We start from the raw sequence: 121,399 nt of genomic DNA on the forward strand, positions 1-121,399 counted from the left end.
CAAATACACAAGTATAAAAGAAACCCAATAGTTTAAAACAGGAGAGGACGACTTTAGGACTCCCAGGGGTCATCCCCCCACCACCATGGGCCGCAGTCTGCCAGGTGAAAAAAACTAGCATCCAGAGCACTATGGAGTGCCGAAAAGGTCAACTATAGCTTGTTCGCAAGCTAGATGTCACCCTTTTAGGGCTCTTTAGCTACAGAGCCCTAAGAGGGTTGAATCTAGTTTGCGAACAAGTTCAGTTTGACCATTTTGGTGCTCTGTAGTGGCAGTACGCTACAAGATGCCTTTGGGGGTGGGAAAAGCCCCATTTTTAAAAACTGGGGAGGGACAGTGGTGGGGCAGAGGCCACACGGGTGGGGGGCAACAGAGGCCACATGTTGCCTACCCCCGATTTAACAGTACACGAAAGCACCTCATAGATGACAGTTGTGCTTCCATACCCTGGAATTTGTGTGTCGGTACGGATATTTTCTTGAGAGAATCAAAAATCCACACTGTCCCCCAAGTTGTGGAGGCAAAATGCCTCCAGGAGAAATTTCAGGGACATAGAAATACGTTTTGAGGGTCTCTGTTTCACGTTCCCTCCCTCTTAACTCCTCCTTCCTTATTGTGCAGGTCAGTGGATTTCCTGATGGACTCCAGTCTTCGTAAACTCTACAAGACAGAAGAGAATCCCCCCTCTTCCTTCTGAGGTGGCCACCGCAGCCTCCACAGTCCTTGACTCCTCCACACACAGTGGCCTCTACCGCTCTCTCCAGGTGGTGTGTTGTCTGGATTTTGAAATCCAACTTAATGGGACCTGAGAAAAGGCCCCTGCCTCACCCATCCTGCTTAGTGCTGGGAGGGTGTGGGAATCATGCAGGGATTCGTCTTCTGGGCACCTCAGGGCCTGCACTAAAATCCTAACCAGAAGGTGGGGAACTTGGGGATGCTTCTTCTCATGGGTCAGTGGGACTGCATGCGATGTCAAGAAATCCTTTCAGGTTTCATTCAGGTACTGGCCACCAGACAGTGGGTCTGGGATTTACTTAGGCATAGTAGTTGTTCCTTATTTCAAAGAATCTTTCCTTACCCAGTAATAGGAAATACAGAATTGTTCCCGTGTCCAGCCTAGATCTACTTACAGCTGTTCCCAGCAGCAATGTGGACTAGCGTACTGAAAGATCTGTCATTTCTTCAGCACTGTGAAACCCCAACGTGTGGGTCATCAATTGCACTAACCATTGCAACTTAAGTGGAGTTGGTTCCATGTAGCTTCTGTTCAGCTGGAAACCTCACCAGCCCTTCCCTGGCGGCAACTCCGTATAGTTGCTTCTCTTCTACCTGGCTTAATAATAATGACAGTAATTAAAAAAACGACTTTAGATCTAAATTTCTGTCTGAGAAGTTCATGTGATCGTTTGCACAACTAATAATACTCAGCATTTACATAGCAGTTCTGAGTATTCAAAGTACTTCGCAGAACAATCTTTTTGTACTTCTTACAGCAGGGGGAGGAAACCTTTTTGGAACATGGGCACCTTTGGCAATTTGAGAGGCTGTCCTGGGCACCACCACAAAATGGCTGCCATGGGAGGCATGGCAAAGGACAGGAAACCTGCCCAAATCATAGAATCATAGGGTTGGAAGGGGCCTACAAGACCATAGAGTCCAACCCCCTGCTCAGTGAAGGAAGCTTGATTCCCAGGCAGTCTCCTATCCAAGTACTAACCAGGGCTGACCCTGTTGAGCTTCTGAGATCAGAAGAGATTGGGCACATCCAGCCCTTTGCTCATTCTATGACTGAGTACAAGACAGAGGTGGGGTCTGAGTCCCAACACACTAAACTCCTTTGAACCTGCAGGTTTCAACACCAACAAAAACCTATTTCACAGCAAGCCCAGCTGCCAGTAAGGAAATGTGTTAATTAAAAAAAACGGGGGGGGGGCACCTTGTTGGGTGCCAAGAAAGGTGTCCAGGGGTGCATTGGTAGGTACCATGTTGCCTACCCTTGCTGTACAGCAAGGGTGCCTTCCATTTTGTCCAGCCCCATTAATCAATCAAAATATTTTGGACTAGAATTCCCATTATCCCTTACCATTGCCTATGCTGGCTGTGACCGGGGGAGTTGTCGGCCAAAACATTTGGAGGACCACAAATTGCCCACCTCTGTTTTATACCCTGACTCTCAAGGCAAAAATTCCCCAGAGCAGCTAACATAATAAAATCCACAGTAAAACGAAAATAAAGCTAAACAGATATACAACATCTGCTCATCCGTATTAAATTTTAATGCCACTCAAACCCAGCAAGGACCCCCAAAAGTATTTTATTTAGAATCATAGAATAGTAGGGTTGGAAGGGGCCTACAAGGCCATCGAGTCCAACCCCCTGCTCAATGCAGGAATCAAAGTCAGAGCATCCCTGACAGATGGCTGTCCAGCCTGTCAGGGATGTTGCCTCAAAACATCAGCAAGGCCGCTTGGTGAACAAATAAGGAAAGGGAGTCCCAGAGATGAGTCTCCACAACTGGAAAAGCCCTTAGACACTGGAGGAACTTTCAGCAGGACCACCTGCCATACAGCCATGCCTCCATATAGTCATATGAGAAATTGTTTATTTTCCCAGCATGCTTTGGTGCCCCCCGCCCCCATGTCAGGCTACCCCACTGTTTTGTTCAGCACTGTTTTGTTCAGCAGTGTCTACAGAGGAGGAGGGTGAGTAAGGAGGACTTGGAGCTTAGAGGCCTCCCTTCTCTAATGCCCCAGTGGAAAAGAAGGATGTACCCCACACTTCTGGTGGAATGATGTGAAGAAACCACTGTCCCCATTCCACAGGATGTCAGAAACCATAGTTTGGCCCTAAGCCCACATGCTTCCTCCTCCCTTTGTGGGCTCTACTTTATCGTTTTTCTAGAAAAGCAGAGGTAACTCATTAGTTTGTCATTACATCAGAAATGGGAGTGTTAGAGGATACACTAGACAGAAAGCTAGACAAGAACTTTATTCTCTCTCTCCAACAAGACCAGAATGGCTGCAGGAAACTCCTGGCTCTACTCAGATACAACTAAGTCCAGTGCCACCTGGTGAGTAAACTATGGAATGACACTATCCATTCAACATCCAAACCATGGTTTGCCGTCCTGATTTGGCGGACTCGCGCAAATCAGAGTTTGGATGCAAGGGCAAAATTAGGCTTGCGCAAAAACAGAAATAATCTGTCAAAATGGAGCATGCAGAGCAGGGGTGAGGAGCCTCTTTCAGCCCAAGGGCCAAATACAATTTTGGAGAAGCTCTCAGGGGTGGCATTTAAGTGGTGGGCGGGGCTAAAGGCAGAAGGGGCAGGGCCAGAAATACAAAAAACAAAACCCAGCATATTGTGGCTTAAAGCTCTTACTGATGACACTTCAGCCTTAAGAGAGGCATTTCAACCTTTTGCGGGGGGATCCAGGAAGCCACCAAGATATTGGTAGTTGGGGGAAAGAGGTGGGACCTCAGAATTGGGACCCCCAAATTTGGCCCCTGGGCCTGGGGTTCCCCACTTCTGGTGTAGAGGGAGGGTGGAAGAGGGAGGGAGCCATTGTTTGGTGTTACTTGTAAACCAACCTTAAAGCAGGGTTGACCTACTCCATGGAAGAAACTGGCTGAAATTAGATAGGGTAGTGTATAGCTTTTCCTGTGATCATCTGAGCCTCTTCCTTAAGCCTATTTTTAAATACTGGTATATTTCTTATCTGACATACCAGCATATCAAACCAACCCAGTGATAGCAATTAATTAAGCTAGAAATATTGTCAACCAAAGTTTGTACATCACTGATGAGTAAAAGAAAGAATTGGCAACCCTTTACCAGGACCAAGAACACTACAGGGTCATTGTCTGTGTGCTAAGTAGTGTAATCCTTAATCTGAGCAAATACAGTTAACCAGTATTTTAAGTTCCGTTGCAGATGGGCATGAGGGTTAAACACTACTGATGCCAGTTTTCTGTCAGAATCAGAATATGGTTTCATGTGCTATGCATGCTAGGATTTGATGGGTCTATTTATTTAAGGAGGTCATAACATAGTTTAATTTAAAAGTTAGCACATTTGTTTACTGAATGTTAAACATGCAAGTTACAATATAAGATTAAACTAGAACAGTTGTTTACGAGGATAATGGTTATAAAGTAAAGCAATGGATATAAAATACTGTTCTTTTAAACAAAAGTTAGAGACTCAAATAAAAAAACAATGATGTAATTGGATTAGAATGCTAAATTAGCAGTCAAGGGATTGGATTCAGCAATTACAGGACTCTTTTTATGGTTCAGAGAAGAAAGATTTTGTCTAGCTTGACCGCTATGAGGATCTTATGTTAAAATCACAGCTGTGATTTTACTCGTAAGAGGGCAACTGTTTAAATGTGGCACCAATAAATGGGGTGAAATTCTTACTTAGAATACTAAAACCATTGTTAACAGCCAACAATAAACCAAATTCACCTCATTTCTTGGAAATGTCAGAGAAGTCTCTGGGAAAGCAGCATAATGGGTTACTTCAAGAGGCCCAAAATTACTTTGTTGATTTCAGGTTTTTAGTCATCTGTAATTGCATGCTTTAGTTGACTCACACCTAGATCCTCTGAGCCATCTTAGTTGCATCTTAACCATATCCCAACCAGTAGGTTGGGAAAGTTCAAAAGTTTAGGTACCTTGATAGTTATTAATTAGGGGCAAAAAAAATCTACACCTTACATCCATTGTTTTTGGGACACTTTACTACCAAATTTCCAGTAAAAAGAAGTTGCGTTTTCCTGTGAGCCTTTGAAAACAGAAAATTCACATCTGCACTAATTCGTTTCATCTTCACCCTGTAGAACCAGCATGACAAAAAGAGAGTAATTTTGGCCCGCTCATTGACCTTAAGAACTTCACCCGTCAACATTTTAATTCCAAGAACAATGGGAAGGAAGGATGGGTGGAATTCAATTCAAAGATGTTGTCCAAAATATATTCTAGAGAACAATGTTGCTTCTAACGCTGCAATCTTACACACACACGGAGTAAACCTATTGAAGTCAATGGGACTTATCTTCCAAGTAAATATGCATAGTTTTAGGCTCCACGTTATTTTGTGAAAGGTACCTAAGGCTCATGCTGTTGGGCTTCTCTATGTGAAACCTGGTCAATGGGCTGGAAGTGGGCCAGCAGGTTCCAGTGCCAGCAGCCAAACAGAATGAAGGGACTGGAAGGATTTTCCCCTTTGAAGAAATGAGGTCACTTTGGCATTTTCTCACAGATCCATGGCAAAGTAACTTCACAGCTAGAGGCTTGGATGCCATCAATGAACAGAACGCCACAATGCTGCACGAGGCTGTTCGAGAGGACCCTAAAAAAGGGATACACCAGAGGAGCAGAAGATTAAGTTGCTTATCTTCTGTTCTAAATTATCTTCTTATTTCTTATGTAAATTTTGGGATGGGGGGGCTTGAGCTATTCTCAGCAAATCTTCAGGGGCCCATTTGGATATATTCAGGACTAAACTGCAAAAAAACCTCCAGTGGATTTTAAGAATATTTGTGTTAGCAACACACACTACGCAATCAACCTTTAAAAAGTTACTCTGGGGACAGGGGGGTCCTTCCAACTACTCGGTACCACCACCCAATTTGGTGTCTATTTGCTTTTTTTTTTTTACTTAGCTCACCAGCTGAAATTAATCTCTAGCTTTGTTGCTATAAAAGCACCTATGCTCCTCTTCACTTCTGCTCTCTGCCTACCAAGGAACCAGCTGTGTTTCAACTGAGGTTGGAGACAAATCCCAGTAATGACTGGATTAGATCTTTTCAAATATGGGAGAAATCAATTGTTATGTGCCTCTTTGTTACAGCATTCCTACATATAACCTGAAACCTACATAATACCTAATAGAGCCTCATCCATTTAAGTCAGCACTGCTTCCTCCACTCCCACCATAAAACTCTGGCCATGCAGACTTCACGACTTCACCATAGTCCCCCCTCCCTGCTCTGCCTTTCCACTTTGTGTAAAATCCCACCTGATGAAGATACCTGAAGATCTCAAAAGCTTGCCCACAATTTTGTACATATTTGGATGGTTTTAATAAAGGCATTGCTTCATTGTGGGTTGGATTGAGATTTGGTTATACTTAGAGTAGACCCATTGAAATCAGTGGAACTTAGGTTACTCATAACTAACTTGAGTCCCATCCATGTATGACTAAATCTGGACTGAAACCTGTGGATTTTGGAATTTTAAGTCTTGTAGCTACCACTACAGCATTTAAATAGGCAGTTGGACAGCTCCTTATCAGAACTTCTAATTAAAAGCCCAAAGAGGACTTCCAAAATTCTAGTAGTATATTAGAGCAGATATGGGTGGGCTAAGTGAGAATGAACCCAAAGCACACGGTTATAGTTGAAATAAAAACTGAATTTAAGGAGTTGGAATCTGCATGTCCTTGAAAGTTTAAAAAAAGGAAAATGTCTGAAAGTGATTAAAAGGCACACAAGAAAGTCTACAACATGCAAACTGCCTGTACTACCTGACACATTATGGCATTTGATCAGGAGGTTCTTGAATTTAGTGGGTTGCACAAATGGTTACCGCATTTCCAAAACAGAATCAAGCAAATGTCCATACAGAATAAAGCCTGAAGAAGCTAACCCTTCCTGGAACACAGAACTCCCTGCATGCATGCATTTTCAGCGAGCCAGAGACAATCTGGAAGAGGGGTTGCTGCTCGTAGTGTGTACACATCTCACTTTCACCTCTGGTAAAAGAGGTCTTGCAGGATTTTCTATTTTTATTTTTTAAAAAACCTGTCCAACCTGTTTGGCAAGAGGTAAACAGTAGCAAATGAAACGGTGGCAGTCTTCCCCAAACTGATGCCCTCCAGATATTTTGGACTATAACTCCCATCAGTCCCAGCCAGAATAGCCAATGGTCATAGGTGATGGGAGTTGTAGTCTAAAACATCTGGTGGGCTCCAGGTTGATGAAGGGTGGTATGTGAGAAGCGATGACACACTCAGACTGCTTCCAATTCTTAGATACTTTGGTTTTAGATATTTTGTGGGTGTGGGATAGAATATAACCCTAGATATTCCCCAGAAACATGCATTAAGTCTTACTTCGTAACACGGATGCCCGAATCACCTTTCCAGAGCCGGTCACCAGAGCTAACTTTCTTCTTGAGTCCAATCCAATGGGCTTCTGCAAAGGTCTTTTGAAAGAGCTCCTGGAAAACAGAGGCAGAGTTCCAAGGATGGAAATGACACAACTTAGGAGCATCCACAGTTGGGCAATACCTTTATTAGGACAAACCAAAATGTCACAAGACATGTGCAAGCTTTCCGGTTCTCCAGAGCTCTTCATCAAGCTAGGACAGCCTTCACCAACCTGGTGCCCTCCAGATGTGTTGGACTGCAACCGGGAATTATGGGAGTTACAGTCCGACACATCTGGAGGGCACCAGGTTGGGGAAGGCTGGACTAGGGGATACAAAAACAGAAGGTGTTAAGCAACAAAAAGTTCAAAAATTTGTCCAGATGTTGTGGTTATGAGGTCTGTCCAGAACTCTCAGCCTGACACTTCAGCTAAAATCACAGAAACCAAATGAAATGAGTCTGTGACACACACACACAAATATATAACATATTCTAGAGTCATAAATTGTCAGGGCTCTATTTGCATATGCAAACCACCTTAGATGTTTTAATAATCCAGTGTAGCAAAAGAACCCCACAGAGAGTTGTAGGTTATGGTAAAGGAGAGAAGGGAACAGCCTTTCTTTCAGCCTAACTTACCTCACAGGGTTGTTGAGAAGATAAAAATGCAGATACACCATGTATGCCACATTGAGGCATACTTGGAGGAAATAATGTGAAATAATAGGCAGAGAAATAACGACCAACCAAAAGCCATATAATGAACTTCACAGCTTAGCAGGCTTTTGAAATCCAATAGTTTAATAGAGCTGAAGGCGGTATGCTAGAGCCATTTTCATCTCTAGTTCAACAGGTTATGCAGGTTTCTGAAGCACTAAAACCCCCCTTCAAAACTTGTTTTTACCAGAGATGAAAAACCTTCAAAACTTGTTTTACCAGAGGGGCAGTGGGGAAAAGGGTTTACACAGTCACCGCTGGGCATGCCGTCTCTATCACGCCACTTCCAACTTTGAGAAAACCACCGCCTGTCTCCCGTCCAGGTCAAGACTCTATCAACAACTGACTCCCCATGTGGGAATTTCTAATATTAGAAGTCACTCAATAGTGCTGCTGCAATGACACTATTGCCACACTAGTTAAGCTGCAGCAGATGTGTTCATTACCATTTCCTGAGGATTGCTAATGACTAGAAGCTGTGATGTCTCTGCGGAACAGAATTCCAAACTGGAAGTCATAGAATCATAGAATAGTAGGGTTGGAAGGAGCCTACAAGTCCAATTCTTTTCTTTGGAGAAGTAGTAGCAAGGGTCATTGTATCCCCCCCTTTGGCTGGGACAGCTTGGACACGAGTGAGCTGTAAGAAAGTGAGAACATTCTTGTAAGGGAATTAGGCAAGCCTCTATTTCTCATCTTCCTCTGTGGAATATCCCCAAATTGCAGATGGAGAGGGAGGGAGATGAAGCGTGTGGGCTCCTTCACACGGAGCTTTTATTCTGCTATTGAGATTGTTCACTCACGGACGTTTGCAGGTCCTTTCCATGACACTGGCAACCTCCAGGGTACATCCAGAGGTATTTCCTCGTTATTCCATCTCAAAAAGATCTGGAACTAATGAACTATCTTTTAAACTCGGAACGTTATGTGATTAAAACAGCCACTAGATGGCGCAGTTTCATTGAGTTCTATGGAACCTTGAAAATTAAAAGCTTCCCCTCTCGTGGATCACGTGGTTGCTGTCTGAGAGCCCGCGGTAAACACGGAAAGGGTCCAGAACAGGAGGACTGCAGGGGTTTCTTTAGAGCAAAGGCAGCCTGTGTGTTCCCCAGAAGGCCACACACCCTTCCCTTGCCCCCACCCCATGCCCCCAAATATGGATCATTTGGTGGGTTCTCAGTTTTTATGCAGCTTTTCCTCCATTCTAAGAGGTTGAAATGCCTCTCCAAGGGCTTAGTTCCTGGCAGTAAAGCTACAATATGCAGGTGTTTTTGCCCCCTCCCCCACCCCCACCCCCCCATGGGAATGCAGCCCCTGGGAGCGTCTCTGGAATGGAATTCCACCTGTGGGCATTACACCGACAGCGGTGTTTTTGATACCAACAGGACCGATACTGCAGCATTTCTTTCACTGGTGGAATTATATACATCGTTCCGCCCATGGAATCAGACACCAGCTACACTGCAACACTTTGGATGATCAAGGAGAAAATAACTTACTCCACTGCTATTTGTGAATAGAATTAAATTACCCCCACCGCTATTGAATTACCGCTATTAACCCCACCGCTATACCGCTATTATCCCCACCGCTATTAAATTACCCCCACCGCTATTTGTGAATAGAATTAAATTACCCCCACTGCTATTTGTTTTTTTTGTTTGTTTCTTTTTTTAGCCTGGTCTATATCTTTTTTTTTTTAGCCTGCTCTGTATCCAAGAGTATGTATGAAACACATGAAGGATATAATCATAAACCAGCAGGAAGTTCTCCTGCACAAACAACCCTGAATTGAAGGGGAAATGTGCAAGGGGATCCCCATGTGGGCAATTTCTATCTATTGCCGTGAGGCAGCAGAAAAGTGCACAGCAAACATTGCTCCCAAAAAGCCACATGGGAAATTAGTACCTGGGAACAGGGTCGTTGCTAGTTTCTTAAAAGATCTGGGGCACAGGCCCGTAACACAAATTTGCGTACACACACACACGTCTAACGCACATCTAATATATGTGTGTGTGTGGTGTATGTGTGTGTGTGTATAGATTACATACATACATAAGGAGCATGCACTGACCCCACCCCACCCCACTTCAACTCAGACCCCGATTCAGCATTTTGGAAAACATCCCGCTTCTGCTCTGGCCAATTTGTAGTCAGGTCACTTCAGCTCAGCACCAAGCCTGAGTCAATGTTTGGAAAAATGAGTCTTTATGCTTCCTGTTGACTACCATGGGAAATTAGAAAACAAAAAAACAAAAACCTCTGAACTTCTTTCTCTTGGTCAGAACTAGATGATAATTTCAGGCATAATAGCCCTCTAGAGGTCTGGGAACGTGGCTTAGTGGTTAAGACGCTGAACTGCAGACTGGAAGGTCGGCAGGACAGCAGTTCGAGACCCGAGTGCCGCGTGACGGAGTGAGCTCCCGTCTTCAGTCCCAGCTCCTGCCAACCTAGCAGTTCGAAAGCAAGAAATTGCAAGTAGATAAATAGGTACCGCCTCAGCGGGAAAGGTAACAGCGTTCCGTGCACCTCGGTGTTCAGTCATGCCGGCCACATGACCACGGAAGCGTCTTCGGACAGTGCTGGCTCTTCGGCTTAGAAATGGAGATGAGCACCACACCCTAGAGTCGGACACAACTGGTTGGGGACACCTTTACCTTTTTTTACCTTTTTCGCCCCCTAGAAGGAGATACACCTGCCCAATGTTAGAAAAATAGGTGCAGGGTTTATATTTTGATTTTCGTTTAAAGGGAACTGCCAATAGCATTTGTATTCCTTGGAAGAATTGGATAAGAATTTCAGGATTCATTGTCCCATCAGAGGAGATCATGTCTGCCAAATTTCAGAATGATAGCCACAAGGGTTTTTGTGCAAGGTGGCCTTGACATTTTGAGGCCTCCAAAAGAGGACATACTTATCTCCCTATGTTCCTTGTGGACCATTGTTCTGAAAAATACAGACAGCCTACAGTTGTCCCTAAGTAAGAAACCAGCAAAGTTTCAGAAGGATAGGTGCAGCAGTTCATGTGGAAGGGGAGTTCTCCAATTTGTGGGAGGGGGTGATTTGCTTTCCCTTCCATTCACCCCTTCCCCAATAGTTTTTGGACAAAGTTGTATGAAAACGCACAGGTCATTAGAGGTGTCCCCCAGGCAAGAAACCTGCAAAGTTTCTGAAGGATATACATGCCTGCACATTTAGAATTACTAGAATTTATTTACATTTCACCAATGTTAGCAGGAGGTGGGAAGGTGCTATTGCACTTATGTCCTGCTTGTGGCTTTCCTATGGGCATGTGGTTGGCCACTGTGTGAAGAGAATGCTGGACTAGATGGACCTTGGTCTGATGCAGCACAGCTTTTCCTATGTTCTTAAATATAGAGTGCCTCTGAGCATGTGCAGAATGTTTTCTTTCACCACTAAGCACTTACATTCTCCCCCTACCAATTCTATTCCCCTCCATGCAGCCATCCCTCCTCATCCTACCATCCTCCAGCAACTCTTCATAAAAACAGATGTCTTGTTTTGTTCAACTCTCCTCTACCCCCTCCTTGTTATGCACAAGCTCTCATTGCATCTTCCTCCCCATAACTTCATTTGCGCCAAGACTTCACCAGGATTCAGCCAATGAGTCTGTTTCCAAAACTAGGGCTAAGTTATGGAGAAACTCTGAGCACATACTAAGTGCCTTTCCCTCACCACTGAAGCTAGAGTTCATGCTCCACCCCCCTTCCCCAAATGACAAAACATGCATAGGACTGAGCTGAAAGGGTCGTCAGTTCATTAGATGGAATTGGGTAGGCCCTCTATTAAGCCTGCAGTACCATGTTCACAACTCAGGACTTATTTCTGAGTAAACATGCAGAACATCAAGGTGCAAACCTCCCTGCAAAAGTAACTTGTGCTGGAATCCTATGCACGCTTTCCTGAGGGTGAGCCTCATTAAACATAATAGGGCTTCTGAGTAGGCATACATAGGATTGCATAAATTAGCAATATTCATCTCCCCTCCACTTAAAAAACAACCCCCCAACTCCTATTTTTTTTTTAATTAAAGCTTTCTGTTCATAGGAACATAGGAAGCTGCCTTATACTGAGTCAGGCCCTGAGTCCATCTAGCCCAGAATTGTTGCTACTGACTGGCAGCAGCAGCTCTCCAAAGTTTCAGGCAGGATTCCTTTGTAGCCCTATCTGGAGATGCTGGGGATTGAACCTGGGACCCTCTGCATGCCCAGCATGTGCTCTGCCACTGAGCTACAGCCCTTCTACTGCTGGATAATGGCAACTGACAAAGAAAACAGCCCCAGATTTGTCTCTCTGCAACCATGTGAACCCACTCTTCTCAAAGACTTGAGTGAGGAGAAGGAGAAAAACAAACCCTCTTGACTGTTTGTATAAAGTCAAATACAGTTCAGAACTTCTCTTCCCCACCGAAGAGAATTCTCTTTAAGAATTCCCCAAGGTATGCTCTAGGTGGAATAAAGAAGAGAAAGGAAGAAAGAACAGGATAGGGGAGGGAAGAAGAAAAGAAGAATGGTGATTGGAAACGTGCATGGGGGTGCGGGGCAGAGAGAATTCCCTAAGCCAAGTGGTTCCTTTCAGAGAAGTAGTACTTCAGAGGAATTTAGGAGGCTGTGGAGGGTTTGCAAGGATTGCATGTACTTGAATGAAGTTTATGAAGTGAGGTGGCCGAGGGATTTTTCTAGCTTTTTTAAAACGGAAGAACCTATTTAAAAGCCCCAGCAGTTTCTTGATCTTGACGCCACATAGTCCTAACCCTCCCTTTGGGATTATTTGAGTCCTACAGCTATTTAGGAGAAATTAAAGCAGAGGGGGAGAAAGAGGTTTGTGGAGGCTGACTGGATCCTCTGCTGGACTGAAGCTACTAAACTTCTGCAGAAGCCAAAGTTTCCAGTTCGGGGCAGTAAAATCAGATGCTGTGTGACATACCAGTATTTCACATGGAGCTCTTTCCTTCTCCTTCTTCAAAATTTCATTGCAGGCAAGCTCCCAACAGTGGGCATGCCAGAGCAGAAAAGAAAAGTAGGGGGAGAGAGGTTTTTTGCACCTCAAAAAAACCCTACACCAGAGATTAGGGATAGTGACCTCCTAATGGTCATGTTACACACCTTCTGATTAGGATCTCTAATCCCCTGGGTGACTTGACAGTTTTTACTTTTTGTTTTAGACTTTGAGAAAAGGAAACTTTACGCATGGCTAGCGCAAAAGCCACTGGACCTAACTGTCTGAAATTTGGTAGGTTCAGTCAGCCCTATAGGGCCTGCTAGGTCCTCAAATTCCATGAATTTATGTGGAAGCACAAAAAAATTACAGCTCTTTACTTTGACAGATTTTCTTGGAAAAAGCAAATTTTACCTGTGGCTAGTACAAAACCCACTTGTCTGAACTTTGGCAGGCTCAGTCATCTCTATAGGGGCTGCTAGGTCCCTAAATTCCATGCACGTATGTGAAAGCACTACATATATATATACATACACACACACACACACACACACACACACAGAGTACTGTGCAAAAGTCTTAGGCCACCATTAGATTTGTTGTTTTAGCAATGGTATAATGACCATATATAATTATTTCTCAGTCTCTTCATTAGAATACAACCAGAAAATACAGGAAATTTGTATGCAGCATTCAACCATAGAAAAAAATCAGAAAAACAGCTTCCATAGGCTAAAGTGGCAAGTATTTAGTGTGACCTCCCCTTACACTAGAGTAACAGCAGGTGCCTGGCCAGGAATGGTCTTCGTGGAAGGGTGGCAGCCAAGAAACCACTTTTGTGGAAGGGGAACAGGGTGAAAAGGCTAAGATATGCTAAAGCTCACAAAGATTGGAATGAGGATAAGTGGAAAAGAGTATTATGGAGTGATGAATCCAACTTTGAAATTTTGGGATCCAGTCGTCGACAATATGTGAGAAGAAGAGTTGGAGAGAGATGGACGAATGAGTGCTTGTGGCCTTCAGTGAAACATGGTGGAGGGTCTGTCCTGGTTTGGGGCTGCATTTCTGCCAGTGGTGTTGGCGATCTTGTCCGTATTGATGGGATCATGGATGCTGAAAAGTACAGACAGGTTTTAATTCATCATGCCATTCCTTCTGGAAAGTGCCTGATTGGGAATGGTTTCATTTTTCAGCATGATAACGATCCCAAGCACACTGCTAATGCAGTGAAATCACATTTAGCCAGGAAAACAGCTGATAAAACACTGACAGTCATGGACTGGCCTCCACAGAGTCCAGACCTGAATATTATAGAGGCAGTATGGGATTACCTGGACAGAGAAAAAAATAAAAGACAACCTACATCTAAAAAAGAACTCTGGGAAGTGCTGAAAGAATCCTGGTATAATATACCAGAAGATTACTTCAGAAAACTTCAGGACAGTCTCCCCAAAAGAGTTCAAGATGTGCTTAGAGCCAAGGGAGGTCACACTAAATACTGACTTTTGCCTGTACACATTTCCTGTATTTTCTGTTTGGATCTTAATAGAGAGACTGAAAAATAATTATGGATGATCATTAAAACTTTGCTAAAACAACAAAGCTGGTGGCGGCCTAAGACTTTTGCACAGTACTGTATGTATGTGTGTGTGTGTGTGTGTGTGTATGTGTATCTCTCTCTCTCTCTCTCTCTCTTTGACGCATCTTCTTGGAAAAAGCAAATTTTACCTGTGGCTAGCACAAAAGTCACTAGGCCTACCTGCCTGAAATTTGGCAGGCTCAGTGAGCTCTATGGGGGCTGCCAGGTCACCAAATTCCATGCACGTATGTGGAAGCACAAAAAAATTATAGCTTTTTGCTTTGACAGATTTTCTTGAAAACAGCAAATTTTACCTGTGACTAGCACAAAAGCCACTGGACCTAACTGCCTGAGATTTGGCATATTTAATCAGCTCCATGGGCACTACCAAGCTTCTAGATTTCATGTATTTATTATACAAACTAAAAAAGTTATGATCATTTTTGTTTTCCAATGCAAGTCAATGGGAAATGTAAAAAAAAAATGGCAATTAGGACAGCTCAAAAGATCCGTGCCCCGTGCCCAGGTGGGCCTCTTTCTAACAGTGCCCCTGCCTGGGAACATATAAAACTACCGTATACTGAGTCAGACGACTGGTCTCTCTCTGGGCCAGCGCTGGTTATTCTTCCTGGCAGTAGCAACCCTAGTTTAAGGCAGAGAGAATCTCTCTCACCCCACTCCCTGAAATCCTTCAGGCAACCATTTTTCCTGTCAAGAACCACATTCCCTCATGGATAATCTGTTGGGGACCACCAGTTGGCAGTGGGATGGGCTAAACCTAGCAGTGGGCAGGGCCAGATCCAAAAGTGAGTGGGTCACCCCTTTTAAAAAATATTATATATTTAGGGTTCTTTTTAAAGGTAAAGGTGTCCCCAACCAGTCGTGTCCGACTCTAGGGTGCGGTGCTCATCCCCGTTTCTAAGCCGAAGAGCCAGCGCTGTCCGAAGACGCTTCCGTGGTCATGTGGCCGGCATGACTGAACACCAAGGTGCACGGAACGCTGTTACCTTTCCTGCCGAGGCGGCACCTATTTATCTACTTGCAATTTCTTGCTTTCCAACTGCTAGGTTGGCAGAAGCTGGGACTGAAGACAGGAGCTCACTCCGTCACGCAGCACTCGGGTCTCGAACTGCTGACCTGCCGACCTTCCAGTCTGCAGTTCAGCATCTTAACCACTAAGCCACCGCAGTTCTTTTTAGGCAACCTTTAAGGGTGGAACCCTTTTTCTTTCTACCATACCCATTTTTTTTTTCTCTGTCTCTCTACTTTTTCCTTCCCATGCAGGGCAGTGTCAGGAGAAACCAACTGTGGTGAGTACCAATTGGCTAGCAACTACATCACCAACCAACATCTCTGCACCTGTCTCTGTTTTACAACTACTAAGACTTTTGTGCATTTTTGGAGGGATGGAGATGATGAATAAGCATATATCAATATACAAACAGGACGGGATGGATCGTTTTTGCCAGAGGTCTGAAGTGATAGCATGCAGAGGGCTTTTGAAATGCGGGCTGCAGGTTGCCCAGCCCAGTTAGAAGCTAACTGGAGATGCCATTAATTGAACCTTCTGCCCACAACGCTTTACTCCTGAGCTATGACATCTTTCCTGGATTCCTTTCCCCCTCAGTGATAGAAAATATCATCCCCACAAGATCTACTTGAGCTTTGCACTCCTAGGTGAGTTTAGCCTCATATTTCCTATGGATACTTACGCTTGGCAACAACAGCCACTATGGCTCCAAACGCAACACATGAAACAACCGCTGCTGTGATGCACCAGGAATGAACCCGAACACAAGCCGCTAGCGAAAAAGACATATAAAGAGTTAGACACCACACCATGATAATTTGGACCAGATTTCCAGTTTTGTGCTGGGGAAAGCAGTAAAACTGGTTAAACAACCTTTTAAAAAGAAGAGCAAGTTTAAATAACGGATACAGATGTATCGGTAACTGATGACTGGGGTCCCATCACTGTGCTAAACATGAACCCAGGTCCTGGACATGCAGAGACAAAGAGCATCTCTACACCAGCCTAAAATCCCACATTTAAAACAGGGCTTTCTGCTTCTGTTTAAAATGCAGGATCACGGCAGACTCCCTTTACACGTGCTTCCTTCCCCCTCCTTTTCCCCCTTATCTAAGTCTTCCATATGTTTCGTTATACAGTCACTAGATGGCACTGTGGTCTAGCTCCTCTTATTGAGGGTTTTCCTCTTTTCATGCGGGAACTCAAGCACGGTAATTTGATAGCTCATTATCTCCGATCTTTTTGAAAATGAAATAAAGGCCATTTCATGTGGGAGACGCCCTAGAGGTTGACAACATCATCCAAAGGACCCGCAAACTTCCCTGAGTAATCAATCTCAGTAGCAGGATAAAAGCTCCTTGTAAAGAAGCCCTAAGGGTGTTCCTAGACAAAGCAACAGTGCTACCATTCAGAAGGTGTCATGCAGCTATTCTGTCCTTTTCTCCATAATGCAGGGGCGGGCAAGATGGCATAGCAGTGTTACAAAAATTGTGTTCTATCCCTGGTAGACTCATCCAGTTTGTTTACCAAGAATGAGAGGAGGCAGAGATCTGGTCCAACACGATTTTATTCTGCAGAATAAGGCAACCTTCGGGGCTAACGCACCAGCAAAGATGGCAATCAGTAACGTGACCCATCTCCTGCTCCCTGGCAATAAAAACACAATAATAAATGAAATAATAATTTGTTGTCTTCCTTGACACCCCAAATCTGTTGCCAGAGGCAGCCATCTCACTCTCCCTAATGGAAGGGCCGGCACTGCAGCTCTACACATAATTTATCCTTATGTCTCATGTTGATGGACATTCAAACAACAAGACACACGTTTGATTTGGTGATTCCACTGGTAGCAGAAATATATGTTGTAACACCTGCCTACCCTTCTAGGCTAGGGATGTATGAGAAATTTGTTTCAGTTGTTTTTGATCAGGATTTACCCAGTCTGCACCTTCTGGACAAAACATAGATACAGACACAGTCTGTGGTCGAAGCCCATACACTTCTGTGCCTGCAGTGTGATTTGTGGACCCCCCAAAATGCATTCGACAGCACATGAACATTTGAAAAATGTGCATTAAAAAAAGACTTATTTTGAAAAATGTGCACAAATACACTTTAATCAATGGAAGAAGAATACATTTCAAACATGCACAATTGATATGTACATTTATAAGCACAAAAAATAAGCACAAAAATATGCATGAATTTTCATGCAAGAAGAAAAAAAGCAAAGCTTGCAATCTGATATGGACTCAAGTCGGAACAAGCTTCGAGATGGAATTCAAAGAACTTCAGCGACTTCACACATCCCTACTCTAGGCACAGGGGTAGGCCACCTGGTACTCTCCAGTTGTTTTGGACTACAGCTTCCATAATTGCTGGCCATTGGGGTTGCTGACTGTGCTAATGGGAGTTGTAGTCCAGAACACCTGAAATGTTCGTGATTACTCGAAGTAATCTCCGTGATTACTCGAAGCCAACATGGATTTGTCAAAAACAAGTCCTGCCAGACAAATCTGATCTCATTTTTTGATCAAGTCACCTCCCTTGTAGACCGTGGGAATGCTGTAGACATCATATACCTCGACTTCAGCAAAGCTTTCGACAAAGTGCCCCATGATATCCTGATGAGCAAACTAGCTCGAAGTGGGCTAGATGAAACAACGATCCGGTGGATCCACAGTTGGCTACAGAATCGGACTCAAAGAGTGCTTATCAATGGGACCTTCTCAAGCTGGGGAGAGGTAACGAGTGGGGTACCGCAGGGCTCAGTCCTGGGCCCAGTGCTCTTCAATATTTTTATTAATGACTTGGAGGAGGAGGTGCAGGGAATGCTGATCAAATTTGCAGATGACACAAAATTGGGAGGGATAGCTAATACTTTGGAAGACAGAAACAAAATTCAAAGTGATCTGGATAGACTGGAGTGCTGGGCAGAAAACAACAGAATGGCATTTAATAGGGACAAATGCCAAGTTCTGCACCTAGGAAAAAGAAACCAAATGCACAGTTACAAGATGGGGGATACGTGGCTCAACCACACTACGAGCGAGAAGGATCTTGGAATTGTCGTCGATCACAAGCTGAATATGAGCCAACAATGTGATGTGGCTGCAAAAAAGGCAAATGCTATTTTGGGCTGCATTCATAGAAGCATCACTTCCAAATCCCGGGAAGTACTAGTTCCCCTCTAGTCAGCACTGGTTAGGCCTCATCTGGAGTACTGTGTCCAGTTCTGGGCACCACACTTTAAGAAGGATGCAGACAAGCTGGAGAGGGTTCAAAGGAGGGCAACAAAGATGATCAGGGGACTGGAAACAAAGCCCTATGAAGAGAGACTGAAAGAACTGGGCATGTTTAGCCTTGAGAAGAGAAGACTGAGGGGAGATATGATAGCACTCTTCAAGTACTTGAAAGGTTGTCACAGAGAAGAAGGCCAGGATCTCTTCTTGATCATCCCAGAGTGCAGGACACGGAATAATGGGCTCAAGTTACAGGAAGCCAGATCCCGACTGAACATCAGGAAAAACTTCCTGAGTGTCAGAGCAATACGGCAATGGAACCAATTACCTGGGGAGGTGGTGGGCTCTCCCACACTGGAGGCCTTCAAGACGAGGCTGGACAGCCATTTGTCAGGGATGCTCTGACTTGGATTCCTGCATTGAGCAGGGGGTTGGACTCGATGGCCTTGTAGGCCCCTTCCAACCCTACTATTCTATGATTCTATGATTCTATGAAATGTCCCAGGTTACCTGCCGCTGTTCTAATACAACGGATATCGAGTAAACTCTTGCTGGAGTGAGCTTTCCTCAATAGAAACCTCTCAATCTCGGATAGGTATGCCTGTAAAACTTTTATTCTGTGAGCAAATTATGGAAGGAATCAATCTGAATACACTTTATGGATGCTGCGAAATTTAATCCACAAGATAGATTTTCACAGGCCAAGAAAGACACCCTATTGACAGTTGCAGAAACAGTGCCCGTGTATATCTTGGAGTGATATCCATCTACCTGGTAACATCATATGCCCAAGGTCCCCTCATTAATGCAAAATTAAGAGATAAGATGGGGGTGCACTTTAATATTCTTAATAAAACAAATGAGAATTAATTTGCAATCAGTAAAACACGGATCAAAAGGTGACCATTTCTATTAAAGATAGAAGTACCTTCATTCTTTGTGTTTGTACGTTCTTGCTCCCTGCAGGCAAGCAGCCGATAAAGCATCAGATTTTCATAGACTGCCTCTGTATTCACTTCTGTCAGGTTAAAGGACACAGTCAGGATTAGGGTGCCTAAAAGCCTGCAATATATTCTGGAGCTGAGGTGGTGAGAAGAAAATCTGGTGAATTTGATCAACTAAAGGCACAATCCTAAGCATGTTGTAGGCCTTTTATCTGTCTAAACATGCATGGCGTTGTGCCTTAAGTTGATTAGTTCCATATCTGACACCTAAAACTTCATTAGAAGCAGCCACTATACCAGGGGTGAGCAACTGCAGGAGATCTGGAGGCTATCCCCACCCCCGCAAACACAGGCTGTGCTCCTCCCGAATAACGTTTTTAAATTTAAAACATTGGCAGTTTTCATGGCCATGGTGGCTGGGGAAGATGGGGTTTGTAGTCCAAAACATCTGGAGGGCACCACACTGGGGAGGGCTGTTCCAATCCTTTAAAAGGCTGACTATGCCCATGGCCATCATTACGTTTTGTGGAAGGGAGTTCCGCAAGCTGACTGTGCATTCTGTGAAACGGTACTTTTCCCTCTCCTACATCTACCACCAGTCAATTTCAGGGTGGCAGGAAAAGAACGGAGCATCTTGTCTCGGGCCACATCTATATGGCACCGCTTTGACCCCCACCACGTCACAACTGCGCAGCAACGCAGCTTCGAGTCAGCATGCCCTGCGATACACTCCGAATGTACTGTGCGCTTCCCTTACAGACTCGCCGTGCCCATTTTTTTGCCATTATACTGAAATGTGCAGCTGTGCAGTCCTGTGAGTGTGGGGGTGTGACACTTCAGTGGCTGTTTTATCTTTGAGGGGCTCTGCTGTGTCTTTCTGTCCCTTTTTAGGTAAAAAGTGAGTGTTTTGTGCTCCTTCATTTCCGCACCATCAGTTTGTCAGTTCCCCAGCCTGAGACTCTCGCGATGGTTCGCACTCACAAGCATGAGTGCTACGTGCCTAGCCATCGCTTCAAAATGGTGGCTGGAGCGATGTTGTTCCTTCCCCAAGACCCCCCCCCCCCGGCCCTTGGGTGCTGAGTCCACAACCGTTGCGAAGATGCGAAGATGCGAAGATGCAAAACTGTGCGAAAGTGTGATTACATTGATGAAAACACCCCTCTGTGCTTCTGTAACTGCACAGCTGCGAAGGGATCGGGGGAGTAAAGGGGTGTCACAGAGTGACGCAGGCACTACGCACACCTACAACACGCCCACTGTAAGATGTGAAGTCAGTTTGGGGAAGGAACAGATGGCCCACAACAGCGGGGGAACCCACAGCAACCCCCCAAAATCGCAATAAAATGACTCCTTGGAACTCCGCTTTTTCCAGGAGAAAACCACGGATGGCTGCAAAGTCGCGACTATCTCATCTATCATGAGGGACCTCAACTTGCACCCGCCCCAGAGTAAAAGCCCGGTGTAGATGGGGCCTCAGTACCATCCAGTTTTTTCAGCCCCTCTTCTTTCTCTTCCCCACCTTGCACCTTAACCATCTTGATTCTAAACTAAAAAACACACGAACCCTGACTTGTTACTCTTTCCTTATAGAGGAGACAATCCAAACCATAATTCAGCAGGTGTATTCAGTAACAGCGCAATCCTATGCATGCTTACTTACACATAAATCCCATTGTAGTCAATGGTGCTTACTGCCAGGTAAGTGGTATAAGATTGCAGCCTATGAAGGGTTCCTCTGTGCAAACCCCATTAACAGGAGCTGGATATAGCACTCTGTTGCCCAGTTCCAATTTACTTCAGTGGGGCTTATACAAGAGACCCCTTCCCAGTGGATCGAGCCTCAAATTCCCTCCCATGTAGACGCTCACCTGCAGTCTTTATCCTCTAGTGAACATCTCACTTAGTAGCAGGTCAGTGCCAGCGGCAGAAGCAGCTTTTCCTGTTGCTGCCTGCCCACCTGCCCCCCCCCCCAAACCACGAAAGCATGACAGGAAGTGACAACTACTATCATAGCAGATAATCCTCTGCTAATAGGCAAGACATTCACTTTATGGAGGATTCAAAGCCAGAAAGAAAGTCCTCAGCTTTTTTGCTGTGATTAGAAAATGGACCTGAAATAACTTTCAGTCACAGAATTGGAAAGCACCTTTCAGATCTAGTCAAGGGGTGGGCAAGGTCTGGGGGTCCTGGGCTAGACCCTCTCCCCTTCGGGCCCCTCTCTGCAGGGCACCGTAGGGAAAAATGGGTGGGTTGCCACTGACATTCAGGGTTTTTTTTTGCCACTGCTGCCGAATTTGCCAGTGTGGCAACAACAGTGTGGGGGTGGGGACCACACCGGAGGGTGGGGGCTGCATGCTGCTTGTTGCCCGTGAGCATTTCTACACCAGCTTAGGATCCAAAATCACCACACCCTCTTCCTTCCCCCACCTGCCTTCTTCATAGTTAGCCATGCTACTAGGAAGGCAGCCATGCTCACAGGCTTAGAATTTGCTCCATGGTCCTAGGGGGTGGCATTTGCCTCCCCCCTTTTAGGGTTAGTTCTCAGCTAAATGCTCAATTGCTTGGATTAAAGCCATGTTTAAACTCTTGTCTTTTAAGTGCAGCACCTCCTCCACTTTATTTTAGTCCCTCACACTCCCACCATTTTCCATGTATCTCACTGTATTTAGCCTGTGCCACTGATTTATAAATGCCTTTAACCTTTGCAGTGCTAACGTCTCTTGGACATACAATTCTAATTCCCCTGTTGCATGGTTTTCATTTTAATTCTTTCATAAACAAATAATTGCTTTCAATGACCTTGACTGTTGTCACTGACATCCTTAGCTTTTGGGGTGTCAGTTTTTCCTCCATGCCCAGTGGAGGAACACCAAAGTATCATGTGTGTGCTCAGTTTACATGCACATGCATCCATGTGATTCAACGCATATATCATAACAGCATGTCAGTGCATTTTGAGGGATTTAAAATGCCAGCTATCCAGAGGTGTAGAGGTCAATCTTGAAGTTCAGGCACTCATCATGTCTCTCCACAGAGCCACAGCCCCAAGGAGAGTCCAACATCGCAGGCAGCTGTGTTGATCCACATCAACAAACCAATTATAGCAGATTTCATCTCCACCAAGAACAGGGGGGAATCCACACTTACGCTTTTCTCCATTTCTGAAGAGGTCTCCTGTAAATCAAATGTGCTGTAATTGCCCATTCAAGGCCAAGCCACCCCAAAATACTTCACATCACAACAGGGAACAATAGACTGTAGCTGGAAAAATCCATTTCTCTCCCAGCTACTATGAGGATTACAGCTAAGCTCAGAGGGAACAGGGAAGTTTGAAGGGTGACGCAGATGTCAGCATCCTTGCTAATAAAAAAAAAAGTCCCAGTGCTGCATCCCTGAGAGCCCTGCCTCCACGACCATCTCTACACCAGCCTAAAATCCTGCATTTAAAACAGGGCTTTCTGCTTCCATTTTAAATGCAAGATCACGAGGGACGTGCTTCCTTCCCCTCCTTCCCCCCCTTACCTGAATCTTCCATATATTTCATTACACAGCCACTAGCTGGTGCTGTGGTTTAGCTCCACTTACTGTGGCTTTTCCTTTTTCACAAGGGAACTCAAACGGAACTCAAGCCCGGTAATTTGAGAGCTCATTATCTCCTATCTTTTAAAAAATGGAATAAAGGCCATTTTGTTTGGGAGACGTGCCCTGGAGGTTGACAACATCATCCAAAGGGCAACTAAAGAATGAGCAATCTCAATAGTGGAATAAAAGCTCTGTGTGAAGAAGCCCCATGCTATACTTTAAGACACTGCTGCTGCCATGACGTTGGAAGCACTACTGGTCTACTCATCACTGCACAAACTATAAAACTGTTTCTTGGGGTTTTCTGCAAAATGTGGGATTTTTCAAGCTGATACAAACAAAGAAGGAGTAGGAGTAGCCTAAAACAACCTATCATTTTTCAGTGCAGATGGGTTTTTGCAACCTAACCAATGTGTTATTCATTCCTTCAGACAGGAAGCCAGCTGTAACCAAACATGTTTGTCGACGGCTCAGTATCTGCCACATTTAAAATTTTGCTTTTGCAATTCATGCTCCATCCTACTCAAAGGAGTTAGTTGTGGTTTCTGGTCATCCCATGGGAAACTTCCCGCCATTAGTGTCTCTTCCAAAAAAGTCTGTGCCATCTTCCAGTTATTAACTGAGTGGTTGTACAATGTTGCACAAAAAACCTCTATAAAATGTAGCAGAAACAGCTTTAAAGTAACCATAACGTTCAGCAAAATAGGGGAAAAAATGATCGGACATAATACTAAATGCTGGAATTGCAAAGGACAGAGAGGAAGATTATTTGCCTGATGCGGAAAGAATTGCATGTTTCCCAGTCCCACTGTCCTCTTTACTTGCTATGCAAAGCTACCAGCCTACCTCTGCCATTGTTCAGCAGCCTTACCCAACCTGGCACCCTCCAGAAATGTTGGACTACCATGCTAGCAAGAAATGTTAGCTTGGAATGATGAGCATTGCAAGTCAACCCACCTGGAGGGCAATAGCTGGGGTAAGGCCGCTGCACATGGTGTCCTCTTCTGCCCACTGTGGGCCAAAGACAAAATTCTGAAATAGCCGCTGCTCATTAGGAGCTCCTTACACTGGGCTATACAAAAACCTACAGAAGGCATATTTGTGTAGGAAAAGAGCAAGTTAACAATATGAGAGGCTGCTCTATTTCACATTGACTGACAGCATGTTACATTATTATTATTATTATTATTATTATTATTATTATTATTATTATTATTATTTCTATATCACCCAATAGCTGAAGCTCTCTGGGTGGTTCACAAAAATTAAAAAACACAAATACAAGATAATGAAACACAGTATTAAAATGTTAACATACAAAATTCAAAAAACTTTAAACAGCTAAAAACAATTTCACTAAGATACTTGGCCGTGATAAAGACAGCTGAGATAAATGCCCCATCATATACCATTAAATGCCTAGGAGTAGAGGGCAGTCTTAACCTGCACTGAAAAAGATGGCTGTGCTGGCGCCAGGCGGGCCTCAGTGGAGCGATTGTTCCACAACTGGAAAGCCACCACTGAGAAGACCCTCTTCCTCACTGCCACCTTCAGAGCTTCCCTCAGAGAAGGTCTCCAATTTTGATTATAGTGTCTGGGTAGGTTCAGGTCAGGAGAGGTGCTTTGTCAGGTATTGTGGTCCCATGCCATGTGGCATCTTATGGTCACATTGCGATGGGCTCCTGGCACCATCAACATGGAGTTGAGCTTGATATGACTAGAGAACGGGTGAATCTGTTGTCAAGCTCACGTTCTAATTTTTCCACTGTTAATTGTGCTCTGTCCCATTTCCACATCTGATTGCAAATTATTTTTTGGTGTGCATGAAAATTCATATGTATTTTCATGTGCATTTTGCAAAATATGTACTCTTTCAATTGTAGACTTTTTTTTTGCAAACTGCATCATAAAGTTCAGAAAAGTACAGATTTTAAGGTCTAAGGGTGTTGTGGTTCATGTTTAGGTTCAGGAAGTGCGAACTTGGTACGTTCACACTGAAATGCAAACTTAACTAAAGTTTCACCCGTCCCTAGGCACAACTGTTTTCAGTGCAAGCCTATAGTAACTGTGGCAGTTGGTGGTAACTACGCTGACTGGCCTGCATTAGGTATATTTTAAATCTCACACCCACATCCAGTGTAGACTTAGGCACCACAGGAACAAGAGGCATTTCACACACTGACTGTATTGTAAAGAATAAAACCAAGCAATGACTTGCATGTATGAATGGCCTACCCCATATGTGGCCCCACAGAGAGCAATCATCCCAAAGCTGTTTTCAGTGGCACACTGCACATTCAACATGGAAGCCATACCTAGTCTTCCTCTGTAATCACTTGCATGTGTGAACCAGCCACTAGCTGATGTAGCAAGTTATGTGATGACTCTGCCTTGGTGAACCAGCCTGGCTGGTCTGCGTTGAACATGGTGTTTCACTACTGATTGCTATTTGACCATTCCTTTTCACACTGGCCTGCTGTGAATTTTTTAAATGGACCATGTATCTAGGGCAGAAGTTCAGAACCCCAGATCTGGCCCTTCCAGGTGTCCCATGGACCATGTCCCCCTTTCCCCAGTAGCCAACCATTGGAGGTTTCATGGCTTTTGTGCAATCCCACATTCTTAAAGGTTGAAATGCCTCTAACGCTTAGTTAATGACAAGAGCTTTACATTAAAATAGGCTTGCCTCTTTTGCCTTTGGCCCCGCCCACCAATGGAGCTTCTCCAAAAATGCCCCCCCAAGGGCTTCTCTGAAAATGATTTCCGCCCTCAGGCTGAAAGACATTCAACACCCCTGATCGAGGGGTTGGCATTTAATTAGTTTAATAACTGTTGTCCTTTCACACATTCTATAATGTGGCTTTTGCCAAGCTGGGGCCCTCCAGTTGTGTTGGACTGCCGCCCCACCAGCAGGGCTGGGGAATGCTGGGAATTGTAGTCCAACACAACTAGAAGGGACCAAGTTGGGGAAGGCTGCTATAGGACGCTACTTTTGAAAGCAGCTCATCGCTGTGTGTTCAGAGTAGCATCATTGAATGGAGTAAGCCAAGTAGAAGATAAAAGATTTGCTAGAGCAGTAAACTAGCAGCAAGTTAGGAAGTAACTTAGGATTTGAGGCAAAAATGATCTACAGCCCAATTTAGGAAAGGTGCAATACTTTTTATTTTTTCTTAAGGCTTCTCTGGGGTGTCACTCTTGAGCTTGCAGTAGTCTAGGCTTGTTTCCTTCTCTGTGTCTTCAGCAGCTGCAAGGGCCCCCACCATCGTCTGCAGCTCTGTATGGTAAGGCTGCTCCTTCTGGTTCGTCAGGAGCTTGTGTCCTTTACCAGGTCGCGAATAACGCAAGAAAGCCAAGATCAGAGCCACGAGGGTTCCCACGAAGAGGGCAGCCAACACACAGCTGCCCACAAAGGAAATACTCACTAACAGCAGCTTCTTCATGGTGTAGCATCGTCCTGTAGAGGGCAATAATTTAGGGGTCTCAGACAAAATGGCTCCTAGGATGCTTCCAGCTGGGGGTGTTGTGGCACCATCCCTCTGCCTCATCCATGGAATTTTATCAGGGGTCCAGATGATGACGACATCTTCCACTTGTAACCCTCCCATGTTTTCCCACCATGAGCTTTTCTACACGACGCTGTTAAATTGCTGTATCTACTTTCGGTTTCATCGCCGAATTGAGCTCTGAGCTCTGAAAAGGAGCTTTTCCTTTCCTGCTTTGCCACTACATAACCTCTAGGTGGTTCAAAAGGAGCTTTTCCTTTCCTGCATTGAGCAGGGGGTTGGACTCGATGGCCTTGTAGGCGCCTTCCAACCCTACTATTCTATGATTCTATGGTGCTAGAGGAATAGCACAGAATAGCACAAATACACACATAGGAAAATACCTTTTCTTTCGCATTCAGAAATAATACTCCATTTTCCCCAACTCTAAAACCCCCAGGAAAGTGCTCTTAAAAACAGAAACAGAACTGGAAGATTATGACATCATCTAAAGAACCCATAAACAACCATGAGTACAGAATCACGAGTGCACAATAAATATCTCATGTAGAAAAGCTCCACTTCTTCTGTCTCTCTCATACTGCAGAAAATCCATTAAGAAAGAAGAGATGGAATAGCTTATACATTACTACCAGTAGTGCTCAGAGGCCTCCATCTGGAAACACCCCTACTTAGAAGTATTTGCAAGGGGTTTTGGTATTACTTAGTACTTAATACAAGGTAAAAAGGTCTCCCCAACCAGTTGTGTCCGACTCTAGGATGCGGTGCTCATCCCCGTTTCTAAGCCGAAAAGCCAGCGCTGTCTGAAGACGCTTCCGTGGTCATGTGGCCGGCATGACTAAACACCGAGGTGCACGGAACGCTGTTACTTAATACAAGAGCCACAAACAAATTCAAAGATACATAGATCAAGAATGTCAAAGGATAAAGTCCTTTAAAATGAGGAAGATCTGATGGAATCTTCAATCTTATTATTCCAAAAAGCAACAGATTAAGTCCATTTTCCTGCTGACCTACATGGATTCCATTACGGTTCCTTAAGTTACAAGTGAATTTAATCACAGCAATATTTAGTAGCACTGTACCTCTGAATTGCTGCAATGGGGAGAAAGGCAGCAACAGATTACTGCAGCCTTCATGCAGTTTGACTGTGTATGTGTGTGTGGGTGTACGCGCACGCTTCCCAGAAGCATCTCCAGCCTGTCCCAAATTTGGGTCCCTGATGTTGTTGGACTTCTTAGTTCTGGTGCCCCATTTATGGAATGTGGTCCCTAAGGAGGCTCGCCTGGTGCCTACATTGTTATCTTTTCAGTGCCAAGCAAAGACTTTTCACCCAGGGGTTTTAGAAACTTGGTTCTTTAGATTTTCTGGCTGTGTGGTATCTAACCTATTCTATATATCTTTTTAACCATTTACATTGCATTTTGTTCTTTTAACCACATCCTTTTAACATTTATTGTGTTTTTAATTGATCCAGTAATAAAACTAATTAAATAAGATTATATATCCCATCATCCCGTACCATTGGCCATGCTGGCTGGAATTATGGGAGCTATAATCCAATAACATGGGGACTGAAAATTGGGAAAGGCAGACGGCTACTGAGAAAATGGACTGCTAATCCAGTCCAGCAGGGCTCTTCCGTAAGACGCCGTTTTAAGCTCCCGTGTATCACATGTAATATTTACCCTAAAAGTCACCTTATCCTATATTCCCATCATTCCCTGGCTGGGGGCAGTATGCGCTGTGCAAAATTACTCAACTGTCCACATCCCCACCATTATGAGCCAACAATGTGATGTGGCTGCAAAAAAGGCAAATGCTATTTTGGGCTGCATTAATAGAAGTATAGCTTCCAAATCCCGGGAAGTACTAGTTCCTCTCTACTCAGCACTGGTTAGGCGTCATCTGGAGTACTGTGTCCAGTTCTGGGCACCACACCTTAAGAAGGATGCAGACAAACCTTGTAGGCCCCTTCCAACCCTACTATTCTATGATTCTATAATCTCCAATTTGAGATTGGAGATAACAGTAGGGATTCCTGGGGGGGGGGGGCTGTCTTGGAGGCCAAGCCCCACCCCTGGGAGGAACTCAAGGAGGTTCTGCAAGCTGAATGCAAGACCTCCACAGGCCGGATGTTCCACATCCCTGCCTTATATAAAAGCAGTAGCATTTATTAGTAATGCAAGGACACCCTTTGATAACTGGTAATATATAAGTACTTGAGATCTTGCTTTGGTCTGACCAGGAGTGACTTCAGGAGCAAACATTTGGTGGGGTTGCGGGGGAGAGAAGAAATGCTGTACCCCCATTAATATTCACTACATTGCATCAAATTGCTTTAAGACCCAGCCTTTGGCCCTTCTTCTGTTTTAACCATGAATCTTGGGGGCATCTTAAAGGCTAGATTTATTGTAGCATAAGCTTCCACAGACTAGAGTCCACTCAGCTGTGTGCGCAACGATGCATGAATTCGTATTTAAGGAGCAAGACTGGAATGCCAAAAGATGCAAGAGCAGAAGGCTCATACACCTGAGCTTTGCAGACAGATGTGAAACCAGGCCAGAACAGCAGCCATTCACACCAGTTGCAAGTGTCTTGCCTTTCACTAATCTGTAGTGGTAGGGATCCATTGTCTTTCAGTGAAGACCTAGCAGCCTTCCCCAACTCTTAACATTATAGGGTGGGGTATAAATGTTTTAAATAAATAAATAAAACCCCAGAGTCCTCCAGATGTGTTGGACTAAATCTCCCAGCACCCGCCATGGCTGGGAGATACTGGAAGTTGTAGTCCAAACCACCTGGAGGGCACCAGGTTGGGGAAAGATGAGCTAGCCCATTTCTGGTAAACTAGTATGTCTGCTAATAGCCATCCCCAACTGCAGACTTAGGCCTGAAGTTCACCTCTGATGACAGCAAGATGGGTCCCATTCTCCATATCCTTCCAGGGTTGCCTAGTTCAGATGGCTCTCCTGCAATTGGTTAAGCCCCATAAGAAACTAAGAAAATAGGAAAAAGACCAACCTTCAAACCAGGGGACATCTTCTTTGCGTACCATCAGAGGACCAACCACTTTGCTGTGCAATCTCCCTTCACCGAAAAATGCTGTTTGGGACAAACAAGTTGTGGTTAGGGGTGAGGGGATGCCTTGGAAGGCAGCCAAGAACATCAAGTATTTTAAGGTACTTCTGTCTCCTTTACTTCTCCCTGCACTGAAAAAGTTAGATTTTAATAAGCATTCAGGCAGCGCTCTGTCCAGTGCTTATGACATAGGTGGACAGACTTCAAGTTTGAAGGATCTACTTTCTTTTTTACTTGAACCTCAAAATCCACCAAACCAGGGTTAGATGAAAAAAAGGAGGGGCCAGGGGGACAAAACCATACACTCAGAATTAAGGAAATGGGTGCTTTTGTGTTTCCGTTTTGGTTTTCATCTGTTTTACTTCATTTTTGCACCCTAATTTAGGATGGGAGGGGAACCCTTATTGCTGAGGCTATTGTTAAACAACTGGGAGTCATCAACCCTTGCCAAACTACTGCAAATCTCCCAGAGATCTAACAGTGGATCCCGATGTACTTTCTGTCCACATACAGTGACAGTGTGATAGAGATTTGGTCCAGTGCCTACATGTGATATCTTATCCAGCAAGTTCAAAAGGGCTATAGTGACCGTCCCTTCTCCACCTTTTAAATGAAAGCCAACAGGATGGATACCCGTGATATTGTGGTCACAGTAAGCCCCTCGGCATCCTACCCATTTCGTCTCACCGATGCAGCCTATGCAGCTGAGTGTCTGTGATTTGTCATGTTAAGGGTGGTAACCCTACATCACCCTTCCTTAGGACAGTCCTCTCCAACATGGCAGGGCAAGCAAAGAAACCCCAGCTTCAGCGATGTGCTAGTTGTCAGACCACTGAACAAAACCATTACCACCACGCAGGGCTGGTGTCAAGAGCAGACATGGTCAGGCATCTGCTGAGGGCCCACACCCCAGCAGGGGCCTGCTGACAAGAGCCCCCTGGAATTGCTCCCCCTCTTCACCACTGCACCCTGCTTGTTCCGCTGCCTCTTGCTTTGACCCAGACAGTGGCTGTGGTGAGGAGGAGGAGCAGGAGATGCCGCAGCCTCCTTGCTCCCTGGCTCTCTGCCTGCCAAGCAAGCCAGTGGCAGCAAGGAGGAGGAAGAGGGGGAGGAGCGAGAGCAGGTGATGACAATGGTGGTGAGAAGGTAGATTCAGTGACGGAAGGCCCCTTGGAGGGTGCCTTGCCCCAGGGCCCTCAAAAAGCTGGAGCTGGCCCTGCCATCACCTCCCCAAGCTCTCCACAGACGCTTCAGAGATTGTTCGGCTTAAAAGTAGACAAAGACCAGCTTGCGAGTACCTCTGTGGCTTCCGGGAGGAGGGGATTCCAAGGGGCAGTAGCTGTCACAACAGTGGCAGACAGTGGTCTTGGATGGTTCATCTACATTCTTCCACCTAGAGGAGACGGGTTTTAAAAATGTTAAGTGTTTCTAATATTGTATTATTCTGATATTTTTATAGTTTTGTTATTTTATTGTTTTTGGAGCAGGGGTGTGTGTGTGTTACGATTATAAACCACTCCAAGGGTATTTGTCAGTTGGGTGATATATACATTTAACAAATAAATGTTTAGAAATCCATTACAGGAAATATGCAGCAATGATAGGGCAAGCTGCTCATTGCCCACACCTGTGCCATGAAGCCCCAACTGCCTATTTTTGGGACAGCCGCTTTGGGAAGAGGGAACATTCTTCAGAGAAGAGGTCCTCAACTCTTTCCCCACCTACCATTTTCCATTGCTTCGCCTGCCTGCCCCCACAAATTCCAGTTGGATGTTTGTGTCATGGCAAGTACACAAGGAAGAAAACAGCTTGGGGGGGGGGTAGAGTTAAGAGCCTCCTCAAAGAAAGGTGGAGGCTACTGTAGGTATGTTTTGCATTACAAACAACAACTAGGAGTCGGGCACTTTCGTTATGGGCATTCAGGGCCGACACTGGCATGCAGCAGAGTGAAGAAGCAACCAGCTTCAAGGATGGGAGATCTATAATGGCAGGAATTGTTGCCTGAATGGTACAGCTAGATTTTGTAGACCAGCCTTCCCCAACCTGGTGCCCTCCAGATGTGCTGGACTGCAATTCTCATCTTTCCCAGCCAGAATTCTGCTCTGGCAGGGAGCACTTGAGTTCTGCTCCAGGCAGCTGAGCATCTAGGGCAGGGATGCAGAGCCTCTTCCAAATACTGCCGCATTCCGTTTCAGAGAGGCTCTCGGGGGGTGCAATCCAATGGTGGGCACGGCCAAAGGCAAAAGGGGTGGCACAAAATACCCCAAATACCAGCATATTGTATCTTAAAGCTCTGACAGCCAGTAACTAAGCTTTAGGAGAGGTTTTTCAACCTTTCAGAATGGGGTAGGGGTGGGGGAACTGCACAAAAGCTGGGGAACTACCAAATGATTGGTGGTTGGGGGAAAGGGGGTGGGACCAGGGGAAAGGGGTGTGGCCTTCTTGGGAACCCCAGGGGGCCAGATTGGGACCTCCATGGGGCTAGATTTGGCCCAAAGCCTCAGGTTCTGCACTCCTGGTCTAAGGCCAGCACTGCAAGCTACATTCAACTTGTCCGTGCATGCCGCTCTAAAAGAGGAAACCAAGGTAGTATTTTCACCTCCACCCCGATCCCTTGTATAAGGAGTTCTGACAAATTTTAAGACCCTGGGACGACGACACCAAATCCTTAAGCTGGCAAGAACAACACCAATTCGACTGCTTTCTCCAACTCTCTTCCCCCACCTACAGGCACTCTAGTTTGTTCCACTCTCCCGTCCTTTGCACCAGTCCAATGGAGGTGCTACAGGGGTGCCATTTGTGGCCCCTTTGCCTGAGATTCAGTGGGTGGGCACAAGGCCTTTTCCATCGTGGTACCAAGACTGTGGCATTCCTCCAGTGGGAGGTCCACCTGGCCCCATCTATACTTGGTGCTTCACCTTGTATTTTGGAATCTTTCAATTGATAAATTCTACAGCTGAGCATTTTATTTCATGCCTGTTTTATTGCTAGATTTTTGCTAACGTTTTATTGAAAGGCATTTTTATCCTATGCATGAACAATCTCCCACCTGTTTGCCTCCCCTGCCCACCCACCCAGCCACACACACACACACACACACACACACACTTAAAAACTAGCCATTAAAAATCAACCATCACATTACCTGGCAGGGCCCAGTTGGGAAGGCTGCAAACCCCCCTCTGCCATATCTTCTTAAGACTTAACTATGCAGACATTCTGAATACAACATCCAGTCAGCCTTCCTCCCTCTCCTATCCCTCACCCCTCCCACCCACCTGCTTTTTGTAACATCTTGCCTGATGAAGAGATCTAGGGATCCCAAAAACTTGCACATTTTTAAATTGGGCTAATAAAGATATTAAACTATTTGATTTTGTCTTACAGCCAACATGGCTGCCTTTGTTTTTTATTCATCATCATAAAAAACTCTCCTGAGTTACAGCTAAAGTTTGCACAATTGACACCCCCTCTGGCATGGTCCAGTGACATCTAATCTGTGTACAGCCCCAAGAATCAACCCCAAACACTTTTACATTTTCCAGAACTTCTTTGCCTCGTATATACCAGCCATTTTGTATTGCATTAAACAGTACTGAGATACTTCAGGTATTTGGAAATGGAATAACAAGAATGTGTAACTTAAGGGCTTAGAGCTAACCTGGAGGAGATGCTGTCAAAGTGACAAGCTTTCTTGCCAGGGCTTGTGGGAATCTGTTGACTCCATGCTGTGAGGAGGCAGTGAATATAGATCTGGAGGAGAGCAGGGGGAAAGGAGTATTTTTGCAGTAAAGTTGAGACAGTTACAAGGAATTTTTGCAACATTACTGTGCTTGGCTAATTAAGTCTTCATTAGGACAAAACTGCACAACCACCAAGCCACATTTTTTACACCAGTTTTAGGAGTAATGGTTTCACCAATGTAGGAAACAAGGGCCGATCTACACTTACGGGTTTTTTCGCTTCTGATGAGGTTTCACCACCTGTCTTTCACACTACGCAGTACCCGCCTCGAACTGGAACCGGAATTTCCCGTTTCTATGCTCCCGCTTTCAATACCCTGATATCCTGATATTTCCCTTTAATGTGCTCTGATTTTCCGCCTTCGCTACCGTATCTGGTCGTAGTCCCCTCCCCTGCCTGTCCATATATGGCGGTGTTTGTGTTTCCCTCCTGTCCAATCACAGCTCTCGACGGCCCCATGTCGTCTTCCGGCTACTGATCACATAGCTTCCTCAGCACTCAATGTTTCCTCGGCAACAAGCAACGGGCTGGATGTGCGTGCACTTGTCTGATCTCAGAAGCTAAGCAGGGTCGGCCCCGGTCAGTAGTTGGATGGATGACCGCCTGAAAATCAGGCTTCCTGCATTGAGCAGGGGGTTGTTCTATCCCTTCAAATGAGACTACGTTTTACCCCCTTCTATCCCCCGCTTTGGCTGTTTTTTTTAATTAAGGCATTATCTTCGAAGAATCATGCCTTCTCTGCAATTTCCCCACCCCTAATTCAGGCATGATCTTCGAACATTCGAATCTTCGAAGATTCGAAAATTCGAAGATCATGCCTGAATTAGGGGGAAAAAATCGCGGAGAAGGAACGATTCTTCAAAGATAATGCCTTAATTAAAAAAAAAAAAAAGAAAGCCGAAGGGGGTAAAACTTAGTCTCATTTGAAGAGATAGAACAACCCCCTGCTCAGTGTAGGAAGCCTGATTCCCAGGCAGTTGCTCATCCAACTACTGACTGGGGCAGACCCTGCTTAGCTTCCGAGATCAGACAAGCGCATGCACATCCAGCCCTTTGCTTGTTGCCGAGGAAACACTGAGTGCTGAGGAAGCTATGCAATCAGTAGCCGGAAGACGACATGGGGCCATCGAGAGCTGTGAGCGTGGTGGGCGTGGAATCAGCAGAAACAGGAAGAGTTTCTGATCCTCTAAAAAGGAGCCTCTGTTTTTAAGAGCAGGAAAACAGCACAGCGCTCGAGTGTGAACCGAGTTTGCGCATTCGATGAAGCACCACAGTGGGGAAAATGGGTGAGTGTGGATAATCACGTTTTAATGTGAGAGCGTTTAACCCGACAGGGCACCGAATTCATTGCGATGAAGGGCGCAATGTAGATCAGCCCCAAGATAAAAGCCAGCACCAGTGGAAAGATCTAAATTTGCACTATTGCAATTTTTAAACTGAAGGGCTAAAAAGCCTGGGAAAAAAGTGTTCACCTGGCACTGAAATGACCACAACATAGGTGCCAGATAAGCCTTTCTGGGGGGGGGGGGGGCATTCCACTGTACTAGTCAGAATTCTTGAGCCATCATTTGTGCCAGTTTACCATTTGGCTCCTCCCTTCCCAGAACTGTCTCCCATCCGCTGTTGAATTCCACTTACCTGCAGCCAAGGGAGAGGGAAGTAAATGCAAATCCCTCTCTATTCGGATAGTTCGCATTCCTGTATCCAAGGTCAGAGGCAGTGCTCCGACCTTGGACCCAGGAGTCTGAGCTCCCCACCCCCACCCCCTCGCAGCCAGCAGGGAGAGAACCATGCCGGCTGCCTCTCCAAGATTGAAAAGGCAAGGAGGGAAAGTGGGCGGTTCTGTGGGTGGGGAGGGGAGTGGGGAGGCCAGCTTATGAAGAATCCTCCAGCCTCCCCAGCCTCCTTCCCTCCTGCTCCGTAGAGCCCCAGCTAGACAAGTGAAAATGCCAGTCTAGCAAAAATGCAGAGCAGCAAGAGAACAGAGGTGAAGATCACCTCGGCGCTCTTCCTGTTCTGCAAAGGATGCCCGTCACCCTCCCAGTTCAGAGGCTGACGGGCATCCCAATAGGATTGCATCCTCAAATGTTTTGCGTAACTTGTTCTGCTTTTCCTAGTGAGGGGAAGGCAGGTAGCTCTAGGATCCTGAAGCTCTCCACCACACTCAGCGACTAGAACTCTTCATCAGACTTCCAAGATGCCAGGTAATGCCTACACCCTCCTCTTAGCCTAGACTTTTACACCCATAAGGATAAGACATTTAGTTCTCAATCAAGACCAAGATTTTCAGGATGCTGAATTGTACAGTAAACACTACATCCTGTATTTAAAGAATGCAGTTATGGAAGTCACACAGCCCTGGCTTCATCCACCCTAGTCCTCCTGCAACAGGGCACCCTTGAGAGTGGATTCAAGGTTCTCTTACTTCAAGATAGCTCCTTTCGCAGTTGTATTTGAGAACACATCAACTGGCTGCTTCTGAGACAGATTCCTACCTCATCCGATTCACCAGACAGCAAGAAGGCAGGCAGTGTGAACACAATTGCAGCGTCTTCTTTACGGAACCAGGTGGCATCTGCATCCCCAGCGTACAGGCATCTGCCAAGTAAATTAGAACCAGCAAAGGATGAACATGTACCAAAATCTGTTACAGCAGGAGCAGGGAAGCTGTGGCCCTCCAGATGTTGATGGACTACAACTCACATGATCACTGAGCAGGACCACCCTGGCTGGGGCTGATGGGCATTGGAGTCCAAAAGCATTTGGAGAGCCCCAACTTCCCCTCCCCGGCTTTACAGCCTTCTAAAGGCTGCAGACCATGTATTAACTAGACAGGTGCCTTTTGCCAAGTTGGACCGTGTGCCGGTCCATCTAGTCCAGCACAAGGCAGTGGCTTTCTAGCATCCTAGGCAGGGTTTTCTTCCCAACTGTGCTATCCAAGAGCCTTTTAACTGGAGGGACCATGGATTGATTCTGGGACCTTCTGCATGGAGAGCAGGCGTTCTACATGTTACAACTCCAGTCCACATCCTGGTTGTTCACTGGATGGTATTCCATGGCTGATGAGTGCATCCAGCACAGCTTGAAGTCTCCCTACCCATGACATAAGCACTGGACAGGTCCTTGCCTGAGAGGTTATTAAAATCTAACTTTTATAGTGCAGGAAGATGTAAGGGTGACAAAACTAACTTAAAATATGTGCTGTTCTTGCCTGCCTTCCAAGGTACCTTCTTACTGCTAAATACAATCTGTTTGTCCCAAACAACAGTTTTAGGTGAAGGAAGACTGCACAGGAAAGTGATTGGCCCTCTGAGTGTGCATAAAGAAGATGTTCCCTGGTTAGTTTTTTCCTAGTTTTTTTAAATCTCTTTTGGGACCGGGGCTTAGCCAGTTCCAGGACAGCTATCTGAAATGGGCAACCCTGGAAGAATAGGGAGAATGAGACCCATCTTGCTGTCATCAAAGGTGAACTTCAGGCCTAAGTCTGCAGCTGGAGATGGCAGTAACAAGCATGCTAGGTTACCATAAACAGGTTAGCCCAATCTGGTGTTCTCCAGCTGTGTTGGACTACAACTTTCAACATGGGAGTTGTAGTCCAACACATCTGGAGGGCACCAAGCTGGGGAAGGCTGACATAGGATCAGACTCTAATGGTGCCATCTGCATAGCGGTTTGGGGTATACTTCATAATACGATGAATCCTGCCCCCCCCCCCCCGTTCCCGTGATGACAGAAGCTATTTATTTGTTATACACATTTGTACCTTGCCTAGTGGCTCAAGGCAGCTAACAATAAAAACACACTCAATATAAGAACACTATAAACTGAAAATAGCCAGATTAAAAACATTCTCCTCGAGTGGTCAGATGTCTGTTGAAAGATAGGATCTTTGCCTCATGGCAAAGAGCCAACAGAAGGGGCAAGTCAGACTTCCACAGAGAGGGAGTTTCAGAGCCTGGGTGCAGCAAAGACCGCATCCTACAAATCAACCTGGGAGCGGGGGAAATGATTTTCCCTAGTGATGGAACCCATTCATTACAAGGGTTCCCCCAAAAATAATTACTGAGAACCTCCTGACACACCCTAGTCTGTCCAGCTCTTTGGGGAGTTTCTGAGCCCTGTTACCAAGGTCTCTGCAGCCCAGGCCTAGGGAAAAAAAGATAAAAAGAAAGGTGCTTGGGGTTTGCTTGCCCAAAGCCCTAAAACACAAAAGCCTTAGGAGAATCCTAAAAACACGTATGCTGACTTTGTAACCATGTGGTCCTTCACATGGGGAAGAGTTTAGTGAGAATTTCCTTTTAACACAACACAGCCAAATGTCCAAATATAAAAAAAGGGGGGGGGGGCTAGGGAAGGCAACAATCACACACGGAATTCCAAATAAAAAATTAATAAACGTAGCTAGTTACATGTTACCTACTTGAGTAGAGTCATGGGTTCCAGAGCATATGCAGAGTTCATTGCCGAGAGGATGGTCCGAGAGAGTCTTAGTCTTGGTTTCCAGTTAGATGTTACACGGAAGGTGCCGAGGACTGAGAAAACTGTTTACTTTTATGGGATTCTGAGTTCAGTAAATGCCCCAGAGACTGACTTATTTTGTCAAAAAATGTGATACCCTCCATTTCTGAGGTCAGTGGTTTGGCCAGCAAATCAACAAATTACTTAGTGGCTGGATCCACCTTCCTAGTGACCTTAAGCTTGAATGATAAAGAAGCTGACCAGTTCTGTTGGGGCAAACCTTGTGCAAAAGAACTCAAGTTCTGGATGTGTATTGGGAAAGAGTTGAGATAAGGCTATTCAGGTATCCCAGCATGGTGCCAATTCACCAAACACTCTAGAGGGCACTGTTGTTGTTGTAGTTATTATTAATTACATTTATATCCGGCCTTTTTTCCCCTTGCAAGGAACTCATGGCGGTTTATATAGTACTCCTCTTCTCCATTTTATCCTCACAACAACCCTGTGAGGTAGGTTAGGCTGAGAGCCAGTGACTGGCCCAAAGTCTCCCAGCAAGCTTCATGGTCAAATGGGGACTAGAACCTAGACCTCCCTAGTCCAACACTCTAACCACTACCCCACACTGTTGAGCTATACAGGACTTTGTCACACAACCAAATACAGTGTCCTGCATTACAGTATCCCAAACCAAATACACTGTCCTGCATTTCAACCAAATACAACCTTCCCCAATCTGATGCCTTCCGGAGGTGTTGGACTACAACTTCCATCATCCCCAGCCAGCATGGAGGAGGGCAGCACATTGGGCAAGCCTGGCATGGGCAGAGATGGTACCATCTCTGCCTATGCCAGGCTTGGCCAATGAACTGGACAAGATGAATTGCACAAGATAATTGCGCGGGCCATTAGTATACATGACAGGAGGAGTCACTGCTCCCTTTGCTCCATTTCTGGATTAGTGAGGAGGGTTGGAAGCACCTCATGGAGATTCCCTGTTGAAGCACCCTCTGTGGGAGATGAAAGGCCTCCATCAGTCCACCTCCCTCCACCCACAGAGCCGTGGCTGCTCACTCACCCATGGTTGTCCACGATTATGTAGACACGCCTGGCATGGGTTCGGTGTTCTGTATCAGTCCCATAGCACTCATCAATGAACAGCTTGGGGAACAGGCCTGGCCTGGCCTGCACTCTTGCCTCGATGCGCATTGCAGAGCCTTCAACATATTCGCCAGGTTCTACGGGAACACTGAGATCCTCTGAGGGTGGTGGGGAGACAGAGATAGGGTGAGCACTCACCAATCACCAAAAAAGAGGACATGCACCACTAAAAAAAGGAGGACAGCGATTTGCATAAAATCTGCATATGCTCATGTATCTGTATTAGGGATGTCAGAGAATTCCGCCATGGATCACGGTGAGGCCGAATGCCAGTGCATTCGGTCCCCCGAAATCTGTGGCGGAACAGCCTGCCCCCCCGCCCCCCCGCGGATCCCCCCCAGGAAGAGACTTACCTGGGGCGGATCTTCCGGGCAGCAGCGGCGGCGGTGGCTGCAGCAGCTGGTCTTCCGACCGGCTGCCGCCATTTGCAGTTTGTTTGTTTGTTTGTTTTTTTACAGAGACGTGATAGGCTATGTAAGTTTTTACGTAGCCTAAAACGTCTGGGTAAAAAAAAAAAAGGCATATGGAAATGGCGGCAGCTACGGCCGCCGCCATTTGTGTACATGCTTTTGTTTTTTACCCAGACATGATAGGTTTTTTACCTAAAACGACTGGGTAAAAAAAAGAAAAAAAAAGTGCCATTTGCATTCCTTATTTTGGGCCGTCTTAGTCTACATAAATATTTACGTAGACTAAGATGGCGAAAATAAGGGGAACGCAAATAGCGTCTGCTACGCTCGCGTTCCCCTTATTTTCGCCGTCTTAGTCTACGTAAATATTTACGTAGATTAAGACGGCAAAAATAAGGAACGCAAATGGCGGCAGCCATAGCCGCCGCCATTTGCGTACACAGTTTCCGCCCACCCCCGAGCCCTCTGCGGACGGAAATCTGGCTGCGGACGGCTCTGGCCTGGCTGGGCCTGGCTGGCTGCTCCGCAGAGCTGCCGCGGAGCACAGAGGCCGCAGAGGATTCCGGGGGGGAGGAACAGAGCTCCTCCCCTCCCGTCGAGGATTCCGGTGGGAGGGATGGAACGCCTCCCCCCCACCATCAGCATAATCCGTGAAAGGTAAGTGACTTTCGTACATCCCTAATCTGTATAGATGCAAATTTAGAAATAGTTGTAAAGTGTTTCTATCTGAATTATAACATCTCACCATAGTGAGAAAGACTGTGATCAGATGACCTATGTGCCTGCCTGTACAGTCGGCTGTTCAGGTGCTAACAATTGATGGACAGTAGTTCTTACGCTTCTTCATCTTTAAACCAGAATTGGACGAACCGCCCTTCAAACAGAGGACTGCCTTCCATAAAAGAGGATATGTGGCTGCCGCAGATAGAGGGTCCCACTCTCATTTCCTAGTGAATGGCGTTAGAGGCATGCTGTCTTTGATTCCAAGAACACTTCATTTCTTCAGCACCTCAAACATTTCAAGCGGGATTCTATAGATTTTTCAAATCTAGGCATTAGCAGATTAGTAAAAGATGTAGCAGAAAACCAGCGATAGTGCCAGAGAGATGAGGCCAGGGTTGTTATCCACTGTGACTTTATGGAAAGATGGGATGGGAACGATTAACAGAAGAGCTCCTGCTAAGGGTTCCATCCAGCATGGAACAGGTGCCTGGTAGTGCTGTGGGGTGGATGGAGGGAGAGGATATTGTTCTCCATTCCAGCCTTCCTGAAACATTCCTCGCTTTGTGTTACACAGAGCTCAGCGACTCAAATTTGGGTCTGCCTGCCACAGAACTGAGCACTTCGTTACCATATTTTTATGGGAGGTTTTTACAAAGTGGGAAAGGAAAGAGGCATCCTTAACACTGGTTCAGAAACTGCTTTGTTGAAATAGGGGCTGGAGAAGGAGTTTGACAAGTACAGCAACCGACTTCTGGTTGGAACCAATGTCGCCCTCGCAGCATTCCGTGGAGCCTCCGCGGGACGCTATCTCAAATAGCTTTTTAAAAGGTTGAAAAACCTTTTCATCTCCCCCCTGAAATTAAAAAGGGGGGCAAGGCAGCATCTGGATGAGATCTTGGAGAAAAGTACTCTGTGCGAAGCAGCCGGGGGGGAGGGGGGCTGGATTCCGAGACTGCCCTCCCAGAGCTTAACCATCACAAAAAGCTGTTTTGAAACTCCTATTTAATAGGAGAAAATAGGGCTGACATGTTCCATTGTAATATATGGATTAAGAAATATCAACAACATCTGAGGGATGGTTTACGAAATATCAACAATATTTGAGAATATCTGAGGACCTGCAAGGTTTGTTTGAAGAGAAACATGGCTACAGTGTGGAGAAAGAAAGGAACTGCATCACTGCCCACTCCTCCGGTACCTCCTTTGGCAAAGGCTCCAAAAACCGAAGATACAGGGAATTATTTACTCTGATAAAAACTTTTATCTTCACAATTTGCAGAGCAAGCTAAGAGGTTGGATTCAATTCAAAATTCCACCACCACCCTGCAAAGGGCTGTGGATTTAATTAACACTTCTTGGCAAAAAATGGAGGTGAAGGTTAATGAGCTGAAAGATAGGCTGACAACGAATGAAACTACGACACAAGCTTTTAAAAAAAATTTCTCTGTCAGAATTTCCCAACGGGAGGCTTTCACGCGCAGATCCAATGTATGTATTATTGGTATTAAAATTTGCCTAGTGATATAAATTTGCCTACCTTTGTAGACAAGCTTTTGCATGAGATACTCCCTGTGCCATCTGATTATTTACTGGATATTGAGCAGGCATTTCATGTGCCAAATGCTAAAGGGACTGGCTATACAATTATAGTCCAATTTGCAAGAATCTCCACAAAGAATTATATCCTATGTTTGGCAAGAGAGGGTGGAAGTCTTTTTTGGAAACAAGATAAAGTTATGTTATTTCCAGATTACGTCAAAGAGGTGGCTGATAAAAGAAGGCAATTTATCAAGGCGAAAAATCTGGCAAAACAAATGAACTTACAATATCACTTAAAATATCCTGCTACATTTTGCATTGTTTCTGAAGGTCAGATGAAGAAATTCCTAAATCATGAAATGGCGGAGGCATGGCTGAACATAAAAATGTGTGAGATTTCTGTTCCAGCCCCATGAACTGGAATCTTTAAACAAGTTTTGTTAACTGTCTATGTTTAGTCTGTATGATTCAGGCTAGGCCAGATTATACATATATATTATACATATATTCGTTTGCTTTCTTTCATCTTTCATCTTTTTTATTTTTCTTTAAATTCTCATTCTCTAAAATGGATATGATATGCTGTATTTAAATGTATTGTTTGAGGGTGTATTGTGGACACTCATTTATATATCTAGTATAAAATATATTACTGACTGTTGTAAGGTTGCTTCCAAGCTTTATTATTATATAACATTATAATTTCATATTATTATTATTATTATCATTACTATAAGACTACTTAGTAAGATTTTTCATTGGTTAAACTGTTAAGCTTTATTATTACTATTATATTCTAACTTAAGGGCAATATATGGTTACTGGGAATGAATTGTAGGCCTGCTTCCTTGCTATAAGACTGATGATATGGTATTGAAATGTAAGGTTGATTATTAAATTGTAATATTGCTAATGTTATAGGTATAGTTTTTAAAGTAGAATAGGATCTGAAGCCCGTGTGTATTGGAGTTTAAATTTAACCCTTTAAAAAAGGAAAAATTTCCTTCCCCCCCTCTTTTTTTCTTCCCCTCCCCCCCTTTCTTCTCCTTTTCATTATTGTTGTGTCCTCCTAAGAATATTGTATTGTTGGGAAATTGCAGTTATTGATCAGGTTGTTGGTATTGTTTATTTCATTTATAAAGACAAAAATAAATTAAAAGTATTAAAAAAAAACAAGTACAGCAACCAAGGTAGTTCCATTTCACATAGAGAACGTGAAGATTAGACAAAGGATGTTCAGACTCCATACTCATACTGTCTGAAAACACCGCCTTCCACTGGTGTTGATCCTACATCTTGATATTCCCTTACAAGTTTATTTTGCTGTTACTGTTAACTCTTGACCGCTGTTTGTAATCAGACATTAGACCAGTCTGGTTACAAACCATGTGTTGTTATGGGTTGGTCTGAATGACCTTTCAGGGTATCATACAAACCACTACCTCTGATTGCAAATCACAAAGAGATTCAGGATCCCTTCCAACTCTGATTTTGGACTCATATGATGTCTGTAAGTAGAGCTTTCAGTGTGGGTGCCCCAAGGCGATTCCTCATCTTAGACCTGGCAAAGGACAATTGATAGCCAGTAACATTCTGGTGATACGTTTCAGTGGGAACTAGGATGGCCCAAGGCAGCATAGGTGAAGGATAGAGATGACTCCATCTTTCTTCTCCTCCAACTCCTGCCCACCCAAACAATGGGAGCAGGCAAGCGAGGTCTGTGTGTATAGAAGGAGGTTAGAGCAGGAACTGAGATCAAGAGGCAGCGGGCAGGAAATCTTATGGTGCTATGGGTTTCCCCTAGAAACCTGGTGAGGAACAGGAGTCTGCTGGAATGTTAATGCTGTGAACCCTCTTCTTATGAGCAGCTTGCATATAATAGTGTAAATACTTGTATTTATTTAAAATTATTTTTGGCTGCCTTTAAGGGTGGACCTTTCTCCACTCAAATGCCTTTATAAACCTTATCACAAAAACGCCGTAAGTCTCCAGTTATTTCCTTCTAAGAAAATTGTACTCTGGGTCAGTAATGGAACCATGAAACTTCTCACTCCTGGAAAGTGGGGTGTATGTGTGTAACAATGAGCTTCTCTCGATGAGGCTGTTTAACCCACCATTTCTACTTCCGGTTTCGTTGCAGAATTAAGATCGGATCTCTACATAAAGTTATTTTCCTTTCCTGCCTTTCCATACTTTCCAGTATATAACCTCTAGGCAGTGCTGTAATGCAACTACACTGGTGGGGACTTGTGGGATGCCAAAAACTACTGGATTTTCCCCACTCCAACACCCTCACTCCCAAGTGCTTTTAAAAAACAAACGAAACTGAATGGTGACAATATCCTCTAAAGTACCTGTAAACAGGGATGTACAAAAGTCACTTTCCTTTTCGAAGGGTGACATTCGTGGTGAGGGGGAGGCGCTCCGTCCCTCCCCCCAAAATTCTGTCCAGCCGGCTCCGCTCTGCAGAGATTCCTCAGAGCTGCTGGCCAGGGCCACCCGCAGCCGGACATCCGGCCGCTGGGCAACCTGCAGGGATGCAAATGGCGGCTGCCGTAGCCGCTATTTGCGTCTCTGTATTTTGCCGTGATAGGCTACGTAAATATTTATGTAGCCTATCATGGCAAAAAACAAACAAACCAGCAGACGCAAATGGCGGTGGCTACGGTAGCCGCCATTTGCGTTCCCTTGTTTTTGCCGTTTTAGCCTACGTAAATATTTACGTAGGCTAAAACGGCAAAAAAAAAAGGGAACGCAAATGGCGGCTGCCATAGCCGCCACCATTTGTGTTCCCTTAGTTAAGCCATGATAGGCTACGTAAATACATACGTAGCCTATCACGGCTTCCGCAGGGACGCAAATGGCGTCCCTGTGTTAGCCGTGATAGGCTATGTAAGTATTTACGTAGCCTGTCATGGCTATATGGAAGAAGTGAATGGAGGCCGCACAGGCGGCCGCCATTCGCAAGTCAGTGCGGACAGCAGCAGGTAGGTGCTCCGTTCTGGGCCCATTTCAAGGGGCGGGGAGGCGGGGGGCTTTGTTCCGCCACGGATTTCGAGATCCGTGGCGGAATTCTCTGACATCCCTACCTGTAAACAACAATGAGTGAAGAATGCCGAATGCACAATAGCCTCATCTAGAAAAACTCAAAACAAACAATATTTTTGAATCTGTTTTCCACTGGATGCATCCTGGCCCCACCAGCGATTTCCCCTCAAAGTATAATTCCAGGGCATAATCCAACAGCTGTCGCAGTTTACATACCATCGTGAACAAGTAAGTAGCAAAGCAGAGGATTACATACTGATCAGGATACTAGAACGGAGAGACCAGCCTAGCTCTAGAACTAGAAAAACCAATCTTACCATTCAGAATCATCAAAGAAAAATTTATCTTGGCATCCTCGTTGAGCTGAGCAGCTTTCACAGAGAGGACATGAGCCTCCACGTTCGCTGCTGTGGGGCTAGGAAGTGTTGGTGAACTGGTTGCTGTGGTCACATCCTTCCATACCAGACCCTTTGCACCTGGAGAAGCGGGGAGGGGAGAAAAAGTCAACTGGACCACGTTTTCATAACAGCTTCCATAGTAAAGTATAGCTTAAACTAGAGCAGCCTTCCCTGACCTGCTGTCCTCCAGATGTGTTCATAGAATAGTAGGGTTGGAAGGGGCCTACAAGGCCATCGACTGTTGGACTGCAACTCCCATCATTCCCAAACAGCATTGAATCCAACACATCTGGAGGGCACCAGGTTGGGGAAGGCTGAACTAGAGCCAAGACTCATTTGCTCCCAAGAATCCTCCTTTGTGGATTTTTATATTCTCAGCTATTTGCAGGCATCTGTAGTTGACATCCAATTTCATTATTTGGATGTCAACCAACATGCAAGTATATTTAATAATTGACTCCAGCTCCGATTTCATATTTGATGAACACCAAAACCCAAAGTTCTAAATCAGAACTTGTTGAAGCTCCATTCATAAATTAACGGGAGGGGGCCTGTCGCTCATTAGCAGAGCAGCTAATGTTCAAGTCCTTGGAGAGACACTGCCAGCCAAGGCCAGTATTCTAGGCTAGATCAATCAATGGCCCAAATCAGTCATAGACTGCACCTTTCACATTTCATGGCCTTTTGGCCCCACTGTTCACAATTACTCTGCCCATCCATGTGCTTATGGATGGAACGACAGAGGCCACGAAACATGGTATAAGGCGTTATCATATCCCCAAGAATGCATGTTAAAAGTGGGAGTTCTACCCATTTTTTGTTTAATATTTGCAGTTATTTGTTCTAACCCTGGCATGCGTGTGGATATGGTGGCATGGAAACAGTGATGCTGGCTGGGATCGCAGGGGGGAGGAGGTGGTTAAAGCTTCCTCCTCCCCCCAGAAACTCTGCAGTAGCCAGCATGAGTTGAATCTATCTTGCATATTTATTAGCGGCTGCTTCCATTTAGAGCTGTACCCCACACTTTCTTGCTTTCTCTCGCTGAAGGGCCATAGCACAAATCCTCTATTGAAATAAAAATTCCACCTTCAAATTACCACACTCACTCCAGGGCTGTACCACTTCAGGTGGGACACATATGGATACTGAAGGCTATGCCAAGCCCTTACCCAACATGCTAGCTTTCTACATGAATGGAGCTGGAGGGCATTCATACATGCAGCCTCCTAAAGCCAGACATGGTGTAGTCCAGGGAAAGCTTTACCATGTGATTCTGCCGCTTTGTACTGAAAGGCTCCAAACACCTTAGCCGCTGCATTTTCCCTACCTCCAACCCATACCTAGGATCACTAGCCACCCCCCGCTCAGCCAAACATGTGGACAGTCCCCTTTCTCCAGCAGACATTGACCATGTCACCTTACCATGTAAGATTCTCATGAAGAAGCTCATTTGTGTGGTTGTGCTGGGATGAGAGCCAGAATCTGCTGTTGGGGAGAACAAACCGTTTCCTTGTGCCAAAACCTGGGGAGCTGACGGACGAAAGAACATAGGAGATGATAAGGGATTATTTATTTACCAGATTTATGTACCTCTTTCCACAAAGTTTCAAAGTGGTGAACATACAGTATTATACCATCAAAACATTAATAAAATATAACAATAAAACTATACAACAATACATTAAAAAAAAACACTAATCCAATAAAACTGCACGCTCTGTGCATTACAGATCATAGCTGGCTGGATCACACTTCAGGGAAAGCCTGTTTGAAGAGATGGGTCTTGAGGAGATATCTATATGATGGAACTGTGGGGGGCTGTCCAAAGACAGTTGGTAGTGTGCTCCAGAGGGCGGGTGCTGCAGCACTATATGCTCTACTGCATGTGCTCGTAGGACAAACTTCAGGAGCATGTGGCAACCTCAAGAGTGCTTCCTCTGACAATAGCAAATACTGGTGCAGTGAGGGCTGGAGACATAGGAAGAGCCTTGCTGGATCAGACCAAGGGTCCATCAAGTCCAGCATTCTGTTCACACAGTGGCCAACCAGCTGTTGACTTGGAACCCATAAGCAGAACACAAGTGCGACAGCATCCTCCTGCCCATGTTCCCCAACAACGGGTGTATATAGGCACACTGGAGCTTTGGGCCAAAGTCAGGGCCCTGCAGCCCAGTTGTTGTTGTTCAGTTGTTACGTCGTGTCCGACTCTTCGTGACCCCATGGACCATAGCACGCCAGGCCTTCCTGTCCTGCGCTCTCTCCCGGAGCGTGCTCAAGTCCATATTCATTGCATCGGTGATGCCATCCAGCCATCTCATCCTCTACCGTCCCCTTCTCCTTTTGCCTTCAATCTTTCCCAGCATCAGGGTCTTTTCCAGGGAGTTTTCTCTTCGCATTAGGTGGCCAAAATATTTGAGCTTCAGTTTCAGTATCTGTCCTTCCAATGAGCACTCAGGGTTGATTTCCTTTAGGACTGACTGATTTGACCTCCTTGCAGTCCAGGGGACTCGTAAGAGTCTTCTCCAGCACCACAGTTCAAAAGCATTGATTCTTTGGCACTCAGCCTTCCTTATAGTCCAGCTCTCACAGCCATACGTTGCTACTGGGAAAACCATATCTTTGATTATACAGACCTTTGTTGGCAAGGTGAGGTCTCTGCAGCCCAGGGCAGGGGGCAAATGACCACTTAAATGGCGGCAGGTGATGAGGGCATCAGGGTAGCAGAAGCAAACTCCATTTTATTTCTGTAGTCATGATGGCACTCTGATTTAAGTGAACTTACAATGCAAAACTGCACACGCTCGGAGATTATTTTTTAGCAGGGTTGGCAAACATCCAAACAGGTCAGGAATACAGAAGCTGTTGTAAACCATGGAACACAGTTGCGGGGTGGTGGAGAGAAGTGTTAGTTGGGAACATAACTGAAAAAATATACATAGATATTGAGGGGGAGATGAAACCGCTAAGTAGCTGCACCACCAATAGCAAAGATCATGCAAGGACATGAGGGGTGAAGCAGTCCCTAAGATAACCCGGTCCCAAGTTGTTTAGGGTTTTTCTACATGAGGCTGTTAATCTGCTGCATCTATTTTGGTTTTGTTGCAGAATTGAAATCCAAGCACTATACAAGGAGAGTTTCCTTTCTGCTTTCCTACTACATAACGTCTAGGCGGCACTGTGGTATGGTGGAATACCACCAATACACAAGTACAAGCAGCATTTCTTTCACCACCATCAGAATACTCCATTTTCCTTGCCCTTTAAAAAAAACTTGCCAAAATGCTGTTTACGAACAGAAGTGAAGCGGAAGGGTCCCGTAAACCAGGGAAGTTATTTGGGCATATGAGGCCCCAAAGCCCACAAACACTTCTCTTCATCCCCAACAGTAAAACAACGACAAATTACACAATTAACGGTTTGCAATGAAATGCAAAGCTGCTGCCTGAGGGTAGAGCTGCCTTGGTTAAAAGTTTAAGGGCTTGGACAGGAGAAGGTTAAAGGGGCCAGAAGGTCTATTTAAAACATTAATAGTCACCAGACCAGGCTCATGTTTAGAGGAGTTAGTTACACTGATAAATGGTCCGCCACAGTGATTAGGAAGTAGTTGGAGACACCTTCGGAAGGAGAGCGCCATTCTCCCCACCCCAAACTAAAGATGATGTAAACAAGAGATGTGTATATGAGAAGCAATCAATCAAAGCTGCAGTAGTTTGGAGTGAAACTAAGGGTGTGGGGAGAGGCAAAAGGATAGTTTTGAGTCCAGGGAAGCCTTATCTGGGGTTGCCGTTCTGAGGAGCTGATGCTGGTCAGTGGATTTTGCCATTTGCAAGAGTTATGCCCAACTTGCACCTTTGAAAATAAATTCAAACATTCCAGAAACGCCACATGTCTCCAGTCACCTCTCCTTCCAAAGAGAAGGAAACCTGGATTAAGCTCAATTCCTGGAACCACTCACAACTTGGGGAGCACATAACATGAGGGTCAGCAACATGATATCCTTGGGTTCCATAGGATACTCAGACACTTTTGGCCATATGTTCTCTTTTACAGGGGACAGTCCTCTGTTTGAAGGGCTGCCAATAGGGATGCTGGAGAAATTCAAGATGGACTAAAATGAGCTTGGATTTCTAAGAATCTGACCTGTGCAATCAGGCCATGTGGAGTCCGTGAACTTCGATTTTTTTTTACTTTCCCAAAATGTATGCATATTTATTTGTGGGAAACTATGCAAGTTTCTGCTGAGACTGGTAAATATACGTGGGAAAAGTTGAATAGAATGGGGGACAATACACTAAATGTTACGTACTAAGGTAAATTATGCCAATTGTTGCGAACCCTCTTATGGAATTATTTGCGTATTTTTCTGCACAATGAAAAAAATTCAAATCCATCTGTGTACAGACAACGGAACAAAAGGTGCCTGACAATCCGCAAAACACAGACGGAGCGGATTTTATATAATCCATACATCCCTAGCTACCAGAGGTCTGTCCTCTAGTTTGAAGTAGTCCTCTCTTTGAAGGACCATCCAGTCCAAGTCCAGTTTAAAGATCAAGAACCATCAGAGGGAAATGCTGGGCCTTGAAGTTGCCCATGGACAGCAGACTGAGCAAGGCACACAGGTCACCTGGATCTCAGTCTTCCACATGGAGAGTAAAAAAGCTGGCTTGAAACTCAACATTAAAAAAACCAAGATCATGGCATCTGGCCCCATCACTTCCTGGCATATAGAAGGGAAAGATATGGAAGCAATGACAGATTTTACTTTCTTGGGCTCCAAGATCACCGCAGACAGTGACTGTAGCCATGAAATTAAAAGACGCTTGCTCCTTGGGAGGAAAGCTATGGCAAACCTAGACAGCATAGTAAGAAGCAGAGACATCACCTTGCCGGCAAAGGTCCGTCTAGTCAAAGCTATGGTTTTCCCAGTAGCAATGTAATGGCTGTGAGAGCTGGACTATAAGGAAGGTTGAGCGCCGAAGAATTGATGCCTTCGAACTGTGGTGCTGGAGAAGACTCCCCTGGACTGCAAGGAGGTCAGATCAGTCAGTCCTAAAGGAAATCAACCCTGACTGCTCATTGGAACGACAGATACTGAAGCTGAAGCTCAAATATTTTGGCCACAACAACAACTGTATTTCTATTTAGATTATAATCACTATTCCACAGTTTATATATATTGTTTTGTTTGTTCAGTCATTAAGTCATGTCTGACTCTTCGTGACCCCATGGACCATAGCACGCCAGGCATTCCTGTCCTGCGCTCTCTCCCGGAGCGTGCGCAAGTCCATATCCATTGCATCGGTGATGCTATCTAGCCATCTCATCTTCTGCCGTCCCCTCCTCCTTTTGCCTTCAGTCTTTCCCAGCATCAGGGTCTTTTCCAGGGAGTTTTCTCTTCGCATTAGGTGGCCAAAATATTTGAGCTTCAGTATCTGCCCTTCCAATGAGCACTCAGGGTTGATTTCCTTTAGGATGGACTGATTTGACCTCCTTGTAGTCCAGGGGACTCGTAAGAGTCTTCTCCAGCACCACAGTTCGAAAGCATCGATTCTTCGGCGCTCAGCCTTCCTTATAGTCCAGCTCTCACAGCCATACATTACTACTGGGAAAACCATAGCTTTGATTAGACGGACCTTTGTCGGCAAGGTGATGTCTCTGCTTCTGACTATGCTGTCTAGGTTTGCTATAGCTTTCCTCCCAAGGGGCAAGCGTCTTGTAATTTCATGGCTACAGTCACCATCTGCGGTGAACTTGGAGCCCAAGAAAATAAAATCTGTCAGTGCTTCCATTTCTTCCCCTTCTATATAAATATATACACACATATAAATAAGCATATGCACATTTCATGCAGATAGTTGACCTCTTTCATGGTGATGCATGCCCTCTTTTTCTGGGATTCAGAAGCGGCCACCCTAACACCAAGGCCCTCTTGCCCTTTCTGATTTTTAAAACATTTTTGAAACTTTAACCCCCCCCCCCTGCAGCTGGAAACCAGAGCACCAGCCCCCTTGCTCTCCTCTCCCTTCCCCAGAATGCCTCTAGGCCCCACACAGGCATTCTCCCAAGAGGAAAGGATGGCAGTGGGGCAGACGGAGGCCAGGACTCGGCTCTCCAGCCTCTGCCCAATTTATAAGGAAAAAACAGCTGCTAGGGAAGCCTGCGGGGCTGGGAAGGGTAACAGGGAGTGTGACCTGGGGACACAATGGGAGGGGTTAGGAAGGCCTGTGGGGCAAGGCGTGCGGGGCAAGCTAATGGGGAAGAAAGCAGGGTGAGGAGCGTGTGTGCGCGCGTATGCATGTGTAAGAGAGAACTTGGGGGCAGTACTGAAAAAAAGGAGTGCGTGAGTGGGGTGTCTGGAACTGGTGTGCTGAATGTGGGGTATGAGAAAGTAACTGATATCAAAGGAGTGGGATTGTGCTTTGTGGCTCAGCCCCCATTCCTGTCTTGGGCAGATAACTTGTTTTAGCCTCACCAGTTTGCCCTTCTGTGAAAATGGGTTTTTGTGACTGGCCGTGCCTAAGATGGTGGCCATTTTGTGAACAGCCCCCTCCCCCCTCATGACAGCCATTTTGTGAACAGCCCCCCTCATGGCAGCCATTTTGTAAACAGCCCCCCTCCCCCCCTCATGGCAGCCATTTTGTAAACAGCCCCCCTCCCCCCCTCATGGCAGCCATTTTGTGAACAGCCCCCCTCACTGCCTCATGGCAGCCATTTTGTGAACAGCCCCCCCCTCTGGCAGCCATTTTGTGAACAGCCCCCCACCCCCCCTCTGGCAGCCATTTTGTGAACAGCCCCCCTCCCCCCCGGCAGCCATTTTGTGAACAGCCCCCCTCCCCCCCTCTGGCAGCCATTTTGTGAACAGCCCCCCTCTGGCAGCCATTTTGTGAACAGCCCCCCCGGCAGCCATTTTGTGAACAGCCCCCCTCATGGCAGCCATTTTGTGAACAGCCCCCCTCCCCGCCTCATGGCAGACATTTTTTGAACAGCCCCCCGGCAGCCATTTTGTGAACAGCCCCCCTCCCCCCTCATGGCAGCCACTTTGTGAACAGCCCCCCTCCCCCCCTCATGGCAGCCACTTTGCGACTAGCCCCCCTCCCCCCCTCATGGCAGCCACTTTGCGACTAGCCCCCCTCCCCCCCTCATGGCAGCCACTTTTTGAACAGCCCCCTCGGCAGCCATTTTGTGAACAGCCCCCCTCCCCCCTCATGGCAGCCATTTTGTGAACAGCCCCCCTCCCCCCCTCATGGCAGCCACTTTGTGACTAGCCCCCCTCCCCCCTCATGGCAGCCACTTTGTGACTAGCCCCCCTCCCCCCCCTCATGGCAGCCATTTTTTGAACAGCCCCCCCGGCAGCCATTTTGTGAACAGCCCCCCTCCCCCCTCATGGCAGCCATTTTGTGAACAGCCCCCCTCCCCCCTCATGGCAGCCACTTTGCGACTAGCTCCCCTCCCCCCCTCATGGCAGCCACTTTGCGACTAGCCCCCCTCCCCCCCTCATGGCAGCCACTTTGCGACTAGCCCCCCTCCCCCCTCATGGCAGCCACTTTGTGACTAGTCCCCTCCCCCCCATGGCAGCCATTTTGTGTTATGCTCCCTCAAAATGCCAGTGTGCCCACCAGCGCCAAAAGGCTGGAGGCTCCCCAACATAACATATTTTGCCTCCCCTCAGGGGTTCTCAAGGCAGCACATTTTATTCTCCCTACTCAGAGAACGGGAGACTGGCTTAGGGGTCCGCTAGGAAGACTCGCAGGCAGGCAGGAGCTCCAAACGTGAGCCTCCACCTCCTCCATTCAGCATTATTTCCTCTTTCATTTCCTCCCACAAGCTGGGCAGCCTCATGGTAGCTAGTATGGCCATTAGAGAGAACATCCACAGACGGGGTGGGGGGGGTGGGGGTGTTAATGCCTACTCTGGGATCTCCCCAGAGGGGCAAAACATTTCTCCACACACCCCCAACAAAGCAGCCCCACAGGGTCAGAAGACACGGGGGGGGGGGGGGAAGCACTGTTTCCTCCCCCTCCTCCCCCAGAGAAAGGGGGAGGGGTTACTCTCCCTCACTATCCTACTCAAGCTGGGGAATGGCAGAAGTGCCCAGATCTGCTTTGTGGGGAAAGAGGTCTAAGCCCCCCACCCCACCCGCAAACAAGCCCTCGGAATAAGCAGGAGCTGAGGCCACATAAGGTGCCAGGTTCGGAAGCAGTACGCCAGAGAACACCTTTATCTCCAAAGGAGTACAGGGAAGGCCAGCACGACCCTGAATCGTTCTGATCCGTCCCTCCTCCTTACACAGTTTTAAGCCTCTCCAGCCTCTGACCAAAGCCAACAGGAGCTGGCACGCTCAGCACCAGGGCAATATAACATTTGGCACAGTACAGATAAGGATAGCAACCACGCTGTCGGAGCCCCTCTTCCACTCCTAGAATCGTAGAACAGCAGGGTTGGAAGGGGCCTACAAGGCCATTGAGCCCAACCCCCTGCTCAGTGCAGGAATCCAAGCCAGAGCATCCCTGACACATGGCCGTCCAGCCTCGTCTTGAAGGCCTCCAGTGTGGGAGAATCGTTGCATTCGCTGTCCCCGGCATACGCACACGTTTTCTCAAAACAGCCGAGTTTCAGCACGAAGCTAGGGACGTTTACCTGGAAGCCCCATAAAGTTCGACATGACTTTGCCCCAAACAAATAAGTTACATTCTAGCACTTGAACACTTTTCACGAGTAGAGCAATTAATTTCTATACTGCGCAATAGCTGAAGCTCTCTGGGCGGTTCGTAGTTTGCAGCTTGTACCCAGCACCCAGCATCCCGTGAGGCCAGAGGTTCACGTGTTTTCACAAGTGGAGCCAAGCCATCGTAGCAAGTCAGAGCACAGCAGCCTTCCTCAACCTGGTACCCTCTAAATATGTTAGGCTACAACTGCCATCGTCCCCAGCCAGCATCTCCTATGACTGGTATGATGGGAGTTATAGTCCAAGTCATCTGACGGGTACCAGGTTGAGAAAGGCTGCCTCAGATGATTCAAGAAATACAGCCATTTCCTCCTACTCCCCAACCTGGTGCCCTCCAAATGCATTGGACGATAACTCCCACGATGCCCAGCCAGAAATGCAAAACTAGTAGGCTTAGCAGAGAGGGGTCAAACAAGGCCAGTGTGTTGGGTCTTCCCTAATCTGTAACTGGAAGAATCCATCGTCTTTCAGTTAAGACCTAGCCCACCTGGCACCCTCCAGATATATTGGACTACAATTCCAAGTATAGGAAGGCTGCAGTACAGAGTCCAAAGCTACGATAGATTTGACAGACCCAGGGACCTGGACCCAGACTCAGTATTCACCAGCCAGCTGGGCTATGTCTTCAATTGCCCACAACTGTAGGGTATTGGGAATGTTACGAAGTACCCCCAAATTCTGCTGATCTGGGAAAATGTGGCCTGTATCTGGATGGGGACTAGGGGTTTTTTGGTCTTGGAGAAGGGCAGAAAAGCAGGTCCCATAGGATATTAAGGCCTTGCACAACCCAAGAGGGGCTGCGGACTTCTTGCATAAACTTTCTGGCCAGCCACTGTGCTCTGATTGCCTTAATTCCTCTGTGTTAATACTTGCAAATTTCAGGCCTTGCCTCAAGACAACAACCACAGAAGCACCTACCATGAAGATATTTTATGCTGATTTCTAACCTTCCCGTTTAAGCCAATGAGAAAGACAAATAAAGAATTCAGTGTCTTTTAAAGCTGTAAGACCCTGAAAACCCATGCATGCCTACATGACTCTTTGGTCACCTTTGCTTCAGACCATCCCCCAAATCCCCCCGGCTATCTTGCTCACCTGGACCTGTGAAAGCAAGAAATACACACCCATCAACTCCCATCTTTTCCACACATCAGGAAAGAAAGAGAATCACATTGTCTTCTTTCTTCCCTTAATGTCCGACACCTAAAAATCGATCTTCCAACATCCACGAGCAATGTTGGAAGAAAGACTCGTTTTGTTTTATTCTCATTACTACATCCTGAGAGAAAAAGGATAAAAACAGCAACCCAAATTCATAGAACACCCAAGGAGGGAGAGAAGTAAAAAGGTCTCCTTCCATCCTTTCTGCTCAGAAGAGCAATCTGCCCTTTCCTTCCTTCTTTCTCCCCTTCTTCCCCAGATAAGGAACTCAACAGAGCTTCCCATCACTTCACAAGTCAGCAGATAAGGAGAGCTAAATCTTTGCATCATCTTCTATTTCCTTCTCTCTTTTCCTCCCTTTCCCTAATATCTAATATTAGGAAAACCCCATATCAAATACCAAAACCCCTTGGCTTTAAAGCTCCCTGCTGCTCTTTATTCCTCTCCGTCCACCTTTTTCCAAAACCCCACATTTGTTCTAACTCTATCCCCTCAAAACAGTCTGTTACTCCCCCATGCAAAAATATCAAGCTGAAAGTTCCTTCTCCCCGACCCACTTTCTCTTCCTCCATGATCAGCTACACATAAACACACACACACACACAATTTTCTATGCATCCCAGTGTACTTCACTGTTGACTGTAAATGCTTGTCTTTAACCTCCTGAGTGTTAATGTACGATTCTAATTCCCCAAATGTATATATAGTCTAATTTCCCTAATGCGTGATTTTAATTCATTTTAAATCCCTCTTTTATAAATCAAAGAATTGCTTTCAAAGACCTTGTTGTGGTCTCTGACTCTTTCAACTTTAGGGGGTATCAGGTTTTCCTAAGTGCCCAGAGTTCAATGCCAGGAGATCCCTCAGGTATGCGTTGGTTTACATGTATGTGATATGCACGCCCATGTAAATTAAAGCATACTTAGTAACAGGAACCAGCCAGACTCTGGTAGTTGGGTTCCCCACAAAAAAGCACCTACCCATACAACTGTAGGCACAGGAGCCCTCAAGTATCAGCTGCTGGTAACACCTGTTTACACAGCCAAGACATTCCAGGACGTTTCCGAAGGAAGAGATGGCTGTATTTCTTGCATCAGCTGAGGCAGCCTTTCCCAACCCAGGGCCCTCCAGATGTTTGGGGCTACAAGTCCCGTCATCCCTGACCATTAGCCATGCTGGGTGGGGTTAGTGGGAGGTGTACACCAAAACATCTGGAGAACACCAAGTTGGGGGGAAGATGGTTGCTTTGAAATGGTCTACCTTCAGAAGAGCATTTCCCCATCAGTTTGTTTACTGAGGGACTGATGTTACATTGAAGAGTCGGAGGCATGGTCTATGAGGGCCTATCAAATTACAGAGCACCGGACAGACCCATTGGGCCTCCTCCTCCCCACGTGATCCGCAATCCTCTATGACAGCTTGTCGTTCAGTCGTGTCCGACTCTTCGTGACCCCACGGACCACAGCACGCCAGGTCTTCCTGTCCTGCGCTCTCACCCAGAGTGTGCTCAAGTCCATATCCATTGCATCGGTGATGCTATCTAGCCATCTCATCCTCTGCCGTCCCCTTCTCCTTTTGCCTTCAGTCTTTCCCAGCGGACCACCTCCCTACAACACTGGAAGCACCATCCCAGACTTACAACCACCCTCTTATGTCACTTATCCCAGGACACAAGCCTGCAATTTCAGTTGGTTAGAGACTTTTCAGTCTAGTCCAGGCTGTTGGAACCAACATAAATTCACCCTGAACTGCAGAATAACTAGGTCTGGAAACGCATAGTGCGCACAGAGCCAAAGAAATAGGTTACAGCGGAGTGCATGCACATCAAATGACCTCTTTTAGCAAGCAACTGTCTCTATTCAGCTAACCCTGCTCAGAGCATATTGAGAAGTAACAAAAGCCCATCTTCAATTTAGAGTGGCTGAGAACATCTACAAGCCTTCCTTGGACTTACCCAGCAGCAACTCAACAAACACAGCACACCAAAGGCTAACCGTCACTCTTCTACAAAAAGCCATCCTCTCTCCAAGAAAAGGAGGCAGAAGAGGGATGCTGCAGAAGCATAATAACAGCCCCCCTCCCGCAGCCTCCTTAAATCAGGTTCCTACCAGGCACAGGGGGAGAGTAAAAATTAGACACACCTGGTGCTGCCGCTGCTCAAGATTCCTGTTGCTCAGAAACTCTGCAGTAACGCCTGAAATAGAGTTACAATCTATTTTAGATTTTAGAACTACAATCCCAAGCACCATTTTTTTAAAGTTTGCACATTTTTATAATCTTTGAGTTGGTTGGCCTAATAATGGTATTACACTAATATGGATTTTGGTGTTTTTCTGGGAGTGGGTTTGCTATCGAGATGCATTGCTTGAGGCAAGTTGGGACCTCCAAGATTGCTCCAGGCCCTCCTTTTGTTAAGGAGAGTAGCTTTAACCAAAGACTAAGGAAAGAGCAGAGCAGCCTTCCCCAACCTGGTGCCCTCCAGAGTATTAGACTACAGCTCCCAGCATCCCCCAGCCAGCTTGAGCTAGAGACTCCTTCTTGAGGGTGCCATGTCTTTCTTCTTCCACCTTCTCCCTTCTTTGGGGGGTGAGTTTATCAAGCTGTGTGTCTGGAAAGAAACTGGCAGGTGCTGGGTGTTTCCAGGCATTTCTTGTTCAATTGCCCTGCCACGTTCACAGAATTTTATGGGGGCAGGAGGGACCTGTTGAGGTGTCATCATTGTCCACTTGTAACCTTCCTGTACCATGTCTTCCATTTTTCTTCTTACCACCACCACCCGCACACAATTAAGAGCACAATCCTATGCATGTTTAGCATGGGAGTTGTAGGCCTTTTTTCTGTCTAAACATGCATAGGACTGCGTCCTTAAAGAGGGAAAGACAGACTGGTTGCATGCTGCCTTTTGATTGGTAGCGCTAGGAGGCATCAGTCTGGAAGCACCCAGAGACATAGGGTGGAGTTTAAGCTCTGAAACAACATTTCGGGGTGCTGCCTTATCTCCATAGAGATCTGTACTGGGAGCAGTGAACTTTGGGACATCTTCTGGAATGTCAGTGCTGTAAACCTCCGAATGTATATTTCCAAGTATTGCAAGACACCAGTCAGTCTCCTCTCTGGTAACCTCGTTCCAAGGAAACCTGACTCTGGGTTGGTCCCGGAAGCCCTGAAATCTCACTGCTCAGAGGATGGGGGTGCACATAACCTTTCTTTCTAAAGAAAGGAGGGCAGGGAAGAGGGAGGGGCTGTGTGCTGGGAGTTGTGTGCAGTGCCTTCAAGGGAGAGAACCGTGGTCGTGGGTTTTTGCAAGGCGTGTGTGTGTGTTTCCATTTATGAGTTTAAATGAGCATGGACTTCCATCTTTGGTTTTGTTTGGTCCATTATGGCAATGAACAAGTTTGGTATGTCTACATTAAGTGTCTCCTGCTGTTGTAATGTGTTCCTGTTATTAGTGGAACCGGGCAATCCCATATTTACTCAGAAGTAAGTCCCTCTGAGTTCAATGGTGCTTAGCATAGGCTGAGGATTTAATGATCAGCAGTTCACAGTGTTGATAAAATGCAAGAGAGGCATAAAACTTACTCTTAAAACAAAACAGCCCAGTCCAGCTAAGCAGGAGTCATTGCCTCCCTCCCTCCTGTTTCCACCACATAAGGCAGTTGGTGTTAGACCAGTTCTGCGCTGATATATAGCCAGAGGTTCAAAATCGATCAGTGTACTTACAAAATCAGGTCTTCCCCACACCTGTGCTTGTGTGCTCACTTACACGTCACATGCACATGCAATTGTACATGAGAATTTGAGTAACGTGTGTAGTGAGACCTTTTGTTCATTGTCAGGTTGCACCATGTTACATGGCGGGATTTGTACTCAGACAACCAGCCAGTGCTTCTACACTTTAATTACAAAATAGAGAATATTTACTGATACGCACGTTGTAACTGACCCAAAGGACTGGTTGAACACGCAGTATTCACATTGGACACGCAGCTTAGCACAGCTGGTGAGATGGAGGCAGGAGATCCAATGGTCAAACAGGGAAAAGGTGCTGGTGAGAAACACATGGAGTGCCATAAATATAAAAGAGGAATTAGAGAAGGGGACGCCATTAGAAGCAGCTTGGCTAAGCTGAGGAAGAGACAGGGAGCAATTCTGAAGCAGGAAGAGGAGCAGAACATAAGAAGAGCCAAGCTGGATTAGACCAAGGGCCCAGCATTCTCTTCACACAGTGGCCAGCCAACTGCCCACAGGAAACCCAAAAGCAGGACATTAATGCAAAAGCACCCTCCCACCCATGTTCCCCAGCAACTGATGTACAGAGGCATACTGCCTCTGGTACTGGAGGTGGCACACAGCCATCAGGACTAGTAGCCATTGATAGCCTTCTCCTCCATGAATTTGCCCACCCCCCTTTTAAAGCCATCCAACCTGGTGGCCATCACGACATCTTGTGGTAGTGAATCCCATAGTTTGACCCTGTGCTGTGTAAAGAAGTGCTGCCTTTGATCTGTCCTGAATCTCCCACCAATCAGCTTCATTGGAGAACCCCACTGGGTTCTAGTATTATGAGGGAGGGAGAAAAATGTCTCCCTGTCCACATTCTGCACACCATGCATAATTCTGTGCACCTTGAAACAACAATACCTATTTAAGCAATAATGGGCTGTGGTTTGGATCCCAAGATATATTCACCAAGAACTATTCCCACTTGCAATGAGTGGCGCCCTGCATAGGATTGTACCAAACATTTTCAGATTGTTTTGGCATGTTTGTAGGGTGGGAGGAGGGAAGCCAAAAGGAGGGGAGAAAAAAGTGGGGTGAACTTCCAAGGACTTCCGGGGGGGGGGGGCACTTTCATCAGGGTGGGGAAACTGCATTATTTTAGTAGTCAGAGATAGTAGCATGGTTAGAGATTTCTTTTTCAACTCCTCTCCCGCTCCCCTGCTTGCTTTAAGAAGATGTGGAAACTAATCTTTTCAAGCAGCTAATTGGCTTGTTGCTTATCACCCATTTCAAGCCCTGGAAAGCAGAGGCACATAAGAGAGGTAACAGAATTTCCTCCTGCGGGGTTTTCTCCATGATAATGGAAGGAGAAGCCAATTGTGGCTTATCTGAATTTTTCAAAGAGCTGGCTTTGCTCAGCACAGGGCTCCACAAGCAAGTCTATTGCACCAGCAAAAGTCGCTTCACAGAACATACTTCCCGGTTGGGGGGTGGGTTTGAAATGAATGTCATCTGATGGGCAGGGGCTGCTCACCCAATACGAGAGGCTCCCTCCTCCTCTTTCACCTTTGATAAAATCCCAGGTGGTTTCCTCCTGTGTCACTACATAAATCACTCGCCTTCTCTCTCTCCCCCCCCACCAGTATTATTTACTCTGTTAAAGAACATATACTGAAGGAACACAGTCTGCTCCTTCCCCTGAAACTGATGCTGGGAACAACCTTCTCCCCCCACACACATTATTTACTCCCTTAAAGAACAATCACTAAAGGAACCAGATGTTCTTTCTGCCCCCATCAGCCGATGACACAATCAAAGCTTCAACATTATGGCTCCTAAATGCATTATTTCAATTCAGGGGAATCTAGTAACTTCAGGAGTGCGCATTGACCACACTGGGAGTTACTTCTGAGTAGACACACATATGTTTATGCTGGGAAAGACAGAGGGGAAATGAAGGGATGGGAAACCAGCCCCCTTTCTAACCCGATTCTGTGCAGGATCCAGTGATCGAAGGTGGAAGTAGTAACTTCCAAATGGCAGTAACCCAAACAACAGAGAATCACAGCTTCGGGAACGCACTTTACAGCCTTTAGGGAACTAGTGCTTTAAAATCTGCAATTTTGGTTGAGGGGGATCTCTGTAAATGCTGGTGTGTGCATTCAGGGGACAAGCTTCATTGACCACAATGGGAGTTACTTCTGAGTAGATAATTGGTTTGTGCTGGGAAATACCCCTTGACCCATGTCAGGGTGAAAGGCACAGTCCTGGGCAGGGCTAGCATACCCAAGGTCAATGCGGGGCTTGGGGCACACAGCAACTATACTGAGAACAACCCGACTTAAGGAAAAGAAATGGACTTTAAGCAGTCTCAGGAAATCCGGTTTTTCCAGGATGAGCTCTGGGGTGCTTGCTGGATGGCCATGACATCATGTGTCCCTAATGACCGCCAAATGCAGCCAGTTCGGAGTATATTGCGCATGGAGCCACCATTTTGGTCCCCAGTGTTGGCTTCAGGATTGAGGGCCCTTGGGCAAGACACCCGCTATTGCCCCCCTCCCTCCATGAGCCAACCTTCTCACTATCATTGTCACCAGCGAATCTTGCTCCTCCCCCTCGCTGCCACTTGCTTGACAGTCAGAGCACACCAGGGAGCAAGGTGGCAGCGGCATCTCCTGCTCCTTCTTTCTCACCACCACCACCACGCCTCTCAGTCTGGCTCAGACGTGAACAAGCCACTTGCAACAGGGAAAAGGAGCAGCCTCAAGGGGGCTCTGGTCAGTGGGGCCCTGCTGTGGCACAGACCCTCGGCAGATGCCCAACCATGCCTCCCGTGACGTCAGCCCTGGCCCTGGCCTGCACAGTCTGGCCAAGCTTTGAACCAAACGAGGCTCTTTGCCTTCCTGTTGCAGGCTAGTCTCGCCTCCCCCCAAGAAGAAGAAGCTGTGCACACATCCATTACTGTTTCTTCATTTTTATTAAGCTTATTCCGCATCTGCATTGATACTTCCACAATCCTGCTCAGTGTTCACCAGCCCCGGGGTCACTGAGTCCCCAGCTTCCCTGTTGCGCAGGCAGAGCCTCTTCGGATAGTTGTAGGAGCAGAAGCCCAACGACAGCACAGCAACCACAGCCACCTCCAGGAGCAGCACCCCCATCGCCGGCGACATCGCATCCTGCTTCCCACCTGTCAGGAGAGAGAAGAACTTTGCCTCATCATCTGCTACCCTCTGGCTGGCCACATTGGGGGGACATGGACTTTGGCCCTAGCTGGACCCCAATTACAAGTGAAAGGTGGCATCTGGGCTCCTGTAGAATTCTGTAAATGAGGAAAGGTGATGGCACGGTGAAAGCCTTGTCTAGAAGCCCTCCATGTGCAAGGCCAGCCTAGGAGGGCTGAACTCTGCTGTGGAATGGCTTCCCTCCTTGCCTTGCCCAACCCTCCCACTTCAGGCCACTTGCTGGCATCTCTCTTCTCCCCAGAGCCATCCCTCAAGTGCTTCAGATCCCACAGAACTGACAGCGGGCAGGTGCTACGACATAAGATGTTCCACAGATTTGCCCAGGACCACATTACATGCAAAATGCCTGAGCTCCAGAGCAAAACTGAAGTACAGGCAGACTCCCAAAGCACACCACCCCAACATCAGGAGGCCAGCCGGGCCCATCTGATGTTCAGTGCACTCCTCTTCGCACCCCTTAAGCATGCTGCGGCATTCGCCGATCCTGCACCATTAATCAGTTGCGCTGAAGGGCAGTAGGTTAACAGGGGCCTGGGTGGGTGGACTCCAGAGAGAGAGGCAGCAGGCCTCCAAACCAGGAGCATAAGCCATTTGTAGACCAACCCCCGAGTTCATCTCTTTGTTGTGGAGTTGAGGACCTCAAACAGCCTCAACAGCTGGTGCTCTCCAGCATAGCTGGTGGATTCTGGGAGTTGTAGGCCAATGCAAGCGGAGGGCATCAGACTGGGGAAAGCTCGCCTAGGGAATCCCTCTCCAAAGCCCAAAACTATTAGAGCCAAACTAGACACTAATGAGTCTTTGCATCTCAGGTGCAAGTATTAAAATGCAAAGTGCATCCACCGGAGTGGGGGCAGACAATGCATGAGTGGAATCAAAGCAGGCGTGAAGGGGGAAGTCGATCATCTGCTGAGGAAAATCCCTCTTCTGAAGTTAGTATTTAATTATGTATTTAATTAATGAAAACAAGAATTAAATGAGAATTTTGTTTATGTTCGCAAATCATGTGAACACGTCCCGTTTGCAATCCCAAACGCAAATGCAAGGAAGAGCATATTTTTCAGGAAAATGTCACAATTTCCTGACCTTGTATTCACATTCAAAAAATGCATACTATTTCCAAAAATGCATGGATTGTCACGCTTTACTCTATGGGGAAAGTGCACACTTGGGTGCACGTTTTAAAAATGTGCATTTCCCCTTTTGAACAGTGCAATTTTCCTTTCCATGAAATTGAAGCTGAGCTTCAAGGTGCTGTTTGGAGATTCTCAGCAATCACAAAAAACGCTTGTTCACCTATCCCTGTTAGGCATCGCTTAATTAAAGAAATGTCTAAATGCCGTACAGAAATACATCTTCGCATAGAAAGCAAGACTACCTTCCTGGGAATGTCGCTTGGAAAAGGTATGTTTTCAGTAGGAGCCAAAAACCCAGAAGGGTTGCCATCTGCCTAATTTTGTAGTAGGTGGGAGTTCCAGAAAGTATACTGAAGGCCCTATTCTGAGCCATGGTGGACCAGACCTCCAACATCTTAGGTACCACCAGGAGGGTTTCTCCTGAGGAGTGCAACAACACTGGTCTCCCACTGGCAAATTCCCATGCACACAAACCAGCAAACACCAATTTAAGAAGGACTTTCCCCCAGGGGATGAAAGGTTGGCACACGCGCGTGCATGCACGCGCACACACACACACCTGCTTTAATCCCCTAAATTGTCAGCTTCCCCACATTACAAATGCAACTTGTATTTTAAAACCTGCACCTTAGATGCAAAGATATACCATCCAGTGTAGCTTGGCCCTTACTGTCTTACCTTTGTGACTCTTGACAGCAAAGGAACTATTTGTGTCCCACTCGTAGCGGCCTGCAATTTGAGCCGACCTCTGAATCGTCAAGCGACCAACCACCACATTAGACTGCAGCAGACCAGCTTCCACTGAAGAACCTGAAATGGAGCAAGAAGATCACTTCCCTACATTAAAAAAAGAAGAGTGCCAACCTGCCTCCATCACACTGCATCCCAGTCAGGACTTGTGGCATCTATGTTTAGGGATGTGCAGGATGCATACACCTCTACAGACATCTGTAGGTTTTTGCTCAGCAAGTGGGGTATCTTCTGACCACCTTGAGACTTATTTATTAAATGAAAATAGAGTTCCTGGAACACTCTAGGGAGAGTCTATAACACAGTGGTAGAGCCCCTGCTATGCATGCAGAAGCTGCCAGGTTCAGTCCTTGTCATCTCCAGTTCAGAAGGGTCAGGAAGCAGATGGGAAAGTTTCTTCTCCACTTGAAGCCTTGGCGAGCCACTACCGGCCAAGTGCAATCCTGGGCTAGAGGGATACATAGCCTGACCGACCTGGTATCACGCAGCACTTATGATAGCCCTGGTATAATGCAGCACCTACCTTCTCCCTCCACCAGACCATGTCTAGTTTCAGAAGCAGGACAATGCAGACCTATCCAAGTTCACATCACTTATTCCAAGGGAAGAATTTGGCTTTCCTGGTAACGAGGACCCAGGGGTTCTTGGTGCAAAGCAGAGGCAGGTCTTGGAAAGACCAATTCTGTGTCTCCTGTAGCCATTTTCAGGGGTCTGAACCTGAATCAAAGAGATAAGTACCTTGGGATTCTCTCTTATGGCGAGACCCAGCTACTTGGCACACAGAGTCACAGCAGCCACACACAGAACTGGAGGGATCGTCTAGGAGTTCCCATCTGTAAGAGAGTAGAAAAGTACCAGCTTTGAAAACAAGGTGTGCCATGAAGTGTTCTCACATGCCTGTTGGGAATCATTCATCAGGTGCCACAGTGAAAGGTGATGGGTTGGGTCCCCCACCTTTTTGGGCCAGTGGGCACATTTGGAATGTTGAGAGACATAGGCGCTGTCACAAAATGGCTGCTATGAGAGGGGCTTGCCCATTCACAAAACAGCTTTCCACAGTGGCTGTGGCCAGTCACAAAATACCCATTTCACAGAAAGAAAAGTGAGGAGGCTAAAAGAAAATTGCCCCAGACTCAAAGTACAAGGCGGAGAGGGGTTGTGAGCTCCCAAACACAAAAACGCTGTTTTAAACCTACAGTCTTCTACTCCCAACACATATTTCACAGAAAACAAAGTGATGAGTATCGAAGACAATTTGGCCACGAAACAGAGTACAAGGCAGAGGTTGAGAATGTGGCCAAATACCAAATCATGTATTTGTCCCCACAAAGCACAACAAAACATCCATTTCACAGAAGCTGGTGATGCTCCCAGTTAGAACATTTTATTTATTTATTTATTTTTAAGTAGCAATTTTGTAAAACAAAATGAGGTCGGGGAAGGAGCTTGATGGGTGCCAAGGCACATGTCTGTGGGCCCACCATTGCCCATGGGCTCCATGTTGGGTAACCCAAATGCTCTTGCCTGCAGGTTTTACTGCAAACTCCCTGTTCCATCTCCCCCAGCCTCAGCCAGCCCCATCTTCTTCCACCGGACTAGGTCCGATGTCTTCACTCCCATGACATGCAACTTCATATTTCTGCTGCATTTGCTTCAGCACAGCACGGAGAACAAGTGACCGTGGCCCTACAAAGCAACCTCAGTGTTTGGGACATCTTCCTCAGGGTGCAGAGCGTCTTTCAGCCTAAGGGCCCAATTTCAGAGACGCTCTGGAGGACCACATTCCAGTGGTAGGCCGAGCCAAAGACAAAAGGAGTGGGGACCAAGACATCACCATACTTTAGCTTAAAGCTCTTACTTAAGCCCAGGGGAGGCATTTCAAACTTCCAGAATGGAGAAAAAAGCTGCACAGAAGCCAGGAAATCTCCAAACGATGGGTGGCTGGGGGAAGGAGGCCTGGCCTTCTGGGGAACCCTGGAGGGCTGGATTTGGCCCCCAGACTGAGGTGCTCTAGAAATCAACATGTTCTAGAAATGCTTTATGGAATTCCCTCTCAGGTGATATTAGGCTTGCCCCCACAGTCCAATTGCTCAAAGATTGAAGACATTTGTAAAGTTGTTAAGGTGTGGGCCTAGCATTTTAAGGATGTTTCTGTTTTTACTTTAAGGCTCTTTTGGTATTTGGGGTTAGCTGCCCTGTGCTCCAAGACTGGAAGAATTGCAGGGTGTGAAATATTGAATGAAAATAGATTGAGCAGGACCAGAAGGGCCTCTGAAGGTCATCTCGTCTGACCCCTTTAGTGATGTAGGAAATCCTCTGCTACTTGCAGCCCACACAGAGACATGCTGAACCTTTTTAAAAGCTTCCTCATTTGAGGATACGTATGTTCAATGGAGGCTGGTGGCTCTGATGTCAGTGGGGCAGTGCATCCGCTCCGAGTTTCACTCAGAACTCTGGAGGAGCTCTCCAAGTTGCACAGCTTGGTTAGCTTCTTTAGAGTTCTGACTGGAACCCGGAGCGGAATCACTGCCCCACTGACATCAGAGCCACCAGCCTCCACTGCATACGTCAATTCTGGAATGGGCCCAGTGTCCCCTGGAATGAGCCTCCCAATATTGCACCCTGCTAGCCAGAAGCCACTGCTCATTCGTTCCCTTCTGCAAAAAAATATTTCCCACAATCCCTTACCCATTGACGTCTCTGCGAAATGAACAGGCCTTCCTCATGGGATCAGTGAGGACTTTAGGATCCCAGGCTAGAAGCTGGCAGTGAAGGTAGACCTGGGAGAGGAAGCCCACAACAAAGCCAATATTAGCTATTAACGTTTAAATCACAGGAGTCCCAGCTTTTGTATAGGACTGTTCTAAGCAGCTTCAATTGTTTATATGGACTACATTTTGGACACATGCGTTACTGGTGAAGTCATGTACTTTTGCAGGGCTGGGCAGACTTCAAACTTGCGGGGCCAACTTTATTTTTTCATTAGATCCCTGAGGATCACCAGCCGGAGCTAGGTGCAAGATAGTGGCTCAGGCGGGCCCATTTCTGGGCCCCATTCAAAGTCCTGGTATTAGCATTCAAAGCCGTAAACATCTTGGGGCCAGGTTATCTGAAGGATCATCTCCTCCCATATACACCTGCCTGGACCCTAAGATCATCCTCAGCAGTCCTTTTCTGGGAGACCCCGCCAAAGGAACTGGGGTGTGTAGCTACCAAGAGGGCCTGCTGTGGCACCCCAGTTGTGGAAGGAGCTTCCCAGAGAGGCTCGCCTGCCACCTATGTTGTTCTCTTGTCAACACCAGGTGAAGACCTTATTTTTCCAGGCATTTTAGTCTTTCAGCTTCTATTTTAAATCTGTTATTGTGTTTTAAATCTTTACACTGCTGCTAGGTTTTATTTGGTTATTTGTATTTTATGCTGTAGCTTTAAATTTTTATCTTGTATTTTATCTTGTTGTATTTTATGGTTTTAATTGTTGTGAACCACCCTGAGAGCTTCGGCTGTTGGGCAGTATAGAAATGTAATAAATAAGTAAAATAAGAACTGAGGAACAGGGTATCTCTGAGCACATGTTCAGCCAGGAATTTGTGATGGGTCCCAGAACCAAGCTCATGAGTCCTTTCTCACTCCTGGCTTTCTCCCCAAGTGTTCTTTTCCTCCAACTTAATTTAGTTGGGGGACACCTTTTCGCTGTTGCTCTTACAGACAATTCGGTGTCAGAAACCCTTGCTGATCTACAGCAAACCACCCAGAGATCTTCCAGCAGATTCTCATCTACCTTCCGCACACCCCTGTGCTATCATCATGGGCGTCTCTGCAGAGGCTCTCTAGAGATGGCCGCTCTTCCAGGGAAGCCACTCTTACAGATTTCAGTCCACTTGCACAGATCAGGAATAGAACTACCATGGGTTGCAGCTTCCATCTAGGGCTTTTATATATGCCACATGGTCCTTTATTCTTTGGAAGACTTGCTTGCATATGTTCGGGAGACCCTCAAACCCTGGTGCACTCCAAACACTAATTGCACAAGCCATCTCCTATAGATGATCACCACGATTTTTATTTATTTCACTTTTAGGCCACCCAATCACCAAAATTCTCTGGGCAGTGAACAAGTGAATTAAAAAAATCACAATAAAATAAGATAGCACAAGATAAAATAATGCAAAGTAAAAATCAGCAGCAGGGAAGTAAAAACAATGCAGCACATAAGAACCAAAGTAAGATCATCAGCAAAAAAATAAAACTGTGCAGAGCTCTAAATGGACTAAACTATCTCTTACAAGGTTTGGGAGAATAAAAAGGCCTCCAGCTGGCACTGAAAAGACCATAACGTTTGGGCCAGGTGAGCCTCTCTGGTGAGGGCATTCCACAGATGGGGTGCTGCCACTGAAAAGGCCCCGTTGTAGCCAACCACCTTGCCTTGTTGGGCAGGGGCACCTGGAGAAGGGCAGGTAAGTATGGGAGAAGACGCTCCTTCAGATAATCTGGCCCCAGCCATTTACTTTGAATTGGGCCTAGATGCACACTGGTCACCACTGCAGATGGCAAAGGACCGGCGTACGATGATCACATTGGCCAGACCCAGTTAACAGTCTAGCTGCCCTGTTTGGGCAATACATATGCAGACCGGGGTGGGCAACTTGTGACCCTCCATTAAGCAAGTTCCTAGCTCTCAAGGCTGCCATAAGTATGTATGAATGGCCTGGTAACTGCCTGCTCCTAAAGAGTCTCTGAAGGCAGAAAGGTGTTCAAACACAGTATGCCGGGGAATTACATATGCATGCAACATCTAAGGTCATTTCAACATAGGAAATGACGGTGCAGATCATATTAGTTTAGTAACTTACATCAGTGTCTACCCCCACAAATTCAAAGGCTTGTAGAGAGAGGTGGATCACTTCAGGAGCCTTTCTAGGGAGGAAGCGGGAGTTTGCAACTCTGCCATCCACAACACACCTGCCCCAAAGCCCAAGAAATAAAAGCACGTCAGAGCCAAAGGATAAGAGGCATCGATAGGATGTTAGAGACGGCAGACGCTTGTACACGGTTATCAACAGTTTGTGCAGAGGTGCACACATCCGGGTGTCACGAGCCGCTTAAGAAATGGATCCTGGCACTTGAGTTAGAACATAAGAACATCAGAAGAGCTGTGCTGGATCAAACCAAGGGTCCATGTAGTCCAGAATTCTGTTCACACAGTGGCCAACCAGCTGTCGACCGGGAACCCACAAGCAGGGCATGAGCACAACAGCACCCTCCCACCCATGTTCCCCAGCAACTGGTGTACAGTTGCAGCAACTGGCTCACTGCCTCTGGTACTGGAGGTAGCACATAGCCATCAAGACTACTAGCCACTGATAGCTTTTCCTCAAGGATTTTGTCCAATCCCTTTTTAAAGCCATCCAAATTGGTGGCCATCACTACATCCTGTGGTAGCGAATTCCACAGTTTAACCCTGCGCTGTGTGAAGAACTCCTCCCTTTCATCTGTCCCAAATCTCCCACCAATCAGCTTCACGGGACGACCCCAGGTTCTAGTATTTTGAAAGGGGGAGAAAAATGTCTCCACATTCTCCACACCCTGCATAATTTTGTAGACCTCTGTCATGTCTTCCCTGACCCTCCTCTTTTCCAAGCTAAACAATCCCAGCTGTTGTAACCTTCTCTCATAAGGGAGATGCTCCAGCCCCTTCATCATTTTAGTTGCCCTTTTCTGCACTGAACAGGGCAGAAAGTAGAATTGTTTTCCTCCTATAAGATGCGCTGGGGCGGGGGGGGGGGGCTAGCCACACGCTTGCATCCTCCTCACCACATGCAATTGGCTGCCTTGACATTTTCTCCCTGGCCACTCCAGTTCTGCTGCATATGCAGCCCAAACTCCTTAGAGGAAAAGCAAAATACTCATCCTTTCCACACTGTGGGCAGACTTCCTGTTCCAGTTAACATGTCCTGAGCTTCGTGTTCCACTTCAAGATCTGTCCCACTTGACAAGAGCAAGTTGCACTGCCGCTGCCCCGCTGCCCCCCCCCACCAAGAACCCCAACCTGGTCTCCTCTAGATGTCTTGTACTTTTAACTCCCATCAGCCAATGGTCAGGAATGCTGGGAGTTGTGGTCCAAAACATCTGGAGGCACCTGGCTGGGGAAGGCTACTGGAATATTTTTGAAGAAGTCAAGAACACTACATATTGGAGAGTCTGCAGTGCTTCGCAGCTGTGCTCCAAAGGACAAAACTCAAGCCTACAGTGCACACTCACCCATGGTTTGCAATAATGCTGTAATTCCTGGGAGATTTGTTCAGCTCTGGCGTGGTGGCAGCTATGCATTCATCCACAAAAACCTGCAGAGGCTGGTGGGAGGAACTCTGCACCGCAAACTCAATGTGGATCTGGGAGCCCAGGAGAAAGACCTTCGAGTCAGAGGGAGCGCTGAAGTCCTCTGCAAAGGGACAAGAGCCAGCACGTGAGAGGAAGTGCTCATGAAGCGTGGCCGGATAGTACTCTTTCTTGGGCTTGCCTTTCCCAAAAGTCCCAGAAACACACTCAAGTTTCCATCTTGCATAGTCCAATGTGTTTTAAGTTTACAAAGCAGGAGGGCATCCTTGGATTTCCTTTATGATTTGGGACTAGATACCTGAAGGTTGCCTCCCCCTGTACACACATGCCTGTTCCTTAAGGTCATCGACGGAGATGCCCATGCGCCATCAATGCATCTGCAGTGTGCCTGGGCTGCTGTTCAACACTGAGGTCTGCTCATGTGACATGGACACTGCACCAGCTGCGCTGGCTGCCAGTGCGTTTCTGAACCCAGTTTAAGATGCTGGTTTTAGGCTTTAAAGCCTTAAGTGCTTTGGGCCCAAGTTACTTGAAAGATTGCCTTCTCCCCTACCAGCCTGCCCTCACTCTGAGGTCAACAGCAGAAGCCCTTCTCAATCTGCCTGCCACCAAAGGCAGTTAGGCTGGTGAGTACAACGAAGAGGGCCTTTTTGGTGGTGGCTCTGCACCGCTGCCATCAGCTTCCATCAGGACCCTTCCTTGCAGGTCTTCAGGAAATAGAGTTTTAATCCATCCTAAGCCTTTAGGGATCAGGCAGGGAAGGCACTCAGTATTTCACACAACAAGAACTGGATGCTGCTTACCATTCATTAGCTTCCCGGAGAAGAGTAGCACACTGGAAGCAGACAGCTGGCCAGTCACCGATGAAACCCGTGCAGGAATCAAGTGCTCTGCCCTAGAAGACAGGAGAAGGTCCTCAGACCTGGAGAGTAGCAGCTCAGCAAGGGGGCTTAGCAGCACCAAATCCCCTTGATATGGACTAGGGTCCCCAAACTTTTGGGGTCAGTGGGCACATTTGGAATTTTGAGGGAGTGTTATGGGTGCTCTCACAAAGTGGCTGCCATGAGGGCTTGCCGATTCATAAAATGGCTACTAGGTTGGGCATTTTGTTGTTTATTCGGTCAGTTGCTTCCAACTCTTCGTGACTTCATGGACCAGCCCACGCCAGAACTTCCTGTCGGCTGTCACCACCCCCAGCTCCCCCAAGGTCGAATCTGTCACCTCCATGGCTGGTCACAAAACACACATTTCCCAAAAGGAAAACTGGTGAGATTAAAAGAAAAGCAACATGCCCAAGAATCGAATACACAAAACACAAAACCACACTTTTGAACGCAAATAAAGATGACGCTGGAGGGCGGCAATTCGCTTTGCAGCATGGCAGCCTCCCAGTTTAGACAAACCTGTAACTAAAAAACAATCTTAATAGAATGAGAAAAAAATAATAATCAGGAGGGGCAGGGAGCCTGGTGGGCACCAAACGAGGGGTCTGTGCTGCAGACACGCTGGTGCCAACGCTGGAGCAGGCCATAGAAAACTAGGGAGCGAAGAGATGTGTTTGCCCCATCTCCCAGAGTGGCAAAACTCCCCAGTGGCAGCATGACGCAAGCTTGGTTTCCTTGGGGAGAGCACTGAGGATCTCCTTGCATATTGTAAATACAGCAGATCTTACAATAGCGCCCTAAGCAGAGCTCCTACCAGATGGCAGATCCACTACGCTACATCACATCCAGCCTGCAGCTCACTCACAGCTCTGCCAGCTATTGCAAAAAACCCTGTTGCCATTCATTTACATACCTTCCATCATCGCTGCTGCCCCCCCACCCCGTCCCCTGGTCAATTTGTGCAGGTGTGTTTCTTCCTCCAGGATCTCACAGCCAAGAGACCATCTACTGACCATTTAGCTCCCACCGAGGAAACATTAAACAGTCCAGGGCTATTAAAAAGACATTCCCCCAACAAAGGGATGGGAACTCCTCAGCCAAAGGCAGATTAATATAAAAGAAAACTCAGTACAGCCATAACGCAAGCACGTGTTCCTGCCACTGCTGCAATTTAAGTGAGAGGTACATATGAGCGCGTTTAAGTGCTGGTGCAATTCTAAGTATGCCTACTCAGAAATAAGCCTTATTAAGGATGTACTTCCAGGTAAGTGCGTATAGCATTGCAGCCTCAGTCATCTAGGGATGGGGGAGAAGTCTGTTCAGTTCACATTTTAATGAGAACTTACTTAATTTCACACTTTCGAACCAATTCAAAACCCACGCTCCATTATCCTTTGAAATTCGCACTTCTCCAAATTTTGCAGTGGAGTTCTCCATTCAAAAAACGCACACAAAAATGTGTCTATTAAATAAATGATTATACTAGGAAAACTGCTGCCAAAAAATGTGTATATCAGGCAAAATTGCATACAGAAATGCATGTATTAGGGGAAACGGGCCAAAAATGCATATACACTTTTTAAAACCCTCAGTGTTTGGGATGAACCAAATTTAAGATTGGAAAAATGAGAAAGGGGAAAACTGAAACTGACCGATTCGTCGATGTCTACAGTCATCTTTCCCCTATTCTTTAAGCATGTTACCTGCTTTTGGGTTTGAGAAACACTGAACATTCACGTATTTAAAACATTTACTCGATACCTTAAAAGTGCAGTCCTATGCATGTTTAGACAGAAAAAAGCCCTACAACTCCCAGCATGCCTCACCAGCCATGCAGGCTGGGGCATGCTGGGAGTTATAGGACTTTTTTCTGTCTAAACATGCATAAAATTGCTCTTTAAGAATATTATTTTCAGGTTCAAAATTGCTGTTAAGACAGCTTTCCCCCCAATGATGGGAGTTTTAGTCAAACACAGCATGTTGGGGAAAGATGCCCTAGGAGAGTTTCTTGGCAACATTGCAGGAACCACCACAAGATGCCCATAGCCAACTCCTTGGGCTCTTGCGGTTTTGGAACCGTTTTTAATCCGAGCAGCTAATTATCTTTTTCTAATTATTATATGAGAAGGCTTTCTTCCCCTGCATTTGCATTATTTGTCAGTTCCAGTTGCGCTATGTCACTCGTCTTGATCTGTACACTGCCCAGGGAATATTTGTTGATGGGTAGTCAAATACAGGGCATCTTTACACTAGCCTAAAATCCTGCATTTAAAACAGGGCTTCCTGCTTCTGTTTTAAATGCAGGCTCACAACGACTCCCTTTTTCACCCGCTTCCTTTCCCCCCTCCCCTTCCCCCCTCCTTCCCCCCCGTATCTGAGTCTACCATAACTTTCATCGATCTCACTCCTCTTCTTGCCGCTTTTCCTCATTTCAGGGAGGGAACTCAAGCGGAACACAACGGGGTAATTTGATAGCTTGTTATCTGCAATCTATTTAAAAATGAACAAAGGGCAGGAGATGCCTTAGAGGATCACGGCGTCATGTGAAGACCCCACAAACTTCCATGAAGCAGCAATCTCAATCACAGGATAAAAGCTCCGCGTGAAGGAGCCCACAGTTAAATAAATAAATCAAAGCTTACAGCAACATCGAGAGCCAGTGTAGTGTAGTGGGGTGAGAGTGACTGACTGGGAGCTGGGAGATCCGGGTTCTAGTCCCCACTTGGCCATGGAAGCTCACTGGGTGGCTTTGGGCCAGTCACAGACTCTCAGCCCAACCCACCTCACAGGGTTGTTGTTGTGAGGATAAAACGGAAAGGAGGATAATGTAAGCTGCCTTGGGTTCCTTGCAAGAGGAAAAAAGGTGGGATATAAATGCAATAAATAAATAAATAATAAACAAACACTTCAGGAAGGGCTCAACTGGTTTTCCAAAAGGTGGGTTTGGATGGAAGTACTTCCAGATCAGCCCCACAGCTCTAAGACTGGCAACGTCAGTCTCCTTCACCAGAGAGTCTCTCTCAGGGCCCACGCTCCATGCTTACTTGGAATCCGTACAGTTTATCCTCTCCGTGAAAGGGCTGCCGTAGGGTCTGCCTTGGCTGGATGGAGGCTGGTAGACCAGGTGGGTGGAGTGCTCAACCATTCTGCCCGACGTCTGTCAGAATCAGAGCCGGACAAGATGCCAAGGCTTAGTCCGAGGAACCTCAGGGTCCTAGCATATTCCTCAAGCTGTGACTGCACCGCCAACTGTACTTCTACAATACCCAGTCGCACCCGAGGCTGGCTCCTGTCAAGTCCGTCTGCAGACCAGCCCGCCAAATGTATTCAACTATATCTCCTATGGTCCCCAGCCACCATTGCTGGGGATGATGCGAGCTGTAGTCAAATACATCTGGAGAAGGCTGGCTTGGAACAAGCAGCATCGAAGTGCCAAGAGGCCAACCCCCTCCGTGCGTCTCACTCTACATCGCTCCACGCCAACGGGCACATGGTACAGAACTGAAGATGCTCTGGCCACAACTTCTGTACCGAGGACGGTGTTACAGGTCTGCTCTTGTGCGCTATTCCAGATGCCCCTTGGAGAGTTTGGTACGGCCTGCTGCGCCAAAGTAAACAAGAGGATCCCAGTTAACTCTGCAGGACAGCAGTCCCTTCGAGTCCCTGGGATGTGATCCTACAGCTTCTGCCTGTGTCAGGAGCAAGAGCAGCCGGAGACAATGGCAGGGAGAAGGCAGACGCACTGAGGGAGGGGGGCACATTGTTCATCCTCCCCAGAGTCAGCAACAATGAGGGCAGGCATGGTGGGGCACCTGCCGAGGGCCCACCGTCCAGCAGGGCCCCACTGACAAGCACCCCCTGGACTCGCTCCTCCTCTTCACCATTGCGTTGCACCCTGCTTGTTCGTCTGCCTCTTGCTCTGGCCCAGAACATAATGGTGGTGAGAAGGAGTGAGAGATGCCGCGGCCTCCTTGCTCGCTGGCTCTCTGCCTGTCCAGGAGGCAAGTGGTGGCAATGGTGAAGGAGAGGAGGAGGAGAAAGAGCAGCCAGAGACAATGGAAGGGCGAAGGTTGACTCACTGAGGGAGGGGGCCCATTGTGGGTGTCTTGCCCAAGACCCCTCAAAAATCTGGAGCCAGCCCCAAACCTCCCCTTCATCTGCCCCACACATTCCTCCTGGGAGACGACAGGCTGTTCTGAGCAGGGATCGCAGTGCCCTCTTGCACGGGAAGATCCAGTTCCTCTCTAGTTCTTCACTGCGAGGTGAAACTTCCTTGCATTTTTCCATGACTCAAGTAACTTCTCAGACATTGGTTGTATGGCAGGCAATCCAATGCCAACCAGATGTTTTGGATGACAACTCCCATGATCCCTGACCATTGGCCATGCTGGCTGGGGCTGATGGGGGGTGTAGTCTAAACCCCCCAGTGGGCACCAGGTTGCCCACGCACCAGTTGTTGGGAATCAACTACTAGCTGGGCTGAGATGGCACAGCCAAGCCAACTTTGCAGCCTCCCGGTTAGCATATCTCATATCCGCCACCCACTGGGTCCAAGTTCTTCAGTCCAGCCATTGCAGCTCCCCAGCACACTCACCAGCCGTGCAAAACCACACGCCTTCAAGTCGTACTGGAAGTGGAAGAGGCCCTGGTGGTTGTTCTGAAAGGACAGGGAGCAGCTGCCCAGGTACAGGTACAGTGGATCCAGCCTGAGACCAGTCCCCCATGGGTCCATCTTGACAGCAAGATGGATGCTGGTGCTGTTGCATTCATAGAGCACCGAGGTGGCTGGCACTGAGGGACAGAAAAGAGTCAAGGCAGGAATGTCAGAGAAATCCATTTGAGGGGTGAGATTTTATGAGTTTTCCTAGGCTCAGCCCCCCAGACTTCAATTTGGTTCTCACTGCAGCGCCTGATTCGATCTGCAGTCAGGCCAGTTTGTATTTTTTTCCATGGAATTTTGTGCATTTGGGGGGGGAAGGTTCTAAAATTTGCACAAATTTTGGAGCAATTTGCACAAATCACAGCCAAATTTGTGTAATTTGCACAATTTGGCTGTGGTTTGCGCAAATTGCTCAGAAATCTGCGCAACTTGCAGAACCTTCCCACCTCCCCCCACCCCAATGCACAAAGAAGTTCCCATAGTTCGGGTAACAGCCTGCAGCTCAGCTCGGAGATGTCAAGTATGTTGTACAAAACATGGATCTCCATCAAGCCAAAAAAGAATTGGATTTCCCAGAGATGGACAAACCTAGTCAAGGCTAGAAATGTGAAGGCCCAGAAAAAAAACTAGAAAAATTCAGGGGAAAAACATTTTTTTCTTGTCCCCCCAGACCCATTTTTGTTTTCCCCCCCAAAAACCGGAAAAATGGAGCAGCTTTGGATTATGAAATTTTCTTTTAAAATTTAAGACGAAGCATTTATATATTGTTACCCACCCTTTACCACCCCAAAATGATTTCTAAAAACTATGTACTAACAACACTTTTATAGAAAGACTAGAGATGTAAAATGTCTGAAACTAATGCAGCCATGGGGGAAAATATTTTTTGTTATTCTTTCTGTAAGTTTCTCAGCATATTTAGTTCTTTCATTACTTATTAAAGTTATTGATCTGAAGCATATTTTACTGATAAGACATTTATGCTCAGTTTCCCAACATGTGAGTAGAGTCACCATTGTGCATTCTTGACAGTAAATATGCATTCTTGACAGCTTGGGTTTTGTTCTATATAGTCCTGTGTTTCTGATGCTGTAGCAGTAATTTAATATAGTTCTAATCTAGTCAGACAATAATTACACACTTACTAACTGACTTTACTTTTTAAAGTTTTAAAATGTAATAATTTTATGAGCAAACTAAGTTATACATAAAATAACTTTAGGAACAGAAAGCCTGCTTTATGGTCCTAAAGCAGCTTTCCCCAACCTGGTGCCCTTCGGATGTTTTGGACTACAGTGCCCACCATTCCTGACCATTGGCCATCCTGCCTGAGGCAGATGGGAACTGAAGTCCAAAGTTTTTGGAGGGCACCAGGTTGGGGGAAGGGTGACCTAAAGCAACAAAGTGACTTTAGATGTGTAAAGAGTGCTAAAATAAGTATTGCTTATTTTTCTTTTCTTCTTTCAACATGTCTGTTTTTTCCTGGAAAAAGATGAGGAAAAAACATTATTTTCCATGGCCTCAAAATTTCTAGAAATTTTCTCTCTCTAGTCAGGGCTGATGCAAAGCCAAAAGGACTGCAATGCTAAGACAGTACATAGCAGGCAAAGCTACTTCAAGTAGCATTAGCATTATTGTTGTGCAGCAGAATATGGGTTCAAGACCAGGGTCTGAGTCTCTTACTCCGCTTGTGAAGGTCTCTGGGTGATATCAGGCCTATCATCTTCACCCTAGCCTATCTGTCGGAGTTATAAAGGGCAGTAAGAAAAGATGTTCAGTGCACAATGCCCCTGGCAAAGCAAGCACAATAGAAGTAAGATCCACAGCAGAGAAGAGGCAAGTCCAGTTAGTTCACGGAACAGAATCTGGAGTTGGAAGGGGCCTCCAAGGTCATCTAGTCTAGCTCCTGTCAATGCAGTATGCCTGATACTAAGTCTTAGCAACATGGGACTCACATCCCAATGCAGCAGACCACCCACTCTCACTAGCAGGTGGCGGGGAAGATTGTTTTAGGCACAGCAGCAAGACAGACCTTGGCTTCCAACTTCATATGGTGGCTTGTTTCATTGAGCCTTAGTAAGGATGGACCACAGTTTGTCCTGGTTCAGACATAACAAGCTGCGATTCAGCTAAACACGCAAGCAAATGCTTCCAAACTCCTTTTTGCAGGCGCCCCAGAGAGGAGAGCACAGACAGCTCTAAGGCCTGCCACAATTCCTCCTCCTCATAATAAGCTGCGCCCTCCAGATGTGTTAGACTACAACTCCCAACATCCCTCAGCCAGCCACAGGGGATGTTGGGAGTTGTAGTCTACCACATCTGGAAGGCGCCCGGTTGGGGAAGGCTGGTTTAGGATTACGTGTCAACACAGCCATCAATTTACCTTACAGGCTTGGAAATAACAGCCATCCGTTAACCTCTCAGCCATCCAAGCACCCAAAATGAGAATAGGGCACCCCGCCCCCCGGCATGCAACGTGCTTTCTTCCCACCTGTTTCACACAGCTGTATTCAGCCGTCTCCGTCCTCCACCAGAGGCTTTGGGCCTTAAAAGCAGCACAACCAGACAGGGGCGCCATAGCGACTGGTTTCCCAGTCCCGACTGGTTTGAACTAGCTCTGCCTTCCCCAACCTGGTGCCCTCCAGATGTGTCAGACTGCAACTCCCATAATTCCTAGCCATTTCCTATGCTGGCTGGGAATTATGGGAGTTGCAGTCCAACCTATCTGGAGGGCACCACATTGGGGATGGCTGAACTAGAGGATCTCGGAGGCCCCTTGCAACTCAGAGATGTCTAGCAGAGCTGTCCTTCCCCTAGTTCCAGAGCCTCCATTTGGTGGGGCAGGGGGGGGGGGAAGGCATCTTCTCCATACCCCACATCCTTTTCCAGTTGCTAAAGAAGCCTCATTGCCAACAGAAGGGATCAGAACCAGGCCAAGCCTGACATGTCACCCTTTCCGTTCAACCTTCACCCCAGAGAAAACATGGAAGTTACCCCTTTGAGCAGCAGCAACAGCCAAACTCCAGGCCAGGACCACAAAAACCCTCCTGCGCAGCCACATCCTCATGGGGCCTGTAGCTGGCCGTGCAGAAGGAAGGAGCCATCCTTGTCATGCCTCTCCTGCATCTTTTTATACTCACCTGGCCTTACCCACTTCTCCAGGTGCTGGGGATTCTTCCTGATCAGCTTGCCTCTCCCCAGGAAGGGGCACAGGTCTGAGCTGGGATCTGGAGGGGGGAGAAGCGCTTATCTCACCCAGAGTCAATAGCTGAAGAAGCCCCGGGCAAGAAAGCCCCACAGGGCTGGGATGGAGCAGTGATGATCCAGTGAACACAATGTTGCTGTTAAAACTAGGAGAACTGCCAACTTTCCAAGGAGCCACTGCTGCTGTGCCTTTAACAACAGCTTAGCCGTGCAGTCCTTAGAAGCTGATAATATGCAGCTGATAAATTTCCACGCTGTGAAAACCATCACCTAGTGATTTCCACAACTCCAGCTGTTCTTAAAGGCACAGAAGCAGACTGTGAGGAACCTTAGCAATGGCTACAGTAGTGCCACGTTTGGGAGGGCTCTTGGGCAGGTCGCCCTAAATGGGCCCCCTCCCCATATCTGAGTCCTCCATGATCTTTCATTGATCTCACTCCTCTTCTTGCTGCTTTTCCTCTTTTCACGGAGGGAACTCAATGGGGTACTTTGATAGCTCATTCTCTGCGATCTATTGAAAAGCGGAACAAAGGGCATTTAGTGCGGGAGACGCCCTGGAGGGTCATGGCGTCATGTAAAGAGCCCGCAAACCTCCGTGAAGGACCAATCTCAGTCGCAGGATAAAAGCTCCGTGTGAAGAAAGCTCCAGTGGGTTAAGTGAAATAAAGATTCGGGGTGGAGTTGCCAGACAGCCAACCAACCAGGAGAACTGTTTTCTGCCTGATGAACTTTTGATGCTACCTTACGCTGAATCAGGCCAGGTCCACCCAGCCCCAGTGCTACTGCTCTGTCTGGCTGCAGCTCTGAATGGTCCCAAAGATTTTCCCCAGCCCCACTACTTGAGATCCTTTAAATGGAGATCTTGGGGTGCGACTGTGGGACCTCATCTGCATGCACAGCTTATGCACTACCACTGAGCATTGAGCAGTGCTGTACCAGAGGCAGTGAGCCTGTGTACCCCAGTTGCTGGGGACCATGGGTGGGAGGGTGCTGTTGCACTCATGCTCTGCTTGTGGGTTCCCAGTCGACAGCTGGTTGGCCACTGTGTGAACAGAATGCTGGACGAGGTGGACCCTTGGTCTGATCCAGCACGGCTCTTCTTATGTTCTTATGACTACTCCCAGTAGTAGTGATCAGTATTATGATCTGGAAAGCCAGGAAATGCCAGATACTGCCAGGATCTTCCACTCACGACCCACCAGGTTTTGCCCATAACCACTTAGATTCAGACACTCCAATTGTCCCTATTTAACTGTCCTTGTTTCTGGCACTGGTCTCTTTTTAAATCACTGTCCCTGTTCTCGCCTTTTAAGATTTGAGTGATGCCTTTTCAAATTGTATTTGTGCGTGCTGCAGTGGCCCTATAATTGTTATTCTTGAGGTTTCAGCCTATTCTTGACATTTCAGGCTGCTCGGGAAGGAGCTTGTGGGGAAGGAGGACCGGCCAGCTGCACCAGGTGGGCCCTGAGCCTGTTTCTGCCCTGTCAAACAGGTACTTCAGGCGGGGCTTGTCCTCTTTCTCATCCTTGCTACCGCTTGCTTGCTTGCTTGCCAGCCAGGGAGCAAGCAGGCCATGGCATCTCCTGCTCCTCCTTCTCACCACCGCTGTTGCCTGGGCCAGAACGAGAGGCAGGTGGGCACGCAGGTTGCAATGGGGAAGAGGAGGCGCAAGTCCAGGGGGCTCTTATCCATGGACCCTTGTTGGGGTGTGGGCCCTACCCTTGATGCTGGCCCTGGACGACAGGACAAGCTTTTAGGGTGGCCAAATGGAAGAGGGGGCAATGCCCCTGTACTCTTAAGTTGTGTGGAAGGACCTTCTTTTGTATCTGGCTACCTTTTTGCTGAACAGTGCACAAATACCCTTGTAAGCTATCGGCTTTGAAAAGGAGAAGGGGTGTATGTGTGTGCACGTATGAGAGAGACACAGAGAATACTGGGTAGTGTCATCCCCAACATCTCTAGGCCTCTGCTAGGGCCCCATCACCCTGACAAGACCCACCACTGACACTTGCTCTGGTGGTCCCTTTAATTTCTCTCTCCCCCCCCCCCCCGGCCTGGTGCTCTGAGCAGCACTGGATAGCTCCGTCTAGCTGCCATTTTATTTTCCCACAATCCCCCAGACATAGTGTCACTCCAGTGCATTGTGGGAGATTAACATGGTGGCTAGAGCCAGCGGCCCAGAGCACCGCTGCCGCATGCCACCATTGCCAGGTAACCCCGCTGAGGGAGGGGCACCGAAGAGCATTTAATGCACGGCCCCCTCAGACCCAGAGCTGGTTGTCTTTGGGGGGCATGGCTGGCTGGAAGCCTGAACAGGAGCATGTCTCGGAGGACACTCTGCAATGGTTTGTTGCCATCCCACCTGGGTGCGCGCGCGCTGCTGACTCGTGCTTTGGAGATCCCTTGGACAAGACACCCTCAGTGGGCCCCCTCCTTCAGTGAGTCTTCCATCTCACTGCCACTGTCACCAGCTGCGCTTGCTCCTCCTCCTCTTCCTCATCACTGCCACCGCTTGCTTGCTTGGCAGGCGGAGAGCCAGGGAGCAAGCAGGCTGTGGCATCTCCTCCTCCTCCTCACCTCCTCCATTGCCTGGGCCAGAGCAAGAGGCAGGTCAACGAGCAGTTTGGAATGGTGAAGAAGAGGAGCAAGGCCAGCAAGATCTTGTCAGTGGGCCCCTGCTGGACTGTGGGCCCTCATCAGGTGCCTCACCCTGCTTACCCGCGTGCATGTATAGAGCTTTTCTGCATGAGGCATGTATTGTGTGCTTGTGATTCTTTACTAATGGTTGTTTATGGGTTCTTTAGAATCCTCCCTGGCCAGCTCTGGTCTGCGGCGACTCCGCGGAGCCACTGACTGGGGCCGCCCGCAGCTGGACCTCCGTCGGCTGCTGGGCTGCGTCGGCTGCAAATGACGGCTGCCATATGCATCCTTGCACAGGCCGTGATAGGCTACGTATATATTTATGTAGCCTATCTTGGCAAAAGGCAGGAATGCAAATGGCGGCCACTACGCCATTTGCGTCCCTGCCTTTTGCCGTGATAGGCTACGTAAATATATACGTAGCCTATCACGGCCTCCGGAGGGACGCAAATGGCGGCCACTACGCCATTTGCGTCCCTGCCTTTTGCCGTGATAGGCTACGTAAATATATACGTAGCCTATCACGGCCTCCGGAGGGACGCAAATGGCGGCCACTACGCCATTTGCGTCCCTGCCAAGCCGTTATAGGCTACGTAAGTATCTACGTAGGCTATCACAGCAAAAGGCAGGGACACAAATGGCGTAGCGGCTGCCATTTGTGTCCCTGCCTTTTGCCATGATAGGCTACATAGATACTTACGTAGCCTATCATGGCTTGGCAGGGACGCAAATGGCGGCTGGCGTAGCAGCTGCCATTTGCGGCCGCAGCCTGGCAGCGTCCAGAAGACAACCCGGAGCTGCTGCTGGAGCCACTGCCAGGTAGGTCCATCCTGGGGGGATTCCGCGGGGTGGCGGGGGGGATTGCCCTGTTCCGCCACCGACCCCGGGGGGCCGGATTCTAAAGAATCCGGCCTCACTGGAGTCCTGGCGGAATTCTCCAACATCCCTAGTGTATCTGTGATATTCTGCTATACCACAGCACCACCTAGAGGTTCTGTAGCAGAAGACCAGGAAAGGAAAAGCTCTTTCTGTAGAGCTCTGATCTCAGTTCTGCTATGAAACCGAAAGGAGACACAGCAGATTAACAGCCTCATGTAGAAAAGCTCCTAGATAGTCTGAGAAGAAGAGTTGCTTGCCATTTGCAAACCCAGAGACAGTCAGCAGCAGTTCTTCTACCCCATTGACCCAACAGTCTCCCTGCTCATCCTCCTCTCCTGCCCAGGGCCAGCACCCAACATTTTGGTACCCAAGTTAGAAAATCCAAACGGACCTTCTTACAGTGTGAATGTGGGACTTTCCTGGGGTGCTCCATTTAAATTAACGGCAGTGCTCTTAGCAGTTCGTTTTCATTTTAATGGGATGTGTGCAGGAGAACATCCAACGGATTGTCCCCCCGTGGAAATCAGATTTGCCCGTCTCTTACTTTGCTGCTCTTAATTGCACCGCAGAGATGCCAGAGATGGTTGCCTCATCTTGCCTCCTGGGCAGGCCATCTCTGAACAGTCAGTGCCCATAGCAAGCGGGGGAGCAGTGACTGGGAATAAGGCTTTGCTTTCAAAAATAGGCCAGAGAGAAGGGGGGGGGGTGAAGGGGACTGCTGAAGAAGTGGTTTGGGAGTTGCTGAGGCTGCTGCATCCTCTCTTCTCCCAGCTCTTAAAAGTGACAGGTCATGTTGCTGGGTGAAGTTCATTCAATGGTGGAAACTCTACTCCGAGTATGACGTATTGGTCTGATTGAAATTTTTCACAGACTGCAAGTTAGCTAATGGTCTGGTTAACATGACTAGTTTCTATAAACTTGGTTTCCATTTATATCGTATGTCAATGAAGTTCTATCATGTACTGGGACTCTATTGACAGCTGGCACCTTTAAAGAGCAGGGCCTTTCCAGCTGTGGCATCAACCAGCCTTGTGGAACACACTCCCCAGAGAACTTGCTTCACCCTAACACTGACACTTCTAAGGTGCTAAGCTTAAGTTCTGGCTTTTCAGAGAAAGACTCTGGCAGGGGTTGACACCTTACTTTGGTTAATTGTCTCTTTTGTTTCTTGTATTGAGGCTGTTATACTGATCTCACTTTCCAGACCAAAGAAATGGTCTCCCAAAGCCACTCATGTCAATGTTGTTGTTGTTCAGTCGTTAAGTCGTGTCTGACTCTTCATGACCCCATGGACCGTAGCATGCCAGGCCTTCCTGTCCTCCGCTCTCTCCAGGAGTGTGCTCAAGGCTCACGTCAGTCCAGAATGCAATATGGTGCTGATGGGAGGCATTGCACAGAAATGAAAATGAGGCACAGGCCCTGCCCTCAGGTTTACAAACTAAAATGAAAAGACACAAAAGGAATGGGGAGGTGGGGGAGGGAGATCAGTGGGACAAGGCTCCTATCCAAGCAGAGGAGTAGCATTTATACCCAGTTGGGACTGGGGTGATCTGCTCTTGCTGGTGTTCTTGCTTGGAAAGGAGTGGGGAGCAACTGCTGGTGGCCCGTGGCTCTCTGGTGATGGAGTGCAGAGAGTCATTCCTCTAGCGTCTGCAGTCCCAGGGCAATTAAGAATCGGAGAGCTCTCTGGCGATAGTGGGGTGGGGTACGCTTCCTGAAGCTGATCATCGTCTGGATTCCTTCACACCGAGTGCTTATCTTGAGATTGAGGTTGCTCCTTCACAGAAGTTTGCAGGCTCTTTACATGACGCCGTGACCCTCCAGGGCGTCTCCTGCACTAAACGCCCTTTGTTCTGTTTTTAAATAGGTCGCAGATCATGAGCTATCAAATTACCCCACTGTGTTCTGCTTCAGTTCCCTCGGTGAAAAGAGAAAAAGCGGCAAGAAGAGGAGCGAGATCAATGAAAGGTAATGGAAGACTCAGATACGGGGAGAAGGGGGGGGGGGAGGAAGCGGGTGAAAAAGGGAGTTGTTGTGATCCTGCATTTAAAACAGAAGCAGGAAGCCCCGTTTTGAATGCAGGATTCTAGGCTGGCATAGAGATGCGCTCTGGCTGATGTCTGGTTGATTCTGGTCTCATCCTTGCTGTGGCGTTCTTCCTAGCAGGGAGGGAGCGGGGAAGGGGTGCAACCTCGCAGTGGCCTTTGTTCCTCTAGCGGGGAGCAGTGCCTTTCCCTTTGCTTCTGCACCCCATGCCCTCTACCCAACTCTCTTTATAGTCTCACCACCACCACCCACTGCTACCTCCAAGTGGTTAAAAAAAGAAGAGGCAAGACTGGGGACAGCTGAAAGATCTTTGTATTAAAAACAGTCTGATATGCATTATAATTATTTTATAAAATTATAGTGATTTTTATTTCTTATCTTTACAAATGGAGAACATTAAACATGCACACATGGGACAGAGTAGACCTCTTGTTATGCCCTTTTATACTACTGTAGTCAACCACAGTAAGATATGGAGGACGGGACCAGGACCACTCCCACATGCGCCCTTAAGACCGATGCCATGAATATCTGACTTCCATATAAAGCCCATTCATAGGGACTAGCCTTTTCCCTCTCTTGGGTTTATTCTTTCCAAAACCTGTGTTTCAAGGCCATTGGTCTTTATGGACTCTTTCTGAACCTAGATGCCACCTTCTTCCATGAAAAGAGCAAAACACAAACTTTCACATCCCTCCCTTGGTCCTTTTGCTCTTTGGCTTGGTTCCATTGATCCTCCTCTGAAGTGTCTGAATGCCCTGAGCCACCTTTCATCAGCTGTGAATGGAGGGTCCCTGATCCAGAGCCTTCTACTTCCCTCTCCAACACAAAGTGAAGGAAAGATAATTGGGGGCGGGATGACAAATGATCACCATCACCAGGAAAGGTAGCTTACCTGCTGTTTGAGAAAAGAGTCAATTCCTCCAGGTGTGGAGAGTATTTTGATCTGGGTTCTCAAGGGAGAAACTACACCCAATGTTGGAAGGGTTTCATAAAGATCTTGCCTACAGACTAAGGGGTGAAGCGTCTTTTCTCTTTGGAAACTGGTAGAATGTCACCACCTTGCTCCTACACTGGTTGGTAGCCCAGGCTGTGGCTCCTGTTTGGATCAGAGCCATTTTCCATAACCCTTATGCTTTTGTGGTGAAATGACTTGGAATCTGTAGCCCTCCTCAATGTGGATTCTTGCATGTGGCAAATGAGGCTGGCAACCCATTTGCCATGAGCAGGCAGCCATCACAGGCACAGGAGTCATATGCCTGCAATCTTCCCTCCCTGCTCCGGGATTCTGGGTTGAGTGAAGGTCGCAGTACCCTCTTCTCATGCAACTCCCTGCTGTTTCACTGGCTGCCTCTGCCTCCCTCTCATTGATGAAGAGATGCCCCTAAGGATCTCTCTTGATTCACATAGTTCCTGTGTTCAGCTGGATCCCTTTAGCACTACCCAATCCCCAAGGAACTCCTGCGTGGATCATAATCACCCTGATGTCCCTCCTCAGTGAGAAGTGGCAACTGAAACACGCACAAACACACACACACTCCCTTCCCACTTTCTGACTTTCTCCCTCCCTCTCTCCTTCCCTCCCTATCAGTACACCAGATCCTCACCAGATCCTGCTGTGTGTGGCTGACATCCCCTCTTTGAGGAGAGAAATTCTGGGATCCTCAAACCAGTGAGGACATTCTTTCGGGTGATGTCAAGAGAAACAAGGGTTGGGAGAAAGAGAACAGGCTACATTCTGCTGCAGATGCACCAGCCCACAAAGATATAGGAAATGGCTCAGGGTTCAATTGGAGGATGATACAAGCACACACAGTGTGAGCACAGAATGCTAACCTGAGATCTTCCAGCTAAATTTCCACAGTCCCGTGTTCATCAGTAGGGCCTTGGTCACATGAGGCTGGGTTTACAACACATAAATAAGCAACTTAGAGTGTTCGGGGGGTTTTGTGTCGCATAGCTTGGGCTAATTTACTGGGCTGTCGGGAGGGATGTGTGTCGGTCCTAGGGTTGCTCACTGGGCTACATACGTAGTCATGGCATCTGTCCATCTGCAATCAACTCAAATGCTGAAGCTGCTTAAACATATATACAAAAATCCACTTACTAACTACTAAACAAAAGTAAGAGTGTTGCACTTCTATGAGCAAAGGAAACAGCATAAGCAGATGAAACCACACCTACACTGTTGCGAAGAACAGCTAGTGCTGATTTACCCAGCCCAGTCTTCGTGGTATGTACCATACACACGGCTGCTCCAGATCAGTTATTTGTAAGCACCAGAGTGTGATTAAAAATGGGTCTGCTGAGAACTGTTCGCATGGCTGATGTTTTCCCCGTACAGAGGTTTCTGAGACAGCTGAGGTGGAACGAAAGGAAAACGACTTACGTTGACCACAGCATTCATATACTGTATACAGCCTTTGTGAAGCAGACTGTCAGCAAGGTGCTGTGTGAGTCAGTGCAAATTCCAGTTTCTTGTTGCCTCTCACACACTGTGACTTGTGTAATTCAGAAGAGAGGCAGAGTTGAACACGTAGCATGGAACACACTCATTCCCTTCTCACCCACACAGCAAAACACACTGTATTGATTCAGTTTTAGGAATGAATTTCAGCAACACAGGCAAACAAGATAGTGTTGGTGTAGGACCTTAACGTGTGTGCAAATACACACGCAAACACACATTCACAGCTCACCTACTCATGGCAGTGTTTCGGTCAGATATGGGCATATCTGCGCTACAAATGTATAACAGTCTTTTTTTTATTTGACTGTTGTGGCTTCCCCACAAAGCATCCTGGAAACTGTAATTTGGTGAGGGTGCTGATAATTTTGTTAGAGGTCACTAGCTGTCAACACAGAGCCATAGTGCCCAGGCTGCCTAGGGGAGAGGGAATGACTATCAAACTGGTTTAAGTCTGTAGTGTAGATATTTGCCCATAGAAACAAAAATCTAAGTCACACACACTCACTCATTAAGAAATGCGCTGCCCAGCCAGTACATCACACGCAAACACACACCTCCAGGCAGTTGCTTCCCCCCATGCTCCTAACGAATCTGTGGATTAAGAAAACAGGGTGGCAGTCCATCTGTCACTGTTGCTATCCACAACAGTAAGAAACAGAATTTGAGAAGGGAAAAGCAATAATAAAGTCCTAATAATTAGCAAAATACTGCACTTGGCAAACGTGTCTTGGTGCTGTTGTCTGTCGTTGTTCACTCTGCTGTTAGCTAAAGCAGCGGGGCTGGTTCAGGTATTTGGAATCTGCATTGCACCACGGGGTGACACCCTTCTGCTTCAGTGCCTCAACTTCCCTCTTGCCAAAGCCCAGGCCAAAATGGGTGGCGAGTAGATCCTTCCCATGCTAGCCAGAAGCCCTGGCCACTGCTCTCCTTTTTCACCTATCAAGGTCACTGGTTCCTTTTTGTTCTCAAGCCAGTTCCCACATTTGCTGGTGGTACAACACAAGTCATGTCCAACCACCTAACATAAGGAGGGGCGGGGGGAACCAAAACAAAAGAGCCTGGTTGTTCTCTTGGGAGGAACAGCGAGTGGCCATTCTAACACTTGAGGAACTCCCGCACCCGGCTCCATAGCTTGGTGATCCAGAGGTTGACCCCCAGGTCTGTCAGGTACTGGATCTCAGGTGTCAGCATCTTGCGGCAAAGCTTCCGGTGCTTCTTGTTGATCCTCTTTTTCAGGTTGTAGCCCAGGATGGACTTCTCGCCAAGTGGCTGCCACGGCTGCATGGCGGACTCCTGGATGGCATTGGCATCCACAGGGCGGCCCCCATCAATGCAGATGCTCGTCATCTTCTCATTCTCCTCATAAAGTCTGGCCACGTCCTTGGCCATCCGCTCTCTCCCGTATGCTTCCACTCTGCGCCAGAAGGTGGCATTGAAGTACCAGTAGAGTTTGGCATCGATGAGGTTCCAGGCTGTGGCCTTCTGGTACAGCTCGTCTGTCAGTTTGGAGACGGTGGAGTCTTTCCGGGCGTTGAGCTTGAAGTAGAGGATGTCTTCCAGCTCCCAGCACAGCAAGTCCTTCAGAAGCACCAAAGATTCATCAAAGTACTCCAGCAGCATGACCAGATGGAAGCGTTCGTCAATCTCACGGATATACTGGTCAACCAGGGGGCTGTTAGGGTTGAGGTTATTGTCGTAGCCCAGGTCAAAGAAAAGGAGGTTCTGGAGGTAGTGCGCGTTGAACCCATTGGGGTCGTAGTAATGCCAAGGGTCACGCAGGAATTCGGCCAGCTTATCCTCACCCGACAACTTCCAAGTCAAGGGAATGATGCGCCCGAAGTAGTGGAAGGAGGACTCAAAGAGGTAGGCAGGGTCCCGCAGCACCGTCACAAAGATGGTGTTGGCTGGCAGCAGCTTGCGCACTTCCCCATACTGAAAGCGCATGTGGTTACAAATGATGTTGAAACACATGCCGGGCTGGTAGTCCTGCACCTGGCTTCGTTCAAAGAAAGATGGATAGTAAAAGTCGTTGCGTCCATTGGGAAAGGCAAACTTGAGGCGGTGCTTCTCCCCGAAGCGGAAGAGGATGTTGAGGATGGTGCTGCTTGCTGTCTTGTGGGTCTTCATGAACATGATGTCCAGCTTGGGGAGGCACTTCTGTCCCAGGGGACTGTGGCTACTGTTGACAGAAACTGGCAGCCAGGCTGGGGTAGGATAGGAAGAGCACGAGTAGGGGATTGGGATCCTGGGAAAAGAAATGTGAACAATGAGGATCTTTCCTGGGATGCATAAGGAACTCTCCTGCTATCTCTCTTGACTAGACTTCACTTAGCAAAGGTTCCAGACCTCCCTTTGGCCTCCAGTCCCCATTTGTTGTGCTGGGTGCAGACACTGGGCTTTTCAGGAGTTTAATACGATACGATAAAGCAGCGACTTAAAGAGCCACTTCATACACATGAACTTAGCTGCCAATCAAGATTTGGAAAAGATGCCAAAGAGGGTGACTCAGATGATCCAGGAGCGCCTTCCTGATGAGAAATGGCTAAAGTTTTGGAGGCTTTTGAGTTCGGGGGGAAAATATGACCAATATGACAGATGTTGATAAAAGCATGCATGGTGTAGCGAAAGGGGATAGAGAGCATTTTTGCTACCTCTCCCATATTACTAGAACTTGGGGTCACCCAATTAAATGGATGGGCATAGATTTCAGGACAAACAAGAGGGAGGCCTTGTTTATACGACACATAATTAATTTATGAAATTTGCTGCCACAGGGTGATGGCCTAGATTAGATTTAGAAGGAGCTTAGACAAATTCATAGAGGAGGTGGCGGCGGTCTATCGACGGCTGTTGGTCATGGAAACTATGCAGCAGTGCTAGGGATGTCAGAGAATTTCTCCACGAATCTCGGCGAGGCCGAAAGCCAGCGCATTCGGCCCCCCAAAATTGGTGGAGAAACGGTCTGCCCCCCCCCCCCCCCCCGGGACGGGACTTACCTTGTTCGAATGTCCCTGGCGGCGGCGGCTCCGGCAGCGGTTCGGCAGTGGCGGCTGCGGCAGCCGGTCTTCCGACTGGCTGCCGCCACCGCCATTTCCAAGTTAAACAAACAAACAAGCAAACGTGATAGGCTACGTAAAGATTTACGTAGCCTATCACGGCTAGATTTTTAAAAAACACCATGATAGGCTACGTAAATGTTTACGTAGCCTATCACGGCTGACTTTGGGGAAAAAAAAAAAAGCGCGTACGCAAATGGCGGCACCCATGGGCGCCGCCATTTGCGTTCTTTATTTTGGCACGCGTAGTCTACATAAACATTTACGTAGACTACGGCAAAAATAAGGGGAACGCTATTGACAGTGGGATGAATGGACATACCACAGGCAACGAGGACTCTTTCATACCTTCAACTCTCTGTGAAAACTACTGTCTCTCTCCTTACTGGAGGCATTTTCATACATAAGGCTTAAAGACTAGACAGTGGTGAGCTCAAGCATTTGCAGGGCGCGCGGCTCTGACATTGGCAAAGGGCCCATACTCCAACAGCACTGCCACCCTTCCTTTGCATCAAGGGTGACATGCCAGAGGGCCTCCAAAAGCTGCCAATGGTTAAAGAAGTCTTGGCTCTAAATGACATGCAAAGATAAAGCTGACCTCAGCCATAATGGTCATTTGCATTACAAATGCCTCCCCTCCACTTTGGGTTCTGCACTATCAAAGATCAGACATTACATTACCATAAACAGTGGAGGAAAGGCTCCATGCCAGCTGAAACGTTGTATGCCAAAATAGTCATGCAGCACAGTCCTGTGCATATTTATTCAGGAGTAAGTCTCACCAAATTCAGTGGAATTTATTCCATAATAAGCAGGTTGAAGACTGTAGCTGTGGACTCTACCATAAGGGCTCCCCCTCCCATGCTAGTGTGAAGAGGCAGTTCACACATGAAGCAAAATGAGGTGGTAGGGTGGACTGTACCACTACAGTGCTTGGCCACATGTTTAAAAAATCTACAATCCAGCTCCTTGCAAGCAGAAAGCTAGGATATCAAGGAGAAAGTTTCTAGCCTGGCCCCCTCCCTGCTGTGTCAGTTTTCGTCTTGCAGGGAGTTTTCAGACAAGGGAGTATGTACAAATTAAAAAAGAGATTCCCCACCTGCAGTGATACAGTTCTACTCTACCATGCCACTCTGCTTCAGTCTAACTTGCTCTGAGGCCCTTCTGAGGAGGACCGAACCCCCGCTGTGCTGGTTTCAAGGTGAACTGTCTGTGGTTTGGTTTCACCCATGATCTCTTGCATGTGAGTCTTCTCATGATGCCAGCCTCACTCACTCTGTCATGCTGACTTGCAAGGGTGGGATGGCGTAGGAGTATAGGAGCAGCATGAAGCTGGTTAAGAGTGTCCCCAGCACGAGCCCCTTACACATGGACCTCCAGTTCTTCCCCTGGTGCATCACTGCAATCACCTGGGGCGGGGGGACAGAAAAAGGGGGTGGTTAATTCTTTTGGCAGATTCCTAGTAGAGACAGATAATGAATATATGAAATTGCCTTTTACCATCAGTCCCATCTAACTCAGTACTGTCTACACTGACTGACCACAGTTCTCCAGAGTTTCAGTCAGGGCTCTTTCCCAGCACTACCTAGAGATGCCCAGTACTGAACTTGAAACCTTCTCCATGTAAGGCACTACAGCCCTAGAAGTGAATCAGAAAGAAAAGGGATATGGAAGGGATAAAAGCCAGGCACTATCACCCCAACATCCAAACAAATCTTCAAAGACCCTTTGGCTCATCAGAAAGGAGCTAGAGGTACAAAACAGAAGGAATACTTTGGGGGAGTATAGCTGTGTGGATGCTCTGGCAATGCGCTGCTAAGAGATTGCCATGTCTCCAAGCTTTTGTAAGATTTAAAGGTATTCGCACCTAGATTCCCATTATCCACTATATTGCTGATGGGAGTTGGGGGATGCTGAGAGATGGCGGCCTAAGGCTACTGCAGGAGTTCATAGCGAAAGGAAATTTAAACTTCCAGGTTCACAGCTCAAGCTAGCAGGAGAATGCAGTCCTCTCGCATATACCAGGCTAGAGCCTTGATACAGTCTTCTAGCTGAGTTATGTTTTCCCCATCATCTCCCTGGAACGCAGCCCACCTACCCACACTCCTTAGAAGAGTCTCTTCCTGGGGTATTCTTGGCTTCATTCTCATCCCCCCTTCCCTCTGGCTCAGAGGGCTCAATACGTGACCTTCTCTTGAAAACAATACCTCCTACACACCATCTATCTTCTATCCCCACAATCTGCTTAGCAACCTCCTCGCTAGCGGTGAGAAAAGAAGAGACATTAAAAGGCTACAGCACCTGCCTACTGCCAGCAGGAGTCCACCGGAATCAGACCTCTGAGTTTTTCCCCAGAAGCTCAGTGGCTGGATGGAACAAATGCCTGCTACTTTCTGAGGCTGAGAGTGCTGAGCAGATGTGAGCGACTGCATTGCAGCAGCTACGTCCTCTGTGTCAGGCCAAGGAGACAGGCCTCCTAGTGCCGTGCAGTGGCAGAGGAGCAGGGATGGAGATGGTCACGGCGGGCGGGCAGGCTGGCGCCTGGGAGAGCACAAATGAATGGCTCGGCTCACAGCTGGGAGGCTCTGCTAGGAGCACTCCTGGTTTTGGCCATCAGGCTAGCTAAGGCTAGAGGCAGAAGCGTCAGCATACAGCACTTTCTGTAAGGAGCTCAAGATCCATCTCACCAACTAAGAATGTCCTTTGAAACCAGCTCACAAGGATCACATAGACAGAGATCTTTTCCAGCCTTGCTGCCTGAGAACTCTTAAGAGTCATGACAGGGTGCTGGGCTCCAATGCTGGAGATCCAATCCTTTGCTCAGCAGTCAAGAGGCCTATTATTTTCTTTCAACCTTTCATTTATAAAAGTTTTTTTAAAATTTTCATATAACTGAAAAACAAAACAAAAAACATAGCATATATATGGACAATTAAAATAAAATATTTAAAATGTATGTATAAAATGATCCAGAAACAAAATCTTCAGCAAAGACAATAAAATCAATGTCATGGACGTAAATAAAGCAGGCTATGGGGCAATGCTTATACCCTTTGTGGGAGAGACGAGCTAAGGATGGAGCAATTTCTTTGCCACGTTTTCCCTTGGAATGTGGGAGAAAAGGCCTCTTTGTTATTTATTTCACCTTTTTCAGCTAGAGAGTAGGAGCTTGCAAGAGATGCAGGCCAAATGCACCCACCAGCAAAGTCCTCTGGTCAAGATAGAAAAGGTCAGATTAGATATTTCTGAAATTTCTCCAGAAAGGAACACACACACACACACACACACAGACCCATGAATGCTTGCCATAATATTACTCTTCAGTCTCCACTTTTGAGTGGTAACTTGTTCTAGGGGCAATGGTATTGGGTTTAGTTTCCTTTGAGAACACTGGATACATATGCTGTCTATAATATTGGCTTCATTTACAAATAGACAAGCAGAGCATAAAATAGAATTATAGGCAGGCATTCCATCTGCAGCTCCCCAATCAAGTCTTCACCCCCCATTTCCAGCTTATTCCAGCTACAAACTCTCAGCTCCCAGTCTATCTGCCTCTGCCCATTCTAACTCCAACAGCATACACACACACATACATACATACACACACACACACACACATTACAGAGCCTTATTTATGAATATGTTAAATAGCACCAGCCCTAAATCAGATCCATGGGAGACCAACGCTTACAGCCTACCACTGTGAGAATTGTCTGTTTATTCCTATCCTCTTCTTCCTATCGTTCAGCTAGTTACTAATACAAAGAAGACCCAACCTCTTATCCCCTGACTGTGTCACCCAATCCACAAAAATAGTTTGGGCTGGTTAGGAGAATTCCACATTCAAAATCAGGTGTATTCACATTCAAAATCTTGAATCCGTAATGTGTGTGTGTGTGTGTGTTAATGGGAATGCTCAGGCAACCACTTTGGAACCAACCAAAAGGAGACCACTACAGGATGCCATTGTCACCAGCAGCACAGTGTGTAAATATGACCAACTTTGGCCAGGCTGAGAAGAACTGACAGAAAACTAACAGGTTGATAGGAACAGACAGGCTGTTAGGATTCCATATTCATCTCCAATCAGTTGTTGCCTGAACACTCCTTGCTTGTTACTGTAGGATTTATTCTATGCATAGGATTCCTTTGTCATTGTTTTGTAGCGGCTAATTTCATTTGTCAGGCTTATTGTAACCTTCTCGTTCAGAGACAGTAAAGCACTGGAAACCTTCTAATTGGTTTGATTTATGGCTCAGAAGGTTCTGGGTGCAGCTGGTATTTTGGGGAAACAGGAAACACTCTGAGCTTCCTGCCAAAATAGTTGAATAAATATCAGAAATATCCTATCAGATTTATTATCCAAGCTGTGCAGGCTTATCAAATGGCATCCAAAATCTGTGTTTTCCGTGTATTTTTGAGAATACCGAAGTTTTTACAGAGAAACCTTACCCATCTCCTGAGAAACCTGTACGAGGGTCAAGAAGCAACAGTAAGAACCAGACATGGAACAACCGAGTGGTTCAAAATTGGGAAAGGAGTACGACAAGGCTGCATATTGTCACCCTGCTTATTTAACTTATATGCAGAGTACATCATGAGAAACGCCGGGTTGGATGAATCACAGGTCGGAATTAAGATTGCCGGGAGAATGATCAACAACCTCAGATACGCAGACGATACCACCCTAATGGCAGAAAGCAAAGAGGATCTAAAGAGCCTCTTGTTGAGGGTGAAAGAGGAGAGTGCAAAAGCTGGTTTGAAACTCAACATTAAAAAAACTAAGATCGTGGCATCTGGCCCCATCACTTCCTGGCGTATAGGAGGGGAAGAAATGGAAGCAGTGACAGATTTTATTTTCTTGGGCTCCAAGATCACCGCAGACGGTGACTGTAGCCATGAAATTAAAAGACGCTTGCTCCTTGGGAGGAAAGCTATGGCAAACCTAGACAGCATAGTAAGAAGCAGAGACATCACCTTGCCGACAAAGGTTCATATAATCAAAGCTATGGTTTTCCCAGTAGCAACATATGGCTGTGAGAGCTGGACTATAAGGAAGGCTGAGCGCTGAAGAATCGATGCCTTCGAATTGTGGTGCTGGAGAAGACTCTTACAAGTCCCCTGGACTGCAAGGAGGTCAAATCAGTCCATCCTAAAGGAAATCAACCCTGAGTGCTCATTGGAAGGACAGATACTGAAGCTGAAGCTCCAATATTTTGGCCACCTAATGCGAAGAGAAAACTCCCTGGAAAAGACCCTGATGCTGGGAAAGACTGAAGGCAAAAGGAGAAGGGGACGGCAGAGGATGAGATGGCTAGATAGCATCACGGATGCAATGAATATGGACTTGAGCACGCTCCGGGAGAGAGCGCAGGACAGGAAGGCCTGGCGTGCTATGGTCCGTGGGGTCAGGAATGTTATATAAAAATAGTCCTTGCTTTCGGTTTAGAAGGAAAGGATGCCAGGCAGGCAGCAGTGGATCCAACACTATTTTATTGAAACGTTTTGCAAAACGGGTGCAGAGCAGTCTGGACCTCGAGACACGTGTGCAAAAGCCTTTTATACCATATTGCTTCTATTGTTCTTACTAGTAACCAATGTAACAGTTAGTACATCGGCTCACCAAGTCAATAGCCAATAAACAGTTAGTATCAGCTTACCAAACTGTTAGTCATGAGCACGTCAGTATGATTTTCTTTTTGCTCTGCCTACATTTTTCGCCACTCGGGCTTTTATGTAACTTGAGACGCCAACAGTTACGGAGTCTCTTTTTCTAACAATTCCCTCCTTTAAGTCTTTATTCATGTCTTAAAGCGTTTAAAACGGAGCCTCTTTATTGGTACAATAAAGCAAGAGCATCTGTTTTGACAGCGGTTTTTATCAGTCGCTGGGATAAGCTTTTAACACAGGGGATAATGCAACAACTAAATAACACTATAACTTTTATCATCACTACAAGCGAAATAAGGATTGAGGCTGCTAGGTGTTTCCATTTTTCAAACCATTTCTCTGACCAGGCAGTCACGGGGTTGTTAATCTTTGAATTCTTGGCTAATTCTTCAGACAAGGCGGTGAGGCCCTGCAAAGCCCTTGTTACCGTGCCATCTGGGGCAGTGTTGTTAGGGATGAAGGTGCAACACCGTCTACCTAGCATGACACAAACCCCTCCTTTTTCTGCTAACATATTAAGAACACGCTGATTTTTCCAAGCCATTTGGCTGGTGGCATTTAGTTGCTCAGCCAATCTCTTTATAGCATCACGGGTATAGTTTATTGAGAGTCTGGCACTTTTTCTTTCCCCATGCGTTAGGGTGCTGGAACAAATGGATCACACAGGTGAGGAGGGAAGGAGTGTCCCATCTCAGTGGAAAGGGCAGCACCTTTGCTACAGATCTCCCTGTGGCACAAACAAAACAGTCAGACTTATTTAAAGACTTGGCTGTATACTTTATCCACTCTAACCACACATTATCAGTTTCCTCTGTTATTGGGATCTCTAACTTGGTTCTCCAGGGACGCCTCTCTTTCTCAGGGATCTGTACCAGAAGTGGTCTGAGGGCTGTAGGTGTGACATTTTGGGGTTTTATCTTAAAGCTGTCAAGCCCAAGTCTTTGAGGTATCACCATTTATGTTAATATTTTTTTGACTAACATTGCCAACACCACCCACAATACTTGCTTCATATTACAAGTTTTTTGTAATTCGATCACGAGCTTCTCTCAGATGTTGTGACTTGTATATTACAGGTGATTGTGGCTCCTGGATGGCTTCTTCGCCTGTGTCCCTGGCAGCTTCCGGAGGGGTGCCAGGGAGCAGAGGACTGTTGCCCGCGTCCTTCTGTTCTTTCCAGGTGACAGAAGGAAGCAAGGGTCGCCTAAATGGCTTTATCTAGCTGCAATGTGTCCATTTGCTAGAACCCACAAGCTTTACACACGAGTGGCTGGTTGGTCTTACCAAATAAGGCCCCTCCCACCCTTCCTTTAAAGCTTCTTTATTCTACCTTTTCAGCAACACCTTGTCTCCCGTCTGGAAGAGATGGATAGGTGCATCTAACGGCAGTCTCTGTAACAGAACGGAATAAGCTCGTAGCTGTGAAAGAACAGACTGTAGAGAAGTCAACTGATCTCTTAGCATCTGATCACCCACCTCCCACTTGACTTCCTCCCTCTTTCTGCAGTGTACCCGAGGCGGGAACCCAAACATCAGTTCGAAGGGGGACAATTTTATGTCCTTTCTTGGCATCCTTCGAAGCTTCGTTAAAGCTATTGGCAGAGCCTCAACCTAAGTGAGCTTCACCCCTTGTTGGAGTTTGGTTAAAGTCTCCTTGAGGCTCTGATTGATTCTTTCAACCTGTCCACTTGCCTGGGGCCTCCAGGGGCAATGTAAATGCCACTCTACTCCCAGAGCTTGTGCCATCCCCCGTGTAATAACTGAGGTGAAATGTGAGCCCTGATCGGACTCTATAACTTCGGGCAGGGAGAACCGGGGCACCACCTCCTGTAACAATTTAGCAACAACAGTTTTAGCTTGGCAGTTTCTACATGGAAACGCCTCTACCCACCCTGTCATTTGACATACTATTACAAGCAAATACCTGTAACCCCTACATGGTGGCATCTCAGGAAAATCAATTTGCACCCTCTGGAAAGGATAGTAGGCCTATGGTCGCCCTCCTTTTGGAGGAGGGGGTGCCCTGGGAGGGTTGGTCTTCTGGCAGACTTTATAGGTTGCGGCCAGTCGGTGGGCACATACAGTTATGCTAGGGGAGACAAACAGCCTCTTGCAATAGTCAATCATGGCTGATGCTCCAGGGTGTCTAAGAGAATGGTGAACTTGTTTTAGAACAACCCTCTGCAGGCTCTGTGGAAGAAGCAGTCTTCCATCTGTCATCTGGATCCATCTGTCGTCGCAGGGACTTATTCTGTGTTCTTGTGCCATCTGTAACTCAGCAGGGGAGTATGTGGGGCGCTCTTTTCTTTTGGGTAGAATGAGGAATGTTCCTTGGATTCCCTCTTTGGCTGCTCTTTTTGTGGCCTCATCTGCCTTCTGGTTTCCCTGTCTCCATTTTTCCTCTTTTTCTTTCCCATGGGCTCGGACGTGGACAACAGCTACTTGTGAGGGTAGCTGGAGGGCATCTAGAAGATCCACTATTAGGCCGCCATTAGCCACTGGAGGTCTGTTTGCTGTAAGGAATCCCTTCTCTTTCTACAGTTGCCCATGAGCATGCACAACGGCGAAGGCATTTTTGCTATCGGTATACTCGCTTCCTTTTGCTTGCCTGCAGGGCTCTTGTTAAGGCTACCAACTTAGCGGATTGGGCGGAGAAATGAGGAGGCAACCTTTCTTTGTGCACATTTTTGTCTAGAGGGCCGCTCTTGTGTAGCTCCTTCTATCTAGCATATAGCTAGACCCATCTACAAACAGATCTCTGGCTCCCTCTATTGGTTCATCCTCAAGGTCCGGTCGGCCTTTGGTGTCTAGGTCTAATACTTCAAGGCAGTCATGATCTGGGAGTCCTGATCCATTTGTGCCCAGTAATGTTGGCAGTAGTGTGGCGATATTAAAGCTAGAGCAAGCCTTAAAAGTGAGGTTTTCGTTTGTTAGTAAACCTATTTCATATCGGGAATGCCGGGCTGGGTTGAGAAATTTGCTTCCTCCTCCTGATCTCAAAATTTGCGGCACTCTTGTTGTTGTTCAGTCGTTCAGTCGTGTCCGACTCTTCGTGACCCCATGGACCATAGCACGCCAGGCCTTCCTGTCCTGCGCTCTCTCCCAGAGCGTGCTCAAGTTCATATTTATTGCATCCGTGATGCTATCTAGCCATCTCATCCTCTGCCGTCCCCTTTTCCTTTTGCCTTCAGTCTTTCCCAGCATCAGGGTCTTTTCCAGTGAGTTTTCTCTTCGCATTAGGTGGCCAAAATATTGGAGCTTCAGCTTCATTATCTGTCCTTCCAATGAGCACTCAGGGTTGATTTCCTTTAGGATGGACTGATTTGACCTCCTTGCAGTCCAGGGGACTCTAAGAGTCTTCTCCAGCACCACAGTTCGAAGGCATCAATTCTTCGGCGCTCAGCCTTCCTTATAGTCCAGCTCTCACAGCCATACGTTGCTACTGGGAAAACCATAGCTTTGATTAGACGGACCTTTGTCGGCAAGGTGATGTCTCTGCTTCTTACTATGCTGTCTAGGTTGGCCATAGCTTTCCTCCCAAGGAGCAAGCGTCTTTTCAATGGATCCTCCCATTGTCATTCTCTCGGCTTTGGTACAGATCAGAGCTGCTGCCGCTACTGCTCTTAGGCAACTTGGCCATCTTCATGCTACGACATCTAGGACTTTGGAATAATATCCCACTGGTCTCTAAGAGGGCCTTTTCCGCTGGCAAAGCACTCCTCAAGCTATGCCCTTATTTTCATGCACATAAAGTCTAAATGGCCGGCTGGGATTTGGTATGGCCAGTGCGGGTGGTGACACAGGAGCAGCTTTAAGACTGAGGAAAGACTTATTTATTCTTTCTGCAGCGCCTCATGCAGCGGCCGCGCTGTCTCCCCATAGTTTGCTATCCATAGTCGGCAGAATCCGGTCAACCCCAGGTAGGCCCTCAATTCGCGGGGGGACTTAGGGACAGGAGTGTCACGGATGACTTCGACTCTTTCTTGCCCTAGGCTCCGAGTCCCTTTAGTTAAGTGGTGGCCTAGGAATTTTACAGTTGGTTGGGCCAACTGTACTTTTTCTTTTGACACTTTATAACCCCCCTAGATGGTTGACTCTGTTTTCTATTAGGCTCTAGTCTTCAGTGGCCTCTGGGGTGGATTTTTCTGCAACCTTTAAAAGGGCCATTTGGTAGTTACTACTCTGCTGTTTAGGGAGCCGTATCTCCATCCTTCCGTCAGGAGTAAAAGCAATCTCAATTTGGAGTTTAGTCAATGAGTCCCTCCCTAGCAATGCCACCAGACAGGAGGGGGTACAGACAAATGCATGTTCTAGGTGTGTTTTTCCAACCTTGGTGAACAGGGGACGAGAGAGGGGCACTTGGGTTGCCCTTCCCTCGACCCCCATTATGGTGGTGAACCCCCCCACCTCCCGTTGGGAGCTCACTGAGGGGGAGGACGGACGGGGCGGCCCCTGTGTCTACAAGGGCTTTGTAGGAGCAGCCCCCAACCTTTATTTTGACCATGGGGTCCCGTCTTGCCTCAGAGACAGCTAAGAGGGGGCCGGGCCCCGGTCTGTCTTAATCTTTTTCCTGTTCATACAGAACTTTCTGCGCTCCTCCCGTATTTTCCCCTCTCTCTTTCTGCTTCAAAGCCTCACAGTCACGCTTCTAGTGTCCCATTTTCTTACAAAAGGCACATTGATCTTTCCCCAGGGGAGATCCTTTCCTTCCCCCTTTCCTCCCCTTTCTAGCTCCCTCTTTGTCAGGTTTAAGAACCGCAGCAAGGAGCTTGGCCTGCTTCTTGTCTTTTTCTTTTTCTTTTTCTTTTCCTTCTTTTTCTTTTTCTCGCCTCTCATAAACCTTTTGAGCTACTTCAACTAAAACTCCTAGGTCAGCTGCCAAGCCTCTTTCAACTTTTTGCAACTTTTTTCTGATGTCTTGGCAGCTATTTCCCACGAACTGAGTCGTGAGGATCCTTAAATTATTTGGATCATTCAAGTCAATGTCAGTATATTTGGTGAAGGCTTCCCTTAGCTTTCGGAGGAACACAGCAGGAGGCTCGTTTTTGTCTTGTTTTAAAGTCAGAACTTTTTGCAAATTGGGGGCCCTCTGCGCAGCTTGTCTCATGCCTGCTAAAATGAGCCAAAAATACGGCATGCCTCTGCCTTTGTGCAGCGGTGGCTAGTCTCCGATCAGGCTGTCTTAAAGGCAACACTGCTGCTATCTGATCTTCGGTCACAAGGGGGAGCTCCTCCCTAAGCTTGGCGCGCGCCGGCAAGAATAATCGGTTTCTGACTAAGGAAACAAGTGTTTAATAACATCTGTGTGTCGTCCCAGGTAGGATTGTGTGTGAGCCTCACATTTTCTATTAAGGACAACAATGGGCTGGGGTCCTCCTCAAAGGAGGGGTTAAATTGTTTCCAATTTTACAAGTCAGATGTCGTGAATGGGACATAAACAAACAACGTCCGCTGAGGATATTGGGCGGTAGGGTCGGGGACCTCTCTAATAGGGAAGTTCAATTTTTTCTTAGTTATCACAGGGAGGGCCAAGGACATACATTTAATTACCCATGGGGCGGGCCTGCCGCCGAGGGGTGCACAAGTTGCCCACGAATCAATATAAGGGAACTGGTCCCAACTTCCCCTCTGTGCTACTGTAGTTCGCACATCAGATACCAAGGTTGGGTCAAAAGACCCCTCAGGTGGCCATTTGGGTTCTAATACTGGCCATTCCCGAGTGCAAAAAAAAGACAAGACGATCCTTTGTCATCTTAGTTCTATAATCTTGCTTAAAACGTGACCAATTGCGCAAACAACACTCCAAGGGCGTATGGGACTTCTTCGCAGACTTAGATTGGGACCCGCCCATGACGGTGGGAATTTCAGTCAGCAATTCTTGCGCTTCGCCCTCCTCTGACCTAGCCCGTCTCCGGGGTAAGGAAATGCAGATCGGGGCTCCCCACTCGCTTCACCCGTTGGCGTCTCACACAAGCACAAACACACCACCGTCCCGCGTTTATCCCCTAATGTAAGCTGTTTCACTTACCCCAAAAGCCTCTTCTGTCCCGCCCGCAGCTGCGTCCAGCTGCTTATTGATCCACTGCCGGTGCCTAAAAGGAGTGATCACGTCTCCCTCTTCCTCTGGCGTTGGTCCCCGAGCGCCTCGGCCGCCGCCATCGTGAGGAGAAGGCAGTGTAAACAACCGCCTGTGGCCACTTCTCCTTCATGGCCCCTCGGCTCAGCGCAAAGGGGACGCGCCCCGAAGCAGGATCTGAGTCACGGCACCAAATTGTTAGATAAAAATAGTCCTTGCTTTCGGTTTAGAAGGAAAGGATGCCAGGCAGGCAGCAGTGGATCCAGCACTATTTTATTGAAACGTTTTGCAAAACGGGTGCAGAGCAGTCTGGACCTCGAGACACGTGTGCAAAAGCCTTTTATACCATATTGCTTCTATTGTTCTTACTAGTAACCAATGAAACAGTTAGTGCATCGGCTCACCAAGTCAATAGCCAATAAACAGTATCAGCTTACCAAACTGTTAGTCATGAGCACGTCAGTATGATTTTCTTTTTGCTCTGCCTACATTTTTCGCCACTCGGGCTTTTATGTAACTTGAGACGCCAACAGTTACGGAGTCTCTTTTTCTAACAGGAAGAGTTGGACATGACTGAACAACAACAACAACACAAAGCCCTAGAATGAGCTGCCTCCCCACAGTGCCCCCTCCGTATCAGTGTGTTAGAAAAAGACTGTCCTCTTATTCTTTGGCTGTCAGCTCTTTGCTAGACCTTTGAGTCATAATTATTGAGCCCACCGGACACATGTCCAGTGGCAGTGTACATCTGTTAAAAAGGGGAAGTCTGGTGAGACAGTCACATAAGCATAATCAGAAATAAACATGTTGACACAGTCGTGCTCTACGGAGTCAGCTAACGGCTCAGTCAGTTGACATGTCTTGTGGCTAACAGAAAATTGTAAAGGGGAGGGGGTATAAAAAGACTTATGCTTGCTTAGCTCGGGGTCCAGACTGCTGACTGCTCTGCACCCGTTTTGCAAAACGTTTAATAAAATAGTGTTGGATCCACTGCTGCCTGTCTGGCATCCTTTCTTTCAACCAGAAGCAAGAACTTTTAATCTAACAATTTGGTGCTGTGACTCGGATCCTACTTCGGGGCGCGTCCCCTTTGCGCTGAACCGAGGGGCCGCGGAGGAGAAGTGGCCACAGGCGGTTGTTTACACTGCCTTCTCCTCACGACGGTGGCGGCAAAAGCGCTTGGGGACCAACGCCAGAGGAAGAGGGAGACGTGATCACTCCTTTTAGGCACCGGCAGTGGATCAATAAAGCAGCTGGATGCAGCTGCAGGCGGGACAGAAGAGGCTTTTGGGGTAAGTGAAACAGCTTACATTAGGGGATAAACACGGGATGGTGGTGTGTTTGTGATTGTGTGAGACGCCTACGGGCGAAGCGAGTGAGGAGCCCCGATCTGCATTTCCCTACCCCGGAGATGCGCTGGGTCAGAGGAGGGCGAAGCACGAGAATTGTTGATTGAAATCCCCACCGTCATGGGCGGGTCCCAATCCAGGCCTACAGGAGAGTCCCATATGCCCTTGGAGTGTTGTTTGCGCAACTGGTCACATTTTAAGCAAGATTATAGAACTAAGATGACAAAGGATCGCCTTGTCCTTCTTTGTGCCCGGGAATGGCCGGTAGTAGAACCCAAATGGCCACCCGAAGGGTCTTTTGACCCAACCCTGGTATCTGCTGTGCGTATAATAGTAACACAGAGGGGAAGTTGAGACCAGTTCCCCTATATCGATTCATGGGCGACCTGCGTACCCCTTGGCGGCAAGCCCGCTCCGTGGGTTGTCAAATGCATGTCTCTGGCCCCTCCTGTGATGGTCAATAAGAAACCAACCATCCTTGCGGGGGCACAGGCCAGGTTTAGAGAGGAACACCCCCCAGGCAACTGAGGATGAGACGGCAGCAGCTCTGCCCACAGGACGGCCCGATTGGGGGGTAGCATGGCGGCACAGAGACAGCTACATGCTGAGTATTTTCGGTTCGTTTTAGCGGGCATGAAGCAAGCCGCGCGGGGGGCCCCCAATTTGCAAAAAGGTCCTGACTTTAAAACAAGACAAAAACGAACCTCCTGCCATGTTCCTCCAAAGGCTAAGGGAAGCCTTCGCCAAGTATACTGATATTGACTTGAAGGACCCAAATAATTTAAGGATTCTCACGACTCAGTTTGTGGGAAATAGTTGCCAAGACATCAGAAAGAAGTTGCAGAAAGTTGAGAGAAGATTGGTGGCTGACCTAAGTGTTTTAGTAGAGCTCAGAAAGTTTATGAAAGACAAGAGGCAAGCGAAGCTCCTCGCTGCGGTTCTCAGACCCAACAAAGGAGGAGCTAAGAAGAGAGGAAAAGGAGGGAGGAAGGGGTCCTCCCTGAGAAGAGACCAGTGTGCCTTCTGTAAGAAAATTAGGCACTGGAAGCGTGACTGTGAAGCCTTGAAGCAAAAAGAGAGAGAGGAGGGTGTGGGGGGGGGGGCAGAAAGGATTTTGCATGAACAAGAAAGAGACTAAGACAGACCGGGGCCCAGCCCCCTCTGAGCCGTCTCTGAGGCAAGACGGGACCCCATAGTCAAAATTGAAGTTGGGGGCTGCTCCTACGATGCCCTTGTAGATACAGGGGCCGCCCTGTCCATCCTCCCCCCTTAGCCGACCACCAACGGGAAGTGGGGGATCTACCACCATAATGGGGGTCGAGGGAAGGGCAACCCGAGTGCCCCTTTCTCATCCCTTGCTCACCAAGGTTGGGAAAACACACCTAGCACATGCATTTGTCTGTACCCCCTCCTGTCCGGTGGCATTGTTAAGAAGGGACTTATTGACTAAGCTCCAAATTGAGATTGCTTTCACTTCTGACAGAAGGATAGAAGTACGGCTCCCCAAGCAACATTACTCCAAGGTCCTTGATGTCGTGGCAAGAGGCTGGCCGAGTTGCTTAAGGGCAAATGAGGCCGCAAAGAGGGCAGCCAAAGAAAGAATCCAAGAGACATTTCCTGTCTTACCCAGAAGAGAGGAGCCCCCACATACTCCCCTTCCGAGTTACAGATGGCGCAAGAACACAGAGTAAGTCCCCATGGCGACGGATGGATCCAGATGACAGATGGGAGACTGCTCCTACCGCAGACCCTGCAGGGGGCTATCTTAGAACAAGTGCATCACTCTCTTGGACATCCTGGGGCATCAGCTATGATTGACTATTGCAAGAGGCTGTTCGTCTCTCCTGGCCTAACTGTACGCGCCCATCGATTAGCAGCAACATGTGAGGTTTGCCAGAAAATTAATTTCCCCAGGGCACCCCCTCCACCAAAGGGAGGGCGACCATGGGCGCATTATCCCTTCCAGAGGGTGAAGATTGATTTTGCTGAAATGCCACCGTGTAGGGGTTGCAGATACTTGCTTGTAATAGTGTGTCAAATGACAGGGTGAGTAAAAGCATTCCCATGCAGAAACTGTCAGGCAAAAACTGTAGTTGCTAAGTTGTTACAGGAGGTGATGCCCCGGTTCTCCCTGCCTGAGGTTGTAGAGTCCAACCAGGGCTCACATTTCACCTCAGCTGTTACGCAAGGGTTGGCACGAGCTCTGGGGGTAGAGTGGCACTCGCACTGCCCTTAGAGACCCCAGGCGAGTAGGCAGGTTGAAAGAACCAATCGGAGTCTCAAGGAGACTCTAACCAAGCTCCAGCAAGGGGTAAGACTCACTTGGGTAGAGGCTCTGCCAATAGCTTTGACAAAGCTTCGAAAAATGCCAAGAAAAGACATAAAGCTGTCCCCCTTTGAGCTAAAGTTTAGGTTCCCGCCTCGGGTACACTGCAGAAGGAGGGAGGGAGGAAGTCAACTGGGAGATGGGTGATCAGATGCTAAGAGATCAGTTGACTTCTCTACAGTCTGTTCTTTCACAGCTACGAGCTTATTCCGTTCCGTTACAGAGATTGCCGTTAGATGCACCTATCCATCTCTTCCAGACAAAAGACGAGGTGTTGCTGAAAAAGTAGAATAAAGAAGCTTTAAAGGAAGGGTGGGAGGGGCCTTATTTGGTGGGACCAACCAGCCACTCGTGTATAAAGCTTGTGGGTTCTAGCAAATGGACACATTGCAGCCGGATAAAGCCATTTAGGCGACCCTTGCTTCCTTCTGTCACCTGGAAAGAACAGAAGGACACGGGCAACGGTCCTCTGCTCCCTGGCACCCCACCGGAAGCTGCCAGGGACACAGGCGAAGAAGCCATCCAAGAGCCACAATCGCCTCTTGTTTATAAATCCCAGCAGTTAATGGAAACTGCTCTGTCAAAACAAATGCTCTTGCTTTATTGTGCTGATAGAGAAACCCCGTTTTAAAACGCTTTAAGACATGAGTAAAGACTTAAAGGAGGGAATTGTTAGAAAAAGACTGTCCTCTTATTCTTTGGCTGTCAGCTCTTTGCTAGACCTTTGAGCTATTAGTTCAAAACGTTCAATAAAATAGTGTTGGATCCACTGCTGCCTGCCTGGCATCCTTTCTTTCAACCAGAAGCAAGAACTTTTTATCTAACAAGTGGAAGGCTGGGGGTGGGGGAATGTGTGTGGCTGGCTGCATTATGCAGCTGAGATTCTCATCTCAATGAATAATGGATGGAAATTGTAAATAGATCCTGAACCGGGTAACAAGACTCCCTTATTCCTTCTTGACATTCAACACTGCATCCTAGTGTCTTACACTGACCTTTCCCTAGAGGGGGTTGACCCACAGAAAGAACTGGGAACCTGATACAAACTGGAGAGGAAGGAGGACAGGTTGGGGGCAGGAGTAGTATCCAGTCTCTGACTTGTCTGGCACAGGGAAGACCACCTGGAGCTTTAAAGCACGGCTTGCTCTGTTACCTTTCCTTACTGTAACCTTGGCAGCCATCTTACCTGGCTGCACAGGGAATGGAAACAGATCCCTTCCAATGGTGCTGAGCCTGAGAGCAACAACATTCGTCTTTCCAGCACTTCCTGCTGTTCCTCTGTAACACAGGCTCCTTTAAAGCCCTTTTAACTCCATCAAGGCCTCCTCTTTATCAATCTCCCTGGGCCTGAAAGTGTGGGGTTCGGAGTAGCTCTGCATCCCAAAGCCTGATGCATAAGGGATGGTCTTCTGCTGGTTTGGATGGGACCACTGGGTTTGAACTGGGAATCCTGTTAGCTAAGGTTGGGAACCAGCCTAAAAACCTATGTGGGACTGCTATTGCTGGGGCTCAGAAAACTCTCATCAGGAACAGGGTTGTGTGTGCAACATCGACCCCTACCATTGGCAGGCAGTATGAAGCCCCTGGATTGGCCAGGGCTGGTATAAATCCCAGGAATCTGGCCTTCTACCTTGATCTGGTCAACAGAGCAGTGGTAGCTTCTGCTTGCTTCACTTCAGGCCCTGGCTTCAGTCTAGTAACCAACAGCAGGGACTCCTGGTTGAAACACACAGATGCATGCGTGCGCGCATGCATGTGCATGCGTACGCATGCACACACCCCCTATTCCAAGTCTGGATAAAAGTGCAGCCATCCACAGCCCTGCCCGGACCAGGTATAAACGATTGGTATCCATTCTATTTATATCCACCACATAGCCCGAAAACGAGCAACATACAAAGTAACTCCCCAGTAAAAACAATAGAAATGACCAGCTTTCAACAGAAAGCCCAGTAAATCCAGCCAACTCCAAAATTAAATAATAGTTAAAATATGGTGTGCAATTACTGAAAAAAGCACAACAAAGATAAAATACAGCACTCAACCTCTGAATGCCTCTTAGAATAAGAATGTTTTTATTAGTTTCCGAAAGGGAAGGCCAGAGCCAACCTGGTAGGTTACCTTGGGGCGAGAATTCCAAACAAAGGGTGCCACTATTGAAAAGGCCCCGCTCCTTTTCCCACCAGTCTGATCTCAGACAAGGAAGAGGTTTGGAACAGGGCCTCCTCTGATGATCTTAGTACACAGGAAGCCTAGTATGGAAAAAGACATTCACTTAGGTAACCTGGCCCCTATGTCCATTTGGAACATGAACGCTTAAGACCCGCACTCCAGGAATTAACTTGGAGGCAATGTAGTTGTTTCAGGGCAGGTGTCCTGTGCTAACTCCCATAATTAAAGAAGCAGCTGCCAGAAGATCAAACCAGTCCGTACTCTAGGAAATAAAGCCAGACTGCTCACCTGACGGATTGATATTAAAGGCAAAACTGAAGTACTTTGGCCACATAATGAGAAGACAGGATACCTTGGAGAATATGCTGATGCTAGGGAAAGTGGAAGGCAAAAGGAAGAGGGGCCGACCAAGGGCAAGATGGATGGATGATATTCTTGTGGTGATGGATTTGACCTTAGGGGAGCTGGGCATGGCAACGGCCGACAGGAAGCTCTGGCGTGGGCTGGTCCATGAAGTCACGAAGAGTCAGAAGCGAGTGAACGAATAAACAACAACAAGTTTCTAAATTATCTTCAAAGGAGCCCCCAGGTAGAACACATTGCAGTAATCCATCCTAGAAGTTACTTAGGAACATATCACAATGGCCAGGTTGTCATTATCTAGGAATGGCCCCTGCTGGCACGCTAGCCTATACTGATGAGGGATACTTCTGGTCACAGCCCCTATCTGGGAATCCAGGAGCAGATCCCAGACCAGAAGCACCCAACCCTATAAATGAGAGCCTTCAAAGGGAATGTGACCCCATGCAGTACAGGAGAATGGGCAACTTCTAGCTCAAGTGGGCTTCCCATCATTGACATCTTCTGGACTGAACTTCAGTTTATTTACTCTCTTCCAGTCCATCACAGATCCAGGCACCTGTTTAGAGCTTCTGTCACCTCACCTGGTTCCACTGAGAAGGAGAAACAGAGCTGAGCATCATCAGTGTATCAACAACACTTCACTCCATATCCCTGGGATAACCACGCCCAGCAGTTTCATGTAGACGTTACATGATACATGCCTCCAGTACTTTCTACAGCCATAAAATCCCTTCCGTTACAGGCACACAGAGTGGCAATAAGGTTCCACTTCCAGCCCTGCCATTCTTGTTCAAGAGCTGTAGCTTTTTTCACGCAAGCGTTTTGCACATGCTCTGAATCCGATATTTGGAACATAATTTGGAAACTGCTTGTGTATTCACCTTGAGGGTGGGGAGTCATGCTGCTGCTCCAAGTTTGGCATGATGGAGATGCATGAAAACAGAAATGTGAGGTCCTTGCACTTCCTGTGCCCCTGCCCTGCCTTGAAAATCTCTATATCTGAAGCCACTCAGTCAATGGCTTCCATTCACTTCTCTGGGACAGGCTGCAATCAGTAAGATCAATTGCAGGGTGGAGAAAACACTGATCTCTGTCCTGAATACTGTGGTTACAGCAGGAGCAGGTTTAGGGAAGGAAGCTGAGCTGCATGGGGGTGAGGGATGAAATTAGCAGCTGACTCTATACAGAACACCTCAGGCCCATATTTACCTGAATTGTACAAGGTAGGGCATCTCTTTCCACACCCAAATCTAGAGTGTCGGGCCTGGGCTCCACTGTTAGTTTCCCCCACACACACACCTTTTTGCACTGCCCATCCTCTGTATTGACTTTACATTCATTGGGTGAGTTAATCATTAATAGGTTCTCATAGTAGGGAGGGAATCTAGAGCACCTGCAGCACCCCAGCTAGTTAAGGGTCCTGGGATTTCCATTTTTAGCACGGAGTTTGTAATTTCCTAATTTCTGCTCAAGAGCAAAACAACCCACACTCCCAACCAGATGACAGTACAAGAGGGTAGTTCTCCAAGAGGCACAGAAAGAACTACCCTGCGCAGTTAGTGCTGTCCTTGTTCCTTACACACACACACACACACACACACACCACACACACACACACACACACACACACACACAGAGAGAGTTATATTCACAGTCTCAGAAAGAAGCTATATCTTATAAAAGCATCTTCAGGAAAGATAAGAATATTTGAGCTATCTTAGAGTGGCTGTGGGTTTTAACTACGACATTTCCCAGTGTAAATGGCAGTTTATACAAGATTTCTCATTTGCGCATTGCTCAGAGGTAAGCAGAGTCGAGAGACAGCCATTTCTCTAAAGTTACCTAGCAATGCTTTTTGGTTGAGTGCAGCTTTGAAACCATCTCACACATTCCAAACCCAAGCCCTGCCTAGCTCCATCACACTGGTTTGTGTTTGCATTTATAGATTTGTATCTTTCAGGCATTCAGTTTAAACTTCTTTAACAAACACAGCAATGTAACATTTAGAAATTTAGTACAAGTAAAAGTACTAATTTACAGGAAAATTCAAATGAAGGGATAAATACATACACAAGAGGACTCAATCTGACCTCATACTCACTAGGGCTAAGCCCCACGCCAGCAATGCCAGCTCCTAGCTTGGAATGTGTCAAGTAACCACGGAGGAGAGAACACCTCTGAGAGCAAGTAAACAGGGCATTCTCCTTACCATCCTGCACACAGATGTGAATACACACACACTCCAGCCCCTTTCGAATCACTACACATAATCTCACAATCACTACACATCACCAGCAGCCCAATTCCCTCCCCACGTTCCACCCACTCAGCTTTTCCTACTCCCCTTGCCTCACCGCCCCCCCCACCAACCCGTACCCAGCTACGCAGTAATAAAAATCCTGGCTTTGTACTTCACCTTTCCCTTGGTTTAAGCACCTTCCTGCAAACCTTCTTTTGCCCTGTCAGTGCCAAAGCAGAGTGTGCCAGGAAAACTCTGGGATGCTTCTCCGGCATGGAACAGCTTCTCCTTGAGCAGATCTGCCACAGTACCCCTAGAAAGTCTTTGCCAGCTTTGAGGGCCCTCACCAAGGCTCAGAGCCAGGGTTTCTCCACCTCACTGCGGTTGCCAGTTCTCTCCCTCAGGAAGCCTGTGGGACCCTCCAACCATCTCCCAAAAGGAAAATGTTCAGTGACTGGACACCAGCTACTGCCACCCAGACTGACTCTCCAGCTTCATCTCCCCTCCCACTTTGGGCAACACAGAGAATTCATTCAAAGGGCTCCCGAGTCAGCTCGGAGAACAACACAACATTTGTAGCTAATCTGCAGCACTTGCATCAACAAGGACATTGTCTCTGGCATAACTGGTTTTCCTTTCCCTGTTTCTCTTGCTAAAGTCAGCAAAATCCAGCAGGTCCCCAGTCCAGCCTACCACTGCAGGAGCTCAAAGCATGGAAACAAAGGAACTGTGGCCCTTGGACTGGGCAAAAGGCTGCAGGAGGCAGGTGTAAGACTCACATTAGGCAGCAGTGCCTCCAGCCCAACTGGAGGCAAGAACAAATGAGGACGGGGCAGTTCCTTTGCAGCTGTTGGCATGGGCTGGGTTTCAGAGCTGCTGAGATTTCAGTAAATGCCTCCACGTTGGGTCAACAAGGTATCGTGAAAAAGAAGAGGCTTTCAAAAACGGGGAGCTTTTCTACACGAAGCATTTATTGTGCACTCGTCATTCCCTACTCACGGTTGTTTATGGGTTCTTTAGACAATGACCTGACCCTCCACTTTTGTTTCTGTGTCTAACCAGCACTTTCGGCAAGCTTTTTTTAGAGCAGGGAAACTGCAGTATTTAACTGCAAAAGCGAAAGAAAGCATGATTTCTACTTGTGTATCTGCGCTATTCGGCTACACCACAGTGCCACCTAGAAGTTATGTAGCGGGAAAGCAGGAAAGGAAATGCTCCTCGTGTAGTGCTCCAATCTCAAATCTGCGATGAAACCAAAAGTAGATACAGCAGATTAACAGCCTCAATAAACACATAATTAATGTATGGAACTCATGATGTGGCAACAGCCACTAGCTTAGATGGCTTTAACACTTCAGCTTCATCACTTGAGGCTGAAGTGGCCTCAGTGGCACAAAGTGCCTTTTATCAGCTTGAGTTGATAAATAAATCAGCTACCGCCCTACCTGGACAGAGATAGCCTAGCTACAGTTATCCATCCACTGGTAACCTCCCCCCTGGATCAATGCAATGCATTATATGTGGGGCTACCTCTGAAAACGGTCTGGAAACTTAATGCAGAACAGAGCAGCGAGGCTGCTTACTGGGACTGGCTGTTTTGAATATATTACTCCAGTCCTGCATTAACTGCACTGGTTGCCAGTTAGTTTCTGGGACCAATTCAAAGTGTTGGTGCTCACCTTTAAAGGCTTAAACAACTCAGGACCAGTCCACTTGAATGAATGCCCTCTCCCATATGTTCCCACCCAATTGTTAAGATAATCTTCGAAGGCTCTTCTCTGGGTGTCAGCACCCACAATGGTGCAATGGGTGACTACCAGGGAAACAGCCTTCTCTGTAGTGGCCCCCTGTCTGTGGAATGCCCTTCCCAGGGATATCCGCCTAACATATTCACTGTATATATTTAGACACCAGGTTAAGACCTTCCTCTTCTAGATTCCATTTAATCTTTAACCTGGTACATAAGAACATAAGAAGAACCAAGGGTCCATCTAGTCCAGCATTCTGTTCACACAGTGGCCAACCAGCTGTCAACCAGGAATCCACAAGCAGGACACGAGTGCAACAGCATTTTCCTGCCCATGTTCCCCAGCAGCTGGTGTACATAGGCATATTGCCTCTGATCCTGGAGCTAACATCCATCCATCAGGACTAGTAGCCATTGATAGCTTTTGTTGTTGTTGTTCAGTCGTTAAGTCGTGTCCGACTCCTTGTGACCCCATGGACCATAGCACGCCAGGCCTTCCTGTCCTCCGCTCTCTCCCGGAGTGTGCTCAGGTTCATTTGATAGCTTTATCCTCCATGAATTTGTCCAACCCCCTTTTAAACCATTCAAATTGGTGCCCATCACACCAATTGCTCTGTTTATTAATTATACTCCTGGCTTTAAAATGTTTTAAATATTTTAATGTTTTTAATATGTATTATTTTGATACTTTTATAGTTATATTTTTTTCTTTAGTTATTTTATTGCTATGTGTGATTTTTTTTAATGATTGTAGCCACCCAAGGGCATTTGCCAGTTGGGCAGTATATATTTAACAAAGAAATAAAGATTCAGCAAATCTGTGGAAGATAAGTCTGTCAATGGTTATTTATTAGCCATAGTAGCTAAAGGAACCTCTTCTAGAGCAGACTGAGCGATACTGGGGACAAACAACAAGAGATGACCATCACACAATACTGGTCTAAATAGACCACAGGCTGACCCAGCAAGGCCCATTCTTATATCCATGAATTCTATTGTAGGGTTAGTGACCTTTTGATATATTTTGGGAATCGCAAATGCCAAGTGTGGTGTAGTGGCTAGAGTGCTAGACTGGGAGTCGGGAGATCCGGGTTCTAGTCTCTGCTCAGCCATAGAAGCTCACTGGGTGACTTTGGGCCAGTCACAGAATCTCAGCCCAACCTACCTCACAGGGTTGTTGTTGTGAGGATAAAATGGAGAGGAGGATTATGTACGCCGCCTTAGGTTCCTTGAGGAGGAAAAAGGCGGAATATCAATGTAATTAAAAAATAAATATGTCAGAATAGGCATGCCTTAGAAAAAGCTAGCAGGAACCTTTCCACAGGTTGCAATAATACAACCTTTGAGTCAGTCCTTCGATGGCTGCCTACTAGGGAACCACCTTTTGTCATGAACCCAGCTACACACATGTGCTGTTTGCATATTCTGCAGTATTTGCCAAGAGGGAAAAAGGAACAACTGTGGTCATCTCTACACCAGCCTAAAATCCTGCATTTAAAACGGGGTGTTCTGCTTTCCATTCTAAATGCAGGATCACGACGACTCTCCCCCACCACACACTTCCCCCCTCCTCCCATATCTGAGTCCTCCATGATCTTTCATTGATCTCGCTCCTCTTCTTGCTGCTTTTCCTCTTTTCACGGAGGGAACTCAATGGGGTACTTTGATAGCTCATTCTCTGCGATCTATTGAAAAGCGGAACAAAGGGCATTTAGTGCGGGAGACGCCCTGGAGGGTCACGGCGTCATGTAAAGAGCCCGCAAACCTCCGTGAAGGAGCAATCTCAGTCGCAGGATAAAAGCTCCGTGTGAAGAAAGCTCCAGTGGGTTAAGTGAAATAAAGATTCGGGGTGGAGTTGCCAGACAGCCAAACAACCAGGAGAACTGTTTTCTGCCTGATGAACTTTTGATGCTACCTTATGCTGAATCAGGCCAGGTCCACCCAGCCCCAGTGCTACTGCTCTGTCTGGCTGCAGCTCTGAATGGTCCCAAAGATTTTTCCCAGCCCCACTACTTGAGATCCTTTAAATGGAGATCCTGGGGTGTGACTGTGGGACCTCATCTGCATGCACAGCTTATGCACTACAGAGCAATGAGCAGTGCTGTACCAGAGGCAGTGAGTCTGTGTAACCCAGTTGCTGGGGTCCATTGGTGGGAGGGTTCTGTTGCACTCATGCTCTGCTTGTGGGTTCCCAGTCGACAGCTGGTTGGCCACTGTGTGAACAGAATGCTGGACGAGGTGGACCCTTGGTCTGATCCAGCACGGCTCTTCTTATGTTCTTATGACTACTCCCAGTAGTAGTGATCAATATTATGATCTGGAAAGCCAGGAAATGCCAGATACTGCCAGGATCTTCCACTCACGACCCACCAGGTTTTGCCCATAACCACTTAGATTCAGACACTCCAATTGTCCCTATTTAATTGTCCTTGTTTCTGGCACTGGTCTCTTTTTAAATTACTGTCCCTGTTCTCGCCTTTTAAGATTTGAGTGATGCCTTTTCAAATTGTATTTGTGCGTGCTGCAGTGGCCCTATAATTGTTATTCTTGAGGTTTCAGCCTACTCCCCCCCACCCCTACCTCTCTAGAAGTTGAACCTCTGAAAGGGGGGATGCATCTTTACTCTACTACACATTCATGTCAATAACATTTGACACTGTTGGAGATATTATTAACATCTTATCCTCAGAACACTCCAGCAAAGGAGATCGTTACCTTGTCGTGGTGCTGGAGCTTGAGCACCTCAATGATGCCATGAGCTAAACTGTGAAGGGACACCTAAGACGGCAAGGTCATTATTGCACAATTTAGAATCAGACTAAAGAGAATAGGGAAGACCCACAGATCAGTTAGATATGAGCTCACTAATATTCCTCATGAATATGCAGTGGAGGTGAGGAATAGATTTAAGGGACTAGATTTAGTAGATAGGGTCCCGGAAGAACTATGGACAGAAATTCGCAACATTGTTCAGGAGGCGGCAACAAAAAATGTCCCTAAGAAAAAGAAAACCAAGAAGGCAAGATGGATGTCTGCTGAGACGCAGGAAGTAGCCCAAGAAAGAAGGAAAGCAAAAGGCAACAGTGATAGGGGGAGATTTGCCCAATTAAATGCAAAATTCCAGAGGTTAGCCAGAAGAGATAAGGAATTATTTTTAAACAAGCAATGCGCGGAAGTGGAAGAAGATAATAGAACAGGAAGGGCAAGAGTCCTCTTCCAGAAAATCAGAGAACATTGGAGGTAAATTCCAGGCAAAAATGGGTGTGATCAAAAACAAAGATGGCAAGGACCTAACAGAAGCAGAAGAGATCAAGAAAAGGTGGCAAGAATATACAGAAGATCTGTATAGGAAGGATAATAATATCGGGGATAGATTTGACGGTGTGGTCAGTGAGTTAGAGCCAGACATCCTGAAGAGTGAGGTTGAATGGGCCTTAAAAAGCATTGCTAATAACAAGGCAGCAGGAGACGACGGTATCCCAGCTGAACTGTTTAAAATCTTGCAAGATGATGCTGTCAAGGTGATGCATGCCATATGCCAGCAAATTTGGAAAACACAAGAATGGCCAACAGATTGGAAAAAATCAACTTATATCCCCATACCAAAAAAGAAAACACTAAAGAATGTTCAAACTATCGAACAGTGGCACTTATTTCACATGCCAGTAAGGTAATGCTCAAGATCTTGCAAGGTAAACTCCAGCAATTCATGGAACGAGAATTGCCAGATGTACAAGCTGGATTTAGAAAAGGCAGAGGAACTAGAGCCCAAATTGCCAATATCTGCTGGATAATGGAGAAAGCCAGGGAGTTTCAGAAAAGCATCTATTTCCGTTTTATTGGCTATTCTAAAGACTTTGACTGTGTGGATGATAACAAATTGTGGCACGTTCTTGGTGGTATGGGGATACCAAGTCATCTTGTCTGCCTCCTGAGGAATCTGTATAATGACCAAGTAGCAACGGTAAGAACAGACCACGGAACAACGGACTGGTTTAAGATTGGGAAAGGAGTACGGCAGGGTTGTATACTCTCGCCCTACCTATTCAACCTGTATGCAGAACACTTCATGCGACGTGTTGGGCTTGATGAATCCACGGCTAGAGTTAAAATCGCTGGAAGAAACATTAACAATCTCAGATATGCAGATGATACCACTTTGATAGCTGAAAGTGAGGAGGAGCTGAGGAACCTTATGACGAAGGTGAAAGAAGAAAGTGCAAAAGCTAGGTTGCAGTTAAACCTAAAAAAACCCCAAGATTATGGCAACCAGCTTGATTGATAACTGGCAATTAGAGGGAGAAAACGTGGAGGCAGTGACAGACTTTGTCTTTCTAGGCGCAAAGATTACTGCAGACGCTGACTGCAGCCAGGAAATCAGAAGACGTTTACTTCTTGGGAGGAGAGCAATGACAAATCTTGATAAAATAGTGAAGAGCAGAGACATCACACTGACAACAAAGGTCCGCATTGTTAAAGCAATGGTATTCCCCGTAGTAACCTATGGCTGCGAGAGCTGGACCATAAGGAAGCCTGAGCGAAGGAAGATAGATGCTTTTGAACTGTGGTGCTGGAGGAAAATTCCGAGAGTGCCTTGGACTGCAAGAAGATCCAACCAGTCCATACTCCAGGAAATAAAGCCAGACTGCTCACCTGAGGGATTGATATTAAAGGCAAAACTGAAGTACTTTGGCCACATAATGAGAAGACAGGATGCACTGGAGAAGATGCTGATGCTAGGGAAAGTGGAAGGCAAAAGGAAACGGGGCCGACCAAGGGCAAGATGGATGGATGACGTTCTGGAGGTGACGGACTCGACCTTGGGGGAGCTGGGGGTGGAGACGGCCAACAGGAAGCTCTGGTGTGGGCTGGTCCATGAAGTCACGAGGAGTCAGAAGCGACTGAGTGAATAAACAACAATCCTCAGAACAACCTTAAGAGGTAGTTTGACTGAGGACTATTAAATGCATCTTTGCATTTAACATACAGGTTTTAAAAATGCAAACAGCTTCAACTGGAGGGGAGACTGATCATTATTGGGATCATAGCAGGCGTGGAGGGAGAATTCAAACCTTTCCTTCTCTGCTGGCCTCAATGGGGAATTTCCCCGCAAAGCAAATACCAGTTTCAGAAGAGGGATTTTTTCCAGGACTGTAGTAGGAAAGGGTTAAATCCCCTCTCCCACCTGCAGCAATCCTAATAATTATCAGCGTCCCAGCTGAAGCTATTTTAACTTTTTAAAATCTGCACATTACATGCAAAGACACATTTAATGTCACGTGTAGTTGGGCCCTGAGAGATAGTGGTTTGCAAAGGTTACCCTGTGAACTCTATGGTTGAGTAGGGATTTGGGTACAGTCGGGATTAACACCAGAGTGGCTCTCATAGTGGAAACTACATAAACTGAAACATCTTCAGCGGAAGAGCGCATGCTTTCTCTCAGAAATCCACAGGAACGCAAAGCACTGTAAAGACTGCTGTTGTTTTTTTTAACAGAACTTGACGTAGCCCCCCTAGAAGGGCCAAAGAGAGGCTCCTCTCCCAGGTCTTCGATCTATGAAGACTGGGGTTTTGTTTAGTGGAAACAAATTGTCCCTTTTGCTGCCAGTCGAGAGATGGGGATCGCTGGAGAAGCAGCCCACTGGTTCCTTTGTTCCCAGCAAGCAGCATAATGGGAGCTGAAAGACCAGGCTCACAAGTGTGCTCTTTCTGGCCACGCAGTGGCAGAGGAGCCCTGTTCCCATCCTCTGGGACTGCCTAATACATCACCCCACCTCCTGCGATACAGAATGAGGGGCATTGTGCAGCTGGCACCAGCCTGGGTTTTGGCCTGTCAGACTGAAATCAAGGGAGATTATTTTCAAGAGTCGACACCATGGCTCTTTGCAACCTTAGATCAATGTGCCATTTAGCAAGGAGCTGATCTTGGGTTCTGTTTCAGTTTGGCTTCCTAAGAATCTCAAGGGTCAATAGCTAAGGACAACAATTTCCAGCTGAGAGAATACATTGTTTTCAAAGCTTCAGGTCAAGTAGATATTGCTATCATGCAAATTGAATTGCACTGGCCTTGTAGCTGCCTGCTCCACTTCCTGACCCATACGATAAAGCCTTCCACATGTTTTGGGCTACACCTCTCAGCATTCCTGACCATTGGCCATACTGGCTGGAGCTGAAAGGAGTTGAAGTCCAAAACATCTGGAGGGCACCAGGTTGGAGAAAGCTGCAATAAGGCGAAGATTCCCAAACTTGGCTGAGGTGAAACAGCTTAGGGTTAATGCAGGTATTTTGGAGTGCTCCTAGGTACTCTCTCCCACTGACTAGAGCCTCATTGGCTCCTTGGTATACTTGGGTGATAAAGCAGTAGGTACAGGATGCCTGAACTGCAAGGGGAGAAAGACTTGGGCTCAGTCATAAAACCAACTATAAAATACAATAAAAGCCCCTCCTCCCATAAAACAGTATAATAAAAAGAGAGACAGGTACAGCAGTTAAATCAGACAAGAATTTATCTATCCTATAAAATAAACCGTGGTGCGAACCATCAGGGGGCACATAAAGGGCTTGATTTGATCAACGCGGCTCAGAGACACATCCTTGAGGTGCAGCACCATCTGCCAGGTGTAACCATATTATGGTCAGAACTGCTGGGGGGTTGCATCTGGAGGTCGGCCGAAGACCCAGCAAAAGAAGATGTGGCCAGAAGGAAAATGAACAAGGCCATGTGGCGTTTCATGGAAGCCCAAGATGGGCGGGTCATTAGGCACTGCAGCATTACATTTAGCCAGGAAATGCTGTACAGGCCAGATAGCATACACCTTTCTGACATGGGCAATCAGCTCTGGTTAGATGATACCTGATACGGCATCAAAAATTGGCTACAGCTGGAATAGGTTGGCGGTGAGGCAGGGGAACGGTAAGACACACCTGCCTCTTGTGGTGAGATAGGCATTGGGCTGGATCAATTTGGGAAGGACGGCGGGATTGGGCTCCCCACTTCCCAGCGGTGGGATGCCCTTAAGGGATCTGGGTGGGTGTGGTACCAAGACCAGGCCAGCATAGTGGCTGCATGCATGCCACATCTGGGGTGGAAGGAAAGGGTTAATGTTAGCGCTCTGTGCTGTGGTGGGCCTCTGACCCTCCCCCCCCAACATTCCTGGCAGGTGGGCCAGGAAGGAAAATTGGACAGCAATTGGGCTGCCCAATGGTGTGATCCACGCCCTATGCCTCCACCAATCCTATTCCAAAAACTAATAAAGCTGTGGCCAATATAATAAGTGGGCATCTCTGGTTTGTTCCTTTCATCCACCACATGGACACAATTAGATGCTGCGCTGTAAGGATTTTCTTGGGCCTTGCAATATGCGAATTTTCGGTATTTTTTTAATGGCTACAATTTGCTGTAAATTCAGTCCTGTTTAACTTCAGAACCTACACCAAATGGGCTCTAAACACCCCAGTGGGTAACCAAGCCAAGTCCAAACAGGCAACATCACCACAGACAAAACTGTAAACTAAACTCTATTTAATGCTTTATTTAAGAAAATTATAAAATTAAAGAAAGTAGCATGGTGGTTCATCAGAATCTTTCTCTGTTTCTACAGGGAAAGAGAATATAACACAACCATGAGAGTAATGGAAAAAATTGCGATTGATGAAGCTGGTACTACCAATGTAGCTAGCGAGATAAGAACTTGAGGTTCCAACATTGTTATGACCCATGCCTCAACAAGGTCTTCCTTTTCTGTCCATGAAGTGTAGGGGTTAGTAAAAGACTAGACGGGCCTAGAAAATCAGGGGTTGCCAATTTCTCAACTGGCTCCTGTGCCCTTAAAAGCAGCTTGATGATCTATAGTTGGCAGCAAGTGGTAATGCTTATCTCCACGCCATGGAAAGGTTCACCTCGCTGATTTCTCCAGATCATGTTAGCAGAAGATTAGGTTAGGTTAGGTTAGGTTAGGTTAGGTTAGGTTAGGTTAGGTTAGATTAGATTAGATTGTCAGCCTGTGGGCAGGGACTATCTTGTTTTACTGACTGGAAACCTTTTTGGCTGAGGGACAGGATAAAAATACTTCACACAAGCAAACAAGCCCCTGTGGGCGAACAGTAAGAGACAGTAATCTCCAAAGCACATTCGCAATTCTATTGTGTTCATGCAAGGAAGTACCTTGAAGTACTCAGGTCACTGATAACAGATACCATTGCGTATGTGCCAAGAGTCATGGTGAGATCATCATGCCCATGTGAGTAAGGTATAACTGAGCATGTGCAGAACCTTTGCTGTGTTATCTTAATATAATTGGTTGTAAGTTGTCACCAAATGTTGTTATTGGCTGTCTAACCCTAATACGGAGACCGCCTTGAAGGCAGAACCGCCCCGCCAAGAGGCCACCTCTTATATATGTGTGTATATATATATGTGTATATATATGTGTGTGTGTGTGTGTGTGCGCGCGCGCACACACACCACCATTTTGGAGTTGTTGTTCTTCTGTCAGGAGAGCAACCTCATGCATGAATAAAGTGCTTTACCAAATCCTCTGAACACGTGTGACCTCCAGTCTTTTGGACCACCATTTCCCCGACAGAAGTAAGACATGGATATAGGTAAGAGTTGGCAGAGAAAAGTGGTCCGAGTATAGTAACATATCTAAAGAGTAAAGGAGTGGATTTGTGGACCGAGGAGGCATTTAATGTAGAAAATCCTCTTTTCGCTTTTGAGGAGCAGTTTGAGAGTGTTAGGAAAATCTGTCTATGAAGTATTAGATCGCGATATGCTAAAGGATCTTTTGAGTCTTGAGGAAAGTAAAAGATAGTAGCCCGAGGCAGACAACAGCTCCCACCTTTGAATCTGCTTTAAAAGCCACTGGCCAGGGCTTGCGGGTCATCAAAGTGGTGAAGTCACAGGATAGTCTGGTAACCAGGGTATTTGCTGTAGTACAGGTGGCTAAAAGAAAGAGGAAGGGGGGAAAGGGAACTTCGTTCGATAGCAGGGGGGAAGAGATAGCTCCCACCTAGAGAACTAGTAAGCTTGTGGCAGGAGACTGAAGAAAAAAGACTTTAGGTGGTGTTGGGAGGGAGCCAACGGAAGAGATTCTGAGTTCAATTGCTATCTTGTCCCATTGTTAGAAAGTTTGAGAGAGAAGAGTTAAAACAGAAAAGGACGTTTTCCCAGACACCTGATAAAATAGATTTGTATAAAAGATAAAACCATTGAGGGAGAAAAATTGGTAGAGAGAAGCAAACCGAATATAGAGGAAAGCGAGGAAATTCTTAACATT

General features: G+C 47.0%; 5 protein-coding genes and 2 long non-coding RNA genes across 23 annotated transcripts in view; 3 read left to right on the forward strand and 4 right to left on the reverse strand.

Annotated features, from left to right (window-relative positions):
- The window catches only part of MTFP1 (mitochondrial fission process 1), a 13,311-nt gene extending 11,935 nt beyond the window's left edge, over nucleotides 1-1,376 (forward strand). The window contains exon 4 of the mRNA XM_084819436.1: nucleotides 622-1,376. Coding sequence (XP_084675562.1) covers nucleotides 622-697 — 76 coding nt within the window. The 3' untranslated portion in view covers nucleotides 698-1,376. The remainder of the gene's footprint in view (nucleotides 1-621) is intronic.
- Nucleotides 1,377-5,663: 4,287 nt separating this feature from the next.
- Nucleotides 5,664-21,589, reverse strand: LOC146336245 (uncharacterized). Of its 2 annotated transcripts, none has more exons than XM_084819437.1 (5): nucleotides 21,492-21,554; nucleotides 19,608-19,697; nucleotides 16,965-17,084; nucleotides 16,120-16,209; nucleotides 5,664-7,226 (listed from the first exon to the last, which is right to left on the reverse strand). In XM_084819437.1, the coding sequence occupies exons 2-5, from the start codon at nucleotides 19,663-19,665 to the stop codon at nucleotides 7,168-7,170; spliced, it is 327 nt and encodes a 108-aa protein (XP_084675563.1). In that variant the 5' UTR covers nucleotides 19,666-19,697; nucleotides 21,492-21,554; the 3' UTR covers nucleotides 5,664-7,167. The 2 variants fall into 2 exon arrangements, 1 of the variants encoding a protein (XP_084675563.1); XR_014785705.1 differs by lacking the exon at nucleotides 5,664-7,226 and adding an exon at nucleotides 9,545-13,941 and having other exon boundaries at nucleotides 21,492-21,589.
- Nucleotides 21,590-26,346: 4,757 nt separating this feature from the next.
- LOC146336246 (zona pellucida sperm-binding protein 3-like) lies at nucleotides 26,347-59,640 on the reverse strand. 11 transcript variants are annotated; one of them, XM_084819444.1, is made up of 11 exons: nucleotides 59,582-59,640; nucleotides 59,088-59,201; nucleotides 57,298-57,350; nucleotides 46,690-46,797; nucleotides 45,187-45,345; nucleotides 39,067-39,247; nucleotides 36,029-36,131; nucleotides 33,451-33,542; nucleotides 31,088-31,182; nucleotides 29,733-29,813; nucleotides 26,347-26,659 (listed from the first exon to the last, which is right to left on the reverse strand). In XM_084819444.1, the coding sequence occupies exons 4-11, from the start codon at nucleotides 46,715-46,717 to the stop codon at nucleotides 26,376-26,378; spliced, it is 1,023 nt and encodes a 340-aa protein (XP_084675570.1). In that variant the 5' UTR covers nucleotides 46,718-46,797; nucleotides 57,298-57,350; nucleotides 59,088-59,201; nucleotides 59,582-59,640; the 3' UTR covers nucleotides 26,347-26,375. The 11 variants fall into 11 exon arrangements, with proteins under 11 accessions (XP_084675570.1, XP_084675573.1, XP_084675572.1 ...); XM_084819447.1 differs by lacking the exons at nucleotides 59,088-59,201; nucleotides 59,582-59,640 and adding an exon at nucleotides 58,172-58,337; XM_084819446.1 differs by lacking the exons at nucleotides 59,088-59,201; nucleotides 59,582-59,640 and adding an exon at nucleotides 58,221-58,336.
- LOC146336247 (uncharacterized) lies at nucleotides 34,670-43,895 on the forward strand. Of its 2 annotated transcripts, XR_014785707.1 has the most exons (4): nucleotides 34,670-34,819; nucleotides 35,651-35,737; nucleotides 36,802-36,871; nucleotides 40,418-43,895. It is a non-coding gene; the product is annotated as an uncharacterized LOC146336247 (long non-coding RNA). The 2 variants fall into 2 exon arrangements; XR_014785706.1 differs by having other exon boundaries at nucleotides 34,670-35,737.
- Nucleotides 59,641-61,836: 2,196 nt separating the features above from the next.
- LOC146336248 (zona pellucida sperm-binding protein 3-like) lies at nucleotides 61,837-110,878 on the reverse strand. Its single transcript, XM_084819455.1, has 10 exons — nucleotides 110,552-110,878; nucleotides 75,816-76,012; nucleotides 74,266-74,378; nucleotides 71,141-71,232; nucleotides 70,260-70,440; nucleotides 68,852-68,960; nucleotides 66,690-66,781; nucleotides 64,740-64,834; nucleotides 63,930-64,061; nucleotides 61,837-62,063 (listed from the first exon to the last, which is right to left on the reverse strand). The coding sequence occupies exons 2-10, from the start codon at nucleotides 75,951-75,953 to the stop codon at nucleotides 61,861-61,863; spliced, it is 1,155 nt and encodes a 384-aa protein (XP_084675581.1). The 5' UTR covers nucleotides 75,954-76,012; nucleotides 110,552-110,878; the 3' UTR covers nucleotides 61,837-61,860.
- GAL3ST1 (galactose-3-O-sulfotransferase 1) lies at nucleotides 84,946-102,064 on the reverse strand. 4 transcript variants are annotated; one of them, XM_084819450.1, is made up of 4 exons: nucleotides 101,878-102,064; nucleotides 97,180-97,241; nucleotides 91,452-91,585; nucleotides 84,946-89,365 (listed from the first exon to the last, which is right to left on the reverse strand). In XM_084819450.1, the coding sequence occupies exons 3-4, from the start codon at nucleotides 91,571-91,573 to the stop codon at nucleotides 88,216-88,218; spliced, it is 1,272 nt and encodes a 423-aa protein (XP_084675576.1). In that variant the 5' UTR covers nucleotides 91,574-91,585; nucleotides 97,180-97,241; nucleotides 101,878-102,064; the 3' UTR covers nucleotides 84,946-88,215. The 4 variants fall into 4 exon arrangements, with proteins under 4 accessions (XP_084675576.1, XP_084675580.1, XP_084675579.1 ...); XM_084819454.1 differs by having other exon boundaries at nucleotides 97,180-97,268; nucleotides 101,878-101,903; XM_084819453.1 differs by lacking the exon at nucleotides 101,878-102,064 and adding an exon at nucleotides 97,774-97,920.
- LOC146336250 (uncharacterized) lies at nucleotides 102,851-106,373 on the forward strand. 2 transcript variants are annotated; one of them, XR_014785709.1, is made up of 3 exons: nucleotides 102,851-103,217; nucleotides 104,758-105,157; nucleotides 105,824-106,373. It is a non-coding gene; the product is annotated as an uncharacterized LOC146336250 (long non-coding RNA). The 2 variants fall into 2 exon arrangements; XR_014785708.1 differs by lacking the exon at nucleotides 104,758-105,157 and having other exon boundaries at nucleotides 105,782-106,373.
- Nucleotides 110,879-121,399: the final 10,521 nt, after the last annotated feature.

Source organism: Heloderma suspectum, chromosome 13 (assembly GCF_057233095.1).
Source record: "Heloderma suspectum isolate Gila_16-S chromosome 13, 16-S_ref, whole genome shotgun sequence".
NCBI lineage: Eukaryota > Metazoa > Chordata > Lepidosauria > Squamata > Helodermatidae > Heloderma > Heloderma suspectum.

Excerpts from the sequence above, each read along its gene's own strand:
- LOC146336245 (XM_084819437.1), bottom strand. The coding sequence starts at position 19,665 with ATGCTTTATCGGCTGCTTGCCTGCAGGGAGCAAGAACGTACAAACACA. Across the intron at positions 17,085-19,607 it reads TACAAACACAAAGAATGAAG|GGAGCAGGAGATGGGTCACG; the intron begins GTACTTCTATCT and ends TTTTATTGCCAG. Across the intron at positions 7,227-16,119 it reads AGTGGCTGTTGTTGCCAAGC|GAGCTCTTTCAAAAGACCTT; the intron begins GTAAGTATCCAT and ends TCTGTTTTCCAG.
- LOC146336246 (XM_084819438.1), bottom strand. The coding sequence starts at position 57,174 with ATGGCTTTTTGTAGAAGAGTGACGGTTAGCCTTTGGTGTGCTGTGTTT. Across the intron at positions 36,132-39,066 it reads ATAATCGTGGACAACCATGG|ATGCCTGTACGCTGGGGATG; the intron begins GTGAGTGAGCAG and ends TTTACTTGGCAG. Across the intron at positions 26,660-29,732 it reads AGATGTCCCCTGGTTTGAAG|GACGATGCTACACCATGAAG; the intron begins GTTGGTCTTTTT and ends TGCCCTCTACAG.
- LOC146336248 (XM_084819455.1), bottom strand. The coding sequence starts at position 75,953 with ATGGACCCATGGGGGACTGGTCTCAGGCTGGATCCACTGTACCTGTAC. Across the intron at positions 64,835-66,689 it reads TTTCGCAGAGACGTCAATGG|ATGGGAACTCCTAGACGATC; the intron begins GTAAGGGATTGT and ends ACTCTCTTACAG. Across the intron at positions 62,064-63,929 it reads TGCTGTCAAGAGTCACAAAG|GTGGGAAGCAGGATGCGATG; the intron begins GTAAGACAGTAA and ends CTCTCCTGACAG.
- GAL3ST1 (XM_084819451.1), bottom strand. The coding sequence starts at position 91,573 with ATGCACCAGGGGAAGAACTGGAGGTCCATGTGTAAGGGGCTCGTGCTG. Across the intron at positions 89,366-91,451 it reads TTGCAAGTCAGCATGACAGA|GATCCCAATCCCCTACTCGT; the intron begins GTGAGTGAGGCT and ends TTCTTTTCCCAG.